The sequence below is a fragment of the Dama dama genome, chromosome 20 (assembly GCF_033118175.1).
Source record: "Dama dama isolate Ldn47 chromosome 20, ASM3311817v1, whole genome shotgun sequence".
In the NCBI taxonomy this organism is placed as follows: Eukaryota; Metazoa; Chordata; class Mammalia; order Artiodactyla; family Cervidae; genus Dama; species Dama dama.
Window position 1 is genome coordinate 115362871 of NC_083700.1, and position 143415 is coordinate 115506285.

The window sequence follows — 143415 nt, forward strand, 5'->3', positions numbered from 1 at the left end:
TTCTTCGGTGCTCAGCTTTATTTATAGTCCAACCCTCACATCCATACATGACTACTAGAAAAACCATAGCCTTGTCTAGACGGACCTTTGTTGATAAAGTAATGTCTCTGCTTTTTAATATGCTGTCTAGGTTGATCATAGCTTTTCTTCCAAGGAGCAAGCATCTTTGAAGTTCATGGCTGCAGTCACCATCTGCAATGATTTTGGAGCCCCCCAAAAATAAAGTCTGCCACTGTTTCCACTGTTTCCCCATCTATTTGCCCTGAAGTGATGGAACTGGATGCCATGATCTTAGTTTTCTGAATGTTGAGTTTTAAGCCAACTTTTTCACTCTCCTCTTTTACTTTCATTAAGAGGTTCCTTAGTTTTTCTTCACTTTCTGCCATAAGAGTGGTGTCATCTGCGTATCTGAAGGTATTGATATTTCTCCCAGCAATCTTGATTCCAGCTGGTACTTCATCCAGCCTGGCATTTCACATGATGTACTCTGCACAGAAGTTAAATAAGCAGGGTGACAATATACGGCCTTGATGTACTCCTTTCCCAATTTGGAACCAGTCTGTTGTTCCATGTCCAGTTCTAACTGTTGCTTCTTGACCTGCATACAGATTTCTCAGGGTACAGGTCAGGTGGTCTGGTATTCCCATCTCTTTAAGAATTGGCTCTGTAGTTGACTCAAAGCCAGTGAGTCACTAATCATACTGGGGCAGTAAAATCCGCCAACAATCTCCACCCCACTCGCCGTCTTTGTAAAGATGATCCACAAGAACAAAGCATGGGGACGTCCCTGGCAGTCCACTGGCTGACTCCACACTCCCAATGCAGGGGGACCGGGTGAGACCCTGGTCAGGGAACTAGATCCCACAGCTAAGAAATCACATGCTGCCACTGAAGGTTCCCATCTCAAAGATCCCACACGCCACAGTTAAGACTGGCATGGTCAAAGAAGTAATAAATAAGATAAATACTTTAAGGAAAGAATGCAGCGTGGAGTCAGGCACCTGCCCACTACCCGGCACCATCTCCCCAGGGAAACACTTGCCTGGAAGCCCTGAATCCAGAATGCTGGGCAGCCTCAGCTGCAACCACAGAGGTGCGATAGCAAAGCACATGGAGAAAAGGGATGGGGCAGGTGTTCCCTCTACCTGTGCTTCCTGCCTCAGAGGGGCAGCCTCTGGGATGGGGTGAGACCCCCAGGGCCTGCCACACTGCCAGAAGCTGTGCGGGCTGCTCCCCAGGCCATGCCAACCGTCTCATGTCTACACCCCCGCGGGGACCCTTCTCTGTCCCGCCTCTGGGCTGGGTGGGTGGAGATGTCTCTGCCGAGTGGGCCGCTGGCAGGAGGGACCTGAGCCCGGAAGCAGTCTGGGGCTTCTAGGACTTTGTTCAGTATTTCTGAAAAATATAGTATCTGAAGAGATACTATACACACTCCAGTTATCTGGGAGCAAGCTCCAGTTTCCTGTGACAGAGCTGAGGGGTGGGGGAGCAAACCTGCCTGAACTGAGGGGCGGGGGTCTGTCTGTCTGGACTGAGGGGTGGGGGTCTGTCTGTCTGACTGAGGGGTGGGGGTCTGTCTGTCTGGACTGAGGGGTGGGGGCTTGTCTATCTGACTGAGGCGTGGGGGTCTGTCTGTCTGACTGAGGGGTGGGGGTCTGTCTGTCTGGACTGAGGGGGGGTCTGTCTGTCTGACTGAGGGGTGGGGGTCTGTCTGTCTGGACTGAGAGGTGGGGGCTTGTCTGTCTGACTGAGGAGTGGGGGTCTGTCTGTCTGTCTGGACCAAGGGGTGGGGTATGGGCCTGCCTGGGCCGGGCTGGCCCTTGTGTCTGCTGCAGACACTGGTCTCCAGCAGGCAGGTGATCGCCTTCCACAGACAGGCTGCACCAGGGGGTTCTCAGGGCACAGTGAGAGGGACTGGGGACCCCACCCCCATGTTCCGTTTAAGGACCCTCTAGATGGTCAAAGGATTCTGCAGCTTCCGCAGTGAGGACATGACCTTAAGATGCAGGGAAACCCATCATGTACCCATGTACATACACACCCGGATGTGTGTGTGTGTGTGTGTGTGTGTGAATATATATAATCCTGACTCACTGCTCACAGCAGGATGAAGGCAATTTTTAGACAGCGTCTGCTCTGGGCTCTCAGTAAATTCACAATACTCTATAGAAAGAGACGAGGAGGGAGATGGTGAAGTGACAAACTAAGATGAGAGCGGAGCCGGCTGAGGCAGGCAGGGCCCCCAGGCAGACAGGCAGGAGCCCGGAACCTCGCCAGCAGGGGAGGAGGGGGCTCTAGAGATGCCCCAGGGGCCCCAGGGGTGGGGGCAAACCCACAACCTGGGGCACGCAGAGACAGAGGACCAAGACGAGAGGAAAGGCGCCGTGATGGGCAGGTGGGTGTCATGAGCGACATGGGACGTCGACCCTGGGACAGTCACTCCCCGAGCTGGTGGGACGAGATGATGGCATCCGGGACGGTCAGTGCAGCCACCCTGAACCCACACGGCCCCAGCCCGGCCTCCTCTAGAGGTCACACCAAGTCTGAGGACAAATCGTGACCCTATAGGAATGCCTCTGTGTATCCCACACTCTCGTCTGTGTTTGAAAATCCAGAAACATGCTCCAGACAGACATGCTTCAGTGATGCGGCCAGGAGATGAGCTGGTGAGGGCAGCATCCAGTCTCTGCCTAGGAGGTATGTTGACGTGGAGACACTGACTCTATACCATCACACAGCCCGGCCCTTCCCTTCTGACCCGTGTGAAGGGTGCTAATCATTAGAAATACTAGAGAATCAGAGAGTTTTACAGCTGGGCTCCAGCCCCTGCACCAGACACCATCCTGGACACCCCTCTTTGGGTCCCTCCATCCTGACTCAGTCCCGCCCTGTGCACACCGGCCGGCTGTGCCTGTCCTAGTCCTCACGGCCTCCCCAGGGCAACCTGCATCCCCACTGCCTGGTGAGCTCCTTCTCATCCTCCACTGGCCCCTCCAAGGACACCTCTTCTGAGAAGCCCTCCCTGATGTCCACCAGGGCTCCCCCACTTGTGCTGTGCTCCCGCCGTGGGTCTGAGCTTGGCAGTCATCAACACATGGCGGTCTCTAGCAGCTTCCCTGGGGCCTGGCACTGACTGTCCTAGCTCAGCTTCTGAACGTCTTCTTTGAGTTCCACGGTGTAAAGTTGCAGGCCAGCATCTCTCCCCTGGACTGAGCCACACGCGCACAGGGCGTCCGCACACCCGCCTTCGCTCACTGCTGCCATGGCCCCAGGAGGAGCAGAGCAGACTCCCAGCATCTCAGCTCTTCACAGGGTGAGGAGGGACGGACGGGGTGACCCCAGACTCCAGCTGACCAGTCCCCACCTTGGGGTCAGTGCTCTCCAAGAACACCTTGGCCGTGACCCCCTTAGAGCCCACCACCCTGCCGGAGATGGTCACCGGCATCTCTGATGCGATGGAGGGCAAGGGGAGAGATGGTCTGTCCTCCAGAGGGGAGGGAACAAGTTAAAGATGGCTGAGGACATGCATCACCAGAGAGGGACAGATATAGGCACCAGTGAGAACAGGCTCACCAGGAGACAAGCTGTTTCTGGGAGCCTGTCAGGGTGCAGTCAACCAGCTCTGGTCGGTGTGGAGGAGGCCCTGGGGGTGTCAACTACCCGGAGTGCTGGGAGATGAAGGCAGCTTGTGCAGTTGACAGGTGTGTCGTGATGGATTTGCCATGGCCGGGGAACGCCAGACCGTCTTGAGCTGCAGGGCATGCTCGTGGGTGCCTCCCTGTCCCCAAGCCAGAGCTGGAGGGGTCCCAGGGACACACCCGGAACCCGCAGCTCTAGGTGGTCCTTGGAGCCCATCTGTCTGCAACTCTGTGCCCAGAAGTGTTCATCTGCTCAGACAGCAGGGGGGCTGCATCCACGGGGGAAACCAAAGCTCAGCCGGAGGGAACCACTGTCTGGGGACCCACGGCCAGGACAACAGGTCACCCTGGGTGCTGCCTCTGAGCGGTCTACACAGCTGGGCTGCCCCGGCCCCTCTCTGAGCCTGGGTTTCACCCCCCATGAACCACAGGGGCTGCCTTCCAGCATCTCCAGTAGACGATGCTTGTCTCTGCTCAGTCCTGACTGTAAGATGAAGGAGCTCAGGCCCCTGTTTGGCTGGGTCTTGTGGGAATGTGGTGACAACCCTGGACCCAAGACAGGCTGTCCCGGCATTTTCTCCAAGCACCTGAGTTCTGTGAGGGCGCCAGGGTGGGATGAAGAAGTCTGGCGGCCCCTGGCATGGAGGACCTGCTGGCCTGATTTTGCTTAAGGTTGAGAGGAGGGCTGGGTGGCTGCAGGACCTCAGAGCACCTGGCAGCCCTGCATTCCATCACTGCTCTGCCCTCCTGCATAACGAGGAGGCGGCAGTCTTGCCAAGAAGCCGCCTCTCCTGCTGCCCTTCACTCCCAGCACCTGACCAGGGGAGCCCATCTCTGAAGCCCCTCGCTTCTGCCCAGAGTGCGCAAGGGTTGGAAAGCAGGCTCTGACTTCAAGGTGGTTTGGACATGGCCTGTGGAGCGGGTGGGCCTAGGGCTGAACTCTGTCATCTAGAACCACAGTCTCTCAGGGTAAAGTCCGAGGGGTCACTCGGGTACTTCTCCACCTTAGGGGTCTTCATCAAAGTTCCGGAGAGATGACAATTCCAAACCACATTCCAGGGATGTGGAGAGAGAGGTTCAGGCCTCAGCCCCTCGAGGATAGGCAGAAATGAACCCGTCTGGTGTCACAGGCCAGCAGCATGCCAGGGCAGACCCATGCCCCTTCTCAGAGGCCATGTTCCATGAGTGAATTGGTCGATCCCTCAAGGGTCGTGTTCAGGGGTCAGAGCGGACTCAGACACTAGGTGGGGGCGTGTGGGGTGCTCCCTGGCCTGCGGGCAGGGACTGAGCCGGTGGGATAGGGTGGGGTGTGTACCAGGCCAGGGCCCCGGAAGGCAGGTGGGCTGGAGGGCGCAGACCCTGGCTCCCACCCGACTAGGCCTGACAAGCAGCCCGCACCCCTGAACAGGGGCAGGATGGTCTGACTGTGTTCACATGAGTCCGCCCACCTGGTCCTTGTAGAGTCAGCAGAGAAGAAGCAGGGGAAGCCATGCAAATTCCTCGACGTCACAGTGGATGAAAGGAGCCCAGGCCTCATCCCGGGAGGGGACAGATGCAGGCCAGGCCATCCCATATGGCAGCCCCCACGCCAGGCCCCCTGGAGGCACTGCTGGTCTCTGAAGGCCCAGCATGACTGAGAGAGCCGGAGCCTGGGGAGTGGACAGAGGATGGCTGTTAGGCCGGGACGGGCGGCTCATGGAACACCCAGGCTCTGCTCTTAGGTCCTCCATGGTGTGACGGGTGCTCTGGACCTCTTCAAACACACCACCCAGAGCAGGAATGCTCAGCCTGCCGCACACAGCTCTGCACTTATCTTCAAAACTTTATTCTTTGTTTCTATAGAAATGAGACAGGCCCAAAGTGGAAAACACCAAACAATCCAGAAACAGAGAAAGGAGAGCTTCTCCAAGCTCAGCTGCCTGGACACGACTGTGGCTGAACTTGGCTCGGTGTCCTTCTGCCTATAAAACCAGAACAAGAAACAAAGCCCTGCCAAGCCCAAGCCCGTAGCAAGTCTCGGAGAGGGAATGGTGTGCGGAAGGTCTGGGAAAGGACCAGAACTCCTTTCCAAATGCACCCAAGGGAGATGACCCTGCAGAGTGAGAGGAATTAACTTGTTTATACAAACTCAAGCTTACAGTTACACTCAAACCAGGTCACAGCAAGCATGCTGCTCTGAAATTGGCTTTTTTTCTATCAACAATGTGTTATAGAAATAATTTGGCATCAACAAATAGCCATGTATGTCATTTTTTTTTTACTACTGTGTGATATTCCAATGTATTTACCATAGCTGACATAACCAACCTCCATTCATGACCATTGACAGATTTTATTTCTCTGTTTTGTCTAGTTTACTTTTTCTAAAAAAATAAGTAATATTGTAAGGGCATCTTTGGGCTTCCCTGGTAGCTCAGACAGTAAAGAATCCACCTGCAACGTGGGAGACCTGGGTTCGATCCCTGGATCAGGAAGATCCCCTGGAGGAGGGCATGGCAACCCACTCCAGTGTTCTTGCCTGGAGCATCCCACAGAGGAGCCTGGCAGGCTACAGTCCATGGGGATGCAGACAGTCGGACGTGGCTGAGTGACTGAGCACACAGCACAAGGGCATCTTCGTGCACTCTTCTTCTCACCCTGTGTCACTATTTACTTCACAACAAATAATGGCTCAAAAGGCAGAGACATTTGTTTCATGATACCTATTTCCAAACTGTCTTCTAGATCATTCTCTTTCTAAAAAAAATAAAACTTTCTATTTTGCATGGGGGTGTAGCCAATTAACAGTGAGAGGGTAACAGGCAGGAAGGCCAGGGGTCTCCAAACGGAGGAAATAGGCTGCAAGTGTCAGATATTTTTTATCTCTCTCTTAAGCGGCAGGAGGAAACAAACTAGTGTTGTTTTTTCCCTTCTCTATACAAATTTAAAAAGAGGTTTCTCTTAAAATTCTGTGTTGCCATGATGACACCTGGTTTCACCAGAACTTAACTTTTCTCAAACCTTGAGCTAACCAATGCATTTTTCTTATGGAAATGATTGTCTTAACCTATGTTAATGTATTATGTATTTACCCTAGACTCTGTCTTCGTTGTTCCACCTAAAGGCTCAGAACCTACTTGACAAACAGTATGTTATACTTATACATTGTTTTCCTAATCTATGTTAATAAAACTATATATTTGTATGGAAATCTGCCTTTCTTCAAGATCCATGTCAATGTTTTATGGCCCGGGATGACTCACCTGGTGCCAATGTTATCTCAATGCATCTTGTGGGTGAGGGGCCTGGTGCCATTCTCTGAGTTTTGAGACATTTCCTTTCTTAATTAGCAGACTGCTAGTAGCTATATCAGTTCAGTTCAGTTCAGTTCAGTCGCTCAGTCATGTCCGACTCTTTGCGACCCCACGAATCACAGCACGCCAGGCCTCCCTGTCCATCACCAACTCCCAAGGCCACACAAACCCAAGTCCATAGAGTTGGTGATGCCATCCAACACTTTCATCCTCTGTTGTCCCCTTCTCCTCCTGCCTTCAATCTTTCCCAGCATCAGGGTCTTTTCAAATGAGTCAGCTCTTTACATCAGGTGGCCAAAGTACTGGAGTTTCAGCTTCAGCATCAGTCCTTCCAATGAACACCCAGGACTGATCTCCTTAGGATGGACTGGTTGGATCTCCTTGCAGTCCAAGGGACTCTCAAGAGTCTTCTCCAACACCACAGTTCAAAAGCATCAATTCTTCGGCACTCAGCTTTCTTCACAGTCCAACTCTCACATCCATACATGACCATTGGAAAAACCATAGCCTTGACTAGATGGACCTTTGTTGGCAAAGTAATGTCTCTGCTTTTTAATATGCTGTCTAGGTTGGTCATAACTTTCTTTCCAAGGAGTAAGCGTCTTTTAATTTCATGGCTTCAATCACCATCTACAGTGATTTTGGAGCCCAGAAAAATAAAGTCAGCCACTATTTCTACTATTTCCCCATCTATCTGCCATGAAGTGATGGGACCGGATGCCATGATTTTAGTTTTCTGAATGTTGCATTTTAAGCCAACTTTTTCACTCTCTTCTTTCACTTTCATCAAGAGGCTCTTTAGTTCTTCTTCACTTTCTGCTGTAAGGATGGTGTCATCTGCATATTTGAGGTTATTGATATTTCTCCTGGCAATCTTGATTCCAGCTTGTGCTTCTTCCAGCCCAGCGTTTCTCATGATGTACTCTGCATAGAAGTTAAATAAGCAGGGTGACAATATACAGCCTTGATGTACTCCTTTCCCTATTTGGAACCAGCCTGTTGTTCCATGTCCAGTTCTAACTGTTGCTTCCTGACCTGCATACAGGTTTCTCAAGAGGCAGGTCAGGTGGTCTGGTATGCCCATCTCTTTCAGAATTTTCCACAGTTTATTGTGATTCACACAGTTGAAGGCTTTGGTGTAGTCAATAAAGCAGAAATAGACGTTTTTCTGGAACTCTCTTGCTTTTTCGATGATCCAGTGGATGTTGGCAATTTGATCTCTGGTTCCTCTGCCTTTTCTAAAACCAGCTTGAACATCTGGAAGTTCACGGTTCACGTATTGCTGAAGCCTGGCTTGGAGAATTTTGAGCATTGCTTTACTAGCATGTGGGATGAGTGTAATTGTAGCTATATAACATCGGGCCAAAGACTAGCAAGGGGGCACTCTTTCTGCCCCCTTCTGATGTCTATGTCTGAAGCTTTCTCTAGCTCTTTCATACTTTAATAAATCTTTATTACACAAAAGCTCTGAGTGATCAAGCCTCGTCACTGGCCCCAGATTGAATGCCTCTCCTCCAGAGGCCAAGAATGCCGGCATCTTTCACAGCTCAGCAACAACCTTTCAGCAGTGCTGTGACAATTTCAGGTAAACAGTGAAGGGACTCAGCCATGCACATTAGATCCTTCTGATTTAAGACTCCTACTAAATATGCAGGAATACTCTCACCAACATGGAGATTTTTCCAATCCAATTTCTGAATTCCAAAAGGAATTTTTTTTTAAATCTTATTGCTGAGCTTACCCCTATGTCATATTTTTCTCCTGTTTTGTGTGTATCTGTGCTGCCCTTTCTGTCCTTGGGGTGACTTTATTTCTAATTTGTTCCTGAAAACCCTTATACATGAAGATTTGTCAGTCAGGCACATGAAAAATATGGTCCCAAAATGTTGACCTTGTAGGAGATGTTTCTCATCCAGCTGTTTTACACTTTCCTGTGGTCACATTTATCAGTATTTCCCATTATGGTTTCTAGAATTGGGGACATCCAAAAAAAAAAAAAAGACCTTTTCAATGAGGCTCCATTCTAGAACATTCACAATTTGGTTTTCACTTTTTAATTTTCTGATGGTTCTGGATGTATTTAGTTTTAAAGACCTGGGACTCACACTGTCCTCTTTCTCCACCTGCTGAGCCATTTCTCCCAAACATTTTCTTAAAAAATAAAACTGATCTCTCTTTTGCTCCAAAATCCACCATTCTGTCCACCCAGCCCTGCACCACCCATACCTGGATTCAGCAACAGGGGTTTTCCTTACAGTTTAATTCCTGACAGGCTTGATCCTCTGATATGGCTCTATTTGAGAATTTTTTGAACTATTTGCTTCTTTTTCCATTTTTGGTGAGGAATCCTTGAGTTTTATAGTGAGAATCATCTTACTTGATGAACAGAGAAATAGTACAGGAATAAATCATGAGGGCAGAGGGTCCCCTCTGATCTTTTTCCACTTCCTGCAACTGGCCCCGAGGCATCATCGTAAAACTCCAGTTCAGTTCAGTTCATTTGCTCAGTCGTGTCCAACTCTTTGAGACCCCATGGACTACAGCACGCCAGGCCTCCCTGTCCATCACCAACTCCTTGCGCTTGCTCAAACTCATGTCCATTGAGAGTGATGCCATCCAACCATCTCATCCTCTGTCGTCCCCGTCTCCTCCCACTTTCAATTTTCCCAGCATCAGGATCTTTTGCAATGAGTCAGTTCTTCACATTAGGTGACCAAAGGGTTGGAGTTTCAGCTTCAGCATCAGTCTTTCCAATGAACACCCAGGACTGATCTCCTTTAGGATGGACTGGTTGGATCTCCTTTCAGTCCAAGGGACTCTCAAGAGTCTTCTCCAACACCACAGTTCAAAAGCATCAATTCTTTGGCACTCAGCTTTCTTTATAGTCCAACTCTCAGGAATCCTGGAATCAGAGGACACCAGAGAGACTCCAAGGGCACTGTTTGCTCTGCACTCATAAGTGGAAACATTTGAAACAGATATTCACCAGGTGACTTTTTGTTTATCTTTTTGTTGTAAGGCACCTTTCTTCCTTGGACAGCAAGGAGATCCAACCAGTCTATCCTAAAGGAGATCAGTCCTGAATATTCATTGGAAGGACTGAAGCTGAAGCTGAAGCTCCAAAACTTTGGCTGCCTGATGTGAAGAGGTGATTCATTGGAAAAGATCCTGATGCTGGGAAAGATTGAAGGCAGGAGAAGGGGACAACAGAGGATGAGATAGTTGGGTGGCATCACTGATTCAATGGACATGAATGTGGGCAAACTCTGGGAAGTGGTGAGGGACAGGGAGGCCTGGCGTGCTGCAATCCATGGGGTCACAGAGAGTTGGACATGACTTGACGACTAGACAACAACAATAATCTTCCTTTTTGGTCAATCTAATCCCGCTCCACTCAAGACTCATCCGCTGTCCTTGAGCTTGGGGCCTTGTGTCCCAGCCCTAGGTCTATATGTCCAGGTGTCAGGTCTGTACAAAGCCTCCAAGGTGGCCCCCTCCCCTCCCTGGAGTCTGGGCCTCGCTTGGCCGGTGGAGTAGGGGGCAGGGACTGAGCAGCCACAGCTCTGGTCTGCCCTCCTCCCCAGGGGATCGCGCCTGTTGCCTTTCTCCACTCTCTGGTATTCCCCGAGCTAGCACCTCTGCAGAAGGTTCGCTCCATGCCCGGGCACCTGCTTGTCAGGGTCTCCTGTCTGGCGCTTGGTTCAGTCACCTACTGCTGTGTACCCAACAATCCAGCACTTGGACAGCAACATGTTATGACGTTCTCTCACCGTCCGAGGGTCACCTGGGCTCAGCTGGGAAGTCCTTGCCTGGAGTAACTTGTGGGGTCAGATGGAGGGCAGATTAGAGACGTGAAGGTGCCCGGGTCAGAAGGCCCAGAAGGCCGCGTCATCACACGGCTGTCCCCCTAGCTGCAGTGTCTGGAACAAGAACAGTCTGGGGGTCTCTCTCATGCATCTGGAGATTACCTGAAGGGGCAGGCTTCACAGCGGGGTTACAGGGTGCCCAAGGGGCCCGGGATTCAAGTGCCATGGCGTGGGGGTCCTGACCAAAGTCCCAGTGTAAAGTTTGGCCCTGAGGGGGAGGCACACCTCCAATCTCCTCTGAAGGAAAAGCAGACCTGGCCAAGGGCACTGGCGGCGGCAGCCTCGGGGTCTGGGGCAGCCTTGGGTGGATGGGAAAGGTGCTGAGGAGAAATCACCCAGTACTGGGCTCCTCAACAACCTGGGTGAGTGGGGACACTTGAAACATACTTAATTTCCCTTAGAAATAAAAATCAATTATGTTTCTTGTACCTGAGTGTCGAGAGCCATGAATACGTCCAGTCATTCTAAGTTTGCATAAGCCACAGAGACTGTTAAAAATACTGGATGTGTAGAGGGGGCGTGGAAGGGTAGATGGATAGATGGATGGATGGATGGATGGATGGATGGATGAATATATGGATGGGTGGAGGAATGGATGGATGGGTGAGGTAGATGAATGAATGGGTGGGGTAGCTGGATGGATGGATGGGTGGATGCAGGGAGGGAGGGAAGGATGGATGGGCAGATGTTGAATGGACATTTAGAAGCATGACATCTCTTTGAAGATGAGTTTTCTGATCTTAAAAATTCGAATGTGGTCTGTTCACTGACTTGTGATGTCAAATGTGATGTCGTGATGTTTGGAAGAAAACAGTTTCAACAACTACTCACTCCTTTGCTTTGCACTTCAGTGACTCTTTCTCATGTAGAACTGTCTCCCTTTTCACAATATATGCTCTCGAATCAACCCTGGCACTTCCTGAGCGCTGCAGACCAGCCTTGGGGGCCAGAATTGGTCTCCTGGCCTCGCCTGCAGGTCTATGCGTGGGGCAGCGTGAGCCTGGTGGAACCCGGTGGCCTTGAGATGAGTCAAGGGCAAGTTCAGTCCTTTTCTCTGCAGGCTGGATCTTCATCCAGATGCTTGGCCTTTGAAAGTAAGGTGATCTAACTGGAACACAGTCAGGAATGCGTGGCTCGGTGCCCTGCCAGCTGCCTATGGGAAACGGACAAAAACACATTCCATGGGAGAGCGTGTCCTTTGTGGAGTATCAGGTCACTCTGCAGCCGCATCCCCTGAGACTGTGTAAAACAGGTGAGCAGAGCAAACATGCTTAAACACAAACAGGCCAAATGAACATAGGAGTTAAGTAGGATTTTAGCTCATTAGAGGGCTTCCCTTGTGGCCTAGCTGGTAAAGAATCCCCCTGCAATGCAGGAGACCTGGGTTCGATCCCTGGGTTGGGAAGATCCCCTGGAGAAGGGAAAGGCTAGCTCATTAGGTGTCAGCCTGGGCTGCTCAAGGATACATCAGCCATGGGAGCCGTGAAGCTGCCTCCACTTTCCGGGATCTCGAGCGGAGCTTGTCAGACTCCAGGGTGCTCAGGTCCCCAGGGCCTGTGAGAGTGGAGATCCTGGTTCGGGAGGCCAGGGCCGGGCCTGAGCGTCTGCATTCCTAACAAGCTCCAGCTGAGGCTGATGCTGCTTGTTCATGAGCCACACAGGGAGAGCAAGGGTCCACACACGGAGAGCAGGGTTGCGAGCCGAGGCGGAAGGGGGCTCTTCTCCTGAGAGGGCCTGGGGGCCGGTGGGAGACCACCTGCTCCTTTGCCCCCACTGCCTGCCCCTCTGTGCCCAACTCTGCCCCCTTCTCTTCCCTCTTACGAGGTCTCATCCCACTCACGGCTCAGCTGAGATGTCCCATCACTGGAGGACTCCCGGGGCGCTGCCCACATTCAAAGCCCCTGGGACACCAGGGAGTCAGGGACACCCGGTTGTGATCCAGCCCTGGTCCTGCTGCGTAAGCAGAGACTGTCTCTGGGCCCGAGCTTCGCGCTCGTGCACCCGGAGCTGGGCAGTAGCTGACGTTGCAGGAGCAGACATCTTCAGAAACTGGTGCAATGGGGAAAAGAGACCTCAGAATAGATCTGGACCCAAATCAGAATACAGTGTGGACACGAGGGGATTACAGCCGAGAAATGGGGTAAGGGTCAGTGGACGGACAATTATAAGGGGAAACATCAGGGGTGAAGGGGCTCTGGTTAAAGCAACCCAACAAGCTTCTTGCTGAAGGCAGGCCCCGGAGGTCAGACATCCCCCGGGGTGGTGGTGGGGGCAGGGTGAGGACCCCAATCAAACATGGAAGGTGATTAGACATGGACGGCGGGTTTTTTGGTGAAACTGACCCAGTAGGGTTCCTGCTAAAACTGGATGTTATAGGGAAATGCACGTATGGGCCCAGGAGAAGGTCTGGGATCCCAACTGAAGTCTGTTCAAGCTAAGAATCTCTGCACCACCTGAGACAGCCAACCTCCTGCACAGAAAGCCCCAGAAAGCTTTATGCAAATTCAAGTGAAGTGAAAGTCGTTCAGTCGTGCCCAACTCTTTGCGACCCCATGGACAATTCAGTCCATGGACTTCTCCAGGCCAGAACACTGGAGTGGGTAGCCTTTCCCTTCTCCAGGGGATCTTCGCAACCCAGGGATCAAACCCCGGTCTCCGGCATTGCAGGCAGATTCTTTACCAGCTGAGTCACCAGGGAAGCCAATTGCAAATTCAAGAGAGTGTAAATAACTTTGAGGTCCGTATCAGTGGGCTTCCCCTCCTTCAGATGCTAGAGGGTGACTGCAGGCCCTGTGTGGCCTCAGCTCAACGCTGTGTGGGAGAAGGGCACCTCCAGTGCCCCTGGGCCCTGCCTGGGCCGCTGCAGACAGGACCTTCCCAGAGGACAAGGGGCCTTCACTTTTCTCACCAGCCCAGGTCTCTAGAAGCCCAGCCTGGGCAGGGGGCCTGAACGCCTTGTCGGCGGCCCAGAACCAGGCCACCCTCCCCTGCTCTCCCTTCTGTCCGGGTGGTGGTTCCGGGATTTTCCCGCACCTGCCAGGGGAAGGGGGCCCGTGGGACATGCTTCGGCCACAGGGCCCCCCACACTTACCGTGGGCCTCCGAACAGATGCAAGCTCAGCCCCTTGACGAGCCACACAGGCTGCGGGGACACGCGAGGGGCCACGAACCAGCCAGGGGCCTCTGCCGGGAGCTCAGCTCCGAGTAGCACTGGCACCTCAGGGGCTCGGAGGGCTAATCGAGGGATTTCTGCTGCCAGGAAAACGTGGAGTGCTTCAGGATTTGGAGAAGCACAGCCTTCTCAGATCTGCCCGCAGAGACCTCATCCTCTGCTCAGAAGGGACTCTGAACGGGTTTTCTCCTCTGGACAGGAGGGAGTTGCCACTCCACAACAGGTGTCTCCCCTGCCCCTGCTGCTTGGGCTCTCCAGATCAGAACGGTCTGGACTCAGCTCCTGGCCTGGACCACTCAGCTTGTGGGGTCACAGGCGTCCTCTGGGGCATCACCTGGCCTCCAAGCCTTCTCTGCCGGGGGAGGGGGCAGGACGGAGTTGAGCAGGGCTGGCCGTGGTCGGCTGACTGGTGTGTGGTGGGCGAGTCAACGGTCCTCCCTGAGCGCGCCTCCCTATAAAATGGAGAGGCCAGGCCAGGAGTGGTCAGAGCCCATTTAGTGGACAGACGTGCCTCTGACACCTCTGTGCTTCTGTGTACTGAGTACATTGGTTTGAACATAAATTTTGATGCTACAGAGAGTGTGTGATGTAATGTGTACAACTGTGCAGGGTCGTTTGCTCCAACCCCTAAATTTCTCCTTTCCTAGGGATCTCGGGGACCTTGTATTTGCAGTCTCTATGCATTTCTTTAAATCACAGAAAGTGAAAGTGAAGTCGCTCAGTCGTGTCCAACTCTTTGTGATCCCAAGGACTGTAGACCACCAGGCTCCTCCATCCATGGAATTTTCCAGGTAAGAATACTGAAGTGGGTTGCCATTTCCTTCTCCAGGAATTGAACCAGGGATTGAACCTGGGTCTCCTGCATTGCAGGCAGACGCTTTACCATCTGAGCCACCAGGGAAGTTAAGTCACAGAAGCAATTTCCAAATGTCATTGGCTTGAAAGGACTTCTCTGTGGTGCTTTAGGGAAACAGAAGAGAGAGATGGAGAAGTCTTCCTTCCCCTTCTGATAAAGGCACTAATCCCATCATGGGCCCCGCCTTCGTGAGCTCATCTAACCCCAGTCACCCCCCAAATGGCACCTCCTAACACCACCACTCTGGGGGCTAGGACCTCAACAACATGTGAGTTTAGGGGTGACACAAACATTCTGTCTATAAGGGTAGTGCTAACAGAAAAAGATAAATTCTTTTATGATGAACTGTTTCTGTAGTGCTGTTATCAGCTTCCTTGTCTGGAGCAATTACAAATATTCATATAAGTCACTTCTGGAAATGACACCAAAAGCAGGAACAAATTCCATTCCATGTACACACACACACCCTCACACACGCACACGGTCTGCTGTGAGATTCCAAAATGTGTTACATACAAACATATGTGTTACCATGCTTCTTCTAAGCTCACCCTCATACATGACCATGCACTCCCTGGCATAAGACAGGACAGTGGGCAACGACGGAGATTTTCCTGCCGGAAAGTCACTGTCAACGTCTCAGTGCTGTTTCTACATCTCCGAGTCAGCCTCGCAACATGTCCACACCCACCTCTCTTTTCCCTCGGATGCCACCCCTTGCTGCTCCAAACCTGAGATCACCATTTCCCTGCAAACAGATTCTTTCTCACCATCAAGCCTTCTCCCCCTTGGCTGATGGCCCCACCCTGTGAGGCTCCTGTGGGGCATTCAGGGCTCCTGTCCCCCGCCCACCCCCAGCACCCCACCAAATGTGATGCTCCCCTCCTCCCACCCCTAGAATCCGCCCCTCCCCACCCCAGTCAGGGCTCCCATCCATCCCCCCGCCTCCCTCCAGCTGCAAGGGGGAGTTTTCTGGAAGAGGAATCTGTGCTGGACTGTGGCTCACAGGCCTTCAGGGTCTCCACTGCATCCCCTGACATGCAAGTTCCCGGTGACCTGGGTTTGCCTCCCTCTCCACCACCTTGCTCTTCATGGCCCTGACGTTCACCCATTCATCAAACACTCAGGATTTCAAAAGTGTTGAATGAAGAAATGAATGCAGGAATGAATGAAGAGAGCCTGAGAGCCTCAGCCTCACTGTGTGCCCTCCCAAGTCCCCAGCCTGGGACGCTGTCCCTCCTCCCTGCAGGGCTGATTGTAACCGAGGACCTGGCTTGCACCTGGCTGGATTTCAGAGCTGTGACAGGCCAGGGGCCACAGCTGCTGGGGTCTTCCCACACCCTCTCAGAGGACAGGGCCTGCAGAGGGCTGTCCCACCTGCCATCGACTAGGCTTGAAGACCCCCGAGTCGTCTTAGCTGGGGCCTCACATAGAGCAGAGCAGAGACAAGTCACCTCCACCCCGCTGGGTCCTGCCTAGATTTCTCACCCACATGAGTGGCGGGAGATGATGAGACGATTGCTGCTTTAAGCTACTCCGTCCCAGGCGACTTGTTTGGCGAGCGGTAGCTGACACAGCTGTTAATGTCGCAAGTCCCGCCAAGGGCTGGGCAGTGCCCTCCGGGCCCCGTTCCCAGTGACTCTTCAGTCGTCACCACTTCCACGTGAGGGTGCTGCTACCCACCCGGTCATGGGCGAGGAAACACGTGCAGAGGCTCAGGTGCGCCGCCCGGGGCTCTACAGCCCGCGAGGGCAGACTGACTGTGATAGTTTCCCAAATGCATCTGAAGAGCTTCAGACTCTTGAAACCGACGGGCCTTGCCTCGATCTGATGTCATGGGGTCATTCAGGTGGCCTGCAGCATCCGTCTCTCTCCTGACAGCCGAGGGCAGAGGTGATCCCTCATAGGGGGCGGGGTGATCGGCTCCATCAGCTGCAGGAGGAGCCTCTGTGCTCTCAGGGAGGCAGGTGTCCAGACCTGCAGAGCATCCTCCTCACCTGGGAACAGGCCTGCTTCTGAGCACCTACTCTGCACTTTCATCCCGGCAGTGAGTGCGCCCCCTGAACACGCCCCCTCCCGAGCCCTGGGGTCTGCCAGCTTCACCCAGGTCCCCTCCTGCCCCTCCCCCCATCACCACCCCCCACCAGACTGGCCTCCCCGCTGGCACCCTTCCCCTGGAGCTCTGTACACATCATTCACCCGCTTGCTCCAGAGACGCTGGGACCCAGGCTCCATCGGAGCAGGACATGCCTGATCTGTCCCCCAGTGTCCAGACCAGAGCCGAGTGCGTACTTTACATTAGCAAGTCACCCCCCACTCTCAGGGCGCAGATGGTGCCCTCGGCGAGCAGAGGATTCCGCCTTTGGCATGTGTGCCCCTCTGCGGGATCTCAGCACCAGGGGCCGCTGAGGGGCCGTGAGGGCCTGGAGTCCATGACTCGATGTGAGCAGGCCACTGTCTCTGCCAGGCCCTGCTGGGAGGGAGAAGCCGGGGGCCCGGCCCAGCCGCACAAGGACCACGGCCTCCCAGCGCCTGTGGATGCGTCCTGACTCTCTCCAGGCTCCCAGAGGAGAGTCTGGAGGGACGGAGCAGAGGCCGGGATGGGGTGAAGGGGACCTCTCTGCGGGCACCGCCCCAGCCAGGACACAGCAGGTGTCATCATGCAGGGTGGTTAGTGGGAACAGGCAGTGGACAAGTCAGCCGAGGACACGGCAGCCCCGTGAGGGCCGCTCCCTTGCCCTCTGTCCTCGGGCCCTGGAGCGCCCACTCGGGGTGAGGACATCCCTCCTTTAAGATGGAATCCTTGGCCTGGAGCCTTTTTAAAATTTATTTATTTATTTAACTGGAGGATAATCACTTTACAGTATTGTGATTTTTTTGCCGTACATCATCATGAATCAGCCACAGGATGTGTGTCCCCTCCATCCTGAACCCCGCTCCTACCTCCCTCCCCACCCCATCCCACCAGGTGGTCACAGAGCACCAGCTTTGGGTAGCCTGTGTCATACATCAAACTTGCACCAGCTATCTACGTAACATTCTTCGGCATTGCCTTTCTTTGGGATAGGAATGAAAACTGACCTTTTCCAGTCCTGTTGCCACTGCTGAGTTTTCCAGATTTGCTGGCATATTGAGTGCAGCACTTTCACAGCATCATCTTTTAGGATTTGAACTAGCTCAACTGCAATTTCTCCACTAGCTTTGTTCATAGTGATGCTTCCTAAGGCCCACTTGATTTCTCACTACAGATGTCTGGCTCTAGGTGACCTGGAATTAGAAAAGGCAGAGGAGCCAGAGATCAAATGGCTGACATCTGTTGGATCATAAAAAAAAGAAGAGAATTCCAGAAAAACATCTACTCCTGCTTCATTGACTATGCTAAAGCCTTTGACTGTGTGGATCACAACAAACTGTGGAAAATTCTTAAAGAGATGGGAAAACCAGACCATCTGACTTTCCTCCTGAGAAATCTGAGAACCAACAGTTAGAACTAGACATGGAACAATAGACTGGTTCCAAATCAGGAAAGGAGTACCTCAAGGCTATATATTGTCACCCTGCTTGTTTAACTTATATGCGGAGTATACATCATGAGAAATGCCAGGCTGGATGAAGCACAAGCTGGAATCAAGATTGCCAGGAGAAATATCAATAACCTCAGATATGCAGATGATACCACCCTTACAGCAGAAAGTGAAGAAGAACTAAAGAGCTTCTTGATGAAAGTGAAAGAGGAGAGTGAAAAAGTTGGCTTAAAACTCAACATTGAGAAAACTAAGATCATGGCATCTGGTCCCATCACTTCATGGCAAATAGATGGGGAAACAATGGAAATAGTGACAGACTTTATTTTCTTGGGCTCCAAAATCACTGCAGATGGTGATTGCAGCCATGAAATTGAAAGATGCTTTCTCCATGGAAGAAAAGCTATGACCCACCTAGAGAGCATATTAAAAAAGCAGAGACATTACTTTGCCAACAAAGGTCTGTCTAGTCAAGGCTATGGTTTTTCCAGTGGTCATGTATGGATGTGAGAGTTGGACTATAAAGAAAGCTGAGCGCCGAAGAATTGATGCTTTTGAACTGTGGTACTGGAAAAGACTCTTGAGAGTCCCTTGGACTGCAAGGAGATCCAACCAGTCCATCCTAAAGATCAGTCCTGGGTGTTCATTGGAGGGACTGATGTTGAGGCTGAAACTCCAGTACTTTGGCCACCTGATGCGAAGAGCTGACTCATTTGAAAAGACCCTGATGCTGGGAAAGATTGAGGGCAGGAGGAGAAAGGGACGACAGAGGATGAGATGGTTGGATGGCATCACTGACTCAATGGACATGAGTTTGGGTGGACTTGGGAGTTGGTGATGGACAGGGAGGCCTGGCGTGCTGCGGTTCATGGGGTCTCAGAGTCGGACACGACTGAGCAACTGAACTGAACTGAACTGAACTGAATGCATATGTTTCAATGCTATTCTCTCAAATCATCCCACCTTCTCCTTCTCCCACTGTGTCCACAGATCTGTTCCTTACATCTGTGTCTCCTTTGCTGCCCTGTACGTAGGCCCGGAGTGTTTACCCAGGCAGGAAGGCAGAGGCCAGCGGGCCTCCTGGTTGAGCAGAAGTCCTGCCTGCCCCGCTCGGCTCAGGAGGGAGCAGCACCCCACTTGGAGGTTCAGACACAGACTGGGACCTTGTGTCACCTCCTTCTCCAGGGTCAGCCCAGCTAGACGCCCTGTCGCCCCTTCCCCAGCATTTCGGCAGCTGCCTCCCCCGCGGGTCCTCTCCGGGCAGCAGATGGGAGTGAGGTGGGCCCAGGTAGAGGCGCCAGACCCACGGGGAGAGGCTCACGCTCTTGTCCAGCAACCAGGACAGAGCCTGGCCTCCCCGTGCGTCACCAAGACATCCCTGCACAGCAGTGCGGTCCCGAAAGCCATGGTCACAGTTCCGTCCGTTTCTCCTCCTGCCGTCGCGACCCCAGAGTCCTGCTACTCCATGGATGCTTACAGATGGCTCACCTCACAGTTTCTGAGCCCTGTCTGTGGAAGGGGCCCTGTCCATTTTAAGAGCTTGAAGGACGCCGAGTCCAAGTTACAGTTCCACGGGAACTGTAAGAGCTTAAATCCTTGCAGCAGAAAGAGAGCATTTGGCAAACTGGTGTTAAAATTCTCAAAACAAACTTATTAGTTAATGCAGCCTGTCACCATGACAACCAAACAGCCTAGAAACAAACCATTAGCACACGGATTTATTACTGTGGAAGGTTTAGCTAATACCATTCCAGAGGTGTATTATTTTCCACTTTCAGTTATAATAAAAAGACTAATTTAAAATCCTGCATGAAAGCACAGTCTGCCACAGATCTCCGTCCACAAAAGCAAAGCCCCCAGAGCACGCGGCGGTGTGTCTGCACGTGTGAGCGGCCTGCACGTCCCGCCCCCAACCGTCCCAGGTGTGAGGGGCGCAGGTGCGTCCTCCGCAGGGGGCCGCCCTTCTTGGCCAGAGGGGCACACCAGGGGTCAGTAGGGACCACGAGTCCCAGCCAGGGCTCAGGGCTTCCTTTTTGACTTGCCCTCAGAAACATGTTAGAAGGACCTTGCCAAGTTCAGTCCAGGAGACGCCGATGGGACCCAGTCCTGTTTGCAGCTCATGAAGTGGTCGCTACATGGCTGGAAGGCGAGATGCCGCTCCTAAGCCCTCCCCCGCCTTGTTTTGGAGCTCCGATTTCTTTCCAGAAGAGGAGCGCCACCCTTAGTGGGTGTGACCAGGGGTCACGGCGCCCCCTCTCCCTCTTGGTGCTGTGACCCTCCCCATGACCTCCCCCCACTCCCCCACCGCCCCCCAGAAAGGCCCTCCTTCACCCCGCCCTCCCCTTGACCCAGCACTGTCCAGTCCAGCCCGGGGCCTGACCGGCGTCTGACTGCGCCGTTGCTAGTCTCTGTCCCCTGTGTGAAGTGACTGTTTCCTCATTTGTGAGATTATTAACATCCTGAAAGTAGGAGCTTGGGGCTTTAGCTCCATCTCCAGCTCGGTGGGCGTGGACCCCTGATCCAACTGCGAGAAGGGGACATTCTGAGATGACCCTGAGTGCCCAGAAGGGGCTGGCGCCATGATCAGGGCAGGGCTGGTGAAGGTGGGGACAGAGCTGACCCCGTCCACATCCTGGGGAGGCCCCAGCCCCTCAGCAAGTGGCCCAAGTGCAGGGGAGGGTTTCCAGGGACGGGTCTGTAGACCGCGATCCGGCAGGGAGCGAAAGGGCCAGGAGACACGCGGCTGACTGGCCACTTTAGAGACGTCTCGGGTGGGACCAAGGGGACGTTTTGAGAATACCGGGACAGCTGGTGTTGCAACCATGGACAGGACCGCGGGGGCCAAGGGCGGCAAGAGTCGGGGCCAGGAGAGACTTTGCTGACCGGGGTCCATCTGTAGTGACCTGGGCCCATCACCACTCTGGTTAACGCCAGCCTTGACCGAGAAGGTGGCAAACAGGGACAAGAGGTGTCAGTGCTCAGGGGTCAGGGGTCAGGAGAGGTCAGTGTCTTTACCAGCCTGGGTCTGACAGCGTGCCTGCGAAATACAGCTAATGACAGGGGGCGTTAACAGGAAGGGTTGTGCCAGGTTCTGCCGGAAGTATTTCTCAAGGGTCAGTTCACCTGTCCACCAGGCAGCAGGGTCAGGACTGTCGCTACCCCCGGCGTACGGATGCCCGGTCTCCAGGCTGAGTGCTTGCCTCCAGCCCTGGAGCCCAAGCGCCGGCCGAGCGGAGGGCCCTCAGGGCTCAAGCCGATGGCAGCAGACCCGTGCCGCCGCCCGCCTCCCGGGAGTGTGCCAGGCAGGCCTGGAGCTCTGGGGGCCAATGGACAACCAGGGCCTGGAGTATGCCAGGGAAGCCTGAAGCAGCTGGCACCGAGGGGCCAGCCCCTGCTGCCTCCCAACCCCAAGCTCAACGCTAAGCCCCATCGCACTGGGCGCCCCCATCCACGGCCTGATAGGGCGGCACCCGCCTCTGCGGTAGCAGGGACAGCTGCCCACCCCCAGACCTTCCCCAGCAGCGGCCACAGTGGTGGGAGGGGCTGGCCGCTGAGTTTGATGTGTATCACCCCCTCCTCCTCCTCCGAGCTGGATGGGGGGTCACCTGAGGGCACTGCGGGGCCAGGCGCTCAGCTTCAGGACTTGGCCAGATGGAAGGTGGACACGCGGAGCCCTGGGGCCTACACCACAGGCGGGAGCAGGTGGGGTCCAGGGTGCCTGAGTGAGGGACCGCCTTTCTGGGCCAGGCCTGGGAATGCAGACATGAGGAAGAGTCTGGAACAGAGCTTCTCTCCTGGACAAGGAGGTGTCCTACCTGAGCGGAAAAGCTGGGATCCTGGGCTGAAGCTGGGAAACGGTGGGGCTAGCAGGAGGTTAGAGGGTTTAGACCGAAGCGGCAGGAAGGCCACATCCAGGTGGGAGGCACCGAGAGAAGGAGCATCCTTAGAAGAGGCTAGCCTGGAGAGGGGAGGAGGGAGGTCAGAGGTCAGACAAGAGCTAGGGACGGTGGGGAGGGGCAGGCATCCAGATCTCCAGAGCCTGGAGATCACAGGGTCAGGGGAGCTTTGGGGGGTGGGGTGGGGGCAGCCCCCTGCAAAGACATGAACACAATAGAAATGAGGCAATGATCACAGGAGATGGTCCATAAAGAGCTAGGGGTGTTGGTGGGGGGAGTGGATCCAGGACACGGGAGAGATTGATCTCCCCCTGGGGCAGGGCTGTGGGACAGTGGGCAGGGGTCTCACCAACAGCTGTCCGCTCAGAGGAGTATAGCACCAGGGCCTCTGCAAGAGGGCAGGAAGCTGAGGCAAGAGTCCCTGAGCAGAGAGTGGAGTCTCTTCTCCTGAGGGGCAGGAGAGAGACAGAGACTCCTGTGCAGCCCTGGCTGACAGCTGGGCCTGGAGCGCCTGCTCACTGAGCGCCAAGGGATGGTGTTTGCATTTTATCCAGCTGTGGTCAGCATCCTGAGAGATGAGTGTGCAGGGAGACGTGGGGGTCTGGGTACTAGTGGACCAGCTATTGTGAATGAAAACGTTGCTACTGTATCAGGAAACAAAGGAGGCTGCAGCCATGAAGCCATCACACAACAGCCACCCCCAGAGGTGCACCCGCGAGGACTCAGGATGAGAAAGCCGAGGACACTGACCCCAGAGAGCTGATTGCACAGCAAAGGAGTGATTGTGGTGGGCCCAGACCCCTGCACATCCACAGAAAATCATTTAATTCTTAAGCTTGAGATGTCTGTGCCACGCTCAGTCACTCAGTCGTGTCCAACTCTCTGTGGCTCTTTGTGACCAACTCTTTGTGGACTGTAGCCCACGAGGCTCCTCTGTCCATGGGATTCTCCAGGCAAGAATACTGGAGTGGGTTGCCATCCCTTCTCCAGGAGATCTTCCTGACCCAGGGATTGAACCCAGGTCTCCTACACTGCAGACAGATTCTTTACTGTCTCAGCCACCAGGGAAGCCCACAACGTCTAGTTTTCTTTAATTAACAGTAATCCTTTGATGTTCCAACTACCTGGCCTTGGTTGCAAAAACTCCTATATATCCTGCCCCCCTCCCCCCTTCCACCACGCCTTGTCTCTTTGGAGCTGTCCCTCAGAGTCACCTGAGATGCTGTGTCCCAAGCTTAAGGCCTCAGTTTTGCCCACCAAATAAAACACGACTCTCGGCTTTTATGCTGGGCCTTTCTTTTCAGTTGACAGTGCAGAGGGAGCACTGCCCGGTCCTCCGCTTGTAATGAGCAAAGCGCCTTCACTTGACTCTGGGGAGGAAGCAGTCGGGGGGGCATCAGTGGACAGGGGGTGCTGTGGGTGCCACTGGATGAAAATAGCAAAGGGCTGAGGCCACAAGGGACATCGAGAGGTGGATGAACGCAACCCCGTTGTTTTTCATTCTATTGCCAAGCCTTTTTTCCCATCACCTTTCTTGTAGGAGCAACACCCAGCTTCTCTAGGGTAATTCCTTTCCCCGCTCTCCGCCCCACTTGGCTCTGCAAGGACCAAAAGGTTGCTGTGGACTTTGCCACTTTCATCTGGGTTCATTCTGACCTTGTGGCAAACACTTTGTTCTGTCAGAGACAGAGGCTCATTCATCGTTCATGAAAGAGCTGAATAAGACATAAAATTCAGTTGTGGACAAGAGCAATTATCCAAGGGTAATTACATGCCATTTTTTCAGTGCTAGCTAAAAAAAAAAGCATTGGATTTTTTCCCCAATTCAAATGTATTATTACTGGTAGAAATAACATAAAATAAAGTCAACAAAAATTGAAATTGCATGCAATAAAAATTGCTATAGATAAAAATTGAACAACAGAAATATCATTGTTAATATTGGGAACTATGAAACTGAACCAGGGAAAATGAAAGCTGGTAGAAATAATTAACAGAAAATGAAACTGACATGTAAAAATACACATGTTAAATTCGTTGATTCAGAATGGCAGAAGAATAAAAAAAGTTCTTAAAATTTTGATCTGTGCAAATTACCCAAGAAATTTGGCTTTGTGGAAGTAATGGCCACAAAAGAATACACATTAGCAGAAGATACAATTGTTGAAATTAGACATCATTAAAAAACAAAAACAAAATCCTAAAAAACCCACAAGAATGGATGAATCAAATTGTCACCGAAAAATAAAAATGGAAACAGTCTGGTTAACTGCACTGTGTAGAAACTGATCCAATAAGTAAACCGGCTTAATGGGATCAGCTTCAGAAAATGCTTCCCTGGCAGACCTCAACCGCTGCTGGTACAATTCTGATGAAGGCGATGGTGCATGGACGTGGAGTCAGAAACTCTCAGGATGAAAACGTCTACTGGTCAAAATGGTGAAGCCAGACAGCTTAACTGGAGGGACCCTCAGTGACGGGCCAGGCTTCCCCTCGGCACTGGTGGGGTTGGTCCTGCCACACCTGCGGCCATGACCGGCCCAGTGACCACGTGAGAGCCCTTTGGTGAGATTTAGCGCTTGACCTCTGCCAGAAGGAAAGTCTCTCCCTTTATTCTGGGTCACAAGCCAGAAGAATCCAGACTTGGGCTCCAGTGGCCACCGTGGCAGCCAGGTGGAGACACGTGCTTAAAGAACAGAGTCCCTCCAAACTGAGACAGAAGCGGGGAGGGGACAGGAGAGGGGGCGTAGAGAGAACAGACCACCTCCCCAGAGCCCACGGACCCAGCTGCGCTTGCCGCCTTCCGTTCCTGTTCCGGGCAAGCCAGTCACTGAAGTTGGGTTTCCGTGACCTGTGACCCAAAGGGCCTGAGCAGTACAGGAGCTGACCCCCGGATCAGGTCACAGGGCAGGGGTCAGAGGGTGAAGGTGCAGGAGGCAGGAGGCTGCGGTAGACCGTGGGTACAGATCCAAGTCTCAGCGCCATGCCAAGACACAGATCAAGGTCATGAGCATGTCTGCTTGAATAATGGTGAAGGTCAATAACCGTGAGAAAGCTGCGGGGTCAGGGCTAGGATGGTGACTGTGTGACCCACGGGGGCCTCAGCATCGTCTAGAATGGTGTCTGTATTTGCTGGAGGGATGATAAACTGGCTTCCATGGTCCCTGCGGGTCAGGGGAGGGGCTGGTCAGGAGCTCTGCAGGAGGCAGTGAGGAAGGGTCAAGGGCAGCATCCTTGGATATCACGAAGCTGGAAACCAAGGAGGGCCGCTCACGAGTCTGATTGGCAGAGTTCTGTGACATTCACTTCACCTATTAGGTTACCACGGGCTGCACTGTGTTCATGTCAAAATTCATCGTGTGTGTGTGTGTGTGTGTGTGTGTGTGTGTGCGTGTGTGTGTGTGTGCGTGCACATGTATGCTCAGTCATGTCCAAGTCTTTTTGACCCCATGGACTGTAATCCACCAGGCTCCTCTGTCCATGAAATTTCCCAGGCAAGAATACTGGAGCAGGTAGAGGACATATGTATACCTATGGCTGATCCACGTGGGTGTTTGCCACATATACTATACTGTATATAACACAATACTATAAAGCAATTATCCTTCAATTAAAAATAAATAAAATTTAATAAAAGAAAAAAGAATACTGGAGCATGTTGCCATTTCCTTCTCCAGGGGATCTTCCCAACCCAGGGATCGAACCCTTGACTCTTTCATCTCCTGCATTGGCAGGAAGATTCTTTACCACTAGCGCCACCTGGGAAGAGCCTCAAAATTCACATTTTGAACTCCTGACCCCCCAGGACCTTAGCAGTGACCTGATTTGGGGACAGGGTCATTGTTGATGTTATTAGTTAGGATAAGAGTAGTGTGGATTAGTTACGCTAGAGTAGTATGGTCCTGAATCCAACATGACTGGTATTCTTATAAAACGGGGAATTGGGGGCCCAGATGGGCTCCCAGAGAGAGTCCCAAGTGAAGATGGAGATGGAGGTCCACCTGCCAAGGACCACACAGCTCGTCAGCAAACTCAGAAACAGGAAGAATGCCTGGAACAGCTTCTCCCCATAGCTCAGAAGGAGCCTCGCTCTTGGACTTCCGGCCTGCAGACAGTGTGGGAACATGCTCAGGGGAGGTTGGCATCCTCTGGGGCCCTTGCAATGGCAACCCACTCCAGTACTCTTGCCTGGAAAATCCCATGGATGGAGGGACCCTGGTAGGCTGCCGTCCATGGGGTTGCAAAGAGTTGGACATGACAGAGCAACTTCACTTTCACTCATTGGAGAAGGAAATGGCAATCCACTCTCCAGTGTTCTTGCCTGGAGAATCCCAGGGGTGGTGGAGCCTGGTGGGCTGCTGTCTATGGGGTTGCAGAGTCGGACACAACAGAAGTGACTTAGCAACAACAGCAGCAGAAGTAGCAGCAGGGGCCCTTGCAATGTCAGCCCTGGGAAACTAAAGCAAAAATATCCCTCCATGGGGAGTCCTCCCATCAGAAGGAGTGTGATGTCCAGATGGGTGTGTGTGTGCGCACGCGGGGGAGTGGGTCGGTGGCTCCTATAAGTCTCAGCTGGAAGCACGCTGATGTCATGAACATGTGTGGACAGACAAGTGCCCCTTGGGCAAGCCTGTCACCCCCTGACTCGGGTTCCCGGGGACCGAGGCAGAGGTGGCAGCCGAGTAGGGGCTGCCCACCTGGTGGGGGCGGCTGTCTGGGAAGGGACCCCGAGTCCTCCCGGGGAGAGGGGATGGAGGAGGGATGGGGGGGACAGAGGTGCTGGGGACTCAGGGGAGCCCTGGCCTGCCTGGGCAGGACCCCAGCCGGTGGGTTCACATCTGCTCACCACAGCTCCCCTCTCTCAGAGGCCGCTGTGGGAGGCCATTATCACTGCCCCATCTTGAGATGGTCCTCAGAGCTGCGCGGCCATGCCCACCTTGCACGTCCCCACTCACAGGGCAGACCTGGACCTCTGCCCCACTTTGGTATGGGAAGACCCAGCTCCTGGCTCCTCCTCACATGGCCCCTCAACCCCGAAGCCTGAAAACCCCAGGCTCAGGCCTTCCACCCAGGGCAGGGCTTTGACCCCTCAGCTCTGACAGGCTCTGTGGGTTCAGACAAACCTCCCAGGGCTCTGGAATGGCTTCTTCTCGTGTAAAACAGAGAGCTGGGATTCTGGAGGCCCCTTCTGAACAGTGATCCCCCATCTCCCTGCAGTTTGCTCCCTTCCCACCAGGGTACCCCCCGGGGTCCACTGTCCCCCACTGACTTGGGTCCTGTGAGCAGAGGCAGTGCCTTGTGGTGGAGTGGCACGGTGCTGCTGACGGCAGGGCAGCGGGTTCAGGCAAGGACAGGGCCCGGCTGGGGGGCCCGAGCCAGGTTCCGCACCCTCCTTTCCCCTCACAAATACGCAAGCCCAGCCCAGCGCACACACCCCCGGGGAGCTCGAGTGCCCTCCAGGCTCTGCGTCCCCAGCCCAGGCTCTCCAGGAGGCCTGGCCCTTTGTCCTCACCCTCCACCCCCCTGGGAAGCCAGACCAGGAAGGAAAAGTCTCACAGACCCGCCGCGCTCAAGGGCGCCGCGTGCTTTGTTTTTTCTCTGAGCCCAGGCATAGTTCATTTCTGGCAGGATCGCCCAGATAATTCATCACTCGAGACAATTCTCGTTTTCATTTAATGGGAAACCAAAGGTGTCCCCAGGTCACCGGCCCTAACGCTGGACTAACGTCATGGGAGGTGAAACAGGAGGGAGGGGGACTGCGTCAGTTACTTGTCTGCGATTGGTGGATGACCAGCGCCTTCTTCTTCATACAAAAACTCTTCCTTTCATGCCAGAGAAAGCCCAATAATGAGCAATATGTTCTTTTAGGGAAAAGTGGTGCATTTGCGAGCATGGGGCTGCTTCCCTGAGAGCCTGGGACCTGACCTGAGAGGCTGTCATCCCCACCCCCAGCCCCTCGCTGGCAGCCACAGGCCACACGGTTTGCTGCTTGGCCTTCAGCTGGTTTTGAGAAATAATTGCCATCTGTCCACAGGCACATTGCCACGTGTCCCAGTCTAGGGACACGAGCCATTGTTGCGTGCTGTGTGCAGGAGGCTGCTTCGGGGACATCTCCCAGCCCTGCCTGTCCTGCTCTCAGGGCAATCTGCAGGAGTGTGTGGGGCGGGTGGGGGAGGAATGGGGGGCCCTGATTCATCAGGGGTCAGCAGTGCCAATGGGCACACTGAGGGCTGATGGCACCTAGGGCGCATGCCTTGGGGCGAGCTATACGGTGGTGATCTGGAGGTCTTGGTGAACGGTGACAGCTGCCTTTCTGCCATCCCCTGGCTATGGGACCGTGTTTGCTAGCAGTCTGGGCTACAGTAACTGATAGACCAGCCAGTGAAAGGGAAGTCACAGCGGGGGTGGCTCCAGGTATGGGCAGGGAGGTGGTGCTTTGCTCCAGGTGGTCACTCGGGGATCCAGGCAAGGAGGGGCCTTGCCATCTGGAACATGAGGCTTCCAAGAGTACCCTGGCATCTCTCTCCCAGGAGGGGAGCAGCACGGGTGGGATTTTCCTGGGACAGGTCTGGAGGAAACCCAAATGGCTCCCCACATTCCACTGGCCAGAACTCAGGTAACAGTCATTCCTATAAGCACTGCATGCTGGGAACTATAGTCCCTAACAAGCTGGGATGCTGGGAAGTGTAGTCCATATCAGCAGGGATGCTGGGAAGTACAGTCCAGCTGTGAGTTGGGGTGGCGGGTCTGCGGTCATGGCCTCTCAGAACACCTAGGCTGGAGCAGCAGAGGAGGTCCAGAGGCTCTGCCCCATGAGGCGCAGGTGAGAGAGCTGAGGACACTCATCCTGGAGAAGGAAACCCAAGTGTGTTTGCATCCACGTAGTTGGAAGTCTGACACAAATGGGCTCCGTACATGAGAACATGAAGGGAAGTGCAGAAAGGGCGAAATGCACAGAGAGCTATTCTGAGTCTTAGGAACAGCTGCTCCGTGAAGAGGGATCTCGCTGCCTGGACAGAGCCCCCAGGACTCAGAGAGCCGAGGGTCAAAACTGCAAAGCTGCCCACATTAACTGCTGTTAAAAAAGATCTTCTTCTGCACGTCCCTCTTTCCTCTCCTCCATCCATCCTATTTCATCCTTTGCTCTGCTCTGCAAACCCCTGCTCCTCAATCTCGGAGCAGCAGGTTGGGGCCCGGCCTGCAGAGCCAGGTTAATCCAGTTGTGTCTCCACTCGGGCAAGCCCTCAGCATCTACTGGACTCCTAGTTCCTTCCCCGGAACATAAATAATAATAATAATTGGGGAGGGGGAGGTTACTGAAGGCCACCTACTGATCTTCAGAACAGATGAGCAATATCACAGAGCTGTATCTGCAAACCACCATGAGCTTACAAACAAGGCTACCTGACATGCTCAGTCCTGTCCGACTCTTTGTGACCCCACAGAATGTACCTGCCAGGCTCCTCCATCCATGGGATCTTCCAGGCTAGAATACAAGAGTGGGTTGCTATGGCCTCCTCCAGGGGATCTTTCCAACCCAAGGATCGAACCCAGGTCTCCTGCATTGGCAGGCGAAGTCTTTACCACTGAGCCACAGGGAATCGCCATGTATGTTATTGTTACTGAATATTTCCCCACCATGTTCACAGCTATGACCTGGGCAGGCAGGCGACCTGAGGCACCAGGTGGGCACATGGGTGGAGCGCAGCCTGAGGGCAGGCCTGGCTGCATCCTCCTCTCAACAGAGAAGGAGCCTGAGGGGTCAGCAAAGCCTTCTGCTCCCGCAGGACCCAGCAGCCCCTCTCCTGCTGGGCACTGGAACTTGGCTTGAAATGGGGTGTTGCTCAGACCACACCTTTCAGGCTGGACAAGGTGCCCTTGAACTCAGCCCGGGCCACCAAGTGGCAAAGGTGGCCTGGTGACAAAAGGAGCCAGGGGGGGTGGGGGTGGGGCAAGACTCCCCCTTCTCCTCGGGAGTCGAGCTCCTCGGCTGCGCCCCCTGCTCCAGGGGCTCACCCGCATCTTAGTCTCAGAAACCAAGAGGCCGCAGGGGCATCCCCACCAGGTGCGTGGGCCTAAGGATCCGCCACAACTGGGGGTGCAGAGCTCAGCCCCCCACCCAGGATGAGGGCTCCGGCACCTCAGTCACTCTCAGGGGCATTAAGTACATGGCTCCTTCAGGGTCACCTTCACCCCCAGCTGTGCAGGCCACGCCTAATTTTCACCAGCAGAGAGCCAAGGGGCCACGTCCAGGGACTTTACTCCTTGGGTAAGTGTACCTTTAATGTGTTGCTGTTGTGGTTGTTTAGTTGCTTAGTCATGTCCAATTCTTTGCAAACCCCAAGGACTGTAGCCAGGCTCCTCTGCCCATGGGATTTTCCAGGCAAGAATACTGGGGGGGGGTTGCCCTTCCCTCCTCCGGGATCTCTTCCCAACCCGGGGATCGAACCCACATCTCCTGCTTGGCAGGCGCATTCTTTACCACTGAGCCGCCAGGGAGGCCCCGTACCTTTTAATATCAATTCCCAAATGCCCTACTCCTGTAGAAAAAACACAGAAGCCACCTCTGAAGACCCCACACAAATCCTGGAGCCTGCTTGCCTGCAGACCAGCCAGAGAGATGAGCAGGCCTCACACGCTCCCCCTCCCCGGGCAGCAGAGCGGGCACGCCTGGCAGGGCCTGCCCCGCACTGAGCGCCCAGCACGCGCGGAGCTCGGGGAGCCGTGCACCTGTCCGCAGCTGCCGGTGGAGGCCCCAAGAGGAGTCCCTGCATCCTAGCAGCTGGGGGCCCCCTGCCGGCCCCTCCTGCGTCCACTGGCAACATGAGCCAGCCTGCTTCATTTCTAGGTTGTTTATCTCCGGGCACAGAACACGCATTCCTGAACTTGTGTTTAAATCCATAGAGTCCAAAGGGCAACCAGGACTGTTTATCCACAGCTGGGCCTCCTTAAACCATTGTCTGACGCAGCCCCCTTTTCCAAGCCGTTTCCTATTTTCCTGCTGATACCAGGAAAACTTGACATTTTTCCGAAGGCTGTGAGCGCCCGGAAAGGCAGACAGCTGGCCTGAAGCTGGAGACGCAGTTAGAGGATCAATGGCCCACAGGAAACGGGCAATTAGGCTTCTCAGATCAGCTGCTGCTGCTGATAAAGGACCCCTCCCTGCTGCACACCTTTACCCGCCGCTGGGCACCGGCCACCGACCCTCGGGGCGGAGAGGGTAGAGGGTCGCACCCCAGCCGTCTGGCCTGACCCTTCCCCACCAGCCCTTTCAGAGACCCAGGGGGCCCCTGGGCCGGGGGGCGGGGCTGAGCGCAGGGGTCCTGGCGATCCTGTTATATGATGACATGGCAGGGCCAGCCGTGGGAGGTGCCACTGCTCCGTGGGCCCCTGGTGAGGCGGTGCGGGGGCTACGTGCAGGGTCACGGACGGCTCCGCACTGCTGATGCCTTCTGAAACCAAGAACTCTGGGTGCAATGCCCTTTCACATGAAAATGCACCTTTACCCCAGAGCAGAAGTGACAGTTCAGTCACATTTGTTCACTCAGCAAACATCTCTTGAGCACCAACTGTATGCCAGGCACTGGAATGCGGGGCTGAGCACAGTCGGGGTTGGGGGAGCCTCAGCGGGGAAGGCGGAGGGTGCTCACCCTCTTTTTTTTTTTTTGTCTTTTTAAAAATTTTATTTATTTATTTGGCTATGCCGAATGTGAGTGACAGCATGCAGGATCTTCCATCTTTGTTGCTGCATGCGGAATCTTTAGTTGTGGCATGCAAACTCTTAGTTACGTCATGTATATTTAACTCCCTGATCAGGGATGGAACCTGGGTCCCCTACATTGGGAGCATGGAGTCTTAGCCACTGGACCCCTAGGGAAGTCCCTCACCACTCCCTCTTTCGCTGTAACTGCTCACCCTCTTAAACGCTGAAGGGCAAGAAGCAGGAAGGGAGGCACAGGGCGCCTGCGCCAAAAGCAGGGCCCCTGGCTTCTCCCACCTTGCCCCTCCCACCACACCCCTCCCACCTTGCTCCTCCCACTCTGCTCCTCCCACCTCGCTCCTCCCACTCTTGGCTCCTCCCACCCTTGGCTCCTCCCACCGCACCCCTCCCACCTTGCTCCCACCCCCCCCCGGCTCCTCCCACCTCGCTCCTTCCACCCCCGACTCCTCCCATCCCACTCCTCCCACCTCGCCCCTCCCACAACATGCCTGGGCCCTGGCTGACCCCTCGGCTCCTCCCCACAGGCTCTGGGTTAACCAGTCCAGACTGGGCCCAGGAATCTGTATTTTATGGAGAACTACAGGGAATTCTCTCCAAAGAGGTCTGGGAAGTGCATCAGTGCTGGGGTTCCTGGCGCCCTCAGAAATCAACTGCCCCACAGAGACCCCATTAAAATGGGTGCTCCCCGGCATGGGGGTCTCTGAAAGCACCCAGAGGGCCTGGCAAGCACCGCGGCTGCTGGGTGGGAGGCACCACCGGACAGACTGGGAAACGGGAGGGGTGGCAAGGAAGGACGTGCCCTCCCCCGACGTGGGCAGCGAGGGCCCAGCCTGGAACGCGCAGCCAGCTCCCGGCGCGCCCCCCGCCCTTGGGGGTCCTCCATCTCCGTCCGAGAAGGGCAAGATGAGCAGGGGCCACAGACAGGGGCAGCTCCGGGGACCGAGGGGCCCCCTCCCGGGCAGCCTCAGCCCCGTCCCCTGCTGAGCCCACCGGGGGGGAAGCTGGCAGGCTGCCCACTGGAGCATAGGCCAGCATGGACACCCTCCTGCGGGAACACAGCCTGATCACCTCCGGCTCTGGGGCCTGAGCAGGAGCGCGCTGCGGCTGTAACGCCGACCCCCAGCCCCGGGAGGCAGTGTGTGTTCAAGTGTCCGCAAATCGCTGCCTGCACACAGGAGGAGCCACGGGTGTTCAGGAGGGGTCTGGACGAAGACCCCGGCCCTTCCGCCCGGCTGGCATCAGACTATGCTTTATGACCCATGCATAACGGGCTGGTTTCAGCTCCCTGGGGCCCCTGTAGACGGGCCAAATCCAGCCATCCAACACACTTGGGCTTCTTTGCAACCATGTCACACCCAAGGGCGATGGTGGGAGAGCTTCACAGAGAACATACTGCCTCTCAATTTTACTAAGAATCGTACAAAAAAAAAAAAAAGCAGAAAATCATGAATTAAAGTGAAGCCAAAACAATGAACTGTTCAGCTGTGGATCAGAAAACCTCACTGAGACCACTACTGACAGTGCAGAGCGCCAGGCCCAGGGCTGCGTCCTCTGCAGGAGGGACGGTCCCCTGGTCCGGCCCCTCGCGAGCTCAGGCCAACCAGTGAGGACAGGGGCACAGGCGGGCTGCGGCCGCCTGGAGGGGGGCTCTGGGGGGCCTGGGTCTGCCCAGGGAGGTGGGCATCTCTGGGTTTATAATAAAGACTTATAATAAAGTCTTCACCTGCAGGGCCTGGGAGCCGCTGTGTTAACGCTTTTCACTGACACAGAAAGTCCCATAGCCTGAAAGACTGGGGGGGTCAGCCGTGTCTCTGTCTGCAGTGTTCAGATGTTCTGATTCTTTTCAAACCATGTTGTCACGTGTAGCAATCCTAGTACAATGTGTGAGAGCTTCTCCAGGCTGGAGAGCTAGGAGTTGAATTGGAAGTAAGCTGCCAGCTTTGAAGACAATGCCAGGTCACTCCTAGAGGAGTTGCAGTAGTAGTTGTTGTTCAGGCGCTCAGTCGTGTCTGGCTCTGTGACCCCATGAAATGCACCACACCAGGTTTCCCTGTCCTTCCCTGTCTTCTAGAGTTTGCTCAAACTCATGTCCATTGAGTCAGTGATGTCACCCAACCATCTCATCCTCTGTCGTCCCCTTCTCCTGCTGCCCTCAATCTTTCCCAGCATCAGGGTCTTTTCCAATGAGTCAGCTCTTCCCATCAGGTGGCCAAAATATTGGAGCTTCAACAACAGTTCTTCCAATGAACACCCAGGACTGATCTCCTTTAGGATGGACTGGTTGGATCTCCTTGCAGTCCAAGGGACTCTCAAGAGTCTTCTCCAACACCACAGTTCAGAAGCATGAATTTTTCACCACTCAGTCTTCTTTCTGGTCCAGCTCTCACATCCGTACATCATTTTGTCATAAAGTCTCTCTTTGAAGGAGGATCCCTACATGTCAGTAGCAGAACATACTCTTTCCTCTAAAGAAATGGCTTTAGAACTTCTTATTTCTTCACATTTAAGTTTTTAATAAATGTATCTGGAATTCATGAGTGTGTATGGTGTGAGGCAGGAATCTAATCTTTCCTGCAAAGTAGCCACTTTTCCAAGTTATGTCTATGAACGGCCATCTGCCCTCCCTGGATCTGTTAAGCTCCGGTTCACAATATAAATGGCCTCTTTCTGGGCCTTCCTCCTGGTCCTGTTTCCACAACCCCCACACTCGTGTAAGTACGGGACGCTGTGCCTTCACAGCTGGTGGGATAGAAAACAAAAAAATAAATAAATAAAAACAAAACCAAAAAAATCCTTCGCTTTTCCAATTTAAAACTGCTTGCAATTTATACTTCCATATGCATTTTGGAATCGCTTTGTCAAGTTCCCTGAAAAGTCTTTTTTTCCTGTTACATCTGTGGAGTTTCAAGTAGATTTGCTTTGATTTTACAAGTTAATCGGGTGGTGAACGAGCATGTTTAGAACAGAGTCTGCCCACCATCTGACGTGGCATCATCCTCAATTTTTTCAGGTCCTTATATCTGTCAGCAAAGTTTTATGACTTTCCCAGAAAGCTATTCTTAGGCCTGTTTCTCAGGATACATTTCTGCAGGGGTTTCAGACACGCCCTGTGCTTCCACCCTGATCTCGAGTTGCCTTCTGCTGGCCACAGACAGGCTGGGTATTGCACAGAGATTGCATGACCCCTGTGCTTCGGATCGCTGATCAAGTCCTTGCTGTCAAACCATCAGCCCAAATGCTTTTGAAAAATAAAATCTGACTGAGAGCCCCACTAACAGAACTGATGAAAACGTTGAGTGTATCTTTGATGTGTTTGACGCCCTCCCAGTTTGGCTGAAGAACAGGAGGGCTGGCCAGCGGGGCTGCCGCCAGCTCTGGGTCAGCGCCTGTAGCCCAGCCCCCAGCCCTGTCCCCACCGGTCCAGCCGAGCCTGGCTCTGCCTGGTGGGAACCCGGGACATCTGCCTTCCTGGCCCTCTGGGCGATCACACAGGTGAGTGGGGGGAGCAGACTGGGACCACCCCGGGCCCTCTGACCTCCAGGCACACCTTCCCTGGGGTGAAGATTGCCAGGGGCGGGGGGAGGGTGGTTTCAGCAGCAGAACCCACCCATCAAAGACATTTTGGTCAGAGAATTTTTTTCTTTCCTTTTTAGTTCTCAGAGTCAGTGTGGTCTCATTCTGATTTCCATCTGGACGCTTCTTGGTCTAAAGATTATGTCAGATTTAGATTCACAGCTAGCTGCCCGTCTCATCCGATTTCCCCCTGGCAGACAGTTTTCATGGCAGGTTTCCCTTCTGACCTTAGATAATTCCACCTTAATCCAAGGCGGCCTGCCCCTTGTTTCTGACACAACTCTGGGGGGCCATGGGGACCTTCAGGGTCATGGCCATATGGTCAGGGTCCACCTTAATGACCCATCTGAGCTTGAGCCTCTGCAAAGACCCTGCTCCCCAGTAAGGTCACTTTCACAGGCCCTGAGGTTAGGACCCAGCATTTCTCAGGGGAGATAATCCACCCCTTGGGGACCTGTAGGGGCAACAACTCAGCTGCAGGGCTGTGTGTCATGGGGATCCCTGAGATATGTCGTCCAAGGGGCGAGGGCAGGGGTGCGGGAGAGTCTCTCGGGGGGTTATTCATCCCCCAGCTAATCTGGAAACTCAGGGCTCTGTCTGCCGGGAGGTCAGTGACCCGGACGCTGGCCTGGGATTCCGGAGTACCCACACTACGCTTTCAGGGACCCAGCAGCCTCTGGACGGCCCTGACCCTGGTGGCCAGATTTCCTGCCTCTGTGAAGCCTGACTGTGTGGACCTGAGGCCCTTTGGTTGATTCAGTTCTCCTTGCTTGTGACCCTGCGGTTTAACGGGATAAAGGGAAATAAAACCCGACTTAGTCCTGCACTCGGACGTCATTGTTAGTGTAACAGAAGATGCCTGTTCAGTCCAGTGACCACACGGGGCCAGAAGTCTCACTGTCAGGCCTTGGGAAGGGCATTCAGGTGGGCAGACGGTTGGGTTGAGCGTACCACATCACCTCCAGCGGAACCACCTGGAGGGGGCGGTTATCAGCCCCAGGGCACACAACCCTCGGGGGGACACCACTTCCTTGGGTCATCACCTCCAGAGGCTGTCACCTCTAGGGACCTCCCTGGGGTGGTGCCCCCCGACACAGCCCGCACACTTCATTCTGCAGCATTTGGGGGAAATGTCCTTTATCACCAAGCATCAGTCACTTCCTTATGCCCCACATTTTTCTTAAGGTGGACCTTGACTTCTGCTAAAACTGTGCAGTATGGTTGCCCCAGACCCCTCACAGGCCTTGGAAGGTTCTCAGCTCTCCGCGGGTAAGACCACGTGCTGCAAAGCTGCGGGCGGGAAGGAGGTGGGGACCTCGCCACCCCCTTCTCCAGGGGTGCCCTGCGGCCCAGCACCACCATGCACAGCCTCTCCCTGTCAGTTACTTGCTCTCTGCACCCCTGTTTCCCATTCCCTTCCCTGCCTTGCAGGCCCCGCCTCCCGATCTCAGCTGACAAGCACATGGATCACCAGCAGCGGGAGGTGAGGGTGTCCTGGCCTGCTTCTCTCTCTCACTGACTCCTGATGGTGGAGACACCTGGACCTGGGCCTGCCCTGGTGCCGCGTGGTGCAGAGACGATCAAGGAGGGACGTAGTGAGCCCCGTCCTTCCACCTCCTCCACCTGGGCTGGCGGGCACCTCAGACCATCTGCGGGGAGGAGGGGGTTTTCTGCACCCACGTCCACACATCCCACTGGAGCCTGCCTGAAGCCCCGATGGGAGCAGGGACATCCTGTACACACTAAGTGCTCCATCACATGTGGGAAGGGCTAGGCGGGCGGGCAGCGAGGTTTTGACTTTTTGAGACAAGATCATCAGCAAAGAAATCACCCCAAAAGGAGGATGGCTGGCCTGCTGAGAGGTCTTCATGCAGACAGCTCTCTGCCTCCCAGCAGGTCCCCAACCCCACACAGTCCTCCTGCTAAGAGATCGCCCACTAGGTCAGGAGGGAGGGGAGATCTCATATTCTCAGGGAGCACACACTCTTCCCCTGCTTCTTAGCGGATTTTGAAAACCCCAATCCTATTTTCCAGGTGCTCATTCTCCCAGCCTCCCTTGCAGAAAGGAACAGGCATATGACACACCTAAGCCAAGTGAGATGTAAGCAGGAGACTGCAGGGAGACTTCTGGGAACGCTTTTCTCTCCTCCTAAGAAGTACAGATACAAGAGGAGAGTTCCCTGGTGCTACTCCTCCCTCTTTGTTCTGCCTTGGAACGTAGACGGGATTCCTGACTAGCGGCAGCCGTCTTGCCACTGTGAGGTATTGGCATAAGGTTGAAAAGCTTTCACAGTCAGAAGATAAAAAGAATCTGGACCCCTGATGGCATTACTGAGCTGCCAGACTAACCCTGAGACAATTTAAACCTAGAATTCTTATCGACATCATGACAAATACCCTGATGGTTCAGCTCATGCTGCTGGATTTTCCATTACTTGCAGCTGTAAATACCCAAACTGATATGTCATTTATAAGTTTTACACATCAAGTGCTACTGCTGATACAGGGAGGTTCCAGTGGAGGTCAAGAACTCCTGTCCCTATCCTGCAGTAGCCAGGATCCCTTCCTCCAAGGGTCAATGGAGGTCAAGTAGGGAACCTGGATTTCTTCCCACCTGGAAGTAATGAGGCAATGCCTCCACTTTCCTTGCAAAAGCAGCATCACAGGAAATCAGCTAAAGGAGAAGATTTAAATAAGATCCAGGGTTATAACATAACACACAAAGAATCTGGATAAACTGAAAGTCATTTGTCAAACCAAGAGCCAGGAAATCTCAAACTGAAGAAAACAAGAAAATCAAAACATGCCAACAATTAGATGACAGAGATATCAGAATTATCTAACAAAGATTTCAAAGCAGCCATCATGAAAATGCTTCCATAAGCAATTAAAATATGCTTGAAATAAATAAAAAACTGTAAGTTTTCAGAAAATAAACTAGAAACTCCCTACAATGAAATAGATGATATAAAGAAAACTAAACAGAAATTTTAGAACTTAAAATGACTAAATTTTAAAGAATTTAAAAAGAACAATGGATGGGCCCAAGAAGAAGAATGGGGGAGACAGAGGAAAAAATAAGTGAACTGGAAAAGAGCATATAGAGATTACCCAATCTGAATAACAGAAAATTTAACTAAAAGTAATAATAACAGAATCACAGGGACTGGTAGGACTCTAAAAATGATCAGGTCTTGTGCCATCAGAGCCTCAGAAAAAAAGGAGATGGAAGGCGGGGCCAAAAAAAAGTACTTGAAGAAACAATGGCAAAAAACTTTTTGAATTTAGCAAAAGACATTAACCTATAGATTCAAGAGGCTGAACAAACTCTAAACAGAATAAACCACAAATAGTCCATACAAAGACAACACCATAGTCAAACCTGTTGTTTTTGTTCAGTCGCTATATTGCATCCGACTTTTTGAAACCCCATGTACTGCAGCACACCAGGCTTCCATGTCCTTCACTGTCTCCCACAGTCTGCTCAAACTCATATCCATCGAGTCGGTGATGCCATCCAACCATCTCATCCTCTGTCGTCCCCTTCTCCTCCTGCCTTCAGTCTTTACCAGCATCAGGGTCTTTACTAATAAGTCGGCTGTTCGCATCAGGTGGCTAAAGTATTAGTGTTTCAGTTTCAGCATCAGTTCTTCTGATGAATATTCAGGACTGATCTCCTTTAGGATTCAGTTCAGTTCAGTTGCTCCGTTGTGTCCTACTCTTTGCGACCCCATGGACTGCAGCATGCCAGGCCTCCCTGTCCATCACCAACTCCTGGAGTTTACTCAAACTCATGTCCATTGAGTCGGTGATGTCATCCATCCATCTCATCCTCTGTCATCCCCTTCTCCTCCTACCTTCAATCTTTCCCTACATCAGGGTCAGCATCAGGTGGCCAAAGTATTAGAGTTGCAGCTTCAGCATCAGTCCTTCCAACGAATATTCAGGACTGATTTCCTTTAGGATTGACTGGAGTCAAATCTGACAAAGAAAAAGTTTTGAAAGCTACCAGATGGAAATGAAGCATTACTAACAAGAGTGGAGGAGGCTAGGGGTGGGAAAAATCATTTAAATGACTGAATTTATCCTCAGATACTGTGGAACCCAGAAAGAAAAAGCAGCAAAACATTTTCCCATGCTGAAGGAAAGAGCTGTCAACCCAGAGTTCTAGATCCACCAGAAATAAGCTTCAGGGATGAAGGGAAATGAAGACATTCTCAAATGAAGAAAAACTCAGACAACTTTAGCACCAGCAGATCTACCATAAAAAAATGGCTAAATGAAACCCTCTACACAGAAAAGATAAAAGTGGGAAACTTGGGGTACCAGTAAGAAAGGGGCTCCCCTGGTCACTCAGCTGGTGAAGAATCTGCCTGCAATGCAGGAGACCCCAGTTCAATTCCTGGGTCAGGAAGATCCCCTGGAGAAGGGATAGGCTACCCACTCCAGTATTCTTGGGCTTCCCTTGTGGCTCAGATAGTGGACACCCTCCAGCCCCTAAGTCCCCTGCAATGCAGGAGACCTGGGTTCCATCCCTAAGTTGGGAAGATCCCCCGGATCAGGGCATGTCAACCCACTCCAGTATTCTTGCCTGGAGAATCCCCATGAGCAGAGGAACCTGGCAGGTTACAGTCCATGGGGTTGCAAAGACTTGGATATGACTGAATGACTAAGCATAGCAAAGCACAAGGAAGAAAAAACAGGTAAGCAAAAAGTGGGTAAATACAACAGATTTTCCTTTCATTCATGAGTTTCTGCAAAGTGTGGTTAGAGAATAAGCAAACGTTGTAACCGACATAGTTCTAAGTGTATTCACAGGAAATATTTAAGACAGTGATGCTATAAATGGGAAAGGGTAGAGGCTTGTAGAGGGAAGTGACTCAAATTGGCAAACTAATGACACCATTAAACTTGATAAGTTATGTAAGTGTAATATAACACCTAAAATAGACACTTAAGACACTACAGAGAGATGTATACAACCAAAACACTGCAGACAAATCAACATGGAATGCCAAAAATATGTGAAGTAACCTACAGAAATACAGGAAAAAGAAACAAAAATTAAATTGGGAACCATAGCCTTCACATACCCATGACTGCATTAAGTACAAATAGTCTCAGGACACCATATAAAGGACAGAGATCGGAAGACTGGATAAACAAACCATACCCAACCATAAGCAGACAGCAAGAAACTCACTTCAACATGATGATATAGAAAGGGCGAAATTAGAGCACTGATAAGAGGGACGTGCCTGGTGGCCCAGTTGTTGGTAGTCCACCTGCTGATGAATGGGACGTGGGTTCGATCCCCAGTCTGGGAAGATCTCACAGGTGTCCTGATCAACGAACCCTGTACGCCACAACTTCTGAGCCCGCGCTCTAGAGCCCGAGATCCCCGAGAGCCCCTGGGGAGAGGGACCAGGTCACGGGACCCACAGTGAGCAGCCAGCCCAGCAAGGGGAGTGACGGGCCGCAGCCACCGTGGCCGCCCTGCTGCCCACAGCCAGGCCAGCAGCCACGCCTGGTGGAGGGGCGGGTCAGCCCTCCAGCCCCTCAGGCCCTGCGCTGACACCCAACTCAGGAGCAGCACTTCTTTTGCAGAGCACTCGGTGGCGCTCAAGGGTTTCCAGGGAATGCACACCTTGAGATCACAGCAAGGAGGGCCAAAAGGTGGGCCTGCTGCTTCCCAGGGTCCCTCCCCTCCAATCAGAAGCTGAACCCACCACGAACATCCCCTCCACCACCACGCTCCCCACCTCCTCCCAGGGGAGCCCAGTCCTGGGCCCTGCCAATGCCCAGCACAGAGCATCCTTGTGGAATCAATGACAGAATAAGCGAATGTATCTTCAAAACACAAACATTCTTGAAATATCAAAGAAAGAGAAGCAGGTAAATGGGGATATTCGAGAGGCATTCCTTATCACCAGGAAACCCCTGGCCGGGTGCCCAGAGCCCCAGAAAGCCCGGCCTGACTCCCACCAGCGTCCCTGCCAGGGGTCTGGGCCCCTCCGGCTGGATTCTGTGGGTGACGGGCTCGGCCCCTGTCTCCCCTGGCCCCGTGTTTCTAAAGCACGTTTTCTTCTGCAGTCTCTTGGACTCCCCTCCCTGCCCGAGGCCCAGCAAACCCCACGGGGGTGAGATTGTATCTCTGTTTGTTTTGGTCGATTGAACAGTTTCTTTCCTTGTTCAACATTTTTCAGATTTCTGGGGATTGTTTTCCACCTCTTGATGTTGCCTGGGCCCCAGCCAATGGAAACACACGCCGTCTGCCTGCGGCTGCGGGAGGACAGCGGAAGCTGAGGGCTGAAATGCTTGTTAAATTTAGCTTCTCTTGGGCAGATTTATCTCCATTAATCATAACCCAGCAGAGTCTTATTTCCCTAAATCTAGCCCCCTGTGTGGATACGTGCGTCCCTCCCAGAGCGGATTTCCTGGAGCAAACACCCACACGGCTCCCTCGAGAGTCCAGCAGCCGCAGCAAAGGGCGGAATCCAGGGGACACAGGTGCTGGGCACTTCTCACTGAAGCCTGGGGCCGGGAGGCGGGACGCACACAGGGCCAGGCTCCCAGGAGCTGCGATGGGGGTCCCAGCTGGAAGGGGACGGTCACAGGGTGGCTGAGATGCCTTTCCTTGCTCCTCTGGGTGGCGGACACACAGGCGAGGGTCTTCGTACTTGGAGAGGAGGCTTCATACTTGGAGAGGAGCTTCATACTTGGAAACAAAATGAAATCAGCAAGACTTTGGGTTCACACACGCCCCACGTGACAGGTCACCTTCTGCTTAACTGAGTACTAAGGTCACTGTTGACCAGACGGCAGCTGCCATGTGGCTCCCAGGCCTCTAGCCACTTACAGGTTTTGCAGCTCATGTCCAGACTGACCAGCGTGCAGGAGGTGATATGACCCCCCCCACACCGGGTCCCCCACTTCGCTCAGAGTGCCTGGACAGCCCGCCTGCCGGGGAGGTCGCCCCATCCCAGCAGGCACACCACCCCAGCTCCGTGCCCAGAGCTCAGAGCCACCGCCCACTGGCAGCAGCGGCCACACAGCGGACCAGGCACAGGCTCTGTAGGTCAGCATCAGAGGATGGCACAGGCTGGAGGCTTCCGGCGTGGACGTCTGGACCGAGGGGAGCGTGCTGGCCTGGAAGAGACTTTCCAAGAAGATCTCCATCACGCTCTTCTACAAGCGGCCCAGTGAGGCTGCAAAAACCCCCCCACCGTGCAAAGCAGAAGCCTTTACGCACACAGGACAGACGGCACCCTCCATCCCGCTGAGCTCAGCACCCAGGTGAGCGGCCAGTCGTGAGCGGAGGAGACGGAGAAGAAGGAAGCGCGCTTCCCATCAAACAGGAAGGACATCGATTCGTAGTCGCTGCAGCTGAACTCAGGCGGCCGGGGTGAGGACACCCAGAACCGGGTGCCGGGGCTGTGGTCAGTGCTCTGCCGTCCGGGACTGAAGCCTCGCCCCTGCAGGAGGCACTGCTGTGTCAACAGATCTGGCCGCTGGCTCACACAGAAGAGACACCTGTGACACCTGAGCGTCCCTGCCCTCCGCCTCCTGTGGGCGCGAAGGTCACCCTTCCCAGGAAGGCGAGGAGACGCCAAAGACGCAGGGCCAGGTCATGGCCAGGCTGAGCCTCTGGGCACGATCAGGCCCGGGAGGGGCAACTCCAACAACCCTGGACTCTGTGCCAAGAATAAGCCTCTATCCGATCCACCTTGTTGCCATGGCGTGAACCTGGCTCAGCCAGGTGCCACCTCAGCCTGGCGATGAGCTGAGAGCCCAGAGGTCAGACAAGCCTGGCCCTGATCTGAGTCCGCTTCCTTCCCACCAGCTGCAGGACCGCCAACACGGTTAGCAAAGACCCACGAGAAAGCAGGAACTTTCAGGCTGCATGGACAGGGAGCCAGGCAAGACCACCCCAGCAGCAGGGCTGGGGTCCAGGTATACGACTCTCCCTCTAAGGCCCAGGGAGCCTACCTGTGATCGGGGATTATAAGACACTTGCCTCACAAGTGTGAGGCACATGCTGTCTTTGTGAGACACACTTTAGATCAAAGATGCAGGCAGATTGTAAACCCATGGAACTAAATGATGGAAAATTACAGCACGTGGCAGCAGTCACAAGGAGGATGGAGTGGCCGCTTTAATAACAAACAAAATCGACTTGGAAACAAAAATACTACTAGGGATAAACAGTGACACTTTAGAACATGGGAAGGGTCAACCCATCGGGAAGAGATACAATTATCTGTGTACCTGACAATAGATAATGCAGCTCAGGAAGCGAAAACGGACAGAAATGAGGAGCGAAAGAGGCACTTCCACACTCCAACAATAGCTGGAGATTGCAATGCCCCCGCTGTCAACCGTGGGGAAACAGAGAAACAGAAGATTTAAACAACACGGTAACAGATGTGTGAGAACATCACACCCAGCAGCTGCAGGACACACCCACCTCTTGAAGGCACACGGAACGCTGAGGAGCACATACATCGGCCAGCCTCTGTGACCCTAACTGGACAGAAACACCACTACATTCGGGGACCACGATGGAATGGATGTCAACAGCAGAAAGAAAACTGGGAGAGCTGCAAATATGTGGGAATTAAATAAGCCGAGAAGAAGTCAAAGGACATCTTGAAATTCTTCGGGGTAAATGATAACGAAGACGCGACACAGCAAACTTGCAGGGTGCGGCTGAGGCCACGCTCAGGAGCAAGTGCGGGGCTGTCAGTGATCACGTCAAGAAAGAAAGGTCCCCACCTTTCTAACCTTCCATAGTAAGACACTGGAGAAAGAGACACACTGGCTCTTAAAAAGCAGAGGGAAGGAAACAATGCGAGTCTGGAAATGAGTGAAACAGACTAGAGAAGCAATGGAGGAAAATCAGTGCAACCAAAACTGCTTCCTAAAGCAGCAAGCAAAGACAACAAGCTAACAGCTAGACTGGCCAGGAAAAAAACAGGAGATGAAAACTAGAATCAGATGAGAAAACAAGGGGCCATGGCGCCCAGTCTTACAAAAATACAAAGAATTATAAAGGAACGCCAGCGTTGCTGAGCATGAGGAGAAATCAGGGCCTCTGTGCACTGCGGCCAGGGAGGGGGAGGGAATGTAAATGGTGCAGTCACTTCAGAAAACGGTCCAGTGTTTCCACAGTTAAATATAGAAGTACCACTTGTGTATCCTTGTGCTCTGTGCTCAGTTGGGTCCAACTCTGAGGGACCGTATGGACTGTAACCCTCCAGGTTCCTCTGTTTATGGGATTCTCCAGGCAAGAACACTGGAGTGGGTTGCCATTTCCTCCTCCAGGGCATCTTCCCCATGCAGGGATCAAACCTGAGACTCCTGTGTCTCCTTCACTGGCAGGCAGGTTCTTGACCACTGTACCACCTGGGAAGCCCCATACAACACAGCAATTCCACTTGCAGGGAAACGATCGGGAGAAACCAAAACACACATCCAGACAAAAACTTGCACATGAATGTTTGTATCGGCATTATTCATAGTTCTCAGAGGGTGGGAAGAAGCCAAAAGTGCATCAACTCATGATGGATGGACACAACATGGTCTCTCCATATGGTGGAATATCATTTGAGCACAAAAAGGAAAGACAGACTAACGGATTCTATAGCATCGTTTGAAGTGAAAGAAGCCAATCCCCAAAGAAATGTCCAAAAAAGGCAAATAAATAAACACAGACAGAAAGTAGATTATGTGTTGTTTGGTGGGGGGGGATGGGAGGATATTGTGAATGATGGCTAAAGGGTTTGGGATTTCTTTCTGGAGTCATGGAATGTTCTAAAATTTACTGTGCATGGTAGTATATAACCATGAATATACTACAAACCACTGGACTGTACACTTAACAAGTCACACACACACACACACACACACTCACAACATCAGCCAGATGAACACAACAAGACACAGATAGGAAAATAATTCACACCTGAAAAGTGAGAAGTTTAGCAGGACTCCTGCAATGCAACAGAGAGCATGGAAAGTAACTGCCGGGAACGTGAAGTTAGCCCAGAGCAACAACAAAGCCCTTCAGGTGCCAAGGGTGGCTGGGATATGGCTCTGAGACTCGGACCATTCAGAGTGAAAAGCAGAACACACTCTGGCCCCATCCTGTTCTGAGGTCTGGCTGGTCCTGGCTTCAGGAACCCCACTTATAAAGGTGAGCCTGGAGCCCCATCCCATGGGGGTCCGTGGGACCCATGCATGTCTGGCCCAGCCTCACACAGGCCTTGCCTTCCTGCCCTGAAATTGACATAAGAAAACGCCAACCACAGGGGTGAAATTCTACCCCTCAAGCACTCAAGGTATGTGGCTCTCCCCAGGGGAGCCCCTGGCTCTGTCCCCTCAAGGCCCACCCCAGTTGCCTCCCCTTCCACAAGACAGCAGTATTTGGGTGCCCACTCTTCTGAGTGGGGTCTAAATAGCACCTTGGGGACCTATTTATATGAGTGCCTGCAAGTGGAGGCCTGCCTGGAGCTTTGTTCAGATCATCACCCTGCTATGCAAACAAGAGTCATCAGGGACATAGATTTGGCTGGGGCCAAGTCTCCCACCAGAGTCCCCACCATGCTGACCAGAGGGCAAGGACTCATCTTCCCTGGGTCTAAACCATTCAAACATGAGCAGAGTAGAGCTCCAGCATGTGTCTGGGTCCTGGCCTACACTCTCAAAGTCAAGGTCAGGGTCCAGGGGTGGCCTCCATCCCCATATCCCAGCCAACCGAGCTCTGCCAAGGCACATGGGAAGGACGAGAAGTCTGGAATCACAGCTGCTCTAGGCCTGGCCAGGCTTTCAGATGCACTCACCAGCCCCAAGGAAGCCCGTGGACAGTGTTGGCAGATGCCCGCTGAAGTGGTAGAGGAGGCCTGATGTCACTGTCCCCAGTAATCAAAGCTGAAGCCATCTCAGGACACAAAGCAGAACAAGCAACCTCTATTTGGGGTCAGTCAACAGCCAGTGCGCCAAGAATTGATTCATAAACAAAACACCTGTTGTTACCTTAGAAACACAAGCTAGGACCAAGATGCTGCTTCTCGTGCATGAGAAGAGTGGACAGATCTGGCAGTTCTGTAGAAGATGGAAGATTAGACACTGAAGACGGGAACAAGTAATTTCATGAACCTGTAGTAAAAAGGAGATGAGGGAATTAGTCGAGAATTACAGAAGGGTTGTAAGACCAGGACCACAGACAGAATGGGGAGCAGGCAGACAGGATCCCATCTTCCAAAGAAGAACAGGTGGACAGGTGTTCACTTGCAATACCTTTCAGGGTTTAGCACCAGTGCACAAATTGCATTTCAATAAAGCAGAGCAAAGAAGGGGAGGGGAAACTCTGGGTACATTGTCCCAGCATCACAACAGCTTCTGTAGGTGTGTGGACAGCATCCAGCCACACCTGGGGGCACACTGTGACACTGCTGTTTCTGCTAACTCAGGAAGCCCTGGGTTGGGATTTCTGAGCTACAACACATCAGAGTGGACAGGTTTTGTTGTTTTCCTTTAATGTCTAAAGAAAGCAGAAGCACCAGCATGTTCGACTGTGGCTCATAAAATAAGCGTGCTTGATATCTTCTGGGATATTCCTAATCCCACTCAGCATGTGACTGAGAAAAGATGCTCCCCATAGAGCCCTCACACAGAGGAACTGCTCTAACTGGGCTCTTCATGGAGAGTCCAGGAGCCCCTTGGAATGATCACAGATAGCAGTGTTGAAAACACTTTTCTCACCATCTTCACATGAAACCCAACTTCAGTTATTATTCATATTCCCAATCATCTTTTGTGTAACTGAAAAACAGCTTGGCCGGGACATCGGATTTTGTGTGAAATTGTTCACTGTCCAGGTTGACTATCACCCATCATGACATGGACATTTCAGATCTAAGTTGACCTCCAAGAAGTAGTTATTACATTTGTAGACTTTTCCCTGGGTTCCAGCAAAGCCTTCAAAACAAGAAGAACCCAAGACTGATGCCAGCAGGGCCCAGGGGCCCAGGACGCATGTAGATCATCAAGTGGATGGAGGGTGCTGAAGACAGGAGGCAAGAGGCAAGAGAGCACTAGAAATTCTGCGAAAACTCATCCTGGTTCACACCAGCAGGGTTCAGCTCTCCTCCTATTTTGAGTTGGCCGGCGTCTTCTCTGCGTAAACTCCTGGCATGCCAGTGTTCTGTCACAGGACGTCCTTCTCCAGTGGCCTGAGTCATCCCTGCTTCGTTCCGTAACGACCGCCTTTCTCTCTGGTACCCGCAGTCAACATCTTACAATGCTGGATTTGTGGAAAAGTTAACAGCTGAAAGGGAGGCACACATGCCAAGGCCGCCTGACCCTTTTCTAGACTTTCTGTTCTGTGGTGACGTGTCAGCTGGGACTTTCGGTTGCACAGACAAGAACAAACTGGGGTGATTTAAGCAGAAAAGCAAATTTATGCAGGGGTCTGGGGGACAGCTCTGAGCCCAAGGGCGGGGCCACAGGCCTGGCACCACCGGGACCAGAGAAGGGAGAAGCCTGTCCCCCAGCTCCTCACTCAGCATCTCCTTCATCAGCCTCACTCCCAGTCCATGAGCCACTGGGCTTGCCTCAGTGCCTTAGTTCTGCCACCCAGGCAAGTTCTGAGTTTTCTTCTCTGCTCTGGTTTACCATCTCCATGGGAGATCAGGGTCGCACAGAAATCAGATGGAATAGTCCATTAGGGTAATTCAGGGAGGGTTTAATACAGAGCCTGTATGGGTGGACACTCAGTGAGTAAGGGAACTACAGGTGATAGCATAAGGTCCGAGGGTAGCGGAGAGGGCAGCAGCTCCCCTGGCCCAGAGGTGTGTGAATACAGACCCAAGGAGATGCTGCCTTGGGGGGCTGTGACCAGCGACAGGAAACCACCAATGCAGCCAGCAGGGAATAAGTACCCTGACTGGCGGGACCTCTCCTCCAGTCTCCTGCTGGGCTTTCCCATCTGCCAGACCCAACAAGAAGCCAGAAGGCAGGGAGAGTGATGCTGGCCAAACATTTCCACCTCCCATGCAGAAAGCGGCTGGAAAATGCCTTATTGCACCTGCAAGGACAGTGAGGCATCTGCACTGAAGGGCCCTGATTGGACTGCTTTGGGTCACGTGCTCATCCCCGAGCCAATTGGCTGAGACCAGGGGCGGGGTCTAGTGTGCCAATATGGCAGCCCATATGACCAGGGGTTGGCGGTGAGGAGGGCGAGCGCTGGGAGTGACGCATGTCTGAGCTCCACCCTCCCACTCTCCCGTCGTCTCCCCTCCCGCTGTCCCTGGCCTCCCTTGTCCACCACCCCACCGCTCCCTACTCCTGCCTCCCCCAGATCCCCGTGCCCTCAGCCCCCAGCCTCACATTTGTCTCCAAGGCCTGTTTCTTCTACCTCAGGAATGGCTCTGGCCTGTGTCCTCTTCTCACTTACAACGGGCCCCTTCAGGGCATGCTTCTGTCTGCTTCTCCGCCCATGTTGCTCCGTCAGCACCCCCAATCTTGACTCCCATCCCTGTGATGCACCCCCCTCTCAGCTGTCCTCTGGTCTCTGCGACTCTCCCTTCTCACATCTCCATGGACCCCCTGTTCTAACATCCTCACCTCTTCTCTGCCCACGACTCTCTTGATGATGTCCCATCTTTCTCACCGCACAGGCTGAAACTTAGGGGCCACCAGCTCCCCCATGAGGTTCCCTCTTCCACGATAGGTAGGTCTACAGGAATGTTCCTGAAGTACCTTAAATTTAGCAGGTCACCAGTAGATCCTGAAGTTGCTGCCCAACAAACCTGACCCCCTTCTCCAGGCACTCCTTCTGCCCAGTCGCCCAAACCAGAAACCTGGAGCCTGTTTCCCCTTCTTCTCCTCCCCAGCACCCATTCTAGCCCCAAGACTGACTGTGCCCTGAAGAGGAGAGCCTTGACTTCATGCTCTTCTTCATCCTCAGCATCACCAGTCCAGCTCACACCTCATCCTTCCTCCCCAGGATGCCTGTGAGGCCCCTTGTTTCCATTCGCTGAGTTGTTCACAGGCACTTAGGTGTCTACTCCGTGACCAGTCCATGCTGAACACAGGGAACCCAGGAGAGAGCTGAGCATGCCTGACCCGTCTGTGCCCTGGGTCAGCTGGGATCCAGAGATGAATATTCTATGCCAGGGATGCAGTGAGCTCCCCTGCCCCATAGACATCCCCAACAAGGCTGCCTAACCTCACATATGTCTTTATCAAGATTGATAGCAAAACCAAGACTATTTCTGTCTCATAAATATTCAGAAGAAAAACATGTTAGCCTCCATTGAATACCACCTGAATTGCTGGTCATTCTTGGCCTTATTATAAGTGGAACAACCAGATACCACAAACATCAAGATTCGATATGGTAAGACATCCACATCATCACCTACTCAATGTTCTTCTCTAAAAAATTAAACCTGAAAGCAACTCAGCCTCTAGTTCTATGTGCAACTTGCAAGTAATGTGGAGAGAGAGGAACAAGCTAAATGACACAGTAAGGACACAGGTGAGCAAATACAGATCATGGGACACTCCACAGGGTCTGTGACCTGCTTTCTCCAAGAAGCCCAGGGCACAGGGGCTGAAAGGAAGCGGAGAAGAGAGAGTGAAGGACAGTTCACAGCCTACTGCAAGGTGGGTTGTTTGAATCCTGATTCAGATCACCCACGAAACACCTTCCTGGCTTATTTTTGTTGTTGTTCAGTCGTTCAGTCATATCTGACTCTTTGCAAACTTGTGGACTGCAGCACGCTAGACTTCCTTGTCCTTCACTGTCTCCCAGAGTTTGCTCAAACTCATGTCTGTTGAGTCAGTGATGAATGGATAACTAGGGACATTTGAATATGAACTTGTGTTTGATGGTATAAAGAAAGTCTTATTAGTCAAATATGACAATAGTGTGTGTGGTGCTTATGGAGGAAAAAATCTTTATCGATTAAAGATGCAAGCAAAAGTGTCTACAGGTAAAATGTCAGGATGTTTGGCATTTAATCTACTTTAGAAAAAGGGACAAGGGAATGGATATAACAAGATTGGAAACATTTACAATGCTTGCATCTGGGTTATAGGCACATCATTTTATTCTCTCTACTTTTGTAAGTATTTTTAAATTTTCTGTAATGGAGAGAAGGAAAACAAAACATTTATCAATTTTATTGTGTGTTTTTAAAGAACAAACATTTTCTCTTAGTTTATAAGGAATTCTATTTTCAACACTGAATTATGTTTTTTGCAACAAATATTAAGCAGTTAATGAAAATACTTAAATTCTCCAATCAATGCCTGAGGATCTTGGCATGAAAATACTTTGTCTCAACTTGGTAGCTGTCTTTTCATTGCTTAGAGCAATATGGAAATCTTCTCAGTGCTCAGATGTGCTTGAACATTCTTTCTTGAAAATGTAAATATACACATCTAAGTGGCTAATTATTCAAGTTTCTATTTAATAACAGATTCTATTTTTATTAAAAAAAAATCTATCACTAAAATTATGTGAGATGAATTACCTTCCATGACTTTTCAAGGACAGAAAAAAACAATTTTAATATCCTATTTTTTTCCTCATAGAAAAACATGAATGTGCACACATTACAGATTAGACAAGCTTCAGAATAGAAGCAGATTGAATCTGATTAAATTTGGCCTTAATAAAGCCAGAGGGAGAAAGTTAACTGGTTTTTTTGTTATTGTGCAGTGTCTGTTTATTTGGAAAAGTAGTCATATATGATAAAGATGTCAGGGGAGAATCCTTAGACTAGACAGAGTGGCAAACAGTGAGGCAAAGACTGTCATGCTTTTCCTGATAAACTCTGAAATACTTATTTTGAAGTAGCTCAGCCAGAAGTTCCCTCAAAAGAAGCACTAGCCCACCTCTAGTTTTCAATTATTTGTTGTAATTCACTCACTAAGTCACATCCAGCATATCCAACTCTTTGCAGCCCCTTGGACTGCAGCACACCAGGCTCCCCTGTCCTTCACTGTCTCCTGGAGTTTGCACAGATTCTAGTCCATTGAATCGGTGATGCTATCTAAACATCTGATCCTCAATGGCCCTCTTCTCCTTTTGCCTTCATCTTTCCCAGCATCAGGGTGTTTTCCAATGAGTTGACTCTTCCCATCAGGTGGCCAAAATATTGGAGCTTCAGCTTCAGCATCAGTACTTCCAGGGAAGATTCAGGGTTAATTTCCTTTAGGATTGACTGGTTTGATCTCCTTGCAGTCCAAGGGACTCTCAAGAGTCTTCTCCAGCACCACAGTTCAAAAGCATCAATTCTTTAGCAGTCAGCCTTCTTTATGGTCCAACTCTTACATCCATTCATGACTACTGCTAAAATCATAGCTCTGACTAGAAGGACCTTTGTCGGCAAAGTGATGTCTTTACTTTTTAATATGCTGTCTCGGTTTGTCATAGGTTTCCTTCGAAGGAGCAATCATCTTTTAATTTCACAGCTGCAGGCAATGCCCCCAGTGACTTTGGAGCCCAAGAAAATAAAATCTGTCACTGCTTCCACTTTTTCCCATGCCATGAAGTGATGGGACTGGATGCCATGATGTTAGTTTTTTGAATGCTGAGTTTTAAGCCAGCTTTTTCATGCTCCTCTTTCACCCTCATCAAGTTAATTCCTCTTCAGTTTCTTCCATGAGCGTGGTATCATCTGCATATCCAAGTCTGTTGATATTTCTCCTGGCAATCTTGATTCCAGCTTGGGATTCATCCAGCCCATAATTTTGCATGATGTACTCTGTATATAAGTAAAATAAACAGGGTGACAATATATAGCCTTGTCATACTCCTTTCCCAGTTTTGAACTAGTCAGTTGTTCCACGTAAGGTTCTAACTATTGTTTCTTGACCCACATACAGGTTTCTCAGGAAAAAGATAAGGTGGTCTAGTATTCCCATCTTTTTAAGAATTTCCCACAGTTTGTTTTGATTCACACAGTCAAAGTCTTTAGCTTAGTCAGTGAAGTGGAAATAGATGTTTTTCTGGAATTCCCTTGATTTCTCTGTGAGTCAGTGGATGTTGCCAATTTGATCTCTGGTTCCTCTGCCTTTTCTAAACCCAGCTTGTACATCTGGAAGTTCTCAGTTCATGTACTGCTAAAGCCTAGCTTGAAAGATTTTGAGCATAACCTTACAGCATGGGAAATGTGCACAACTGTATGGTAGTTTGAGCATTCTTTGGCATTGCCCTTCTTTGGGATTTAAACAAAAACTAACCTTTTCTAGTCCTGTGGCCGCTGCTGAGTTTTCTAAATTTGCTGACATATTGAGTGCAGCATGTTAGCAGCAGCATCTTCTAGGATTTTAAGTAATTCAGCTGGAATTCCATCACCTCTACTAGCTTTGTTCGTAGTGATGCTTCTGAAGGCCCACTTGACTTCACACCCCAGGATGTCAGGCTCTAGATAAGTGACCACACCACCATGGTTATCTAGGTCATTAAGACCTTTTTTGTATAGTTCTTCTGTGTATTGTTGCCACCTCTTTTTAATATCTTCTGCTTCTGTTGGGGCTTTACCATTTCTGTCCTTTATTGTGCCCATCCTTTCATGAAATGTTCCCTTGATAGCATCAATTTTCTTGAAGAGATCTCTAGTCTTTTCCGTTCTGTTGTTTTCCTTTATTATTATTATTATTTTTGTACTGTTCACTGAGGAAGGCTTTCTTATCTCTCCTTAGTATCCTCCAGAACCTGCATTCAGTTGAGTATACCTCTCCCTTTCTCCTCTGCCTTTTGCTTCTCTTCTTGTTCAGCTATTTGGAAGGCCTCCTCAGACAACCACTTTGCCTTTTTGCATTTCTTTTTCTTGTGGCTGGTTTTGGTTACCATCTCCTGAACAGTGTTAAGAACCTCCATCCATAGCTCTTCAGGCACTCTGTCTACCAGATCTAATCTCTTGAATCTATTCATCACCTCCCAGATAGAAGGACACAGAGAAGAAGCAAGAATTGCAATCCCATGGCCTTCGGAATGAAAACCACAATCACAGAAAACTAACCAAAATGATCACATGGATCACAGGCTTGTGTAACTGAATGAAACTATAGCCATGCCATGCAGGACTGGGTGGGTCATGGAGGAGAGTTCTGACAAAACTCTGGGTGGCCACTGGAGAAGGGGATGGCAAACCACTTCTTGCCTTGAGAACCCCGTAAATAGAGTGAAAAGGCAAAAAGAAAGGACAGTGAAAGGTGAACTTCCCAGGTCGGTAGGTGCCCAATATGCTACTGGAGATCATTGGAGAAATAACTCCAGAAAGAATGAAGGGATGGAGCCAGAGTAACAACAGCACCCAGTTGTGGATGTGACTGGTGATGGAAGTAAAGTCCGATGCTGTAAAGAGCAATACTGCATAGGAACCTGGAAGGTTAGGTCCATGAATCAAGGCAAATTGGAAGTGATCAAACAGGAGGTGGCAAGAGTGAATATCGACATTTTAGGAATTAGCAAACTAAAATGGACTGGAATGGGTGAGTTTAACTCAGATGACCATTATATCTACTACTGTGGGCAAGAATCCCTTAGAAGAAATGGAGTAGCCATCATAGTAAAACAAAGAGTCTGAAATGCAGTACTTGGATGCAATCTCAAAAGCGACAGAATGATCTCTGTTCCTTTCCAAGGCAAACCATTCAATAGCACAGTAATCCAAGCCCTAACTAGTAATGCTGAAGAAGCTGAAGTTGAATGGTTCTATGAAGACCTACAAGACTTTCTAGAACTAACACCCCAAAAAGATGCCCTTTTCATTATAGGAAAGTGGAATGCAAAAGTAGGAAGTCAAGAGATACCTGGAGTAACAGGCAAATTTGGCCTTGGAGTACAGAATGAAGCAGTGCAAAGGGTAATAGAGTTTTGCCAAGAAACGCACTGGTCATAGCAAATACCCTCTTCCAACAACACAAGGGATGACTACACATGGACATCACCAGATGGTTAACACTGAAATCAGATTGATTATATGCTTTGCAGCCAAAGATGGAGAAGCTCTATACGGTCAGAAAAAACAAGACCAGGATCTGACTGTGGCTCAGATCATGAACTCCTTATTGACAAATTCAGACTTAAATTGAAGAAAATAGGAAAAACCACTAGACCATTAAGATATGACCTAAATCAAATCCCTTAAAATTATACAGTGGAAGTGACAAATAGATTCGAGGGATTAGATCTGCTAGACAGAGTGCCTGAAGAACTATGGATGGAAGTTCATGACATTGTACAGGAGGCAATGATCAAGACCATCCCCAAGAAAAAGAAATGCAAAAAGGCAAAATGATTGTCTGAGGAGGTCTTACAAATAGCTTTGAAAAGAAGAGAAGTGAAAGTCAAAGGAGAAAAGGAAAGAAATACCCATTTGAATGCAGAGTTCCCAAGAATAGCAAGCAGAGGTAAGAAAGCCTTCCTCGGCGATCAATGTAAAGAAATAGAGGAAAAGTAATAGAATGGGAAAGACTAGAGATCTCTTCATGAAAATTAGAGATACCAAAGGAACATTTCATGGAAAGATGGGCTCAATAAAGGACAGAAATGGTACGGACCTAACAGAAGCAGGTCTTTAAAAAAAAGGTGGCAAGAATACACAGAAAAACTATACAAAAAAGATCTCCATGACCCAGATAATCACGATGGTGTGATCACTCACCTAGAGCCAGACATCCTGGAATGCAAAGTCAAGTGGGCCTCAGGAAGAATCACTATGAACAAAGCTAGCGGAGGTGATGGAATTCCAGTTGAGCTATTTCAAATCCTAAAAGATCATGTTGTGAAAGTGCTGCACTCAATATGCCAGCAAATTTGGGAAACTCATCAATAGCCATAGGACTGGAAAAGGTCAGTTTTCATTCCAATCCCAAGAAAAGGCAATGCCAAAGAATGCTCACACTGTCTATTGCACAATTGCATTCATCTCACACACTAGCAAAGTAATGCTCAAAATTCTCCAAGCCAGGCTTCAACAGTACATGAACCATGAACTTTCAGATGTGCAAGCTGGGTTTAGAAAAGGCAGAGGACCAGAGATCAAATTACCAACATCTGCTGGGTCATCAAAAAAGCGAGAGTTCCAGAAAAACATCTACTTCTGCTTTATTGACTATGCCAAAGCCTTTGTGTGGATCACAACAAACTGTGGAAAGTTCTTAAACAGATGGGCATACCAGACCACCTGACCTGCCTCTTGAGAAACCTGTATGCAGGTCAGGAAGCAACAGTTAGAACTGAACATGGACCAATAGATTGGTTCCAAATAGGAAAAGGAGTACGTCAAGGCTGTATATTGTCACCCTGATTATTTAACTTATATGCAGAGAAACGTTGGGCTGGAAGAAGCACAAGCTGGAATCAAGATTGCCAGGAGAAATATCAATAACCTCAGATATGCAGATGACACCACCCTTATGGCAGAAAGTGAAGAAGAACTAAAGAGCTTCTTGATGAAAGTGAAAGAGGAGAGTGAAAAAGTTGGCTTAAAGCTCAAAATTCAGAAAATTAAGAGCATGGCATCTGGTCCCATCACTTCATGGCAAATAGATGGGGAAACAATGGAAACAGTGGCTGACTTTATTTTTCTGGGCTCCAAAATCACTGCAGATGGTGATTGCAGCCATGAAATTAAAAGACGCTTGCTTCTTGGAAGGAAAGTTATGACCAACCTAGACAGCATATTAAAAAGCAGAGACATTCCTTTGCCAACAAAGGTCTGTCTGGTCAAGGCTATGGTTTTTCCAGTGGTCATGTATGGATGTGAGAGTTGGACTGTAAAGAAAGCTGAGCGCTGAAGAATTGATGCTTTTGAACTGTGGTGTTGGAGAAGACTCTTGAGAGTCCCTTGGACTGCAAGAAGATCCAGCCAGTCCATCCTAAATGAAGTCAGTCCTGAATATTCACTGGAAGGACTGATGCTGAAGCTGAAACTCTAATACTTGGGCCACCTGATGCATAGAACTCACTCACTGGAAAAGACTTGGATGCCGGACAAGATTAAAGGCAGGAGGAGAAGGAGATGACAGAGGATGAGATGGTTGGATGGCATCCCCTACTCAATGGACATGAGTTTGAGTAAGCTCCGGGAGTTGCTGATGGACAGGGAAGCCTGGCATTCTGCAGTCCATGGAGTCACAAAGAGTCAGACACGACTGAGTGACTGAACTGAAATAACCATTATATCTACTACTGTGGGTAAGAATCCCTTAGAAGAAATGGAGTGGCCCTCAGTCAACAAAAGAATCCAAAATGCAGTACTTGGGTGCAATCTCAAAAATGACAGAATGATCTTGATTATTTTACAAGGCAAACCTTTCAATATCAGAGTAATCCACGTCTATGTCTCAACCACTGATGCTGAAGAAGCTGAAGCTGACCAGTTCCATGAAGACCTACAAGACCTGCTAGAACTAACACGAAAAAAAGATGTCCTTTTCATCATAGGGGACTGGAATGCAAGAGCAGGAAATCAAGAGATACCTGGAGTAACAGGCAAATTTGGCCTTGGAGTACAAAATGAAGCAGGTCAAAGCCTAACAGAGTTTTGCCAAGAGGACGCACTGGTCATAGCAAACACCCTATTCCAACAATACAAGGGATGACTCTACACATGGACATCATCAGATGTCAATACAGAAATCAGATTGATTATCTTCTTTGCAGCCAAAGATGGAGAAGCTTTATACAGTAGAAAAACAAAACCAGGAGCTTACCATGGCTCAGATCGTGAACTCCTTATTGCCAAATTCAGACTTAAATTGAAGAAAGTAGGGAAATTCAGGTATAACCTAAATTCAGTAGGTCATTCAGGTATAACCAAAATCAAATCCTTCATGATTTTACAGTGTAAATAACCAGTAGATTCAAGGGGATTAGATCTGATAGACAGAGTGCCTGAAGAACTATGGACAGAGGATAGTAACATTGTTCAGGAGGCAGTGACCAAAACCATTCCCAAGAAAAAGAAACGCAAGAAGGCAACGTGGTTGTCTGAGGAGGCCTTACAAACCATTGAGAAAAGAAGAGGAGCAGAAAGCAATGGAGAAAGGGAAATGGCAAACCATTTTCCTCCTCTCTTGGATGAGGACATGGCAAACCACTCCAGTGTTCTTGCTGCGAGAATCCCAGGAACAGTATAAAAAGCTACAATGAATTCTCTAGAAAGGCAGCCTTCTCGAGTGTGCTTTCAATTTCAGTTGAGTCTTCCAGGAACACGACCATAATAACTAGGGATGACATGCATGTGTTCCTCACTGAACGTGGAGTGGGGAGTCCCCTCGTGAACCCTGTCTGGACATGACCAGGAGGGCGGTGGCCCTCAGCTGTCAGTGACGAGAGCAGGTCCCTCCTCTGGACTCCCAAGTTGAAGAGCTGCTCTTCCACAAGGCACGAATGAGACATGAGCTTGTCCGGCCCGGCTTGACAAGCAGGGCGTTCACCTGCAAGCCTTGTTAAGGAAAGACATAAATGATTCCTGTGACACGTGTGGTCTGGGCTGTGCCTGGCTCCATCATTTCCTCCCATTTCCTGCAGTTTCCTTTCCCGCCGTCCAGCTGCTCCAAGAACTGGTCTCGTCCCTGCTCACAGATGGCCGCGCTGGCCCCGCTGAAACGGAACCACTGGGGTGGCAGGGGCCGGGGAGACCGCAGCTCTCCTAAGTCCGGGGCACTGGGAGGTCTTCATGGCCTTGACGCCTGGGGCCCTTGCCACCGCAGAGGGTAGGTGCATGGCATGGGCTGCAGGGAGCTGGCCACAGGAGGGCAGCATGGGGCGCCCCGGTGCCGGGCCCTGTGCTCTCAGGAGAGCAAGGCTGGGCATGCATGTCGTCGGGGCCATCCAGGAACACGACCAGCAGGAACCAGGCACCCAGCCACCTTGCAGGCACTCAGACGGCCCACGGCACCGCGAGCAGGAGCAGGTGGGGCAGGGCCCCTACTCACTACCCAATGCCCCCCTCACCACCATGCATGACCCAGCACTGGGCCCCTTCTGCACTGCAGGGCTTTTCTTGCTGGGCCCACTTCTCCTCATTCTGTCCAGGCAGAGGCAGCTGGGGCCAGGGCGGAGGCTGTCTGAATGGCTGGTCTCCCCCCAGAAATGCTTCTCCAGGTGACGGGCAGCGAGCTGGGCTCAGGGCCTGGACCCCATCGCCTGGAGCGGCCCCGAGGCCCCGAGTGGCTCGTATCCTGGGCAGGTCCTCTGATGCAGGCCTGCTCCCAGGAAGGTGGTGCTTCCAGCCAGGGCCAGCCCTCCAGGGAGTGGGAAGAGTGAGCCCCAAGTGTCGGGGTGGCAGCTGGCCTGCTGCCCTCAAAGCCCCTCGGTGCTCTGGGGAGGGTGTGCACTGGGCGTTGGTGTCCCTTCTGTCCAGAAGCACCTTCGACCAGGCCAGCCCACATTCTCTCTGTCACCCCCCAGGTCTCCATGACGACAGAGGAACAAAGACCCTGGTCCTGCAAGCCTCCGTCACCTCCCCAAGCTGGAAAACACAGATGGAGCCTCAGGTCCCGGGAAGGACACAGAGGCTCAGCCAGCAGCCTCCACCTGGAGACAGTCTCCACTCAGCTGAGACTGACAAAGCCCTCGGTAATATGCAGACTGGAACCCATAAACTTGATCTTTTTCCACTCGGTTTTTTTTAACAGCTTTATAGAGGCATAACTCACATACCATAAAATTCACCTATTTTAGGAGCTCAGCTTAATGACTTTTCACCAGTCGACAGAGCTGTGCAGCAACCCAACACTAGAACATTCCCCCGACCCCAGGGGACCCCTCCTGCCCTCTGGCCACCCCACCCCACTGTCCACCCCGCCCCTGGCAACCACTAGTCTGCCTTCTGCCTCTCCGGCTCTGAAACTCTGAATGTTTCCAATAAACGGAGCCCCTGCAAAACGTGATCTTTCTCTGAGCGGCTTGATCCACGCAGGGTCATGTTTCCAGCCTCATCCGTGTCGTGTCACGTTATCAGGGCTTCGTCGCTTTCTGTGGCCGAATACTACCCCGCTGTGTGGATGTGCCCATCTGATGGACTCTGGGGCCCCCCTTCCACCTGCTTGAACACCTCTGCACAGGGGTTTGTGTGCACGTGCTTCCATTTCGCGGGAGTATAAACCTAGGACTGGAACTGCCGGGTCACGGGTGACTCGCTATTTACCGAACAGCTGCCCATTTCCACTGCCGTCATCTGCGCACGAGGAGTCCAGCTTCTCCACACCTGTGCCAACACTTGTTACTGTCTGGGCCTGTTTTCAGCCACTCTGGTGGGAGCCCACTAACCTTCATTGTAGCAGATTGTGACACGCCTCACAGCTGCTCACAGCACCCCGATTCAGCACACAGTCCCCACGGGGCCCCGGGCTCATGGTCCCCGCCCTGGGGAGCAGCGTCTAGCTCCCAGCCTTCTCACGCCGGGTCCCCAGTACCTGTCTGCATTGTTGGGACGTTTGTGTCGTTGCTACTGCAAACGCTCGGCCAGGCCGGCTGCCCGAGAGCTTCAGCTGTCAGCCATGCTGGCAGATAAACCTCACCCAGTGCCCAGACCCAGTATCACCGTGAAAGGGTTCACGGGGTCACAAGCCATCATGCGTGTCCTGTGGCTCATCTAACATGGGGATCGCTCCCCGTTTGGCCAGAGGCTGCCCAGGTAGTGCAGGAAGGGACCCCATGTCTCCGTGCGGAGGACATGTCCCCTCCCTGCACCTTGGGCTCTGGGCAGTTGCTGCCTTGGGTCCTGCCAAGCAGGGCCACGCTGCTGCATGGGGACACAGGGGTGTTGGCCAGGTCAAGTTCCAGCTTGCAAGTCCTACGAGGTTGCACCCTTAGACCGGGGTGGTCAGGGGGGATGGGCTGCCTGGGTCTTGTGGGCAGGGGTGCAGGAGTGTCCACTGGCAAGCGTGTGCCCATAAACACCCCACAGCGACGCGGGCCAGCAGGGCCTCCCGTCCACCTTCTGGTTCCCGTTCAGTCATAAAAATGTCCCTCAGTTGAGGGACCATCACACAGGCCACACCGAGCATCCAGACAGGGCGGGTCTGGGGCCTGCGTCAGTCAGGGTCCCGGCAGATGGCAGCCATCCTTCCTGGGGGTCACCGAGTGGGGGGAAGAGGCAGGGGGGTCCACAGGGCTTCAGCTCGGCAGGCCCCGCCCTCCCGGCGCCTTCCAACAATTCTCCCAAGGGTTGACTCGGGCAGCCTCCTCCCCACACAGGGCGGCTGCTGAAATGACTGTGGGTTTGGGGGAAGCAGGCGGGCAGGGCTCCGTGGAAGGAGAGAGGCAGAAACACCCGTCAGCAAAGCTCACGTGTCCGGGAAGTGACGCTGCCAAACCCAGAGTGGCTCCCCGGCGTTCGCTCACCCCGAGGCTTCTGTCACTGCACAAAGCAGTTCTGTGCTTGCCACACTCGTGTGTGTACCTTTAAGAACATTCTCATTTGGGGGGCAAAAACTATGCAGGTTCATTAAAAAGGGTTCCAGACCTGCAGAAACACTTAAGGAATAGCAGGAGGTATTTGTAATGTGCACAATTGCTAGGATAGAAAAGAATTTTCTCTATATCAGCAAGAAAGGGGCTGAGAACGCAGCAGGCAACATGGGAGAAATCTGAGGTCAGCATGAAGCAGAGTCCTGAGGAGGAGCCCGTGGGAAACTGGGCCTTGAGAGCTGGGCTCTGCAGGGAGTGGCGGTCAGGGAGGGGATGGGCCCGGCGCGTGGGGTGGGCTGCGCTGGGGAGCAGCCCGCATCGTCACGGGCAGACTGACCAGACAGATCTGAGTGGCCGCCTGGCAGAGGGCCAGATCCCGGACAGGTCCCGAGCTTGGGCAGCAACTGGGTCTGCTTCACGTGATGGACGCTCCCCCACCCCGGACAGGTGAGCAAGACTCCAGTCTGCTGCACAGATCCATCACTGCCTGGCAGAAGTGCCAGGCCGCGTTCCAATAAAGCTTTATTTACAAACATGGATGGTGAGTCATCCCGCCGGCCACAGTCAGCAGACCCTTGATCTAGAGCATCACCCATCCCCAGGGCCAGGGAAGCGAGTCTCTCATCAGGGGGGCCCTTCTGCCTTGGAGACGCTGTGTCCCCTCTCCTCCCGGCCTGGTGGAGTCGGGTGCCCGGTGGAGGGGCGCCTCTGCTGTGAGGCACAGGAGGCAGGGGAGAGCAGACCCTGGTGACACTGGTGTGGATCAGTGATGCCCGGCCTGTCAGTCAGCTCTTCCTCTGACATGGTTCCCAGAGAAACCCTCACACAGCTCCGTGAGGAGACAGGCCCCCTCTGGGGACAAGAGGACTTGCAGAAGGAAAGTCAGGTCAGGTCTCCCTCAGGAGACACAGAAAATGGAACACATTAGAGACTCTATTCTACTCACTCTAAGAATCAGACTGGTTCAAAGAGAACCCAGAGAACTGACACTGATGGGCCGGGGTTGATGGGCTGAGGACGGTGTGCGTGGAGGCGGCAGTGAGCGGCCCTGAGCAGCCATGGACGGCGGGGAGCGGGACGGGCCCATCCATAAGGAGCGTTTCTGCTCCTCCGTCACCTACACCTCACAGAGCTGGGAAACAGCCCAAAGCCGTGATGGGCGAGAATCAGGGAACCTGGACCGTGTTCTCCGGACAACATACACTTGAGTATGAAGCGGGAACACCCTGCTCAGCTGCGGGTGTCCTCACAGCCTTGCCTGAGTGTCCACCCCACAGAAGCAATGGCACCACCGAATCCCCAGGGCAGGCACACACAGCGTGGATGGATCCTAAATACACAGTCGGGGTGAAACATCACAGAAGCAAAAGGGGCCAAGGATCCCATAACCATGTGTGTGCATCAAAAAGCATGCACACAACACACACACGGCACAGAAGTGCACACAACACACACACGGTGCAGATGTACACACAACACACACACGGCGCAGATGTGCACACAGCACACACACGGCGCAGATGTGAGCACAACACACACACGGTGCAGATGTGCACACAGCACACACACGGCACAGATGTGAGCACAACACACACGGCACAGATGTGAGCACAACAGACACGGCACAGATGTGCACACAGCACACACACGGCACAGATGTGCATACACAACACACACGGCGCAGATGTGCGCACAGCACACACACGGCACAGATGTGCATACACAACACACACGGCGCAGATGTGCGCACAGCACACACATAGCGCAGATGTGCACACACACACACACACACACACACGGCGCAGATGTGCACACAGCACACACACGGCACAGATGTGAGCACAACACACACGGCACAGATGTGAGCACAACAGACACGGCACAGATGTGCGCACAGCACACACATGGCACAGATGTGCACACACAACACACACGGCACAGATGTGCACACAGCACACACACGGCACAGATGTACACACACACACACGGTGCAGATGTGCATACAACACACACGGCGCAGATGTGCACACAATACACATGGGGCAGATGTGCACACAACACACACACGGCGCAGATGTGCACACAGCACACACAAGGCACAGATGTGCACACAATACACACACACACGGCGCAGATGTGCACACAACACACACGGGGCAGATGTTCACACAACACACACATGGTGCAGATGTTCACACAACACACACGGGGCAGATGTGCACACAACACACACACGGCGCAGATGTGCACACAACACACACGGGGCAGATGTTCACACAACACACACACGGCGCAGATGTTCACACAACACACATGGCACAGATGTGCACACAACACACATGGCACAGATGTGCACACAACACACACACGGCACAGATGTGAGCACAACACACACGGCACAGATGTGCACACAACACACACATGGCACAGATGTGCACACAGCACACACACGGCACAGATGTGAGCACAACACACACGGCACAGATGTGCACACATACACACATGGCGCAGATGTGCACACAGCACACACACGGTGCAGATGTGCACACACACACGGCACAGATGTGCACATGCACACACATGGCACAGATGTGCACACAGCACACACACGGCGCAGATGTGCACACACACGGCACAGATGTGCACACAACACACACGGGGCAGATGTTCACACAACACACACACGGGGCAGATGTTCACACAACACACACACGGTGCAGATGTTCACACAACACACACGGCACAGATGTGCACACAACACACGTGGTGCAGATGTACACACAACACACACACGGCGCAGATGTTCACACAACACACACGGCACAGATGTGCACACAGCACACACACGGCACAGATGTGCACACGCACACACACGGCACAGATGTGCACACAGCACACACACGGCACAGATGTGCACACAACACACAAGGCACAGATGTGCACACAACACACACATGGCGCAGATGTGCACACACACACACACACAGTGCAGATGTGCACACACGACACACACGGTGCAGATGTGCACACAAGACACACACGGCGCAGATGTGCACACAAGACACACACGGCGCAGATGTGTGCGCACACACACACACAGCGCAGATGTGCACACAACACACACACGGCACAGATGTGCACACAACACACACGGGGCAGATGTTCACACAACACACACACGGGGCAGATGTTCACACAACACACACACGGTGCAGATGTTCACACAACACACACGGCACAGATGTGCACACAACACACGTGGTGCGGATGTACACACAACACACACACGGCGCAGATGTTCACACAACACACACGGCACAGATGTGCACACAGCACACACACGGCACAGATGTGCACACGCACACACACGGCACAGATGTGCACACAGCACACACACGGCACAGATGTGCACACAACACACACGGCACAGATGTGCACACAACACACACATGGCGCAGATGTGCACACACACACAGTGCAGATGTGCACACACGACACACACGGTGCAGATGTGCACACAAGACACACACGGCGCAGATGTGCACACAAGACACACACGGCGCAGATGTGTGCGCACACACACACACAGCGCAGATGTGCACACAACACACACGTGGCGCAGATTTACTCAGCACAGGAGCATGGCCCCTTTTGTTGGGGTGACACGGGACATGAAAACATCAGCAAACGATTTAGGAGGGTTGTGGTACAACCATGACTGTGGACCCGGAACGAGAGCCTGTCACCTCGATCCCTGGTGTCAGACATCCCTCCACGCCATCCACACCACAGAACCACGTGAGGAAGAAGGGAAACCGGCCAAGTTCTTCTCTTCAACAAGACCGCCATTAACATAAGCGAGCCCGGTACGCTGAAGTGTGTACCAATAGGAGGGCAGCTGCACTCTCATGAAATGGAATCTTACTATGGATGCTCTCAACACTTTAAAGTATATTTAATTTCACTTAACGTCAGTTTTAACATAACAAGTAAAACTAGTACATTTTCTAAACTTGAAATATCTCTGTATCACAAGTCTGTACCTTTTTATTCATTCATGTGCATGTTTATGGCTGTGCTGGGTCTCTGTCGCTGTGTGCGGGCTTCCTCTAGCTGCAGTGAGCAGGGGCCGCTCTAGTTGTGGTGAGCAGGCTCTAGGGTGTGCAGGCTCGGTAGTTGTGGCATGCAGTCTTAGTTGCCCTTTGCATGTGGGATCTATCAGACCAGGCATCGGACATGTGTCCCCTGCATTGGCAGGCTGTCTCCCAACCACTGGACTACCAGGGAAGTCTGACAGTCTGTACTTCTGATTTTTAAAAAATCCCTTGAAATGGAAAAAAAAAAAACTAAACTGACTTTGTATTTTGAAAGATCACATCATGTATGTACACACACACACATGTATACACACTCACACATGTACACCTAATGTGTACACACACCCACTACACATGTGCATGCAGATGTACATACATGCATACAGATGCATCCATGCACACTCACATGTGTACACCCCACATGTGTGCACACAGCCACTAAACATGTACACACATGCATGCACACAACCCACAGGTACACATTTTCTGTTCCATTTGCTAGGTGCACCACTTCAAGAGCACCAGTTATTCTTATGCTGGGTTGTCTTGTCTATTCTTAATGTGACTTAGGTTTACGAAACTCTTAATAATCACCTCTTGGTTTACTTCATTTACTGGGTCATCTGAAACCTTTGTGAGGCCAGGGGCTCCCACAGAGTGGCCTCGGCGTCACCTGGAAGGCCTGTCGGTCCACAGGCTGCTGGCCCCAACCTTCTGAGAATCTGTATTTGACAGGATGCTGACACCGCGGGTCCAGGGACCACACTCTGAGAATACAACTCTGCCGATCGCTCGATTTCCGCCTTGTTTGTTTTGCTCTTTGCTGTCTATAAGTCATTTGCTGGTTCTTTATTGATACTGTTTGGTTTTCAATTTGTTTTCTGACGTCTGGGGTCTGATTTTCATTTCGTAGCCTTTTGTATATTTTTGATGTTTATCTCCCGTGTCCCTGTTCTTATCACATCTCTTGGGCAGAGCGTGGGAGGAGACTTGGTCCTGTTCACTGGCTGTTTCTCCCATCAGCTGTGTAGTCATCTTGCTCTGACCCTGTCCTGTGCCCTGAGTCACTTATTCTGCTGTGGCTATTTGCACACCCCTGGCCTCCCCACCCCTTTCCATCTTGTTCAAGCCTGAGCGACTGTCCACGTGTCTGTGTGTTTGTAACCCTCGTCCCTCAAAGCCTGGCAATGGTTTGCTTTCCCATCAGAGACACGGATACTTGTGTTCTGGATGCCGTGGGAAGCTCGGGGAGGGGGGCACTGGTAGCAGAAGGGAGGTCTAGGAGGAGGGGTGTTGTTAGAAGCAGCCTAGCCTTGCTTCCTCCTGCAATCCGTGGGATATCCTGGACTCACAGGGGGAGGGTGGTGGGTCCAGTCCCAGATCCCAGGCCCATGGCTGGTGTGCCTGGAGCCTCCATGCCCTCCTGGGAGGGTCAGCCCACAGCCGCCCCATTTCTGCTGTTCCACAACTTCCCAGGGTCAGTATGTGCAGACGAACCGGGGCTCCCAGCCCCCGGTCACCAGCCGGCGTGGCTCTGGGGCAGGGGGGCAGCCCGGGGACCATGTGGTCTGCACCTCTGCTCCACGGGGGAGCTGTGCCCTCCTAGCTTAGCACCCAGTGTCTGAAGTTCGTGTTCTTGCTTGTTTTTTTGCTGGGATTTTTCCTAGTTATTACCTTTCTATTCGTCCTGGGGGCAGGAGATCCCACCTCACCACTGTCTCTGACCTTCTCTTTTAGTGCCCACAGCAGGGACAACTTTTGGTCCCATAAGAACATACCTGACTTGGGGGATGCTGGGAACGTCCATGAGAAGGAGCACCTTGGTGCTTTCCGGTGCCAGAGCGCCCGAAATCCAGGTCAGAAAAGCAGACACGAACATCAAGACCAAGAAGGGAGACGTCCCCCTGGCAGGTTCCGGGTCTGCCAGCGCCCTCCCAGGCGGACACAAGCTCTGTGGTGAGCAAGGTGCTTCTCAGGTGCCCTGCGGCCGTCGAAGCCCGTGGCCATCGAAGCCCCAGGTGGGTGGGCTAAACGATGATGCCGGCGGAACCTGGAACGCCCTGAGTGCATGGCTGCCCTGGCACGGCCCTCACCTGCCCCTGTCCTCCTCCACGCCCATCCCTTCGGATCTCACACCGCTCTGCAGCCGCACTGACCTTCCAAACACACCACGGGTCCCTGCCCCTCCTGGGAATGGGCTCCCGGGCACCCAGCACTCCCGCCCTCCCTGCCGTGGACCCCTTCCTGGACGCCGGCCTATCCGGGGACCCCCCATGCCCCACCTCATTGCTTCGGCTTCTCAGGAGTGCAGATCGGGCTCTGTGCACCCTCCAGTCGGGGCCCTGGGCCTCGGGCCTAGGTGGGACAGGGAGCCGCCAGCCCGCGGCAGCCCTTCCTCTCCATCACCTCTCTGTCCCACCTTCCTGCCTCCTCGGCTCCTTGCTTCAGGGCTGGGGTCCCTACACCCCTTCTCAGGGATGGACCTCGGCACACGGGTGCTCGGGGCTGGGAGCTGAGGGCACCCTGGTGACCACGGCCAGGAGACCTCGGGCTCCAGGTTCTGGCTCCTTGCTTCCTGCGCGTCACAGGCCCCCCAGCAACCTGGGGGCGGCCTCAGCTGGTCCTCCGAGGATGCAGGCGTGGATCCAGGCCCAGGCTGCTGGCAGGCTGAACACCCCCAGTCCGGGCACCGCGGGCCTCCACCCAGGCGTCCCGAGGCCAGGCCTGAAGGGACCCACGGACGCCGAGGCCTTTCCCATCAAGGATGTAGTGGGAAAGCAGAGCGGCTAGGCCTCTGCAGCCCCTCGGGGGTGCCCTGAGCCCCGAGGCCCAGGCTGGAGACTCGCTGTCCGGGAGCCCACAGGCGTGGGGTTTCTCTCCTACAGTAGTTCAGCCCAGGTCTGGACCAGCCAGGGAAGCGGGGGGCTCCCATCACACCAGGCTGGGAGTGTTTCTCTTCACTGGGACAGGCAGCCTGGGCCCAGGAAACTGATTTGCAATTGGACAGAGGCCGGGGCTTCCCAGGGAACAGGATCTAACTAGGGGAACACGGCTCCACTGCCCCCTGGCAGCCCTGGGGTCACTGCACATTCGCAGTGGGGTCCCGGGTCTGGGCCTGACCAGGCCGCCCACCCGCCAGCCTGGCCCCAGGCCTGAAGGCCGCGCTGGCCGTAGAGGGAAACACGCCTCCCCCGTCCACGGTGCTGTGCTATCAGGGGGCGGAGGAGGAGGGCGGCAAAGAAAGTGTGTACACTGACGCTCCAGCCCGGCCCTGACCTCCAGGGCTCTGCCTGGTCGTCGCCCCGGGGAAGCAGGAGGGTGCGGGGAGGGCATGCCCCTGCAGCCCGCGGGCAGTGCTGGGCGGGGGCCCTGACCAGCTGGGCGGTGCAATGCTGACAGCACTCTGGGGCCCGGCGCGCCCCACCCAGCCTCCGGCCTGGCCCGTGGTCCGCACGAGGTCTGCACATGGGGCACCCCGCCGGGCCCGGCCTACGCCGTTGCGCCACACAGCCCGAGGCTGCATCTCAGAGGAGCCGGTCCGCAGGTGGACAGGGGTGTGGGCCCCGGGACAGACAGGTGGCAGGATGCTGGGGGAGCAGAGAGTGGGGGCCCTCAAGGGGACAGGGGCTCTGGCCTCGGAGACACTGGATCCTCTTTCTGGCTTTTCTTCAACTTCCATGATGAGACGAGGCCGTCACTGCCTCCTGGAGGAGCCCTGCCCAATGGGCGGCCTCTGCACCAGGGGAGCCCCTGGGACCCTTCTTCAAGTCACTGGGTGACGGCTCAGACACGCCCCGAGGGGTGAGCTGCACAGGGCCAGTGGGCCTGGGTCAGGGCTGGGGCCCGGGGAGGGGACGGGAGCCCTGGGGAGGCGAGGGGGCCTGGGGAGGACAGGGGCCCCAGGGAGGGGAGGGCAGGGGGCCCCGGGGAGGGGAGGGGGCCCCAGGGAGGGGAGGGCAAGGGGCCCGGGGAGGGGAGGGGGTCCCAGGGAGGGGAGGGCAAGGGGCCCGGGGAGGGGAGGGGGTCTGGGGAGGACAGGGGCCCCAGGAAAGGGAAGGCAGGGGGCCCCTGGGGAAGGCAGAGGCCCCCAGGGAGGGGAGGGGACCTGGGAGGACAGGGGCCCCGGGGAGGGGAGGGCCGGGGTCCCCTGGGGAGGGCAGAGGCCCCCAGGGGGGGGAGGGGACCTGGGAGGACAGAGGCCCTGGGGAGGGGAGGGGGCCCCAGGGGGAGAAGGGGCCTGGGGAGAGCAGGGCAGGGGTCCTGGGAGGGGACACTGGGGAGGGCAGGGGGTCCCAGGGAGTGAGTGTGGGCCTGTTCAGGGCGGCCGGGCACTGTGGAAGCTGCTGGGCACAGGGGGGAACAACCCCCCAGAGCCGGGTCTCAAGGCTAAGCACTTTCTCCCGGGAAGGAACCCCCAGCCAGGCCCCTCGGGAGGGGAGGGGCGCCACCGCCAGGCCTCCCGCTGTCCGGGCCTTCCCGTTGTTGCTGCTGCGTCGTGGGGCTCGTGGTGGAGTGTCGGGCTCCAGACATCCACGTCCTGCCCCCGGAACCCGCAGCCGTGACCACATGTGGCGGGTGGGGCGGGGGCCCTGCAGGTGTGGCCGTGGGCCTGGAGGCGGCCATTCTGCATTTTCTGGGGCCGCGTCCTCACGGGGCCCTTGGACAGGGGCAGGAGGGCCAGGGTCAGGGGAGGAGGCCCGGGACCTGGACAGCGTCCTGAAGCTGGAAACGCCGGGAAACGGATCGCCTGTGGACAGCTGGCCCCGAGGCCTCCTGCGAGAGGACACGGACGTGGTTCGAGCCGCTGTGTCCGAGTCAGTTGTGATGGCACCAGAGGCCACTCCAGGCTCAGCGGTGGCCCCGCCGAGACCAGACAGGATCACCCCTGCGGGGCTGGGTCCCGGCAGAGACACGCTGCTGAGCGCCCCACCCCGAGGCCCTTGCTCTGCGGGGCTGCAGCTCCGGACACTGCCCTCCACGGGGCGTCCGCCTACCACCCCTTCTGCAGGCTGGAGACCGCTGCAGCCCACACAGACAGCCTCCGGGCAGGGGCTGGGGCACGCCCAGACCCCGGGGAAGGCTCTATCTGCGTGGCCGCAGTACTGAACTCACACCCTGCCTCCCGACACCTCCTGGAGGAGCTCATGGGGGACACGCTGCCTCCCCAGGGATCCCGGGCCTGGGCCCTCGGCGTCCCCACGGTGCCTGCAGCGGCGTCCTCTGGGGGCCACCTCGGCCCCAACGAAGGGGCTCCTGCCAACCAGCTTGAAGAGCACAGGGCACTGAGAGACGAAAGCTGCTTTCAAGGAGGACGAGGTGACTGAGCACACGGCCGACCCTGCACCTTCCAGGGAAGCGGCAGAGACAGGCCCAGACCCCCCAGACAAGCAAATGTGATGATACCTGCTGGAGAGACTGGGGCTGTTTTATTTTAGAGCCAAGAAAAAAAGCCTAAAGTCTTTCCAGTCACTTCTGACCAGGTAAAAAATTTATGATTAGATTTCTTTTTTTTTTGTACTCTCAAATGTAAATTGGTTAACTGTCGGAAAAAGCCAGAGCCAGATCAAAGATGATGCTTTTGAACTGTGGTGTTGGAGAAGACTCTTCAGCATCCCTTGGAGTGCAAGGAGATCCAACCAGTCCATCCTAAAGGAAATCAGTCCTGAATATCCATTGGAAGGACTGATGCTGAAGCTGAAATTCCAATACTTTGGCCACCTGATGCCAAGAACTGACTCAGTGGGAAAAACCCCGATGCTGGGCAAGATTGAAGGCGGGAGGAGAAGACAGTGACAGAGGATGAGATGGTTGGATGGCATCACTGACTCAATGGACGTGAGTGTGCCTAAGGTCCAGGAGATGGTGATGGACAGGGAGGCCTGGCGTGCTGCTGTCCATGGGGTCGCAAAGAGAAGGACATGACTGAGCAACTGAAGAAGTCCAGAGATGCCCAAGCGCACAGCACGGCTGGCAGGCAGTGACTCGCTGACAGGAAATCAGGGTCCTAAGTCCCGGGCGTCACCCCGCCATCGCCTCCACCTCTCCCCACCACAGACGGCCACGCGGCCGCAGGTAGGTGGCTCGCTTGCCTGCTTGCCGGCTTTGTGCAGTGGGGACGTCCAGCCACTTGAATTCCTTCTTCATCTACGTTACACTCTCTCAGCAGGAGTTTCCCTCTTTACAGAAGGGATCCATTTTCATTTCGGCTTCGGCTGGTGTGCTGCAAAGTCTTCTTGCTTTTTGTTTCAACAGAAGTGAGTTTATTAAATTCATCTCTCAGGAAAGCAGGCTTCACGTTAAGTACACAAATACTGTAGACGTACGTACGTGGAAAGCTGCCCTGGGAGCAGGGCGCTTGGCAACCGCAGTGTTTGCGGGGCTGGGGGAGCAAGACCCTCCGAAAGCATGGCAGGGCCAGAGCAGGGTGGAGGGCATCGGCTGCGCAAAGTCCAAGCCAGCGGAGACGGGCAGGCATCCGACGGCAGAGGGCTCACGACAGCGGGGCTGCGACGCGGAGCCCAGTGCTGGGTGCCAGCCCTCCTGGAGCAGGTCCAGCCCGCAAGGTGGGCTCAGGGACTGCGCTGAGACCGCCTGGCCAGCTCCAGGCCCACTGCCCTCCTCCGGAGGAGCACAGCGCTGCGTCTGCGCTGGGATGCCCCGGGGCCCGCCTGGACCTCCACTCGCCCCTCTCCTCCCCACGAGGGACCCCGCATTTGGAGCTGCAGCTGTGATCCGTGTCCTCTCTGCCCCCCGTCCATGGCTACAGACGGCAGCTGGGACCCAGGAGGCTGCAGACACAGACACACACACACACACGTACTGAAGGACCCGCCGCCGACCAAAACGTGCTCCCTGCTTGCTCCTTGGTGTTGACACGAACGCCGCCAAGAACGACCAGCCCGGAGACAGGTCACTGGTGAAGAGACAGGACACAGGGACCCCAGGCCAACCTGGTGGCTGGCGGGCTTCTGACAAAATGGGCTTCGGCAGGCAGGGCAAGGGCGCGTCTCCTTCCTGTCGCATCACAGATCCCGGCCCGAGATGAGATGAGGACAGGTGAGCAGCACCCTTGGGTCACCGGCCCCGCGATGGGCCACACACCTGGTGAGTGCTGGGCCGAGGAACGTGGGCAGCCGCAGGGACAGTGAGGCCCAGTGACCCGCCAGCTGGCGTGGAAATAAGGACCTGTCTGCCACCCTCTAAGCGGCTGGTGTTCTCACCCGCCTGGTGACAAAACCTGACAGAAAAGGTGCTTTAGGGGAAAATGAGCATCTTCTCAGTCTCCCTCCTGGAGACACACACGTACGCTTCCTTCCCGAGCCTGGAGCAGGAGAGGCTGGAAGCGCGCTATGGCCTCCCCCCTCGGTTCCTCGGGCCTTCCGTGGGTGCAGAGGCTCGGACATGCGCCCTTCTGCCCAACCTCCCAGGAAAAGAAAAAATGCGATCTGAGCACAACACGATCCCCTCCTCAGCCCACAGATCACACCCGCGGCCGGGCGGGAGCAGCGTCACGGGTCAGCACTGACCGGCCTGCCCGCTGACCTCAGGCCCACAGCCGTGACAGTGAGCGCAGTGAATACTGGCTCCTTACGGAGCATGGTCACCGGGTCAGCACTGACCGTCCTGCCCGAGGCCTGTCACTGGCCTGCCCACTGACCTCAGGCCTGTGACTGTGAGTGCGGTGAGCGCTGGCTCCTTACGGAGCAGGGTCACCAGGTCAGCACTGACCGTCCTGCCCGTGGCCTGTCACCGGCCTGCCCACTGACCTCAGGCCCGTGAGAGTGAGCGCAGTGAGCGCTGGCTCCTTAGGCTAAGATGCTGGCAGAGCCGAGACAATCAGACCCGTGTTCCTTCCTCCCTCTCCTCTAACGGGTCTGTGAGGGGCCCAGACCAGGCCTCCGGAACTGGCCCCCTGCCTGACGCACTCACTGTTAATGACAAAAGCAGCTTTTTTGTGAAATGCAAAACACTGGTCACTAAACTCTGGATGCCAACCCAGAAACTGCTGGGGAACTTTTTAATCCTTAGAATCTTACCAGAGCGAGGCCAGCAAGGGCGGGAGGGAGGGGAGAGAGGAAGAAGGGGGCCGGCGGGCGGCGGGGCTCCTGTAGCAACCCCCGGGCACCTCCCACCCTGAGGATGTCCAGGACTGGAGCCACGGGCCACGCAGAGGGAGCACCCGGACTGAGCCCTACCCTGACGGGACCTCACCTCACGTTTCAGCAGTCCCCTGTGGCTTGGAGCTGCGAGCTGAACACGCGGAGCCCTGGGGCAGAAAACCTGATTTAGCGGTTCCGCAGCTTAAGAGCTCAAGTCCTGAGGAGCGCACCGCGACAGTTAGCCCGCAGGAAACCTCGCTTCTGTTTTCCAAGTTTCAATGGAGGTGAATAAAGAAGTGTGACTTCCTCTCGCGTGACTCGTTTCTGACAACTGGACTTTCAGGTGATGAAGGGGTAGGTACACTGATTTGCTTTTGTGTTTTACCCCACTGCCATCCTCTGCTTGAACCTCCCCTCGAAGGAAGGAGTCACGAGGTCAGCTGACCACGGTCCTCGCAGAATTCCAGAGCTGTTCTACCACAAATGCCCGGCCCTATAAATCGGGGGTAATTTCTCCCTCCTTTGGCTGTTTCCTCCTTGCCTTTTCCCTCTTCTCCTAATGCAGCAGTAACGTTTTGAAACACACAGAGCAGACGCTTCAGAACCACTCCTCAGTCCTCATGTATGTCTTAATCAAACCAAAGCACATCCGAGCAAACTGTGAGCTAATGGTGTGTGTGCGCACACATGTATGTGTCATGTATGTGCGAGTGCAGATGCATCACGGAGAGAGGCGCCACAGAAACGGTTTTATTTCTCGAAGTCTGAAAACACAGGCAGACTCAGCCGACACAGAGGCAGGCTGTGGGGACGGAGACGCTCCGGGCGGCACCTGCTCTCTCACAGTGGACGCTGCTTGCCCGGGGACCGGCGCTGCAGAATAAAGTTGGGCCCCTGTAACTGAGGGGCTCCCTTCGCTCCCGTGACTACCCGATGTCCGCTGTGCAATGCTCGAACCCCTGCCCCCCAGTGTGAGGCTAGCAGAGTCCAGAAGCTGGGGGTCTGGGCATGTCTTCATCACTGCGAGGCGGCGTCCAGGACGCATCACTTCAGCCAGATCCACTTGTCCCCAATGTCCTCGTTGTACCCAGCGCGGTACTTGCGGCCCGGCAGCTGCGGGACGGAGAGCACGGTTACCAGCAGTTAACAGCAGACATGCGTCTCCTGCTCACTGACAGCCTCCCCGCTCCATCCCTCGCCCCCCAGGGCAGGGGGGCCTGCCCCTGGGGGTTCCTCGGGAATAAAGCACAACAGGACCCTGCCCCGGGAGCTTCCATCCTGGGGGGAGGGCCGTGGAGCCACGGGCAGAGGCTGTTCTGGCCCAGGGGAGCCGCAGCCGTGCGGGAAGGGTAGCGGCAGCGGATGTGTCAGCCCTCTTCCTCCGACCCTCCCGTCTCCTGCCTGCACCTCCCACAGGGACCCCACGGCCGGTTGGGGGTGGGGCCCGGGAACACAGGGCAGCCTCGGGGGGACCCTGAGTGACACAGGGTGGGAACCAGGAGCGGCCATGAAGCAGGAGCTGCGGGCGCGTCTCCCCTCAGCCACCCTCGTCCACGAGGCGTCCCCAGCCAACTGCCACAAACACAGCGGCTGTAGCAAGAGGAGAACAATCTAAGAGTTTACCATGCCTTCATCTCTATCACAGCAGAAAGCAATGTTTTATCGGAATGACGAACTGCAGCCTCGCATCCAGAGAACAGAGTTCAGACCTCAGGGACAATCCAGGAGGCTCCCCAGCCTTCCTAACAGCAGCAGGCCCGCCAGGCCAGCCGCCATCACCGCAGCACGGTCCGGGAAGGCTCTGCCATCTTCTTTGTGAATCGGATTTTAAACCACAGAGCAGAGAATAAACACAAGCAGAGTCCGGAGCCACAGAGTCCGCCAGCCTCTAGTAACCGTGCCACAGTCTGCTCTCTGCCCCTCTCGGGGCAGCACCTGACCGGTCGTGGGCGCAGAGTGGGGTCCCCAGATCCCAGCGGCCGTCTCAGTGCAGAGAAGCCGACAGAGAACCCCAGGAGGTTTCCGTCTGCAGTGTCTCACAGTGAGACGCAGAACTAGCTTCTGCCTTTTTCTCACTCCATTCCCCTTTCCACCAACCTGCGCCCCCACCGCCAATCTATTCCGCACTTGCACACCCCCTCCGTGGAGCCGTGAAGGCAGAGGTCACGGGGCCGCCCAGCGCGTCCCCCAGGAGGTGCCTGATGAGCCAGCAGGAGTGCTGCCCCTGGGCCTGGCTGGAGCTCAGCGCTCTGGCCCGCACGGGCCCGTCCTGCGTCGGGGGGGGAGCTGGCAGGGACAGTGGGTGTGAGTTCTGAGTGGGGGCTCCAGAGGCAGCAGAAATGAAGTGATGCTACTGAGTCTGACCGCATGGCATCTGAGGCCCTGGTGAGCCCTGATGTTAGGAAAGGCACCCAGCTTTACCCGTTCCAGGCTGGATGGCAAGAGTGCCCGGACGTGGCTCAAGAGGTCCGAGGTCACAGAGGCTACACCGGGCGCTTAGAGATGCCGGCACAGGCTGAATTAGCCAGCTGCTCAGACACCAGCCAGTTGAAAAAAGAAACACACATATTTGCTCATTCTCCTGGAGGAAACAAATCCTCCACCTCTGACGCACTGTGTCCTAGCTGCTTTGAGAGACATGAACACAAGTCCTATCTTCTCTAAGCTTGTAAAATACACAGAACACATAAGCCAGTCAGGAAGTGGGACAGCAGCAGGTGGAAACTGCCGGAGCGGTGGAGGGGTCTGAGTGCTCCCTGCCCAACCGGACGGGGAGAAGGGGACACGGTTCCGGAGAGGCGGAGCACCCACTACAAATACATCCATACTCGGGGGCTCGTCTTCACGCCACAGGGTCGCAGTATCATACAGGTAAACGTCTTAATTCCATTTAACTCACATTAGCTGAAAAGGAAAGCTCCTAACTCAACCCTTGTTCAAACAGCTGAAAATAGGACGCTTTCTAAAAATCCTAAAACAAAGTAACGACTGAACACGAGGGCAGCGCGGGCACCCCAGCTGGCCGGGCTGTGGGTGAAAAGTCTCCCGTCTCTTCACAGCTGCAGGTCCCGTAGAAACCTGCGCCTCTGCACAGACCAGTGCACTCGGCAGGACGTCCACCTCTGACACTAACTTTCCTCGCCGAGGGGCACGCGATATTTCCCGTACACGGCAATACAAATAATGGGACATGCAGACTCACACTGAACTTTAACAAGAGCTTTCCACGGAGCATGAGGTGAGTTGGGGGGAGGGGGCAGGTCTTAGCGCCTCTTCCAGCCACAACTAACGAAGGACAGACTGAAAGCCCTAGACATCTACTCACATTAAACAGCCTCTAAACTGAGAACGTGCATTTTAACATAAAAAACAGATGCCTAAATTAGTCCTAATTAAGGTTTGAATGTCGAGAGGAAATACGAAACAGCCAAGTCTGTCCCTGTCTTCTTCAGCAGATTTAGATAAACTGATCCTAAGGCTTTTCTGTTTATTACAAGTTTGTCTTTAGTAAAGTGAACTTTGTAGAGGCAAGAACATACAATATTAACATATTAAACTTATTAAACAACTCTATTTTAAAAAATTGTAAAGGAGAACTTGACACTGAAAATGAAAATAGTAACCTGAGATAGTAAGGAAATAAAAATAGCAGGAGAGAAAACCGAAGATCCTGTTGTCCTAGCAACTGTCTTGGACACGATCTGATTCATGGAGGGAACACAGTATCTTAATAGCATCTGGCCTCCTTAAATTGGAAAGAGACAGAATCGGTAAAGTGGAAACCGATTCATAGTTTGTCCACCCCAAGGAAGGGCTGTGCAGAAACAAAAAGTGACCTGATGCAGTGCTTGAAAACGGCTTAAAAAATTAGCAGGCACTCACGCACACATTCAGTGTTTATATGAGTTTGTTCACAGGGTCACTTCCATCTGCAGAGCTGGGGCAGTGCTGTGTGAATGGAAACGTGGTGATAAACGGCTCCCACGTCCCTGGAGACGGCATGGAGGCCGCAGGCCAGCAGAAGTCCAGCCAGGGCCACCATAGGGCTGCAAACAAGCGCCCAGGCCACGGGTCAGTGAAACCAAACCAAACCAGTCCTTCTCGGCACGCAAAAGTCCGAGACCCTGCCTCTCCTAAAAAGGTCACCCTTCACTAGTCAAGGCCCCCGTGTCACGGCAGGTGAAGTGGCCGAGCCCACACCAGGACTGACACAGAAGCCACCAGCCCAGTCTCGGAGGGGTCGCCCTGCGGCCCCCCGTGAAGGGCCCCACCTGCCCTGCTGGGGCCTCGGGGCCCGGATGACCTCCCTGGGCCTCAGTCTCACTGACAGTGCCTTCCTCTCCCGCACTCTGCCTGCCCCTCTCCCCCCCTCACTGACGCTTCCATTCCTGGAATGAGCCGAGCCCCCGCCCCCAAGTGTGGCGGGGACACCAGCACCCATGCGGGCAGGCACCCAAGACCTCTCCTACACGGCGGCCCCCACCCGAGCCCCCACAGCACTCAGAGGCCCTGCTATGCACTTGCTTATCACTGCCCATGCCCGCTACCCCTTACTCCTCCATGTCCCCAGGGCCTAGAACAGCACCTGAAACAGAAAACATGCGACAGGACACCAGGGGCGTGCCTGGGGCGGCAGCAGAGGCTGCGGTGAGCAGGCCCCACCGCCCAACGCTCTCGAGATGCTGTAGGTCTCCGGAGCATCACAGCGCAGGGCTTCCCTTCCACACCCTCAACTGGGCTGAATGATTCTCTGTCCACTGCGCAAAGGGAGACCGAGCTTCCGCTCGGACCTTCTGCAGAAGGGACACGGAAGAACCAGCACGAAATCGGCTTTCAGATCATAAACAAAAACAGAGAAGCCTTTCGCTTCCAGCAAAGCAACAGCCCAGCACCCTGAAACCCTCAACACAAAACCTCCAGAAGCGCTTTCAGCTGCACTGCTCAGCAACGTGAGAACTCACCTGGGGCTGAAATGGAGCGGGAGCGGGAAACCAGGTGAATGGCAGGCTCCACCCCTGGGCCACCTGCAGAGCACAGGGCAGGTGGTCCTGGCCACGCACCTCCCACAGGTGTGCCTCTGAAGTGACTGGGGGCGGGGGGGAGGGAAAGGCGGGGGTGGGGGGAGAACGCGCAAGGAGGTCTCAACTGGGGACCTTAAGAATTCACTGCCTCAGCTGGTCCTCACACAGCGTGGGCTCCTGATCCTCACTATCTGGGCCTGGAATCCCACAAGCAGCAAAGGAAGCTTCAAGCCCGGCTCTTCCTGAATCCCTGGGCCTGGAGCCAGCAGCACAGTCCATCCAGGAGCAGGGCCGTCAGCGTCAGCAAACAACACAGGATGCCCCGCAAATGAAATGCCTGGGTTGGGAGTACACCCGACTACAAACCAAGGTAACTGATTTCCAGACAGTCTGGGTTCACCTGAATTCAAAACTTCCTGAACCATCCTGTCCTGGGGAGTGCCAGGGAGAAGCACCCACAAAGCATGAATTCAGGGTCCAAGGTCTCCAAAAGGCAGCAGGAAATAAGCCACCACGGGTAGGAATCACAGAAAATGATCAGTGACAAAGCCAGGCCTCCAACCCTGACACCACACACGGAATACAGCGGCTACGTTCAAGATGTTTAAAGTAAGAGAAGAAAGGAAAACAGAAGCAAGGAGTAAGATCCTACCAACAAATCAGAAAGTATCAGCTTAACAAAAAAGAAATTTAAATCTAGATCAATCTTGGTTAAACTCAAAAACACCAGAAACAGAAAGAGCAGAGAGTTCCTGGAAAAAAATGAGACCAAAATATTTAATTAAAAAAATAAAAGGATAACGTGCGATTTCGTTTTCCAAGAATTGGAAGCACTACCCAATAATCTCCAACCACAGAGTGTCCGCAAGCTCAGCCTCCCCGTAGGACCCAGGTTTCCGCCTCTCCACTACCATCACAGGAGACAACAGGTGTGTCGGGAGAACACCTCCCCGCCTCCTTCCCAGGCCCCCACAAGCGCAGGGCCAGAGCTCCTCAGGCTTCTGAGGAGACCGTGATGCAGGTCTCAGTTTATTACCTTTATTACATTAATCAGGATGACACAGCTGACCCTTGAGCAACGCAGGGGAACCACAGACCGCGGAAATGGAGGGGGCCACCGGTAAGTTCTTGCCCCCACGTTGTACAAGGACCAACAGAACAAACTTCTCATATTCAGACTGGCTAAAACACTCATTTTTAAATGCTGTTTTCCTGGACAGCGAGAAACCAGGGTAACTCATTTCTGCAGACCGTCGCCATAGAAAGCACCCTGTCGACTCTCGCTTATTCCAGGAAGTAAATGGCCGCAGAACACCCTCCACTCTAGTACTGAACCAATCTGGCTGGGAAAGAAACAATCCCTTAAAACGTCCCCGCACCACTCGCTCAGGGAACCACGCGCGTCTCAGTCTCTCAGAGACGGCGGCCTCACCAGCTGCTCGCTCGGCCATTTCCAGAGCTGTGCTCACAGCCGGGCCAGGGAACCTTCAAGGAGAGAGAAATCTTTCCAGATACGAACCACTGGAGAAGAAATTCACAGAAGGGTTTTATTAGTTCATCTTTATTCCCTGCAACACCCTTTCTAGAGTGAAATTTGGCAGTAACTGTTGCTCATGTCTTTAAGGTCCAAACAAAATTCTGTGAATGAAGAGATACACTCACTATTACTTACATTCTAATTTCAACTTATCCTTTTTTAAAAATTTAGACTTAAATTGAAGAAAGTAAGGAAAACCACTAGACCATTCAGGTATGACCTACATCAAACCCCTTATGATTATAAAGTGGAAGTGACAAACAGATTCAAGGGATTAGATTTGATAGAGTGCCTGAAGAACAATGGATGGAGTAACACTATGTAACACTGTATAGGATGTGGTGATCAAAACCATCCCCAAGAAGAAGAAATGCAAAAAGGCAAAATGGGTTGTCTGAGGAGGCCTTAAAAATAGCTGAGAAGACAAGTGAAAGGCAAAGGAGAAAAGGAAAGATATATCCATCTGAATGCAGAGTTCCAAAGAATAGCAAGGAGAGATAAGATCACTTCCTTAGTGATCGATGCAAAGAAACAGAGGAAAACAATAGAATGGGAAAGACTGGAGATCTCTCTAAGAAAATTAGAGATACCAAGGGAACATTTCATGCACAGATGGGCACAATGAAGGACAGAAACAGAATGGACCTAACAGAGGCAGAAAGTCTGAGAAGAGGTGGCAAGAATACACAGAATTATACAAAAAAGATCTTCGTGACCTGGATAATCATGATGGTGTGATCATTCACCTAGAGCCAGACATCCTACAGTGCAAAATCAAGGGGACCTCAGGAAGCATTACTATGAACAAAGCTAGTGGAGGTGACGGAATTCCAGCTGAGCTATTTCAAATCCTAAAAGGGGATGCTGTGAAAGTGCCGCACTCAATATGCCAGCAAATTAGGAAAACTCAGCAGTGGCCACAGAACTAGAAAAGGTTAGTTTTCATTCCAATCCCAAAGAAAGGCAATGCCAAAGAAATGCTCAAACTACCATACAATTGCACTCATTTCACACACTAGCAAAGTAATGCTCAAAATTCTCAAAGCCAGGCTTCAACAGCATATGAACCAAGAACTTCAAGATGTTCAAGCTGGATTTAGAAAAGGCAAAGGAACTAGAGATCAAATCGCCAACATCCATGGATCACAGAAAAAGCAGGACAATTCCTGCTTCAATGACTACGCTAAAGCCTTTGACTTTGTGGATCACAATGAACTGTGGAAAATTCTTAAAAGAGATTGGAATACCAGACCACCTGACCTGCCTCCTGAGAAATCTGTATGCAGGTCAAGAAGCAACAGTTAGAACTGACATGGAACAACAGACTGGTTCCAAATTGGGAAAGGAGTACATCAAATGTGTATATTGTCATCTTGGTTATATGCAGAGCACATCATGCTAAATGCCAGATTGGATGAAGCACAAGCTGGAATCAAGATTGCTGGGAGAAATATCAATAACCTCAGATATGCAGATGACACCACCCTTATGGCAGAAAGTGAAGAAAAACTAAACAGCCTCTTGATGAAGGTGAAAGAGAAGAGTGAAAAAGCTGGCTTAAAACTCAACATTCAAAAAACTAAGATCATGGCATCTGGTCCCATCACTTCATGGTAAATAGATGGGAAAACACTAGAAACAGTAACAGACTTTATTTCCTTGGACTCCAAAATCACTGCAAATGGTGACTGCAGCCATGAAATTAAAAGATGCCTGCTCCTTGGAAGAAAAGCTATGACAAACCTAGACAGCACATTAAAAAGCAGAGACATCATTTTACCGACAAAAGTCCAGCTAAATCAAAGCTATAGTTTTACCAGTAGTCACGTATGGATATGAGAGTTGGACCATAAAGGCTGAGGGCTGAAGAATTGATGTTTTCGAACTATGTTGGAGAAGACTCTTGAGAGTCCCTTGGACTGCAACAAGATCCAACCAGTCAATCCTAAGGGAAATCAGTCCTGAATATTCATTCATTGGAAGGACTGATGCTGAAACTGAAACTCCAATACTCTGGTCACCTGATGTGAAGAGCCGACTCACTGGAAAAGACACTGATGCTGGGAAAGATTGAAGGTGGGAGGAGAAGGGGGTGACAGAGGATGAGATGGCTGGATGGCATCACTGACTCTATGGACACGAGTTTGAGCAAACTCAGGGAGACAGTGAAGGAGAGGGAAGCCCGGCGTGCTGCAGTCCACGGGGTCGCAGAGAGTCAGCCGCAACTGAACAACAAGAAGAACTGTCTGTGTGCACACGCTCGGTCGTGTCCACCTCTTTGCCACCCCATGGACTCTAACCCTCCAGACTGCTCTGTCCACGGGATTTCCCAGGCAGGAATACTGGAGTGCACTGCCCTTTCTTACTCCAGGGGATGTTCCTGACTCAGGGATCGAACCCACATCTCTTATGTCTCCTGCACTGGCAGGCAGATTGTTTACCACAGAGCCACCTGGGAAGCCCTCTCTAATATCATCATAATTTTTCCTAAGTCTAAAATCATTCTTAAAAAATGAAGTTATTTTTAAAAACACCTAAGAATTTTAAGAATTAGATTTCCCCAATCATTCAAACATTGACTAAAAATCCCAACATTTCTAACCATTACAATCCTAAGTCCAATATAGCAGCCTCCCTTTAATGGTCACAGATCAAAAATAAGAGAAAACACAATAAGGATGAAAAACAGCCAAGTAGCCTCACTGTGTCGCTCGGTGAAATGACGAATATGTCCAGCTTCTGGTGGACGAGCACAAACCAAGTCCCCCCCGAGCCACCAGGAAAAATGGACAACATACGAAAAATAACGTGTGCCAAGACATCAGAGGCAGGGAGGTTCCAAGGTCCCGGAAGAGGACAGCAAAGGGGGGGCTGCCTCTGTTCAGGGGCCCCGCCCGCACTTACTGGCAGGAGTGAAGCTGAGTGAGCCCAGCAGTGGTCAAGACCCCCCCAGAGAAGCGGTCCGGCACAAGGACTCCATCAGTAAGGGCACACGGGAAACACAGCGGACCTCTCAAGCCCCAGAGCCGCGCCCGCCGGCTCGCCCTCTGACCGACACGCAGCCTGCATACTAAAACGCTGCCGGAGGACAGGAAGCACACGGCCGCAGCCTCACACCATCTTAACTGTTCTTCCAAAATAATGACTGGCATTTGAAAAAATACCAGTATACCAAAACATAAGATTAGATGTCCCCAAACGAAAAGACCAGAGGGATAATGAGTTTAAACAGATCTAACAGAGGTCCAAATATTACAGTTACCAGATAACTTTGTGACTGATATGCAAGAGAAATTAGATAACAAAATAATTTCAACAGACGACTTGAATTTTTTTTTTTTTAAAAGAAGGAAATTCTAAAATGAAAAACAACTATGATGAAAGTTAAAATCTCAACTATAGAAAACACAGGCCTAGGAGCAGATCCGGAAGAGCTGAAAAGAGTTAGTAATTAAGACAGAGTGAAGAACACATCTGGGCTGAAGGTCAGAGAGAAACAGGGAGGAGGACAGAGGAGAGGACACAGAACACGGCAGAAAGGGCCCAGCGTGTGAAGCCAAGGGGAGGGGAGAAGTGGGGTGCAAGCCAGGCTATTCTAAGCCCGACAACACGTGTCAGCCAAAGAATGCTGTGGACGCTAAGCAAAGTACACACAAAGGGACAGACACACACCCCGAGACAGCACAGATGCTCAGAACCAAGTCAGAAACACTGCCTTAAAACACAGCAAAACCCTGCCAGACACATGTGGAAAAAGCCTTTCAAAAGAGCTCGGCAGCTCCAGGGGTGGGGGGCAGGCACCGCGGGCGTCACCAGGCTCCACCGGGGGCCTGTGCAGAGGGAGCGTGGGGACACCCCGGGGCGCGGCCAGAAGGAAACGCTGAACTGAAGGGCCAGGGTTCCCGCTGCCTGAGAAGGACGGGGAACGGGGGACAATGAGGAGGAGCCTGGAATTAAAGGTGCTGGTGTGCACTCACGGCTGTCAGTACACTGAGACAGAAGTGAAGACAGATGTACGTGTATAAAATAGGAATCTTGGGAATCCATAGTGATATAAATAAATGAACAAGCAGAGAGAGGAGAGAGCATCTCTTTATAGCAGAACAGTAACTAATAATGTAGAAGGAATGGCAGAATCAGGATAATTATGCTTTGATAGCTATCATATTAACCATTAATTTAGCCAAGAAAATAAGCAGATGCTAACTACTGGGTCAAAGTTTGATGAGGAAATGGACATTTACATGGTTTCAAAGTACTTCCACTGAAAATATTTATTAATTACAAAGAGTAAAACAGTAACTTTACAGTGAGAACACCATCTCAGTCAAGTGACCAAAGGTAACAGAGCCCATGACAGGACAAACAGGAATCACATGCTGCTTGATAAGATGTAGTAAGTTCCCTAACATCCCTACAAAAACCACACAAAACCTAAGTCTGATCATGGGAAAATATCCAAACCAAATCAAACTGAGGGATGTTAAAAAATAACCATCCTGTGATCTTCAGAAGTGCCAAGGTCTTAAATATCAAGGAAAGTCTGAAGAACTGATCATATTCATAGGTTCTAAAGAGACAAGAAAATTAAATGCAATCTACTATCTTGGCTTAGATGCCTTTGCTCTAAAGAACCTTCCTGGGACAGCTGATGAGCTCTGAACAAGGTCTGTGGGTCAGAGGTAGTAGCGCATGACTGTTAATTTCCTAACTCTGACAGCTGTGCTGTCGTCAGTGGGAGAATGTCCTTGTTTATAAGAATTACACCCTGAAGCCGTGGTCCTCAAACCTAAGTATGTATCAGAACCAGCTGGAGGACTCCCTACAACAGGCCCCTGGCCCCCTCCCCAGAGACTGCTCCGGGGGCCTGGGCTGCGGCCTGAGAACTGGCACTCCTCAGGGCGCCCAGGTGCCCTGACACGGGGACCACTCGCTGAGAATCGGCGCGTTAGGATGGCTGAAGATCACGGTCGTGATGCTGATCACTGACAGAGGTTCGGAAGTTAGTTTTCTATTCCTATTATTTTTTTAAGTTTGAAAAATTCCAAGGTGAAAATCAGAATAACTTAAAGACCACCTTAACCAATAAGGGTGAGAATCTGCCATCAGCAAAGCTTCCTCAGACAGAAGGACTGTGACCTACAGGAAGGTGTGAGACCAGGGAGGCCTCAGCAGCGGGGCAGCCAGGGGTCAGTGTGCGTGAACTGACCACACGAACAATAACTACAGTGTCCGAAGGTTTACATACAGACAGTGACGACAGATGACAGAAACAGCACACAAGAGCCGGGTCAAGGGGCCTGATACTGTGGAACTAGAGAACTACTGATGCATATGAGAAGTTAGTAAATCAAGGATGAACACTGTAATCACCAGGTTAGCCACTAAGAAACTACTGAAAAAATCATAACTAGTAAGCAAACAGTATGGGAAATGGAATAAAAATGGTAAAAAAAAAAAAATTTAATCCACAAATATGCAAGAAAAAAAATAAATACAAAGAAGAGGTAAGAAAAATATAAAATATATAGTTAACATAAGCTATTTAAACACAAATGTATCAGCAATTGCACTAAATGTGAATGGATAGATATTCCCCATAGTTAGACTGAGCAAAAACTAAAGACAAACCTGTTCTCAGGTTAGAAGGTGTCCATTGGAAATACAAAGATACAGAAACAATGAAATTAAAAGATGTGGAAAAAGCACTACCATGCAAATATTAACCAAAGGAAAGCTGTGGACACTATAGAAGTTACAAGTCAAGTATCCTTAAGGTAAGAACCGGCACCAACAATACAAGTAAAATTTCATTACACATAAAAGGAGTGATGCTGAAGCTCCAAAACTCTGGCCACCTGATGTGAAGGGCCAACTCACTAGAAAAGACCCTGATGCTGGGAACGACTGAGGGCAGGAGAAGGGGGAGAGAGAAGATGAGATGGTTGGATGGCATCACTGACTCAATGGACATGAGTCTGAGCAAGCTCCAGGAGACAGTGGAGGACAGAGGAGCCTGGTGTGCTGCAGTCAATGGGGTCGCAAAGAGTCGGACATGACTTAGTTATTGAACAACAAAAGGGTAACTCTATTAGGAATGTGCAGCAATTCTAAATGTGTCTAAGTCTAATAATGCAACTCAAGATATACACGAAACAAAACCTGACAGAACTAGAGGAACAAGCCCATAGACAGTGGCAGCCTCCCCCAGACCTCTCATGGCAAGCTGACAGTGGAAGCAAACAAGTCAGTGAGGAGAGAGGCCGTCTGAATGACACGACCGACAGACTTCCTTTCAAGGACGCTACAGGAGCCTGGCACACGAGGGGCGGAACGGCCTTCTCCTCCAGGACCGTGGACCGCCGCCAAGGTGACCAACGCTGGGCCGAAAAGTCAGTCTCAGCTGCCTTCCAAAGACTGAAATCACAAGGCTGTTTGTGACCAGAGAGGAGTTAAGCCAGAAATCAGCAACAAGAAGACCATTAGAAAGACTCTGACTGTTTTTAAATTATCTAATATAATTCAAATTAGCACAATAGCCAAAAAAGAAATCAGATTAAAATTAGAAAATATTTTGAACTGAATGATAATGAAAACACAACATCAAGAACTATGAGATCCAGTTAATTAAGCAAAATTTGGAGGGCAATGTGACCAGGTTTACATGCATATATTCAAAAGCAAGACAGGCTGAAAATCAATGATCCACCCACTCATACTAAGAAGTTAGAAAAACAGCAAATGAAAGGGAAAAAATAAGGAGCAGTCATCAGTGAATGGAATGTACAACAGTACAAGCAAGAAGCTGGTTCCCTGAATGACGAACTTCTTTCAAGAGTCTGAAATAGAAGGAGGGAAAACGCCAGGACCAGTAACAGGATGAAGAAGGGGACTGGGGCCACCATCAATGTGATCAATGTGATCTAATTAAAAACACATGAACAACTTCATGCCAAGAAATTAGAAAATATGAAACGGGGGCAAATTCTTTAATAAACACAACTTTAAAAACCCAAGAAGTAACAGAATCCTGAATATTCCGCGTCTATGAAGGAAAGTTATAATGAGAAACACTTCCGCACGGCTCCACCAGTCAAGCCTTCTTAATGCTGTAGCAAGGAGTAATGATAACCTTGAGCAAACCCTTCCAGAGAATTAAAATGAGGACCCCCACTCAACTTAGTGCTTGATCTCAGCACGATCTTGCTGATAAATCTGACTAGAATACTACAAGAAAGAAAAATTACAATCTCATCTCTCAGGAATATAAATAAAAAATCCTAAACTAAATACGTGAATTAGGTTCAGCCACACACGCAGAGGACAAAGCACACACGTAGGACTTATCCTGGAAATCAAGGTTGGCCTTGCACTAGAAAATCAATGTAATTTTTATGACCATATTAACAGAAAGAGGAAATCACCCATGAACAAAAATGTGATAACACTCAACATCCATACTCAACCGCAGCTCCTTGGAAACTACTAATACAATGGAACTTCCCTGACCTGGGAAAGAGAATCTACGACTAAGCCGGCCAACTTAACGCTTTGGTGAATTCCTGAGAACTTTCTCTGTGAGATCAGAAACAAGAGAAGGATGAGCCCTGTCACAACGTCTATCCAACCATGAACTAGAGAGGCACCCAATGTAGTAACGTTAAAAAAAAGTATAAAGATTAAAAGAAACGAAACTGTCATTCTTTGCTGGCACGCGTTTCCCTTCTCACAAGGGAATTGTAAACGCCCGTCTTCCACACAGCTTTAACTTCTGAGACCCCCAGTGCTCCCCGCAGTCACCACGAGGCTGGCGCGGCTGCCGCGCCTGTCTCCCACATCTGCCAGTTTAGAGTTCAGTGGCGTGGCTGGGTTGTGTCAGTTTTCCTTATGCTTCCTACTGTTTATGATAACTGGCAGTGGCTTTTCACTTACATTACTGACACAAAGTTTCCTTTTCAAATCAATTTGTGAAAAAAAGAGGCACTGCATTTTTTTAATGCCAACGGCAGGGCACCTGGCCTGCAGCTGTGACCTGATGAGCAGGCGCCCTTGGAGCACTTGAGTACTGCCTCCGCTCACTCGGGTTCTGCGGCGCCAGCGCCTTCATGCATTTACCCCGTTTGTTCGTTAGTTCAATGATTTATTCCGCTAAAAAGTCACTGAGTGTGTACTACGTGCCAGAGCTGTCCCAGGCCCTGGGAACAAAGCCGTGAGTGAACGGACAAGAATCCCTGACCTCAGTCAGGCAGTGACATCAGAGTGGGAGGAAACAGAAAATAAACAGAAGGTAAAACGGAGAATCTTAAATGACGATGGCAACTGCTGTGGAGAAAAGTGAATTCCCAGAAGAGGGTAGGGCAGAGCCGCTGTGAGCTGGGGGAGCTAAAGTTCAGGTCTTGGTCACGGTCCAGGAGGATCCTGCCGAGAAGGTGACGGGTGAGCAAAGACCTGCAGGGGCGAGGTGGGTGGATGGGATGCTAGGGAAGGACCACACAGATCCACACAGGGATGCAGAGTGAGGCTCAGTGCTCCTGGGACATTCACGAGGCAGGAAGGAGGCCCCTGCGGCTGGAGCAGAGGGAGGGAGGGCCCCGGCTGCCCAGAGGGCTCTGGCTTGTCCTCTGCAGGATACGGGGAGGTAAAAAGACGTGTGATGCACCTGGTGGGAACGTCCTGGTCTCTGGTTACAGAACAGGCTGTACTGGGTGCAGGCAGAAGCAGAGCAGTTAGCTGGGAGGCTGAAAGGAGCACGGGTTGGGAGGCATGCCAGTCTGGACCAGGGCAGTCATCGCGGATGTTCTGAACAGTGGTCAGACTGTGGACGGAACCGAGTCTACTGAACTTCTGTATTCTGTTGCAGTCTATTGTACCGGAAAGTGAGAGAGAGGCCGGCTGACTTCTAGGTTTCTGGCCTCAGGAGCTGGAACTCCGGAGCTGGACGTGGCAGGATGAACTCAAGCAGGATGGCGGTGGCCACCACGTGGGGGCAGCCCTGATGCCAGGCTTGCCGAGGCCGCTGGGTCACCACGTGAGGGGCAGGGACAGCACTCGGGGGCAAGGCCCCCGGCCCGACAGAGCAGCGTGGAGGCAGCAGCTGTGGTGAGGGGCCTGCCAGCTCCCCTCAGACAGGGGACGGGAAACAGACGCGCGCATGAGGAGGAAAGAAACGTGCCAAAACACGAACTGCAGGGACCCCGAGCGACGGCTTTACACCCTCACGGTCCTCCCCAGACACCTATGCTGAAAGGCACTTCGAACGTCGCCAAAGAACTTACTTAAAAGCAAACGCCAAGAATCTCAAGTAAGAAGGAAAGCAGTGGATGTCCTTCGGCTCCAATCAGTGCTGTGCTGGCAATGGGCAGGCACAAGTCAGAGCGTTACAGTCACACGGAAACACTGAACTAAGACGTCAACTCGTCTGCACACTGACTGCCCTTGCCCAGAGAATCCCATGGACAGAGGAGCCTGGTGGGCTACAGGCCGTGGGATTGCGAAGAGTCGGACAGGACTGAGCAACCAACACACATGAGCACTGAACGCTCAGCTTGAAGCTCCGATGTAAACACAGTCACTCTGCGCTTCTGCCAATAGCCAATCACAGCCACCGCGGACGTTCTCACTACCCCACTGGAGCCGTGACTCAGAGGAGTGATCACTGCCGGCCAGGTTCCAACACAGAGCTTCCAGAGCCCCCCAGGTTTACCCAGTCTTGCCTCGACGATTCTTCACGCCACGCTGAACGAAGCCCGCCGAGCTGCCTGGCTCTCACGCCTGCCCTCGTCCTCCCTGAGGGCGCCGGTCCACACCAGGCCTCTGCAGAAACGCACACCTCCCCTCCTCATGGATGACACACCATGACGCCAGGGGTGAGAGCCGCCGGGAAAGGACAGAGGTAAGAACTGAGGAACAGACGACAGGCTGGCTCAAACGGCTGCCTGGGAGAGCGGCGCCCGGCATGCGCCCTGCCACTCGAGAAGCTGCGGCCGCACAGTAGTGAACGGGGAGAGAAGTATTTCAGCGGAAATGGAGCTCGCTCACAAAAACAGACCCACAGGAAGCACTCTCCAGAACTGACCGCACAGGCTGCCTGACACCCGCTGCCCGACGGCCTTACCTCTGTGAACTCCTGGAAGACCCGGTCACTCTGGTGGGCGCCGACGGTCACCTCTGGGAGGAAGACAGGGACGGACGTGTAATTCAGCACCTCCAACTTATCCTGAACCCTGGAGAGTCAGACAGATGTCAGACAGACTGAACATCAAAATCAATACAGTAATATCAATAATACAATAAACCCTGGAAAGTCGGACAGATGTCAGACAGACCGAACATCAAAATCAATACAGTAACATCAATAATCAATACGGCACACTAAACATCTAAGTCAATACAATAAAGTAAGCTCTTAGGCTGATTGTTTAAAACATCCACCCCCTTCATCTCAGAAGCCAAGCTTGCCCCAAACACCCTGTGGGGCTGTGGGAGCCTCCCTCCTGACTCCACTCTCAACACAGTCTTTTAAGAGTCCCACGGCCAAGGTGACTCCCTTTGGGGAAAGGACATAGATTTGAAAACATGAAGAAGGATCTGCGTGTGCTTTAAATACAGACACAGCAGGAATACAAAGGTAAGAGCCAGCGCCACCTATCACAGGGCTGCTCGCGTGGCCGGCGCCCATGAAAAACCTGCATGACTGAGGAAGACCGGGGACAGAGCGGAGAGCCAGTGTCGCTGCTGGAACGTCACTGCCAGCTCAGCACTCGCCCGGAGGCCCCCGCCCTGTGGGGACCGATTCCAGGAGCGGGGCCGGACCAGGGCGACGTGGAGGAGGCTGGGGAGGGGACAGCCCCCGAGGGACGCCTGCTGCACCCTGCTTTTCTCAGCACCGAGACACACAATGAGAGGACTCACTCCCTGTCTCGCCATTTTACTCTGAATGCTAAAATGTTTATGCTTTGTTAGAATTTGCTTACTTTAAATTAAATTTACTCTGACTATAACCACTAGAAGATGAAAAGCATTTTGAGTGCTTTTAGGAAGAAACGTTAAGTCTCCTTTCTTTGGGTTCAAAACCAAGAAAATGATTATTTTAAAAGGCTCTTTTCCCATTAACGACTTATAATGGCAGAAGATGCCTTCACTGAAATGGCCCAGATGGAAGCTCTCTAAGTGGGTCTGGCTCTTGGCCACGCTGTGAGGACCCTGGGTGGACTCGGCCCCTCCACCCGGGGACCACAGCGCACTGAGAACCTGACCAGGCTGCACGCGAGTGACCAGGAGGCGGGAGCATGTCCCAGTGTCACTCGTGGGAGGACGACGACCCTGTGACCGAACACCACCCCCAGGGAAGGCTGCTGGGACGACGCTTTCCTGAATGCGTTCACATGGACTTCACTGGTTGTGCACACAGCTATCACATTCACACTCAAATATGAGAGTTTTCTCTTCCTTTTAACTGCAAACTGGTTACAGAATATCATTCATAAGATTGTATCAATAAAGTCCATGTCCTTACTTTTAACACAAATAGAATTATTCTATACTTATTATATGCTGATGTGCTCAGTAATGGCCGACTCTTTGCGACCCCATGGACTTTAGCCCGCCAGGCTCCTCTGTCCATGGAATTTTCCAGGCAAGAATACTGGAGTGGGTTGCCATTTCCTTCTCCAATACTTATTATATAGTAAGGATAATTTTTAAACTGATCTCACTGTAAACAATTCAAATAAAAATGGATCTTGTGTTTTAAATGCTAATAAATACCAAACTGGGGTATGGTTTGGTTTTCTCTATAGTTTGAAACCTAAAAACATACTGAAGAATTGAAAAGAACCAACTGGCCTAGGAACCTGTGTAACAGAGACCAACAGCGCCACCTACACGTAATCTGGAAGAACTACCGTTTACACACCCCCTTACAAAAAAGGTGGTGTTAGTTACTAAGTCCTGCCCAACTCTTTTTGCAACACCATGGACTGTAGCCTTCCAGGCTCCTCTGTTTCTCTGTCCCTGGGATCTGCCAGGCAAGGATACTCAAGTGAGTTGCCATTTCCTTCTCCAGGGGATCTTCCTGACCCAGGGATTGAACCAGCCCTCCTGCACTGGTAGGCAGATTCTTTACCACTGAGCCACCTAAGGAGCTCTCAAAGAGGGTGTATCTTTGAACAAATATCTTCAAACTATTTTGAAGATTAAAAAAATAATCTGTAGAGACTGTTCTACCACGTATTCAAACTTGTCTAAACTGCTCTTTCACTCTCTATGAGCTTCAATGATGACTAAGAAGAGCCTGTGGAGCCCATCTCCCGTAAACCCAACTCTCAGTCTCCAGAAACTACAGACACATTCCAGACTGAAGATAAGCGGGGAACGGACACAACAGGACACATTTTATGACTCAGGAAGCTAACGCGGGGAGAGAAAGCATTCTATGCACGGGGCATTTAGTCTACTGAAGGAGACTGAGACGCTGCTGGCATGGCCCCTTCACGTCACAGGCCAGTGTCCCCGTGAGAAGAGAGAGCGTCCCCGGGCCCGGTTCACAAAGCCAGGGCTCTGCCACACAACTCCAAACAACAGTGAGGCCAAAGGGAAAGAGAAAAACAGAAAGTTACGGCTTACGACTCATCTGTTTCCCAGTCAACGGAATGCTTACACTTTCTCTTAAAACATGTCTATCTTTTAGCTTCTCCTGATGGCAAAGTTTTGTGTGAAACCCTACACTCTGATACCAAACTCCTACCCTCCAGTTTTCGTAGCACTGAATTCCCTATCAGAAAGACATACTCCAGAAGTTACAGGAAACACACGTCCCAGAGATGAACAGGAAGAGAGCCCCAGCTCTGGAGGAGGTGGGCCCTGAGACCCACGTGGAGAAGGCCTGACTGGGAACGCGTCCCCAGCACAAAAATGAAGCAAGCAGGGCAGCAGTGGTCAGTTACAGATTATGGACGTGAACACAAAACGCTATCAAGGTTGAATAGGTACTCACACATACAAGATTACACACCAACACACATACTGAGATGTACAAAAATGCCCTAAACCAGTAATCTGGTCAGGTTCTGAACAAAATGAGTATAGCTGGTAAATGGCAGGTTTACTATAATTATCTTAGAAAATGGTCATAATTTCGCTTGAGTCTCCCACATTAAGAAATGGCACTTAAGTGAAAATAAGCAGAATTGCCATTGTAAATTGTTATGAATTATCCTTGGGAGGCAGAGGAGAAAAAACTGGGAGAAGGAAAAAGCAATACCATTGATGAAGAAGTGAAAAGTTACCCTATGTTGCCCAGTCTCGGCAGGATGTCAGGGCGCCAGGACAGTCACCGTGTGGACATGTTTTTCATGTCCTCTGACCAGAAGGAGCTGGTACTGACAAGACTCACACACACACCCACGTCAAACGAAAGCCTGGAAACGTCAGAAGGGCGTAAGGAGAAAAGAAGGTGCACAGGGCGTGGTCAGGAGAACACGCAGGTCTTGAGGGAATTATTGGGCAGGTGGGGAGGAGACAAGTTCAGGAGACTGTCTGCATCCTGATGGCAGAGGCAGAAGCAGACGACAAGGACTCTGAATTAATTCTGGGAAATGGAACTTGGATTCACGCCTGAAAAGTCACGCCGCGGAAAGGTTCTGAGTAAAGGAAACACAGGGTCACTGTGACACTCGTGAAGATTAGCTGGCGCGCAGACACACAGGGATGGGTGGGATGAAGAACAATGAACGGGAAGCAGAGATCCAGAACCAGGGGCAGAGATCCAGAACCAGGGGCTGCACCCCCACCCTGAGGGCGGGATCCGGGGAAGGGGCAGAGTTAGGAGGAAAAAGGTGGGTTTAGGCACATGACCCCAGGGGAGGAGGCAAGGACCCCACCAGGACCCCAAACAAGACCTCCCCAACCATATAAAACACCCTAACAAATGCAAAAGACCTGAAGTCACAGGAACTGTGTTCTCAGACCACAAGAGAACTAAACTAGAGGAACATTTATGGCATCAAATGCATATATTAGAAAGGAAGAAAGATCTAAAACCAATCACCTAAGCTTCTACCTTAGGAAACTGGAGAAAGAAGAGCAATTGAAGTCTAAAGGAAGCAGATTAAAAAAAATAACAATAAAAAGTGGAATAGATGTCAAGGAAACTGAAAATAAGGAAAGAGAGAAAAAAAGGACTTCCAGAATACAGGTTCAAGAGTGCAAGCTGGCACACATATTCTGGAGAACAATTCACAACACACAGTAGCCATAAAATATGTCCACATAATCTGACCCATAACTCTACTTTCATATTTTAGGAAAGTAAACTGAAATGGAATAAAAATAAGTACAATATGCTGCTCATTACTGTTATTATTAATATGAAGAAGTGAAAATAACCTAAAAGACTGATATTAAAGAAACAAAAACGACTATGCCTATATCTCAGAGATCAACTTTTTCTGTTAAGGGCCAGACAGTATTTCAGGCTGCGAGGCCTACATATAGCTTCATATATGTACCTTCTTTTTCTTATAGTCCATTAAAAATGTGAGGACCATTCTTGGCAGCTGAGGCCTGGAAAGGCCCGCAAGCCATGGTCCCCCACCCTGACTTGCGTCATTCAGAGGATTTATGCAGCGTGAGTAGCCATTAAAAAACTGAATTTTAAATATTTAACAAAATAGGGACATGCTCATGTTAAAAGTCACCATACAAAGACATATGCAGGATAATTTTTATTTAGAAATATAGAACATGCAAACACTTTAAGCAAGACTGGAAGAAGCCCCATTAAACTCTGACCCTGCTCCCGCGGGGGCAGACCTGCCTGTGATCCGGTCCAGCCTGACTTGGGCTTCCCGGTCCCCCTTGAGCCCACAGAGCTCCTCCCCGTTAAACTCTTCATCACACACGCCCCGCCTCCAGAGCTCAAGCCTCCAGCACAGCCTCCCGCCCTCGCGGCCACTCTGGACTCACGACCTGCCTCTCATCTCACTGCGAAGGCAGGAGCCACCTGCAGAGAGCTCTGAGAGCCCAGGTTCTGGCGCCCCTCCCCACCTCCACCCCGCCCCCACCCTGGTCACTCCCCACCATGGCCCCGGGCCCCCATCCCGCCCCGCCCCGCCCAGGTCACGCCCCCGCCCCGCCCCGCCCAGGTCACGCCCCCGCCCCGCCCCGCCCCGCCCCGCCCCGCCAGGACTCACAGCATCCTCAGCTTGTGCAACTTGCTGTCGTTCTGATCCAGCCACGGGCCTTTGTCGTACCTCAGGTACTCAATATCCTCGACCACCTGCGCTCAGGGATTTAACACAGGTCTTAACAGAGGACACTCAGCTCACGACAAACCCCAGACCCCCGGCAGGAAGGATCATGCCCTGAGAGTCAGAAACAGAGCAGGTCGGACGGTCAGCCTTCAGTGAAGTGAGGGGTTGAGGGCTGACCCCACGCGGGCGCTGGGCCAGCTGACTCTCGGCGGTGTGGCAATTCCCCGAAGGCTGGAAGGACGGGGCAGGCTGGAGATGGGAGAGGAGCCAGCCCTCCTCCAGACTCCTCATTTCCTCTTGCGCAACTTGACTCCAGGAGGCAAGTCTCAGCCACTAAAGCAACAACAGGACAAGAGAATACACACACTTCCTAGAGTTCCAAGAACCTACATTCCTCAGCCTGCAGTCTGGACAGCCTGACCGCCCAGTGGGGCGGCCTTTTCAGACACATTCTCCCCTAAAACACGCCAAACTCAGGGACCTCTTTAGGTTCTAAGAATGTGAGCACATTCAGTTATGAACGCCAATGATAACACGGTCTCAGAGAACACGCACTACTCTTCCGCTCTGACCCATGCCATGTAAACCCTCTGCCAGAGGAACAGAAATCACCTGAACACAAAGAACCCGACATCACAGACAGAGCAGCCCAGAAGGAGACAAAGTGCAGCCTCGTTTCCAGGCAGAAAGAAGCGCCTGAGGGAACCCCCGAGCGCGGCCAGAGCCGGACTGGACCGTGGGTCCCCCGCTGCGGAGATGGGCCTGTTCTCTCCCCGCTCCCTCCGCTCCCCGCGCCGGGGAGGAGCTGAGGCTCTGCCGTCACTGAAGCGGCCACCTCTGCAAAGCTGTTTGCTGTCACCACCTACTCCTCAACTCCAGACCAAAAAACCTGGGTTTTCTTTTAGAATTTTTAAACTTTTTAAAATAAGTAATTGGCTTCTCTGGTACCTCAGCTGATAAAGAATCTGCCTGCAATGCAGGAGACCCCGGTTCAATTCCTGGGCTGGGAAGATCCCCTGGCGAAGGGAAAGGCTACCCACTCCAGTATCTGGCCTGGAGAATTTCATGGACTGTATAGTCCTTGGGGTCATAAACAGTCAGACATGACTGAGTGATTTCACTTTCACTTTTCAATTGATACTTAATACATAATATAAAATACGGGGTTTTTTTTTAACCAAATGATGGTCATTTGCCTCAATACCATTTAAGAGATAATCCAGTTTCTTCTATTTTTTATCATCGTTTAAAGCACTGACTTTTCCAACCGTGAGCACACACACACACACCTGTTTCTGGACTCTGCTCTGTTAAACTATTATTTCTTTTATTACTACTGCAGTGCCTTCGTTACCATAATTTTGTAATATGTTTTTACATTTGGGAAGGAAAATATTATTTTCAAAAGCTCTTTTTAAACTGGAGGATAGCTGTCTTACAATGCCGTGCTGTTTCTGAAGCACAGCACTGAGAATCCCCGTACCTGTGTGAACCCTCCCTCCCGGGTCGACCCCACCCTCCAGGTCGTCACAGAGACAGGCTGGGCTCCCAGCGTCATCTACCAGCTTCCGACCAGCTGCCTTTCCAGATGTTCTGATTACTCAAGTTCTCCCGAAAATAGCTGAGGGTGAACTGCACCCACTACTTTGGGGAAACCTGGTATCTTTACGTGGTCGACCCCAAACAACACGATCCAGAGTCGAAACCCAAGCACAACCTGGAGGCGGGCCTCCTTGTGCGTGGACAGTGGCTCCTCCACATCCTTGATGCCGTGAGGCATCACCGTGCTTCCTACTGAGAACCTCACGCTGTGGCAGTGGAGGGTTTACACTGAGAAAATCCACATAAGAGCAGACCCTCGAGGTTTAAACCCCTGTTGTTCAAGGGCCGACAGTCTCAATAAATCTTTCCTATTAACTAATCCAATGCTCAATTTTACCATGTGTTTAACAAAAACGCTGGTGCAGATAACCCAAAATTCCTTGCATCTTCACCCTTCCATAATTTTAAGATCCTAGCAAGTGAATAATTTAAAGGAAAATCAAAACATCACGCTCAGAGAAATGTGATGGGGGGGCGGGGCACTTAATGTCAGATCATGAAACACAGATGCTTCTAACATTAGGAGGAGCTGAACTCATCATTTGGTTTGCAAAAACCCTACACAGGAGTTAAATTTAAGAAAAATTAGAAATTTTCAGCCGTTTTCTTACCTTTTCTGCATCTTGAGCTTCCCATGCGCTGTACTGTAAAACCTCACATTTCTCACTGTAAGAGAAGACAAGACGGCATCTCATGTGAGTCTTGCAAGTGGCTGTCACTGCACAATGAACACCCGACGGCGAGGCGCCCACTCTAAACACAAACACCCGCATTCTCTGATCTGGCTCTCAGGGCATGGCTGGCTGAGAACGGCAAACCCGAGGCAGGGCTGCACCCAGAGCTGGATGGTAGGAGCTGTAGGTCTGTTTTCTGACCTTCCTCTGACTGAACCGCCCCCACCGCACAGGCAGGAGGCCCGTGTTTATGGGGCAGGGACACGGGTCAGCTTCGCGGCCACACAAACCACCACCAGCGGCAGCACACATCACAGGAGGGCAGAGGGGAGCCCAAGGCCGCACTGGGACACACGGACGGCAGCCGAGGGGGTTCAGGAGGGCGGGGCAGAGAGGAGCCCAGGGCCACACTGGGACACACGGATGGCAGCCGAGGGGGTTCAGGAGAGCAGGGCAGAGGGGAGCCCAGGGCCGCACTGGGACACACGGACGGCAGCCAAGGGCATTCGGGAGGGTGGGGCAGAGCGGGTGGCGGGAGCGACACATTACTTGAGCTGCTATAATTTTGGAGAGCTCAGGGTCTGACCGTCTGCCCTGCTGGGCAAGGATGTGAACTTTCTTGGCTCCACAGGGGGGTCACCAGCCACCAGAGAGCAAGGGCGGGGCTGGGTTCACTGCAAAGGAGGAAGCTGTCTGACCTCCAGTAGGACGCAAAGCAGCCCCTTGGGAGCCCAGGCCCGTGTAGGGGTGAGAGCTGAGTTCCCACTCAGCTCACGTGCAGAGCGTGCGGGAGCACTAGACGAAGCAGTGGACACTGAGAACCCCTGCTGGACACTTCACCAACAGGAGGCCCCCAGGGTGAGTTCTTGAAAATTAAATGCCAGGTACAAGAAAAACCTTATTTCATCTGTAAGCCGAATCTAAGACTTCCTTTCCTGACAGCACAGCTCAACGTCCTATTTGGGACCGGCTGGGAAGCCTTTGCTCAGCAGTGACTTTGCAGCCAGAAGATCTCCACGAGGAATCTTTGGAACTGAGAGTCTAGGGTCAGCCACCTCTCTCTGACACCTCTACAAATCCGCCCCGGCAAGATTCACAAAACTTTCTGCACTTCTGGCCTTGAAAACAGAGCAGTGCTTCGTTTCTACTACCCATGAGAGAAAAGCTGATCACAAGCAAGCACTGGCTTACAGCTAAAAAACTACATTCTAAAACTTCTCTTCCAAAACTGCTAGACAACACCTTGTTCACAATTTCAGTTACTTTGAAATGTTAAATAACAAGAGCAAAACATTTTCAGATATCAAAAAAGGCTTATGTTTTCTAAAAGTCTAAGAAATTCTACTAGAAACCTTAACAGCATTACTGAACCATCCTAACTGTAGCTGGACGTGACGGCAGGCAATGACTGCCGTGTGCCTGACACAGAAGGACCGCAGGACGGCCGGCCAGAGACAGTGGGGCTCGGTGCTCTCACTGAAGGAGGAGGGATGGGAGAAGCAAGCTGGAAAGGGGCCCTGGGCGTTCCCACTGAACCCAAAGGCCCCTTAAGCATCAGCTTTCAAAAGGACCGACAGGCGCTGCTGAGCCTTCACATCCTGTGTGTGGACTCACTGAGTCCCTCCAGACAACCTTTCTAGGTAAACGTGGCCATTCAGCTGCCACCGAGAGTGAAAACATGAGTTCTCTAATGTTAAAACCTGTCACTGAACATAGCTTCAACTCACTTCTACTATCAAAACAGTCTAAAGATGCGACAAGATAAATATTGGCTAAATAAATAAAACAAATCAACTCCCAGCCAGCCACATCAAACTGAAATGCCTGCTGTCGCTCTTGCTTATAAACGTCAGATTGAATCTCCCCAGGTGAGATCCAGAGAAATGAACAAGCGCTCCCTGGGCTGGGGGGCCATGTGTGCAGGGCTCCCGGCTGGCGCATAAACCCACTGCGCCCCCGCTCACCTCATCTCAGGCAGGAAGGTCCCCTTATAGGCATTCTCGATGTCTTGAAGGTAGGCGGAGGTGATCTTCATCTCATGTGGCTAAATGAAAGCAGAAAGCAAATGTGGGACACGTCCAGACTTCTTTTCTTTTTCCCGTGCTTATGTAAAGTGTGAGACAATCAACCAACACAGTGTTCCCAGGACGACTCATGTGGGGTGCTGCGGGGGCTAGGGGTGACAGGAAGAGGCTGAGTGCCAGTCCTAACAGGCCCCCTCCTGCGCACAGAGGGCAGGAGTCTATGCAGGGAGACCTGGGGTGCGACCTTCTCTTCCCAGACTCTGAGATGTGACTGCGAGCGGCTACAGCGCCTGCCCTGTGCCCGCGTGCAGGGAATGAGAGCTGACAGGCTGTAGCAGGGGAAGGCCCACCTCTCCCCCATCCTCACACCCTCCTGTCAGCAACTGGCTCCCCACCCCTCCCGTACCACTCACCCCACCCCTCCTACCTTCCCAATCTCACTTCCCTTTCCCATGAAGCTTGCCAAGTACGGAAATGTACACTTCCAATCGTGAGTGGCAACATTCTGCACTGAAAACCTCTTAGTTTAGCAATGCTGAAGGCTAGATTATCTTTCACCATGTTCAAGATTCTTCGTGGCATTTGCATGTTTTATTTCCTTGTTTACTATTAGTATCCACCATAGGAATACACATCTAAAAATGACATAATGTTTCTTTGATAAAATGTCTCCTTTTCTTAGACACAGTGGTAGTTTTAGCTGGTGACAGTATTCATCAAGTACTGGAAAACAAAAATGTTAATAGGTCTAATTTGTTCTTCTAAACTGTCTCTGAAATACTGCTATCCAGATAACAAGAGTTATCTAGAGAACTGTAAATATTAATACATAACTTCCTATTTCTTGGTAAATGTTACTTTAATAAGCAAGTGTTCCCTAAAGTGATAAATACTTCTGACTTGTAGTTCCCTTCTTTGGCCACCAGACGGAACACTCTCCAAAGTATAAACCACATGGCACCCTCAGGAGTAAACGCTCCAAGGTGCAGCCAGGTCACCAGCAGAGACACAGGTATCCCGAGCATGCTCACTGCTGATCGGGGAAGGGGGAGAGTGACCAAAGGCTCTTTGAGCCGCGTCAAGGGCGCCTGAGCATCTCTGCTGCCCTGGAGAGGAACAGCCCTGAGAGGCACTGGCTGAGCACCCACATGAGCGCCCAGGATAGACCCTGGGACAACAGATACACAGGCCTAAGTCCATGTTGTCGTCACAGTGTCAAAAAGACAGTGTTTCCTCCCATGAAAAAACACTCTCAGTGGGAGTGATCTTTCCAACAATGCCTAGTTGTAAGGGCAACGATGGGCCTGGTCACCCTGCACCCCGCTGGCAAGACCAACTTCAAATTGCAGGGCTTCAAAGACCGCCTGTCTGAGCACCACTAAGACAGTGAACGGATGTGTGTGGAGATCCCTCTCTGGGGTCACAGAGTCACTGAGCAGGAGAAAGAGGACGAGGGGCCCAACCCCATTAGACGTGAGAGGTAAACTCAAAGGGTGTCAGAGACCATTCTCAACTTGCAGGAAGCAGCAGAGCATGACAAGCCCATCGAAAGGAAAAAGGGAGGTCCCGTCAGGAGGCACGCGTGTCCTCAGGGTCACTTGTGTTCAGGTGACACAGGCACGGGGAGGAGGGCAGGGTGCACTGGGCCAGGGGGCCCCGGGGAGCAGGGAGCAAGGACCGCCTGCAGTCCACCACACCAGCAGCCGTGGGCAGGCACGCGCGCACCCAGGCCCCCGTGGGGGCCGTCAGTGAGCCAGTCTCCCACCGCGTGTGAACACCACCACCGTGAAGGCCGACACAGAGAGGCGGGTCTAGGACAGGAAGGCTGAGTTACGTTTCCCTTCTTCTGGATCCGGCTCTGGAGCTCGGGGACCGGCACGTCCACGTAGACGACCACGTGGGGGGGCAGGTACTCACAGACGGTGACCTTCTTCACCTGGTTATAGTGGTCCACACCTGGCGGGAGAGAAGCCCCAGCTGTCAGCCAGCGGTCCAGACAGCCTGCAGACACACGTCCCTCTCAGATCAAGGGACAAGGGCACAGGCAGCTCTCAGAGCCGCACGCCAACCTGCAGCCACATGTCAGTCACGGCCACGACCGCTGGCTGCATACACATCACGCTGGCACACGGCGCCCACAGTCACTGTCCACGCAGTGCTCCCCCCATCACCACAGACCACAAGCATCAGGCCACCGGAACTAGCTGACTATCAAGGGCTTCCCTGGTGGCCCGGTGGTCCAGAACCCGCCAGCCAATGGAGGAAATGCAGGTTTGATCCCTCAGTCTGGAAGATCCCCTGGAGGAGGAAATGGCTACCCACACCAGGATTCTTGCCTGGAGAATCCCATGGACAGAGGCGCCTGGTGGGCTACAGTCCATTGGGTCTCAAAGTGTCAGACGTGACTGAGCGACTAAACAAGAATAATCCAAAGTCAGACACTGGGATTTGAGCCCAGCCTAGTGACACTCTGACTTCACTTTCAGAGCTCTCTGCAGGCCTGCTCTGCACGCGTCTTGGCTGCATGGGAGGTGCAATGGGTAGCCCCATCGGCCCGGTGGGTCCACTCTTCCTCTCCCACAGGCTCGCCATGGGCACGTCCTGGGTGCCTCTGGCCCAGCAGGTGCTGCACTGCCCGCTTCGGGCCTTCCTCTTGTGGTGCCCCGTCCAACCCCAACTTCCTGCCAAGGGTCTCCTTCTTGACCTCCCTTCCCGAACACATCCTTCAGACAAACGACCTCAAACCGAACCACATGTCTCCCTCACCTAACCCCAAGGGGGTCCCCTGCACTCTCAGGAAGAACCCAGTGCCCACCCCCTGTGCGCCCCCATCCCCAGCACCCGGCCCCTCTCTGAGCCTCGCCAGCGCCCGCAGTGCATGCCGCTCCCTCAAGGGCAGCACCGTGGCTCACCCAGGGCTCCCTGCTCAGGGGCGCTGCCCCCGACACCCCGTCTCCAGGCGGCCAGCCGTTCCCCAGGCCCCCTCACTCCTCGTGGCCAGGTTAACTGCAACCAGGAGCCTTTCTCCTTGCCTACTGGCCACTGGTCAGACCTTCACCACCCAGTGCTGCTGTCACTGAAAGCACCAGAACAGCACGTGGGAGAGGAGGCGGCCTTCACAGGCCAGGAATGAGCCGTGGTGGCTGCAGGCAGGGAGGCTCCCAGACAGGCCGTTCCGTGAGACCGTCTGCTGAGGCTGTCCACTGTGCTCTCATGGGGACAGAAGACTTTAGAAGGGAAAGAGGCGGACAGGGACTGGCTTTTCCTGAGGAACAGCATCATTCATCTACTTATTAACAACAGACATTCACAGAATGTGTACCAGCTGCAGGGTGGGGGTAGCAGGACCTTTACAAAGCCACCCCTGTGCCCACAAGGCCAGCCTGCCGCCGACTCACACTGCTTCCGGATGAAGCCTTGGCGGTACATTGCCTCCAGGAAGACAAAGTCACTGTAGATGGAGCGCTCCAACACCACACCCTGTCCTGTTTAAAAACGTGGAAACAAAAATCAGAATCAGAAAATAATTACAGTAGTGAAAATCAGTCTGTTCACTTTAGAAATGGAAAAAAATTATCTACAACTCCATTTCCATACCAAATATTTTCAAAAGAACACATATCATATATGCACTTCTAAGCGGAAAATCATTTTCTAAAACTAGAATACTTATCCACTTCAGAAATACAATGTTCTGTTTCGCTCTTTCACAGATCCAACAGAAACATCAGCTAACAGAGAAAGGACACTGGTTTTTGAAATGTAGATTCCCCGCCCCCATCCCAACTGCCCAGAAAGACCGCAGGGTCAGCCCCGAACCACACCATCGTGGATCTCAGGTATGATCTAATTGGAAAGCCAGAACTTGCCTCATCAAACACCCCTTAAAAACAGCTCTACAGAGAGGCAATCTAGAACGACTGAACTCCAGAAGGGGCCTCAGCGCAGGCTGCGCCCAACAGCTGTCCGCGCAGGGACACGCACCTGTGCTGAGCAGGTGCTCCAGGGCGTCCGCGTACTGCAGCAGGCGGCTGGCGTACAGCCAGGCCTGCAGGCGGTAGCTGTGGCCGTCGTTGCTTTTCGGGTCGTCGTAAAACTTCTCCAAGCTGCAGTTGCCACTGAACTGCACAGGCAGGGGCTTCCCGTCCCCTGTGGTGCTGTCTGCGTAGTGGATCCCCGCCTCGGGAAAGTGTTTCAGGCCTGAAGAGACAAGCCACCAGACGAAACGTGATGCGGGGACGTCACACCCCGCAGAGCAGTGGAGACCCAGCTGAACACCGTCCCTGCGGCCGGTCGGCTGAGACCCGGGGAAAGTCACCCTGATGCCTGTGTCCCTGGTGCACAGACGGGAGCACATGAGACCCTGGAGACAATGTGTGCAGGGGCGGCTCGAAGCCCAGGGCTGACGACAGCAGGTCCCCCACAGCCTCGTGTGAGCTCCTCCCGAGAGGGAGAGCCGCCTGTTCGTGCGGGCATCTGCTGCATGCATGTGGGCATTGGCCCCTCAAAAACTAGAGAAGGGGCTTGGACAACACCAGCCCAGAGTCAGAACCGGGGCGACAGCCGGCTCTGCACCAGGCAGCTGCGTGCCACCACTTCCTACTGAGGGAACATGTCTGTGAGTGAGAGGGGACCATCGGCCCTGCTCCAGGGGCGGTTACACAAGTGAGACTGCTCAGGTGAACGTGCTCAGCTTACATCATCAACATAAAATCCCAATCCAAACTCGTAACCAGCTTGGACTTCAAAAACGTCCCTTATCTGGAAGATTAAAAACAGCTTTTTCCACAAGTATTTCAAAAACGTAAAATACCTACCTTAGGCCCAACTCTACCTACTCAACGTGAAAATAAAGTCACGCCCAGATACGGGGCTGCTTACCTGCGTGACACAAGTTCATACCTAGTTTCTCGGCTACTTCTTTCGCGAGCTTGCTTTTTCCAGAACATATGTTGCCATCCACAGTTATCAGTTTGCTGTTTGCTGTCATCTTTTTGGTTGCTCTTTCACCAAGTATGAACGCCAACGGGCCGTACTGCAGCTTGCACTGGGCACTTGTATGAATTCCTCCCTGAAAAACACACATCACACATCACCACATGAGCATCCTGGTTACAGCAGGCATTAGCAACTGTTAGACATAAATGCCAAGAAGACCCTCGGTGACAAAAAAACCAACATCGACATCTTTACAACCTATTTGTTTAATTACCATCTTCCAGCCCCACCCTGAACATAAGTTCATAAAGGCAGGAGATTGTTTTGACCACTGCTAAATCCTCAGGACCTGGAACAGGACACATCTACCTTGTTCAATAAAAATTTTGTGTGTGTGTGTGTGTGTGTGTGTGTATGAATGAAAGAAAGGCAGGCCGGAGGGGAGGCAGGGAAGAAGGGAACAGAGAACATTTCTCTAGTTCAGGCCTCTGTCTCTGGAATGGGTTATCTCATGTTTTTAAGCAGCTCCTGATGTCCTGAAAGTACTTGAAAGCTAACAGACCTAAAACTGAAATTCAGCATCCACACCTGACCCCCATCTGTTCCCCCTCACAAGTTCCCCTCCACCATCCCCCAAGCAGAACAAAGGCAAGAGTCACCTGTGACCCCCTCCTCCTTCCTCCGGCTCCATCACCACGCACACAACCCCACTGACCCCAGCCCTTAAGTGTCTCTGGCTAGCGGCCCCTCCCTCCCCTCGGCACACTGACCATGGCCATCTCACATCCCTTGCCTGCTTCTCCTGTCTCCGGCATCCGGATCTATTCTCCACACTGAAACTCAAACACCACGCCTCGCCACTGAGCTGCCCCCCCCAAAAAAAAACCCACCGATCAGCACAGGGAGGAGCTGGAATGCCCCATGCAGTACTGGGCTAGAGCGAGAGGCATCGCTGTGAGCTCACGTCCAGTTCACTACAGACCAGGGGTCACACAGGGAAACACTCACGGACACAGGTATTCAGAGGTGCATACACTGGACTCCCCTGCTGTCTGCCAGAAGGGCCCAGAGCAACAACACCCCAGGATCAATTACGCCGGGCACCTAGATCTTGGTTTCTAACGCTGTCCTCCAGTCAAAGGAGCAAGGGCTCCTGGAGAAATGGCTGATTCCACGGCTACCCTCTAAGGAAGTGCTCACACACACACCGGGGCGGGCAGGCTGCAGGGAGACAGGAGCCACCTGAACGAGAGCCCGGTGGCCACAGCCGGAACAGCCTGAGGGACACAGTACAGCTGCACCGAGTGTTAGCCCAAAGTACAACACGCACGCAGCCCACACTGGTAGAAATATGTAAGTGTGCAGGGGAGAGGAGCCTCCCGCACAACAGAATTCCAGGTAATTTATGCGGATACTCTGCCCTGCGGACAGAGCATAATCCCCACTCCCTGGGTGTGGGCTGCTCGCAGTGACTTCCCTCCACAGAGGACTCGACGGAAAGCAGGGAGGAAAGAGCAACTTCACAGCAGAGACACTGCCGCTACCCCAGTCAGGCGACTAAGGTTGACAGTGACAAGTCACGGTCACAGCGTACTTCGCATAGTACGTGGGGAGGACGGCACTTGACCTCTGTGCGCTTCCTCCCCAGAACACACAACCGCAGTCTAGTCATGAGAAAATATCAGGCGAGTCCCACCGAGGGACAAACTACCCGCCCAGTACTGCCCCAAACTGCCGTAGGCCTCAGACACAGGAGAACCTGAGAAACCACTGCAACCAGAGGAGGCCAATGGGCAGAACGATAGGTATCACAATGCTCCAGAGGTAACGCCCGAAAAGACAAACCACCCAAAGGCCCATCGACAGGAGACCAGCTTAGTAAACGGCAGGGTAGTCTCCATATCCCCAAAGTCTCAAATCCCAACAACTGAGAATCCTTTCACTTAGCAGCCAAGTGCGTGTCAGTCATTCATTCATTTATTCATTCAACAACTATTTCTTGATTCCCAAACCATCCTGTCCTTTTCCTAGACAGAATATGGGGATACAGCAGTGAGTCAAAAAGATCCCACAGGATAACAAAGCAAAAAAGAAATTATAGAGTGAGTGCTACGGAGGGAGCACAGTGCAAAGGATGGGATGTACATTAAAATGGGTGGTTACAGAACCCTTACAGAGATTGACATCTGAAGAAAGACTGGGAGGCAGTGAGGGAACTGGCCTCGTGGACATCTGGGAAGAGGAACAGTGAGCGTCAATGCTGAGGCTAGAGCACTGCAAGGGTCAGCAAGGCCAGGGTAGCTGCTGCCAAGGGGACTGGACGGGGGAAGAGTAGCAGAGGAGACAAGTGAGAAGGTTAATCATATTGGTACCTTGCATCCTGGAAATCAATCACTCTTGCCCCTGGAGAAGGGAAAGGCTCCCCACTCCAGTATTCTGGCCTGGAGAATTCCATGGACTGTAGTCCATTGGGTCGCAAAGAGTCGGACACGACTGAACAACTTTCACTCACTCCTCCAGGCTACCTCTGAGCCATGTGCAAATTGTTCCTTATCCATGTCCCCAACCTGAAGACACCACAAGATGTAGCACAGAGCAGGTGCACGGTAACATCTGTAGAAAGCTATCAGCCATTCTGATTCCAAAATTTTTGGAAACTGCTTTTTTACATTTATGGTAGTCTTTCTGTAATTTCCTATCCTCAGTCCCATTTTTCTGTTCTGTGGAATCACATGGAATAGTGATCTTTCATAACACATTTCCAATTTCTTCAATTATTCCTCAAGTATTAGGTTGATGAAAAAGTAAGTGTGGTTTTGGACAGTGAATTTTAAATGATTATAACTAGGCTCAAACACATCTTTGTTAATCAAAATAGGAACCATTACAATCAACATGTTTCTGCCAACAATAAATAGGTTTGTTTATTCCTATAGGGTAAAAATCCATGCTTTGGGACTCAATGAACTCTTGGAAAGCATTTTCTGCCTCTTGCTGGTTGTGGAAGTGTTCTCCATGCAAAAAGTCATCAAGGTGCTTGAAGAAGTGGTAGCTGGTTGGCGACAGGTCAGGCGCATATGGTGGATGAGGCAAAACTTTGTAGCCCAATTCGTTCAACTTCTAAAGTGTTGGTTGTGCAACGTGCAGCCGGGTGTTGTCGTGGAGAACTGAGCCCATTCTGTTCACCAGTGCCAGCTGCAGGTGCTGCAGTTTACTGTGCATCTCATCGACTTGCTGAGCATACTTCTCAGATGTAGTGGTTTCACCAGGATTCAGAAATCTGTAGTGGATCAGATGGGCAGCAGACCACCAAACAGTGACCATGATGTTTTCTTTGGTGAAAGCTTGGCTTTGAGAAGTGTTTTGGAGTTTCTTTTCAGTACAACCACTGAGCTGGTCATTACTGATTGTTGTATAAAATCCACTTTTTGTCACATGCCACAATCCGATAGAAAAATGGTTCATTGTTATTGCAGAGAATAAGAGAAGACGACACTTCAAAATGATGATTTTTTTGATTTTCAGTCAGCTCATGAGGCACCCACTAATTGAGCTTTTTCCCCTTTCCAATTTGCTTCAAATGTCAAACCACCACAGAATGGTCGATGCTAAGTTCTTCAGCAACTTCTCGTGTAGCTGTAAGAGGATCAGCTTTGATGATCCTCTCAATTGGTCACTGTCAACTTCCAATGACTAGCCACTGAGATTGTCTTCAAGGCCCTTGTCTCCTTTGCAAAACTTCTTGAACCATCACTGCACTGTACGTTCATTAGCAGTTCCTGGGCCAAACACGTTGATGTTGCGAGTTGTCTCCACTGCTTTAAGACCCATTTTGAACTCAAATAAAAAAAATCACTCAAATTTGCTTTTTGTCTATCATTTACCTAGTCTAAAATAAATGTAAAATACACAAGAAGTAAGGTCATTAGCAAAAAAAAAAAAATAAAGTGAGAAATGTGCATTAAAATGATGTATAACATAACCACATTTAAGAATGTATTTCAACAATGTGAAATGCAATTACTTTTGCACCAACCTAATAACAAGCTGCATACCCTTTGCATCCTATTCATTCTTCTCTGGACCTACTAAAGTCCATCTACATACCCTGCAGGGAGTGATGTGACTGGACACAGTCACAGGTGGGTCCACATAGTGAGCACCCCACAGCAGAGTAGCACCCCCTCTATCCTGGGGCTCTCAGTTCCACTAATGCAGGGAAGTATACTGCATGTTAAACACAATTATCTCTCTTTTTTTCTTCTCTTTTGCAGCCTGAATTATCTCCTAAAGACATTTATAGGGCTTTTTAATAAGACCACTGCACTGTTCTGTTCAATAACCTTTGCTCATCAAAATCCTGAGCACAGAGATCAAGTCTCTTTACAATTTGCCACAACGTTCCTCCAGTCACTAGGAGCCACAGAAGCTATGATACAGTCACTGTCATAAAATGGTTTTCCTGACACAACTCATTTTGCTTGTCTTGTCGGCTCTGCGTACAGTGTCATTCCAGAAGCTCTCCTAATGCTTCCAGATCTGACCTGAACGCCTTCTGCCATTTCTGCTCTCCGTCACTCACCCCTTACCCGGCCATTGACAGCGCCCCCTCAGGAGTTAATGACTGAATGAACGCGCGCGCCCCCGGCCCGGGCTCAATACACCTGCTCACTCGCCCACCCCACAACCGCTGTAAACTGGCTTCCCCCAGCAGGGCGGCCAGGAGGCCCATTCACCTCCGTGCCCCACTTTCTACTTCCAGCTGAGAGAAAATGGCCTGAAGAAGCTGACGGCCCCTCCAAGCTCTGTCCTCGCAACACACGACCAGACACTTCAGAGGACAGTGGGACCCCCCGCCAGGAAGGGCCCTGGGAGGCCCGGGGAGGTGAGGACGGGGCGTCGCCAGAAGGACAAGACAGGTCGCCCCCGCAGCTCCCGCCCGCCGCAGGCTCACCACGCGCGGGGCGACCGCCGCGAGGCCCCGCGAAGCCGCGGACGCGGGGACAAGTCTCAACAGCCTCAAGGCCATGGCTCCGCGGTCTGCACCGGCTCAAGGACCCGAGGGGACGCGGTCGCGTCGGGGTCCTCTCCGGCTGCCGGCGCGCCGCCGTGACGTCACGGCCGGGGTGTCCGCGCCGCGCCTGACGGGTTCAGGCGGCGAGCGCAGGCGCACAACGCGCAGTCGCGGGCTGGTCCGCCAGGGGTCTCCCTTTGCGTCCGCCTCATCCCGGCTTCTTAGGGCCCGTCCGCCGCCGGAGTTCTGAGGGGTGAGTTCCGAAGAGTTGTCCTCCCACCGCCCAGGTTCCTAGGGGAGGCTCGCCCGGGTCCCCGAGAGGCTCGACCGCCGCCTGGGTTCTGAGGGACGGTCCTCTCGCCGCTTGGATCTTAAAGGGAGGCCCGCCCGCCGCGGGTTTTGAGGTGGCGCAGTGTGGGGAGCTGAAGCCGCCCCGGGCCCGGTAGTTACTACCGCGCCTCATCCGCGTCCAGGGCGCACCCCATCCTCCCGACTCCCCAGGGCTGCAGGGGCGGACTTCAGGGTCACCTTGAAAGTGTCTCCGCAGCTCACAAACCACCGGAGGCTAGGAGGGCGGCCCGGGGCTGAAAGGAGGGCCGGTGTGAGAGCGGACGCCGGACAAGCGTGATCCTCAGGGAGGCTCTCGAAGAGGGGTCAGGACCAGAACCGGCCTTCCCGGCCCACGGTGCTTGAGAGTTCTTTCCTACTACACTTGCCATTTGAAAAGGTCTTACAAACCTCACCCTCCTCCTCCTCAGGCGTATTGTTTTTAATACCCTAAGTGTTGTTTAACATTCATTCGGTTTTCAACTTTTCAGAATGGTCATGCAGTTGTCACAACAAATGTCCTTTCAATGGATATGTCTCCAGTAAGAGAACTGCTTATTCAAAATTCAGATCCCCAGCCCCCAATGTCGGAGGGTCTGATTTAGAAGATCTGGGATGGGCTCTAAAATCTGTTTAGCAAGCTTCCAGCTGGTTCTGATGTGAATGACCCACATTGAGAGAAACGCGGCTCTATACATTGTCCGAGAGCAAGGGCCGTGTCCAGATCCTGCACCACTGTGCCCTCAGCCCCAAGCAGACTCCTCACACAGGACAGGTGTGCCTTAAATACAGTTAGGTGACCAGGTGTGACCAGGTAGCCCCAAGCCATCCAGCCCGGTGGAGTCGCCACTTATTACCCGAGTGCTGGCTCCACGTTGTGATGTCTGGGAAGCCGCATGTCCTTTCCAGTGTGTCTGAGAAGTTGGGGGTGGGGGGTGAGGGTGGGGACGTCTCCCTGTCAGGTTCTCTGGCCTTGTGCCACTAGCCAATTTGTATAGTCGCTCCAGCACTTGGTTGTCTTTCCTGCTTCACCCAAGCAAACACACATCCTTATCACTTCCCAAGACCAAGTTCTGTGTTTATTAAATTTGTGCTGATGCCATGGTGAAAAAGAGAGCAAGATCTCAGTGGAAAGCAAAATAACCTTAAGTTAAATATCACTGTCCTAAGTTTTTTCAAACAACCGTGTGTGTGTGTGTGTGCGTGCACACGCGCGCATACAATAGACACATAGACATAGTCACAATCGTGTCTGACTCTTTGCAAAACCGTGCACTGTAGCCCACCAGGCTCCTCTGTCCAAGGGATTTTCCAGGCAAGAATACTGGAGCTGTTTGCCATTTCCACCTCCAGGAGATCTTACTGGACCAGACATTGAACCCTCATCTTCTGCATTAGCAGGAAGATTCTTTACCACTGGGGCCAGCTGGAAACAACTCCCCCAAATGGGATCACATGGTCAGTCTCCTTGGCCCCGCACCCACCACTCTGTTTTGAGAACTGCCTTTCTGTCAAGGGCCTTTCCAGGCCTGGCCTCCTCTGCTCCCTGGTTCCTGCCTCCAGATATGGATCTGAGACAGGAGGCATCCACAGGGGCAGACCTCAGGACTCAACCCTAACGTTTAAGATGAATATTGTAGGAAGGCATGTTTGATTATATATAGTGTTTCCCCAACTACCTGTTTAAAACCAAAGCTTACTTAGTTAAACAGAAATACTCTTGTATCTAGAGTAAGTTGAGCTGTTGGTGCACAGAAATAATTGTTCAATGTCCCTAATAGTAAGATGGTTCACATGAATATTTGTTCTGGGATCTGGACAGCCAGCCATGACCAAGTGCTGCCATTCCATATCCAGAAACAGGGAGAGGAAGCAGTGTACTCGGGAATGTCCCTCCAAATGAGCTCCATTTATGATTCTCTAGCCTGTCTGTCCAGCTTCAGTTGGAGCAATTGTATAATCACTTAACTACAGCAGTGAAACCAAATGAGCAGAAGTTCAATATTAGCTTATAAGAGAGAAAGGTGGATTTTCTGGATCAGTATGAGATACTTTGAAAACCACAATACATTAAGTCTCCTGCACTTGAACAAGTTCTGTTCTGAGAACACATTTCTAAGTCCAACAAGATGAGCCTAGGTACCCAACTAACACAACTGACTAATACTGTATTGTAATAGCTTTATAATACTTTACACAATATATAAAAAACAGACAACATGTTTAACCTGACAGTACACACAATACCTTGAAAAGTACAGTAGTATATACCAACAGTTGGCATACAGGGCTGGCATGGATTGCACAGGCAAAGTTACTGACTGGAGGAGACAGAGGAGGTGGGAGATGGTAGAACTGAAGGATCGTCAGCAACAGGAGATGGAGGGTGAGCTGCTGCTTCACTCACGCATGACATGGATGGCCCAGGTTCTGCTTCCTTCTTGGATTCAGTTCAGTCCACCCTCTTGAAAAAAAAAAAAGGATCCAGTGATGTCTGGATAGTACCTCTCTTTTCTCTTCATAGATGACATGGTAACACTGATTTGCACTCTAAATGGCTGCTGCAACCTTTGTGTACAGTTCTACTTGTGTGATTGGACACACAAACACACGGCCAACTCTTTGAGAGTCTGCATCTTGAATGTTTGTATGTAGGGGACTTATTGTAACAAAAATATTATACCTGCATTATCCTGAAATCACATAAGGTGCAACAGTTTACTAATTACTTGATTAAAAAAATCTACAAAAACCTATAGCAAACATCATACTTAATAGTGAAGACTGATGCTTTCCTTCTAATCTTTCTAAAATAAGAAACAGGTTACAATATCTGCAGGCTTCCTTGGTGGCTCAGCATTAAAGACTGCGTGCCAATGGCAGAGACACAGGATCCATCCTTGGGTTAGAAGATTCCCTGGAGGAAGAAATGGCAACCCACTCCAGTATTCTTGCCTGAAGAATCACATGCACGACAGAGGAGCCTGGTGGGCTACAGTCCATGGAGTCACAAAGAGTGACCACGGCTGAATGACTAACTTTCACTTTCAAGACATGCAGATTGGAAAAGAAGAAGACTATCTGTATATGTAGGTAACATGATTGTTTATGTAGAAAACTCAAAGCAATCTACAAAATTTCCTAGAAATAGTAAGTGAATTCAGCAAGATTTCAGGTTACAAAGTCAACATGAAAATCAACTACATTTCTATATACTAACAAAAAAGTGGAAACAAAAAGAATGCAATGCCATTTATGATAGCTCCAGAAATATAGTACTTAGGTATAAATCTAGCAGAACATGCAAGATACGTATGCTGAAAGCCACACAACATGAGAAGACTCAACAGAGAAACAACGAGAATTCTCCCCCAACTGATTTGTTAGTTTAACGCAAGTCCTGTCAAAGTCTCAACAAGATTTTTATTGATGTAGATGAGCTTGTAATAAAATTCCCCTGTCCAGGCCCTAGAAGAGCAGCAGCCTTTTGGAAAAGGAAGAGTGAAGTGGGAGGGATTATTCCTCCACTGTTGAGGATTTATTCTGCGTCTATGTTAATGGAGACCACGTGGTCCTGGCAGAGGGACTGCCAAAGAGATCAGAAATAAGTCAGCACCAGTATTGTCAACTGATGCTTTCCAAAGGTTCAGTGCAGCTCAGCAAAGGAATGACAGCCTTTTGAGCAAATGGCATTACAGCAGTTGGATGTCCATGGACAACAAACCTTAGTATGCCCATCACACCTTATACAAAACCTGACTCACAGTGGATCATGGCCCTTCATTGTAAGGGCAAAGCTATGAAACCCTTAGAAAAAAGTCATAGGATAAAACCTTCAGGACTGAGGATTAGGGAAAGAATTCTTGGGCTTGACATCAAGAACATAATACACATGAATAGACAAACAGACCATGAAACAAAATGAGTCCAAAAAGAGATGAGAATAAATAGATATTTGGTTTATGAAAAGGGTGATTTTGCAGAGGGCAAAGCATTGTCTTTTCAACAAAGAGTGGGTTCCGGTCAACTTCATATACATATAGAAAAGAGTTAATGCTGACCCACATCTCATACTGTAAATAAAAATCAATTTCTGGTGGACTATAAATTGAGACATGAAAGGTAAAACAGCAAAGCTTGTGGAGTTACACAGGAGAATATCTTCATGATATTGGAATAGGCAAACAATTCTCAAATGGAAGATAAGATGCTATTACCATCACAAATTAGACTATAGGACATTTAATTGTGCTGCTTTGAAACTTGGTCTAAGACCAGAGCCTTTTCAAGGCACCCTTGAACTCCTTGTTCCTGAGACAGTAGATCAAGGGGTTGATGATTGGGGTGAGGACAGTGTAAACAGCAGAAATGAACTTATTGGAGCTCCGGGAATCAATAGCCTGGGGCCGAACATACATGAAGATCATGGCCGTGTAGAAGATAGTGACCACGGTGAGGTGGGAGGCGCAGGTGGAGAAGGCTCTCCAGCGGCCCGTGGCCGAGGGGATGCACAGGACGGCCAGGGTGATGTGCCCGTAGGACAGCACAGTGGCCACGAGCGGGAACACCAGGATGAGGAAGGCCAGAATGAAGTCAACCAGTTCTGCGGTCGAGAAGTCTGTGCAGGCCAGTTTGAGGATGGGGGAGATGTCACAGAAGAAGTGGTTCAGGACGTTGGAACCACAGAACTTGGCACTGGAGATAAAGTATACCTTGATCACAGAGATGGTGAAGCCACTCATGAAGGAGAAGGCCACCAGCTGGACACAGAGCCCCGTGGTCATGATGGCTTGGTAGCGCAGGGGGTGGCAGATGGCCACATAGCGGTCGTAGGCCATGGAGGCCAGGAGCACACACTCAGTACACACCAGGGAGCTGAAGAAGTAGAGCTGGGTCATGCAGCCCATGAAGGAGATGCACCTCCTCTGCAGGAGGAAGCCATCCAGCATCTTGGGGATGATGTCAGACACGTACCAGATCTCCAGGGAAGACATGGAGCCCAGAAAGTAGTACATGGGCCTGTGGAGGGAGGGGCTGCCCCAGACGGTGAGGATGATGGCCAGGTTCTCCACCAGCACGAAGAGGTAGGTGAGCAGGAAGAGGAGGAAGAGCAGGTCCTGCAGCCAGGGGGCCGTGGGGAAGCCCACCAGGATGAAGGCGCTGACCTGGGTCACATTCTGCCCCCTCATACTCCTGTGCAGGGCACCCAGGTCTACAAACAACCTTTGTGCCAGATGAGGGCCAAGGGTGGCTGGGGAGAGAAAGCAGAGGTCAGCCTTGGGGGTGGGTTTTGACCCAAGGAGGTAGTGCCTGGTTCCTTGGACAGCAGGGGAGCAGTCATACAGTATTTCCATGTCTTGAAGTAGAAAAGCCCTTCATACATTTAGAGGTAATGACAGGACATCTAGGGAGAGTGGACATGCAGAGGAATAGTTGTTTAGAACTTAAGAGCAGAGACCCTTTGCACGGCCCATCAGGATGTGTGATTGGGACCCAGGATGGGTGTATCGGCCCTGTCTTGGGCTGTGGGTCATGTTTTACAAGAGAACATGAGCCTGGATTCCTTAGCCACCACTAGTATCCACTGCCTCTACCACCTGCATCGGGACCAACCATGACGAAAGCTTAGTGAACTTCCTTCCTCCCGAATTCTATACATGGCAGCTGCTCTTCCACATCTGCTGTGCTCTGCCCTGGGTCAGAAAGCTCCACAGGGAAGGCGGGTCAGATGTGACTGAGGTCATGCCTGTCCCTCCCCAGAGGGAAGTGTTGTCAGGGCCTGAGTAGCTGCTGCAGGTGAGTGAGGGTCTCCAGGTCTCTGGTGGTGTGACCTGTCACCCACCCTCAACCCATGCCCCCACCCATAATCATACTCACCCACACACAAATACACACTGACACATTCATACAACACATCTACACTGACATTCTCATACCCATACATAACACACACACAGATACACACTGACATGTTCCTACAACATACCTACACACACAGTCTCACACCCATACATACACACACACAAATACACACTGACACATTAATACAACATACGTACACTCAGTCTCACATACATACAGATACACACTGACATGTTCATACAACATACCTACACTCACAGTCTCATACCCATACATACACACAGACAAATACACACTAACACATTAATACAACATACGTACACTCAGTCTCACAAACATACATACAGATACACACTGACATTACAACATACCTACACTCAAAATCTCACACCCATACACACACACACACAGATACACACTGACACATTCACACAATACACCTACACTCACAGACTCATACCCTATCTACACACTCGCAACACATAAATACACACTGACACATTTATACAACACAGCTACACTCAGAGACTCATATTTATACATGCACACACAGATTCACACTGACATATTCATACAGCACACCTACATGCACAATTTTGCATCCATATACACACACAGACACTGAGACATACAACACACCTACAGTCTCATGCCCATGTATACACAGAGACACATACAGATACACACTGACACGTTCATACAACTTACCTACAATCAGTCTCACACTCATATAAACACACACAGATGCACACCAAGTTCATACAACACACCTACAGTCTCACGCCCATATGTACATACACAAACACTGACACATTCATGCAACACGCCTACACTTACAGTCCCAAACACACACACAGATACACTGACACATTTATACAACACTCCTACAGTCTCACACCCATATGTACACACAGATACACACTGACATGTTCATACAACACACGTACACACTCAGTCTGTCACCCATACACATTCACACACACACACAGATACACACTGGCACATTCATCCACACACCTACATTCACAGTCACACACACACACATGTACGCACATACTCAGGAAGTCCTGGCTGCCTTTGCTGGTCAGAGCAGATTGTAAGGATGGGGGAGTGAATGGGTGGGGAGTAGGTGAGAAGCTAGGGGCAGGGGGAGTATGGCCAACAGAATGATCAGGGCAGTCACTGGTCTGTGTCCGATGGGAGGAGGGAGCATTCATCAGGCTTGGAAACTTCCTTCAGGTCTGCTCCATGGATGCTGAGCAGGAAGGAAAGGACCTGCAGAAGGTCAGGCCCACAGCCCTCAGGGAAGAATCCCCAACTGAGCTGAAGGGCTGGGGGAGGGTGGAGAAGGCTCCAGGAAAGGGCTGCAGGCTCACAAGATGGGCGGGGGCTGTGAGCCTCACCTCAGCTGGCTCCTGGGGCTGTCTCCCCAGGTCATCTAGGCAGGACATGAAGGGAAGACTGTTGTGGGGGAGGTGGGCAGGGAACACCTGTGGTAAGGAGGGAGATGTATGGGAGGGTAGAACCAGTGGGCGTGCAGAGGGGAGATAAGGAGACCACTCCCGACAAACACCCAGGATGAAGGCTGGCCTAAGGGCTGAGGAGCTTCTCACGGAGCCTGACCCACGTGGTGACACCACAGGAAAGGATGCTCTGAGCTGCAAGACCACTGCCTTCCTGCCCCGCTGAGTGTGGACCCCTAACTCCCACCACCCTCACCCCGCTCCCATCCGCTCTGCTTCTTGCTCATCTGCTGAGCTCCCCTCCACCTCACAGCTGCTCCTTCTCTCCTCTCTGCTCCAGCAGAGCAGCCTCGGGCCTTATCTGAACCTGCTGTCCACATGCCTTCCCTGGGGCGGCACCTGGGGCTCTTGCCCAACCTCATGCCCCCGAGTCTTTGTCCCAGAAACACAGCGGTGTATCCATCTCCCTGCCACGCTGTAGGAGGTGATGGATACCCAGCTCCTGGACACCCGACAGGTGTGGGTTTTTATCCCACCTGGATGCCCCACCACCCCGCAACTGTGCTGGCCAAAGGAACCCATGTGGATGGTATGGCGAAGGACAACTCACTAGAATAATTCCAGGCATACATCACTGGGAAAGACCCTGATGCTGGGAAAGATTGAGGGCAGGAGGAGAAGGGAGCAACGGAGGACGAGGTGGTTAGATAGCATCACCAACTCAATGGACATGAGTTTGAGCAAACTCCAGGAGCTGGTGAAGGACAGGGAAGCCTGCTGTGCTGCAGTCCATGGGGTCTCTAAGAGTCGGACATGACTTAGTGACTGAACAACAACAACACAACATCTCAATTTGCACATGATGACTATTACACGAGAACCGATGTGCCGAGAGATCACCAGCAGCCGTGAGCCTGCTGACAAGGGACAGGGTCTCCTGGGAAGTGCTGACATGGGAGCCCCTGACTCACGGGGGTTTCCTGGCCTCTGTCTCCATCTGGGAAGAGGTCTCCGTCTCACCAGGCTGGCTCTCACAAGGTCGGATCTCACAGGTTTCTTCCCTCCTTACTGTCCTATTTTCCTTGTCTTTGAGACATATTTCTTGAGCAAATGCTGCGGGCTGGACAGGATATACAACTGTCCTGTTCCTGATGGAGTCTCTATTCCAGCAGAGGAGGCAGAGGACCCAGACACAGCACAAAGGCGGCAATAAAACCGAGGAAACCACACTACATACATGGGTTGAGGGTGCACAACCAAGAATACTGCCCCCTGTTGCATTGACTATTCCACGTGGAAGGAGTTTGAGAAAATGGCAGAAAGAGGAGAGTCATCCTGAACCACCCCCCCCCCACCACCACCATCTCCCCTGGATCAGGTCATAAGACACCGGAATGAGAGGGGCTCTTCCTGCCCCCAGAGGAGAGGCGCACCCTCACCTCCGAGGACAAGCAGACGCTGAGAAGGAGCCAGACAGGCCTGGCTGAGGCTCAGCACTTGCCCTGAGTACGCCCTGAGCCTCGTAGTCCGTGACTGTCCAAGTCACACAGCCTCACACCTCTGTGTGTGCTAACTGCTCAGTCGGGTCCGACTCTTTGCCACCCCTTCAACTGTAGCCCACCAGGCTCCTCTGTCCGTGGGATTTTCCAGGCAAGACTACTGGAGTGGGTTGCCATTTCCTTCTCCAATCACATCTCTAGTTGTGGCCATTTCTTCAGATTTCCTTGCCTTATAAAGCTTCTGTGTGTCACCAAATTTCTATTACATAAATGCTTTTCTCTTGTTACTCTGTTTTTGTCAGTTTGACTTTAGACCCAGCCAGGTACTGAAGACAACATATTAGAGAGCAGAGACATCACTTGTCAACAAAAGTCAGTGTGGTCAAAACCATGGTTACTGCAGAAGTCATATGTGGACATGTGAGTTGGACCGTAAAGAAGGGTAGGCACCAAAGAATTGATGCTTTTGAACTGTAGTGTTGGAGAAGACTCTTGAGAGTCCCTTGGACAGCAAGGAGATCACACCAGTCAATCCTAAAGGAAACCAAGCCTGAATATTTATTGGAACGCCTGATACTGAAGCTGAAGCTCCAATACTTTGGCCGCCTGATAGGAAGAGCTGACTCACTGGAAAGACCTTGATGCAGGGAAAGATTGAGGGCAGGAGGAGAAGAGGGTGACAGAGGTGAGATGGTTGGATGGCATTATCGACTCAATAGATGTGAGTTTCAGCAAACTCTGGGAGATGGTGAAGGACAGGGAAGCCTGGCTTGCTGAAGTCTATGGGGTCACAAAGAGTCAGACATGACTTAGCCACTGAACAACAACTGATCACCAGTGCATTGGATAATTCATACTAGATTGTCTGGTTCAATAAAAAACTGTGTGTGCTTAGAAATTCAGGAAAACTGAAGCTCGTCGTCCTTTGCCTGCACTTAGGACAATGGCTGTTTTCTTTTTAAGCAAACCCTTTATTTGGGAATAATTTTAGAGAAGCCGCAAAGATAGTGCAGAGGGATCCCACAGTGACATCCCCACCCCACTAAGGGCACATCTCACACAGCACAGAAACTCCTCAGGTCTCTGGATTAACCTCAGTGCCCTGCCGCCAACCGGACCCCAGCCCTGCTGGGATTTGGTCTTGTGTCCCTCTCATGGCCCTCTTCCATTCCAGAGTCCCACATGGTTTTCAGACAGCCTGCATTTTTGGCGTGATTGTCCCCCACCCATGCCTGGTCCCCAGAAGCAGCAGGGAGCCCAGGTTCTCTCCTCGGAAGCAAGTTCTCCAGTGGCTGCAGAAAGAAGGCTCTTACCAGGCCAGCAAATGCATTCTTTTGGATCCTTTGGGAAAACCTGAGAGGGGCGAAGGAAGATTCCCTTCCCAGGAAGGATGGATTTAGGGGGCCCTGGGGGGACCTATAGCAGGGTCTCCCTGACTTCACTGGCCCTGGCATCCTGCAGCCGCTTCCCCCACACCTGGGAGACCACCTGGATGGCACCTGAGCCAGCATGGAGACAGGTGTCCTTGGCCTGCCCAGTCCATGTGAGCTGTTGGTGAGGTGGGGGGTGATGTCAGAAACGGGCTCAGCACAGGACCCGCGGGTGTGTAGTCGGCACAGGGCCCACAGGTGTGAGGGCCATTTCTGGAGCACCCGTGAGTCTTGGTGATGGGACTGCAGAGGGGAGTCCTGCGGATTCTGCCCCAAATCAGCTGTGGGCAGGGGGGACAGGCATGGCTGGTGGAGTCTCTCTGTCTATCTCACACACACACACACACACACATACACACACACACACAATCACTCAGCTAGGATGCCGTGTACACACCACGCTCTAGAATCGCAGTAAACCAACAGACACCAGCATGGAAGGTGCTCATCCCACCTGGGGTCCTCCAGTCCTCACTGTGAGTGGCTTCTCCCTATATCCAATGACTGGCAGGCCAGCCACGGGGCCCGTGTGACTGGGACACGCTCTGGAGAGGCGGGCTGCCCCGGCGGCTGGGAGGCACAGGTGTCTTGGCTTTTTCAGCTGGAGCTCAAGGACTCCAGGGCCCAATTACCCTGCCAGGCTGTGACACTGCCCACATGGCCAATTAGTGGGTCCTCGTGCCTCTGGGGCCGGCTGAGGGCAGGTCTGTGCGTCCACGCTGTGGCCCTCGTTTCACACCACACAGCTCAGTGGCCGCGTCCTGGGCCGGCTCAAGGAGCCGCTGTCCCTGAGTCGACCCTCAGTCCCACACCTCCGTGCACAGGAGGGTGGCGGGGAGGGACAGCACGGCTGCTGTGAGCTGAGGGTTTCAGGCTAAACCCGAGCCATGGGATGGCAGGTGTTGACCAGGCAGAGTCACAGGACCGACGGGAGAGGGTCAGGCCCTGGTCCTCCCAGCTCAGAACCTCCTCAGTGTCCAGTCCCGAAGGCGGGGCCTGGCAGGGAGGCTGGGCCACCACTGGGAGCCTGCGTCTCCTCTCTGGTCTCACCCAGACCCTCCCTTCCGCTCTGCTCTAACTCCACTGTCCTGGCCCCTCCCTCTCTCCCCAGCCTGGGCTCCTCGGGCTCTTCAGATGGCCCTGCCCCTCCTCCTGCCTTGGGCTCTGGACTCCTACTGCCTCTGGACTGTCCTTCCCGCACCAACTCAAGATGGTCTTATTTTCCTCCCTGTGGGATTAGTGTCCTGGATCTGCAGAAACAAGGCACCACAATCTAGGAGGCTTAACACAACACGAAATGGTTCTGAAAGTCCCACATCAGGGGTGGGAGTGCTGAGCTCCTCCCAGAGGCCCCAGACTAGGTTCCTTTCCACCTCTCCATCCTCTAAGCTCTGGGCTCCCTGGCCTGTGTCCTGCATCCCTCCCATCTCTGCCTCTGTGCCCATAGGAGTCATAGGAGTCCTCCTCTGCTGTGTGTAGACCCCCCTGTGTGTCTCCCCCAGACACCTACAGGGACCTCCTCATTTCCAGACCCTTCCCCCGATTCCATCCACAAGGACCCAGGTCACAATCACAGGCTCTGGGGAGCAGATAACCTTCGTGGCCGTCTCTTGGCCTCCCGGGCCTACTGGGTTTTCCCTCCTTAGCGTGAGCCCCTGAGCACCCCTCTGAGCATCCTACTTGTGTGTTATGTGTTTCTCTCCCTATACAGAAGGTGAGCTGCATGGGGCTAGGTTGTTGTCTGTTTGTTCATCATCAAATGCCAGTTGTCTGACTCCTGCCTGGCACTTAGGCAGTGCTTAGACTACACATGTGTGAATGGGTAGATGTGTGAGCACGTTAGGGGTGACCAGAGGAGGCCGTGGACTGAGGGGTTCTCAGGAGACGGAACCGGTTTCTGGCTCAGCTGCCCAGGAGGGAGACGAGCTCTCAGGACTCTGTGCATGGCCTGCAGTTACCTCAGCCAAGCCAGAGCTGCGCCCTGGCTGGTGGAGCAGGAGGACAAGGGGTGATCCAGGAGGTGCTCTGCCCCGCTGCTGTATCTCGTGGGGCCACGGGGTCTGACTGAGCAGGCTAAAGGGTGGACAGGAGATGGATGAGTTGCTTCACACGGCAGAGGGGGGTCCGGGGCTGTAGGTGACTTCTGCTCCTAGGGCTGCCCTCCTCCTGCCCCGGGGTCTCCCTCCACTGACATCAGGTGCCTGCAGCTCACTGTCTCCAGGACACACACTTCCTGCCCTTGGCGGGAATCCCTGGAGCGGGATTCCCTGGAGCCCCTCCTCTCCGACTTCCGACCTGCACTCAGGTGGTCCCACTGGGTCTGCTCCCCGCTCAGGCTCCGACGGGACACTGCACTCGCTGCACCTGGCCAGTGTGTTCATGGTCCACCGGGGCCCTGTCTTGCTTGCTGAACCTGAGGGCCGCCGTGGCTGGCTGAGTCTCCCTCATCTTGTTTCTCTGGTGTGGACCGTGGACCTGTCACAGACGGATGACCAGAAAGGGAACCAAACTGTAGCAAATGCACGTGGCTGAAGGGACAAGTGCAGAGCAGAGATGAGACGGGGGTCCAGGCAGCACCAGGCACCGGCTTTGAAAGCGACTCGCGTGGCATTCCCCCCGTGCTGGCTTGAATCTGATAACTTTTTACATGACTCCTAATGAGACAATGAATGACAACGGGCCTGTGGGTGTCTCTATGGGTTCAGGACCCAGGATGGTTGGGGGGCAGAGACCCCAAGACACAGAGGCAAGAGGAAGCCAGATCTCTGGGGCCTCCACAGAGAGAGGTGGTCCATACCGAGCAGTTGAAAAGCTCTGAGGTCATCCATGGTCTCTACGGCCCATCCCCCTTTCCTCCTGTTTCCACAGCTGGTCGTGTGGGTGCTGCTCAGATTATCTCTTATTGATCCCAACTGCCTGACCGACCAGGGTTTGAACATGGAGCTGATCAGAGCTGTGTGGAAAGCTGTCTGCTACTGTGAGAGCCATGAACACTCTTGGGCCCACATCCTGAGATTCTGACCCTGGGGTCCCCAGTTGGTGGCTTCGTGACCTTGCCCCTGAAGGATGACCCTTCTAAGATGCCAGCTCCTCTCCAGGACTCTCAGTGGGCTCCCTGGAGCATGAGGCTGGGGTGTTAGGGCTCCTGGTTCCTCCCTGCAGATGGCTAGAACCTCTTGTTTGTACCTTGGAGAATTCCTTCAATAAATATTGGTGGATTGCCCACTAGGCACCATGCAGGGCTGCCAGGGTCTCTGGACATGGCTCTCCAGTGGCCTGGGCATCTGCGTGTCTTTCAGGTCAACCAGGATCACCTCATGCGATAAGAAAACTCATTCTCTCAGCAGCTGATGGGTGAGGGGTGGGGGCTTATACAGAAGAAAGAGGGGCAGAGTCTAGCTGGGACCTGAGAGGAACAGGACTTAAACATTTAAAGCAAAGTCTACAGGCCTGATGATTCCCAGAGACACTTTGCTCTGTGGACATTGGTGCTCTGTTCACTGCCAAGTTCAAGAGCTCCATTCCCTGGAACAGTGCACTTCGTTTAGGACATGAAAACCTCAGATGACCTGATATATTTGCTGTTTCCCGAAAGGTGCAGGGTAATTTTTAAGATGAGGAAGTCTTGCTTTGCTTAGCCATAAAATGAGGAAAATTATGACATTACCACCCCCACACCTATGGTATGAACACCTGTGAGCTGAAGGAGAAAAATAGATGTGGAAGTAAATTTCAAAATAAATGAAGCACTGCAATGATGCAATGCATTTCCATTATTACAAATAAAATGGCCTCAAAGAGAAGAGGTGTATTTTCAGATTTTGTTTCAGATGAACGAAATGAAAGCCCAGGACATGCCTGCTACAGTGGAGCTTGACCAAAGCCCAGAGCCATTTTCAAGGCGCCCTTGAACTCTTTGTTCCTCAGACAGTAGATCAAGGGGTTGATGATTGGGGTGAGGACAGTGTACAAGACAGAGATGAGCTTGTTTGAGCTCCGTGTATCAATGGCCTGGGGCCGAACATACATGAAAAGCAAAGCTGTGTAGAAGATGGTGACCACGGTGAGGTGGGAGGCGCAGGTGGAGAAGGCTCTCCAGCGGCCTGTGGCCGAGGGGATGCGCAGGACGGCCAGGGTGATGTGCCCGTAGGACAGCACAGTGGCCACGAGCGGGAACACCAGGATGAGGAAGGCCAGAATGAAGTCAACCAGTTCTGCGGTCGAGAAGTCTGTGCAGGCCAGTTTGAGGATGGGGGAGATGTCACAGAAGAAGTGGTTCAGGACGTTGGAACCACAGAACTTGGCGCTGGAGATAAAGTATACCTTGATCACAGAGATGGTGAAGCCACTCATGAAGGAGAAGGCCACCAGCTGGACACAGAGCCCCGTGGTCATGATGGCTTGGTAGCGCAGGGGGTGGCAGATGGCCACATAGCGGTCGTAGGCCATGGAGGCCAGGAGCACACACTCAGTACACACCAGGGAGCTGAAGAAGTAGAGCTGGGTCATGCAGCCCATGAAGGAGATGCACCTCCTCTGCAGGAGGAAGCCATCCAGCATCTTGGGGATGATGTCACACACATACCAGATCTCCAGGGAAGACATGATGCCCAGAAAGTAGTACATGGGCCTGTGGAGGGAGGGGCTGCCCCAGACGGTGAGGATGATGGCCAGGTTCTCCACCAGCACGAAGAGGTAGGTGAGCAGGAAGAGGAGGAAGAGCAGGTCCTGCAGCCAGGGGGCCGTGGGGAAGCCCACCAGGATGAAGGCGCTGACCTGGGTCACGTTCTGCCCCCTCATACTCCTGTGCAGGGCACCCAGGTCCACAAACAACCTTCGTGCCAGATGAGGGCCAAGGGTGGCTGGGGAGAGAAAGCAGAGGTCAGCCTTGGGGGTGGGTTTTGACCCAAGGAGGTAGTGCCTGGTTCCTTGCACAGCAGCTGGGGAGAGTGGACGTGCAGAAGAATAGTTGTTTAGGACTTAAGAGCAGAGACCCTTTGCACGGCCCATCGGGATGTGTGATTGGGACCCAGGATGGGTGTATCAGGCCCGTCTTGGGCTGTGGGTCATATTTTACAAGAGAACATGAGCCTGGATTTCTCAACCACCACTAGCAACCACTGCCTCCACCACCTGCATCGGGACCAACCATGACGAAAGCTTAGTGAACTTCCTTCCTCCCAAATTCTATACATGGCAGCTGCTCTTCCACCTCTGCTGTGCCCTGCCCTTGTGCAGAAAGGTCCACAGGGAAGGTGAGTCGGGTGTGACTGGGGCCTGCCCGCCCCTCCCCAGAGGGAAGTGTTGTCAGGGCCTGAGTAGCTGCTGCAGGTGAGTGAGGGTCTCCAGGTCTCTGATGGTGTGACCTGCCACTCCCGCCCTCAACCCATGCTCCCACCCATGATCATACTCACCCACACACTCGCACGTTCGTGCATCACACATACACTCACAGTCTCACACCCATACATACACACACACTGATACACACTGATACATTCATACAACACACCTCCACCCAGAGTCTCAAACCATACATACACACACACAAATATGCAGTCAGACATTCATTCAACACACCTAAACTCAGATTGTCACACCCATACATACACAGACACACAGATACACACTGACTCATTCATACAACACACCTACACTCACAGTCTGTCACCCATGTACACAAAGAGATACACACTGACATGTGCTTACAACACAGCTACAGTCTCACAGCCATATGTACACACACACAGATACACACTGATGCATCATACAAGAGACCTACACTCAATTCTCATACCCATACATACACATACACACAAAAATACACTGACACATTCATAAAACACAGCTATACTCAGTCTCACGCCCATACACATACACACAGATACACACTGACATATTCATACAACATACCTACACTTACGGTTTCAACACCCATACATACACACACACAGATACACAGTCACACATTCTTACAACACACCTACACTCACAGTCTCACATCCTTACATAAACACACAAACACATAGATACATTCATATGTTCATATAACATACCTACACTCAATCTCACACCCAAGCACACACACACAGATACACTCTGACACATTCATACAACACAGCTACACTCACAGTCTCATGACAACAAATACACAGGCACAGATACACATTGACATATTCATACAACATACATACACTCATAGTCTCACACCAAAACACACACACAGATACACACTGATGCATTCATACAACAAACCTACACTCACAGTCTCACACCCTTATGTGTGCACACACACACACACACATACACACTGACACATTCATACAACACACCGACACTCAGTAACTCACACCCATACATATACACACACTCATTGACATGTTCATACAACATACCTACACTCACAGTCTCACACCATTATGTGCACACACACACATATACACACTGACACATTCATACAACTCACCTACACTAGCAGTCAAACCCATATAAACAGACACACACAGATACACACTGATATGTTCATACAACACACCAACACTCACAGTCTCACACTCATATGTTCACACACACACACAGGAAGTCTTGGCTGCCTTTCCTGGCCAGCACAGACTATGGGGAGGGGGAGTGAAGGGGTGGGCAGTGGGTGGAAAGTTGGGGGCAGGGGAGTGTGGCCAGCACTGGTCTGTAACGGATGGGAAGAAGGCAGCAATCGTCAGGCCTGGAAGCTTCCTTCAGATCTGTTCCATGGATCCTGAGCAGGAAGAAAGGGACCCGCAAGAGGTCAGGGCCACTGGCCCACAATAAAGAGTCTCCAACCTACAACTGAGCTGTAGGGCTGAGGGAGAGTGGAGAAGCCTCCAGGAAAGGCTGCAGCCTCGCAGGAGATCACAGGATGGGCAGGGCCCTCCGCTGGCCCCCAGGGCTGTTTCCCCAGGCCATCTAGGCAGGATGTGAAGGGCAGACTGGCCTGGGGGAGGTGGGTAGGGGGCATCTGTGATAAGGAGGCAGATGTTTGGGAGGGCAGACCCAGTGTGTGTGCAAATGGGAGCTTAGGAGACCACTCCCCGCAAACACCCAGGGTGAAGGCTGGCCTGAGGTTGGAGGGGCTTCTCATGGAGCCTGACCCACGTGGTGGCACCACGGGACAGGACACCCTGAGCTGAAAGACCACTGGCTTCCCTGCCCTCCAAGTGCAGGCCCCTGGTTCCCACCACCCTCCCATCCGCCCTGCTCCTTGCTCGTCTGCTGAGCTCCCCTCCACTTCACAAGGTGCCTTTTCTCCTCTCTCTTCCAGCAGAGCAGCCTCGGGCCCTGTCTGAACCTGCTACCCACGTGCCTTCCCTGGGGCGGCCCCTGGGGCTCTTGCCCAACCTCAGGGCCTCCAAGTCTTTGTCCTAGAAGTAGGGGACATGTTTGTGTTGGGTGGGTCCATCTCCCTGCCATGCTGTAGGAGGAGGTGGATGTCCAGCACCTGGTCACCCGACAGGTATGGGCTTTTATTCCACCTGGGTGCCCCACCACCCTGCATCTGTGCTGGCCCCAGGGGTCCCAGGTGGAGGGTATGGTGAGGAAGGACAGCTCTTTAGAATAATTCCAGGCACACATCATTAGAAAAGACCCTAATGCTGAGAAAGATTGAGGGCAGGAGGAGAAGGGGGAGATAGAAGATGAGATGGTTGGATGGCATCATTGACTCAATAGACATGAGTTTGAGCAAACTCTGGGACATAGTGAAAGACAGGGAAGCCTGCCATGCTGCACCATAGGGTTGCCAAGAGTCCGGCACGACTTACTGTCTGAACAACAATAACAGCATCTTGATTTGCCCACGATGACCAAATTATGCGAGAATAGACGTACCCAGAGAACACAGCAGCCGTGAGCCTGCTGACAAGGCACAGGGTCCGCTGGGAAGTGCTGACATGGGAGCCCCTGACTCATGGGGGTTTCCTGGCCTCTGTCTCCATCGGGAAAGAGGTCTCCATCTCACCAGGCTGGCTCATGAGAGTGGCTTGGATCTCACAGGTGTCTTGCCTCCTCCTTGCTGTCCATTTTCCTTTTCTTTGAGGCACATTTCTTGAACACATGCTGGCAGCTGGGCCAGAGAGGCAACTGTCCTGTTCCTGATGGAGTTTGTGTTCCAGCCAGGGAGGCAGAGGACCCAGAGACAGCGCGAAGGCGGCAATAAAACCGAGGAAACCACACTACATACGTGGGTTGAGGGTGCATAACCCATAATATGGCCCCCTGGGGATTGACTATTTCAAGTAGAAGGACTTTGAGAAATGGCAGAAAGAGGAGGGTCATCCTGAACCCCGCCCCCCACCACCATCTTCCCGAATCAGGTCATAAGGCACTCTCATGAGAGGGGCTCTTCCTGCCCCCAGAGGAGAGGAGCATCCTCACCTCCGAGGACAAGCAGATGTTGAGAAGGAGACAGGCCTGGCTGAGGTTCAGCACTTGCCCTGCATGCTATCTGAGGCTCCTAGTACACGACTGTCCACATCACACAGCATCACATGCCTAGGTGTGGCCATTTCTCCAGATTTCCTTTCCTTATAAAGGCTTCTGTGCTTCACCAAACTGCTATTACATAAATGCTTTTCTCCTGTTACTCTGTCTATGTCAGTTTGACTTTAGACCCAGCCAGGTACCTAAACAACATATTAAAAAGCAGAGACATCACTTGTCAACAAAGGTCCATGTGGTCAAAACTGTGATTATTAGAGTAGTCATGTACACATGTGAGAGTTGGACCATAAAGAAAGCTGTACACTGAAGAAATGATACTTTTGAACTGAGGTGTTGGAGAAGACTCTTGAGAGTCCTTTGGACAGCAAGGAGATCAAACCAGTCCATCCTAAAGGAAATCAAGCCTGAATATTCATTGGAAGGACTGACGCTGAAGCTGAATCTCTAGTACATTGGCCACCTTATCAGGAAGAGCTGACTTACTGGAAAGACCTTGATGCTGGGAAAGATTGAGGGCAGAAGAGGGTAACAGAGGTGGGATGGTTGGATGGCATCACTGACTCAATAGACATGAGTTTGAGCAAACTCTGGGAGATGATGAAGAACAGGGAAGCCTGGCATGCTGAAGTCTATGGGGTCACAAAGAGTCAGACATGACTTAGCCACTGAACAGCAACTGATCACCAGTGTGTTGGATAATTCATACTAGATTGTCTGGTTCAATGAAAAATTGTGTTTACTTAGAAATTCAGGACAACTGGAGTTCATCCTTCTTTGCCTACACTTAGGACAATGACTATGTTTTCTTTTTAAGCAAACCGTTTATTTGGGAATAATTTTAGAGAAGCCGTGAAGATAGCGCAGAGGGATCCCACAGTGACATCCCCACCCCACTAAGGGCACATCTCACACAGCACAGAAGCTCCTCAGGTCTCTGGATTAACCTCAGTGCCCTGCTGCCAACCGGACCCCAGCCCTGCTGGGATTTGGTCTTGTGTCCCTCTCATGGCCCTCTTCCATTCCAGAGTCCCACATGGTTTTCAGACAGCCTGCATTTTGGTGTGATTGTCCCCCACCCATGCCTGGTCCCCAGAAGCAGCAGGGAGCCCAGGTTCCCTCCTCGGAAGCAAGTTCTCCAGTGGCTGCAGAGAGAAGGCTCTTACCAGGCCAGCAAATGCAAACTCTTTTGGGTCCTTTGGGAAATCTGAGAGGGGCGAAGGAAGATTCCCTTCCCAGGAAGGATGGATTTAGGGGGCTCTGGGGGGACCTATAGCAGGGTCTCCCTGACTTCACTGGCCCTGGCATCCTGCAGCCGCTTCCCCCACACCTGGGAGACCACCTGGATGGCACCTGAGCCAGCATGGAGACAGGTGTCCTTGGCCTGCCCAGTCCATGTGAGCTGTTGGTGAGGTGGGGGGTGATGTCAGAAACGGGCTCAGCACAGGACCCGCGGGTGTGTAGTCGGCACAGGGCCCACAGGTGTGAGGGCCATTTCTGGAGCACCCGTGAGTCTTGGTGATGGGACTGCAGAGGGGAGTCCTGCGGATTCTGCCCCAAATCAGCTGTGGGCAGGGGGGACAGGCATGGCTGGTGGAGTCTCTCTGTCTATCTCACACACACACACACACATACACACACACACACAATCACTCAGCTAGGATGCCGTGTACACACCACGCTCTAGAATCGCAATAAACCAACAGACACCAGCATGGAAGGTGCTCATCCCACCTGGGGTCCTCCAGTCCTCACTGTGAGTGGCTTCTCCCTATATTCAATGACTGGCAGGCCAGCCACGGGGCCCGTGTGACTGGGACACGCTCTGGAGAGGCGGGCTGCCCCGGCGGCTGGGAGGCACAGGTGTCTTGGCTTTTTCAGCTGGAGCTCAAGGACTCCAGGGCCCAATTACCCTGCCAGGCTGTGACACTGCCCACATGGCCAATTAGTGGGTCCTCGTGCCTCTGGGGCCGGCTGAGGGCAAGTCTGTGTGTCCACACTGTGGCCCTCGTTTCACGCCACACAGCTCAGTGGCCGCATCCTGAGCTGGCTCAAGGAGCCACTGTCCCTGAGTCGACCCTCGGTCCCACACCTCCGTGCACAGGAGGGTGGCGGGGAGGGACAGCACGGCTGCTGTGAGCTGAGGGTTTCAGGCTAAACCCGAGCCATGGGATGGCAGGTGTTGACCAGGCAGAGTCACAGGACCGACGGGAGAGGGTCAGGCCCTGGTCCTCCCAGCTCAGAACCTCCTCAGTGTCCAGTCCCGAAGGCGGGGCCTGGCAGGGAGGCTGGGCCACCACTGGGAGCCTGCGTCTCCTCTCTGGTCTCACCCAGACCCTCCCTTTCGCTCTGCTCTAACTCCACTGTCCTGGCCCCTCCCTCTCTCCCCAGCCTGGGCTCCTCGGGCTCTTCAGATGGCCCTGCCCCTCCTCCTGCCTCGGGCTCTGGACTCCTACTGCCTCTGGACTGTCCTTCCCGCACCAACTCAAGATGGTCTTGTTTTCCTCCCTGTGGGATTAGTGTCCTGGATCTGCAGAAACAAGGCACCACAAACTAGGAGACTTAATACAACACGAAATGGTTATGAGTGTCCCACATCAGGGGTGGGTGTGACAAGCTCCTCCCAGAGGCCCCAGAGGTAGGTCTTTTCCACCTCTTCATCCTCGGCAGCTCTGGGCTCCCTGGGCCGTGAGCGCATCCCTCCCATCTCTGTCTCTGGGTCACAGGAGTCCTCCTCTGCTGTGTGTAGGCTCCCCTCTGTGTCTCCCCCTGGACAGCCCACAGGGACCTCCTCATCTCAGATCTTTAACCTGTAAGGACCATCCGTAAGGGTCCTTCCATCCGTAAGAACTCAGGTTACAATCACGGGCTCTGGGGAGCAGATAACCTTCGTGGCCATCTCTTGGCCTCCTGGGCCTACTGGGTTTTCCCTCCTTAGCGTGAGCCCCTGAGCACCCCTCTGAGCATCCTCCTTGTGTGTGTTCTATGTTTGTCTACTGCACACAGAAGGCAAGCTGCATGGGGCAAGGTTGTTGTCTGTTTGTTCATCATCAAACACCCATTGTCTGACTCCGGCCTGGCACTTAGGCAGTGCTTAGACTACACATGTGTGAATGGGTAGATGTGTGAGCATGTTAGGGGTGACCAGAGGAGGCCGTGGACTGAGGGGTTCCCAGGAGACGGAACTGGTTTCTGGCTCAGCCCCCCAGGAGAGAGATGGGCTCTCAAGACTCTGTGCATGGCCTGCAGTTACCTCAGCCAAGCCAGAGCTGCGCCCTGGCTGGTGGAGCAGGAGGACGAGGGGTGATCCAGGAGGTGCTCTGCCCCACTGCTGCATCTCGTGGGGCCACGGGGTCTGACTGAGCAGGCTAAAAGGTGGACAGGAGATGGATGAGTTGCTTCACACGGCAGAGGGCGGTCCGGGGCTGTAGGTGACTTCTGCTCCTAGGGCTGCCCTCCTCCTGCCCCGGGGCCTCCCTCCACTGACATCAGGTGCCTGCAGCTCACTGTCTCCAGGACACACACTTCCTGCCCTTGGCAGGAATCCCTGGAGCGGGATCCCTGGAGCCCCTCCTCTCCTACCTCCGACCTGCACTCAGGTGGTCCCACTGGGTCTGCTCCCTACTCAGGCTCCGACGGGACACTGCACTCGCTGCACCTGGCCAGTGTGTTCGTGGTCCACCCAGGCCCTGTCTCGCTTGCTGAGCCTGAGGGCTGCCATGGCTGGTTGAGTCTCCCTCATCTTGTTTCTCTGGTGTGGACCATGGACCTGTCACAGAGGGATGACCAGAAAGGGAACCAAACTGTAGCAAATGCACGTGGCTGAAGGGACAAGTGCAGAGCAGAGATGCGACAGCGGTCCAGGCAGCACCAGGCACAGGCTTTGAAAGTCACTTGCGTGGCATTCCCCCCATGCTGGCTTGAATCTGATGACTTTTTACATGACTCCTAATGAGACAATGAATGACAACGGGCCTGTGCGTGTCTCTATGGGTGCAGGACCAGGAGGGTTGGGGGGCAGAGACCCCAAGACACAGAGGCAAGAGGAAGCCAGATCTCTGGGGCCTCCACAGAGAGAGGTGGTCCATACCGAGCAGTTGAAAAGCTCTGAGGTCATCCATGGTCTCTACGGCCCATCCCCCTTTCCTCCTGTTTCCACAGCTGGTCGTGTGGGTGCTGCTTAGCTGATCTCTTATTGATCCCAACTGCCTGACCGACCAGGGTTTGAACATGGAGCTGATCAGAGCTGTGTGGAAAGCTGTCTGCTACTGTGAGAGCCATGAACACTCTTGGGCCCACATCCTGAGATTCTGACCCTGGGGTCACCAGGTGGCAGCTTCGTGACCTTGCCCCTGAAGGATGCCCCTTCTAAGATGCCAGCTCCTCTCCAGGACTCTCAGTGGGCTCCCTGGAGCATGAGGCTGGGGTGTTAGGGCTCCTGGTTCCTCCCTGCAGATGGCTAGAACCTCTTGTTTGTACCTTGGAGAATTCCTTCAATAAATATTGGTGGATTGCCCACCAGGCACCGTGCAGGGCTGCCAGGGTCTCTGGACATGGCTCTCCAGTGGCCTGGGCATCTGCGTGTCTTTCAGGTCAACCAGGATCACCTCATGCGATAAGAAAACTCATTCTCTCAGCAGCTGATGGGTGAGGGGTGGGGGCTTATGTACAGAAGAAAGAGGGCCGGAGTCTAGCCAGGACCTGAGAGGAACAGGACTTAAGCATTTAAAGCAAAGTCTACAGGCCTGATGATTCCCAGAGACACTTTGCTCTGTGGACATTGGTGCTCAGTTCACTGCCGAGTTCAAGAGCTCCCTTCCCTGAAACACTGTACTTCGTTTAGGACGCGAAAACCTCAGATGACCTGATATCTTCTGCTGTTTCCTGAAATGGGCAGGGCAATTTTCAAGATGAGGAAGTCTCATTTTGCCTAGCCATCAAATAAGGAAAAGCTAAAGGCAAAGGAAAAAAGGAAAACTATACCCATTTGAATGCAGAGTTCCAAAGAATAGCAAGGAGAGATACGAAAGCCTTCCTCAGTGATCAGTGCAAAGAAACAGAGGAAAATAACAGAATGGGAAAAACTAGAGATCTCTTCAAGAAAATTAGAGATATCAAGGGAACATTTCATGCAAAGATGGGCACAATAAAGGACAGAAATGGCATGGACCTAACCAAAGCAGAAGATATTTAAAAGAGGTGGCAGGAATACACAGAAGAACTATAAAAACAAGATCCTCATGACCCCTATAACCATGATGGAGTGATCACTGACCTAGGCCAGACATCCTGGAATGTGATGTCAAGTGAGCCTTAGGAAGCATCACTATGAACAAAGTTAGTGAAGGTGATGGAATTCCAGCTGAGCTATTTCAAATCCTAAAAGATGATGCTGTTTAAGTGCTGCACTCAATATGCCAGCAAATTTGGAAAACTCAGCAGTGGCCACAGGACTGGAAAAGGTCAGTTTTCATTCCAATCCCAAAGAAAGGCAATCCCAAAGAATGTTCAAACTAATGTACAACTGCACTCATCTCACACACTAGCAAAGTAATGCTCAAAATTCTCCAAGCCAGGCTTCAACAATATGTGAACTGTGATCTTCCAGACGCTCAAGCTGAAGTTAGAAAAGGCAGAAGAACCAGAGATCAAATTGCCAACATCTGCTGGATCATAGAAAAAGCAAGTGAGTTCCAGAAAAACATCTACCTCTGGCTTTATTGATTACATCAAAGCCTTTGAGTATGTAGATCACAACAAACTGTGGGAAATTCTTCAAGAAATGGAGTACCAGACTATCTTACCTGCCTCCTGAGAAATCTGTATGCAGGTCAAGAAGAAACAGTTAGAACTGGACATGAAACAACAGACTGTTTCCAAATCAGGAAAGGAGTATATACATCAAGGCTGTATATTGTCACCTGCTTATTTAACTTCTATACAGAGTACATCATATGAAATTCCAGGCTGGATGAATCACAAGCTGGAATCAAGATTGCCAGGAGAAATATCAATAACCTCAGATATGCAGATGCCACCACCATTATGGCAGAAAGTGAAGAGGAACTAAATAGCCTTTTGATTTATGATAGAGTAGAATGGCAAAGTTGGCATAAAGCTCAACATTCAAAAAACGACAATCATCACATCTGGTCCCATCACTTCATGGCAAATTGATATGGAAACAGTGAAAGAGTTTACTTTCTTGGGCTCCAAAATCACTGTGGATGGTGACTGCAGCTGTGAAATTCAAAGACACTTGCTCCTTGGGAGAAATGCTATGACCAACCTACACAGTATATTAGAAAGCAGAGACGTAACTTTGTTGACAAAGGTCCATCTAGTCAAAGCCATGGTTTTTTCAGTAGTCATGTATGGATGTGAGAGTCGGGCTGTAAAGAAAGCTGAGCACCAAAGAATTGATGCTTTTGAACCTTGATGTTGGAGAAGACTCTTGAGAGTCCCTTGGACTGCAAGAAGATCCAACCAGTCCATCCTAAAGGAAATCAGTCCTGAATATTCATTGGAAGGACTGATGCCGAAATAACCCAGCCACCTGATGTGAAGAGCTGACTCATTAGAAAAGACTGCGATACTGGGAAAGATTAAAGGCAGAAGAAGAAGGGACAACAGAGGATGAGATGGTTGGATGGCATCACTGACTCAATGGACATGAGTTTGAGCAAGCTCTGGGAGTTAGTGATGGACAGAAGCCTGGCGTGCTGCAGTTCATGAGGTCGCAAAGATCTGGACACCACTGAGAGACTGAACTGAATTGCAAATGGAGAAAATAATGGCATTATCATCCCCACAGCTATTGTATCAGCATCCATGAGCTGAAGGAGAAAAACTAATGTGGACGTAAATTTTAAAATAAATGAAGCACTGCAATGATGCAATGCATTTCCATTATTACAAATAAATGTCCTCAAAAAGAAGAGGTATATTTTCAGATGATATTTCAGATTAGCAAAATGAAAGCCCAGGACATGCCTGCTACAGTGGAGCTCGACCAAAGCCCAGAGTCATTTTCAAGGCGCCCTTGAACTCTTTGTTCCTCAGACAGTAGATCAAGGGGTTGATGATTGGGGTGAGGACAGTGTACAAGACAGAGATGAACTTGTTTGAGCTCCGAGAATCAATGGCCTGGGGCCGGACGTACATGAAAAACAAGGCTGTGTAGAAGATGGTGACCACGGTGAGGTGGGAAGCACAGGTGGAGAAGGCTCTCCAGCGGCCCGTGGCCGAGGGGATGCGCAGGACAGCCAGGGTGATATGCCCGTAAGACAGCACAGTGGCCATGAGCGGGAACACCAGGATGAGGAAGGCCAGGATGAAGTCAACCAGCTCTGCGGTGGAGTAATCCATGCAGGCCAGTTTGAGGATGGGGGAGATGTCACAGAAGAAGTGGTTCAGGACGTTGGAACCACAGAATGTGGCACCGGAGATAAAGTATACCTTGATCATGGAGATGGTGAAGCCACTCATGAAGGAGAAGGCCACCAGCTGGACACAGAGCCCCGTGGTCATGATGGCTTGGTAGCGCAGGGGGTGGCAGATGGCCACATAGCGGTCGTAGGCCATGGAGGCCAGGAGCACACACTCGGTACACACCAGGGAGCTGAAGAAGTAGAGCTGGGTCATGCAGCCCATGAAGGAGATGCACCTCCTCTGCAGGAGGAAGCCATCCAGCATCTTGGGGATGATGTCACACACATACCAGATCTCCAGGGAAGACATGATGCCCAGAAAGTAGTACATGGGCCTGTGGAGGGAGGGGCTGCCCCAGACGGTGAGGATGATGGCCAGGTTCTCCACCAGCACGAAGAGGTAGGTGAGCAGGAAGAGGAGGAAGAGTAGGTACTGCAGCCAGGGGGCCGTGGGGAAGCCCACCAGGATGAAGGCGCTGACCTGGGTCATGTTCTCCCCCCTCATCCTCCTGTGCAGGGCACCCAGGGCCACAAACAACCTTTGTGCCAGATGAGGGCCGAGGGCGGCTGGGGAGAGAAAGCAGAGGTCAGCCTTGGGGGTGGGTTTTGACCCAAGGAGGGGGCGCCTGTCTCCTCAGACAGCAGGGGAGCAGAAACTGTCTCTAAGTTAAGCCTGAAGCACTCAGTGTGGGAGTTCTAGGTCTCCTGGGGGCTGGACACCCTGAGAGCAGGTGGGGCTCCAGAATACCCTGCCCTTTTCCTCCTCCAGGTGATCTTCAAATCATCTGATTGTTTTATAACCTGGACTTTTCTCAAGGAGTCTAATAACCGTAAGGGATGTACACAGTCCTTGGCTACATTAGAAGGTACTTGGTCCTTCAACTGGTTTCAGAGATGATTTTGTAAGAGGAAGGGATACCAGGGGCTGTAGGGTTTGTGGGTCTCTCTGGCCAGCCAGACCCCAGATCCATGGCATCTCTCCACAGAGATGGGGGTCTGAAGAGCAAGAGGAGCCTCCCAGGGCAACAGGAGAGAGTTGTTTCCTCAAGCCCCCTTGAGATCTGGTAAAGGATGAAAAGATAAAGCCCCACAACATCAGAAACTCCCGAGGGGAGTACCAGCAAGGAGAGGTGTCAGCGGGGTTCTGGAGGAGAGATAACAGAAGGCAGAGGGGCTGGGGCACCAGTGTGGGGGAGTCCAGAACGTTCTTGAGGGGCCTGTCATCACTGAGGGAGGAGCCGCCTGCCCAGCAAGCCCGTGACCAGGGTGAGGGGGGTGTGTGTGACAGGGGCATGAAGGCAGAGCTCTACATGCAGCTCTCTAGGGCCTGCCCCGGCACGCTTTCTCCACTCTGCAGGCGGGTCCCCCAGAGCCAGCCTGTAGACTGTAGCCCGCCAGGCTCCTCTGTCCGGCCAGGATACTGGAGTGGGTTGCCATTTCCTTCTCCAGGGGATCTTCCCAACCCTAGCCCTTATCACATGTCAGATGTAACTCACATAAATCCCCTCTTATAACCCTCACCATGACCATGGGGAAAGAAGGCTCACATTTTTCAGGTGAAAATCTGAGGAAGTTCAGGGACTCAGCAAGACACACAGGTCCTCAGACGCTGAGGCCATGACTCTTCCCACGGGGCGTCAACAAGAGAAGCAGTGAACCCATTTGGGTGCGGGCTAGAGATTCAGAATTATTAAGATGGACTGTTAGAGCTTCAGGTTGCCCTCTGATGATATTTTAACAGGCTACAAAACAGAAAGTCACAAAATAAATAGTATCATCAGAAGAAAAGGCAGAGGTTTATGCTGTGGTTTTCTTATAGCTTAATTTCACAGCTGAAAATGACACGCCAAGAGCTTAGATGATTCCTAAAGGCACTCATGGGATGGCCAACATTAGTGTCTCAACGTCACCACTTTCTGAGAAAACTGACAAGACAGAAGGCCCCATGTCCCCACAACATAAACACAAGAACTGTTAGAGATGCTTCAGAGAGAGCCGCGGCCTCCAGTGCGGTGCCAGCATGAATCTTCCACTTCTCTCAGGAGCAGAGCTTTCTCGTGGCTTGTAAACTGTCACAGGGCATGGGAATTTCCCAGTCCATTTCACAAAGTGGCAAATTCCTTTCCACAAGAGGAGAACTGTATGCCAGTGAGCTACTGTGTGTGTATGTTTTACTGCAGTTACAAAACTCAAATGAAAAGCCAGGAGATAGCACCCAGAAGCACATTAGGAGAGGGAATGCCGCAGACAAGCAAGCGTGCCCGTGCTCAGAGCGCAAGAGGCTGCCAGGTGATGAAATGTATCAGTGATGACGGGAGTCCCACTGATGCGGAAAGGCCTTGACCAAAAACGATTCCAAACTTTTTATACATTTGCCATCCCCAAATAAGTGATTTATTTGAATATTAATATATAAATAATCTCGGACTCAACATAGAAAATAAGCTTATGTTTACCAAAGGGGCAAGTGGGGGTACTTTAGGAGTTTGGGATTAACAAATACATACACACTACAATATATAACATAGACAACCAATAAAGTCCTTCTCTGTAGCCAAGGGAACTACACTCAACATCTTGTAATAACCCATAACCGAAAAGACTCTATGGCTGAATCACTTTGCTGTACTCCTGACTCTAACACAGCATTATAAATCAACTGTACTCCAATAAAAATTTAAAAACAAGTCAAAAATATCCATACCATTTGCTGTAGATTCTCCTAGCAATGACTTCTGACAAATCATGACTTCAGGTAAGGAAAAAAATCTCTCGCTCAGCCAACAGCCTGTGACATTCCTGTGGTTAGTACCAGAATCACTCACATTCTGCAGAGACTAGGATGAAGATGGGTCTTCTTTAAAACCACCGAGGAGTAAGAACACCACCCTCTACTACCTCCTTCAAACATGGATAAAGAAGTAGACAAAACTGTCATGATTTCCAGATAACATGACCCTAACCTAGAAAATCCAGGTTATAATTGATGGTTGGTGATGATCAGTCACCCAGTCGGGTCTACTCTTTGTGACCCCATGGACTGCAGCAGGCCAGGCCTCTCTGTCCCTCACCATCTCCTGAAGTTTGCCCAAGTTCTGCATAATTGATTAAGGGATTTCAAATGATATTAAAGCTGCAGTCTTCCTATATGGCTTCCCAGGTGGCAGGAGTGGTAAAGAACCTACCTGGCAATGAAGGAGGCGTAAGAGACGCAGGTCCAGTCCCTGGGTTACTAGCAATTAATCATGAACATGTCCCTTGAAGATATATTGTAAATCTATCAATATTTCCAAGTAAATTTTAAAATTTAACTCGATTATAGCTGTGCATGCATGTGCTAAGTCGCTTCAGTCATGTCTGACTCTTTGTGACCCTACGGACTGTAGCCCCCCAAACCCCTCTGTCCATGGGATTCTCCAGGCAAGAATGCTGGAGTGGGTTGCCGTGCCCTCTCCAGGGGATCTTCCCGACCCAGGGATTGAGCCCACATCTCTTATGGCTCCTGCACTGGCAGGTGGGTTCTTTACTACTAGCGCCACCAGGAAAGCTTTGATCACAGATGAAATCTCACCAAATCTTATTTTCCTTAAAACAGAGTGAAATAATCCTTAAAATCATCTTTAAGTATGAACAGATGTGAATATAAAAGACGGTTCAGGAAAAAGAAAGGAGAGGATTAGTGGAGAGGACTTGCCATTTTGGAGATGAGAAAATACAATAAAGTGAAACTAATCGTTTAAGAAAATAAACGTTAAAAATGAGTGCCGCCACTCAGTCAATGGGACAGTGTGAAAACAGCATGTCATTGTTCAGTCGTCCAGTTGTGTCCGACTCTGTGACCCCCACGGACTGCATCATGCCAGGCTTCACTGTCCTTCACCATCTCCCAGAGTTTGCTCAAACTCATGTCCATTGAGTGGGTGATGCCATCCAACCGTCTTGTCCTCTGTGGTCCCCTTCTCCTCCTGCCTTCAATCTTTCCCAGCATTAGGGTCTTTTCCAAGGAGTTGGCTCTTCAACTATCTCTATCTCTGGCTCTTAGATAGAAAGTTCTAAATCAGATCACGAGGGATGTAATTAGGAAGAAAAGGGAGGATTGCTTAATGAATGATTCCAAGGTCATCTCTTAAATATTTGTTAAAAAACTAAATGAGTCATTTCTTCATATGTAACACCAGAAAGCAGACTTCTGATGGATAAAACATCAGTACTCAAAGGTCCACGAGCCCTGTCCTCCTTGTCCATGGACACCATGGAGTGGAGGGCATGGCCCACGTGTACGGAGGCAGAAGCCACTCTTTGGACTTTGATTGTTAATGAATAAGTCAAAGATTTAGAGTGACATTTTAAAATACCTGGGGGGGTCAGATTTCGTGGTGGGGAAGAGGGAGAGCTTAAATGGAGCTGAGCAAGTCCGAGGGTCCCTCCCAGACACCACTGTGTTATCACACTCCCATCTTATGCTACATACTTTATCGCAGAAAATTCTTTACACCCTCACTCTGGTCATTGTTTTGGAAATCAGAACCTTCCATGGAGAAGCACAGATTTCTGGCTTCTCTTGAAAAATTGAAAGGTCTGGGGCAGCAAGGTCGGAGCTCCTGCATGCCCACGCGGGCTGGACCCCTGGACAGGCTGGACCCCAGGAGGGTGTGAGAACCACTCCTGCTCCCCAGGCTGCCCTGGAGTTGTTAGCACCCGCGGCCCCTCTGTTACCTGGCTCCAGCCACGGGTGCAGGGCTCCCGCAGAGCTAAGCCAACCCCGCCACTCTGCGTGCGCCCCGTCCCATCTGCTCCTGCTTCTTCTCCCCTTTGCCGTGGGCTCTGCTGAGCGGTTAGACATCTCCCTGACTCGGCATCCGTGCTGTACCACCCTCTGTCTCATCTGCAACTGCTCAGCTGCGCCACGGTCTCAGCCTGGCTTCGGTCCCCACACCGGGGGTCCCACAGGTGCCTGTAACCAGCCCATTCTAATTTCTGGGCCACGATCCTGTTCTTGCTCCACCCGCCTCTCCTCCACGTGTGGTGCCTTGGCCCCAGCCACCTGCTCTCACCATCCATGCTCAACAAAGGCCACCCACTCCCAAGTCTCCACCTGGTGAGGCCCACACCCCCATCTCTCTGCCGATCTCACCCATGTGTCCAGCTGATGACGAGAGGCCCCCACCAGCCCTGGAGTCCACACCCTCCTCCTTGTGTTTGTCATCAGACAGCGGCACCACCATGCACCCAGCTGCCCCGGCAGACGCCCAGCTTCTGTTCTTCTCCCTGGCGTGGCTCAGCCAAGGCTGGTCCTCGTCCTCCTGCATCCTTGGTGTCTCTAGAATCAGCTCCCTTGTCTCCGCTCTCCTGGGCTTCTGTCCAGCTACCCCGAGTTCAGGCTCCACCACCACACCGGAACAATGGTCCCTGAACCCTAACTCATCCTCAGTCACCGTCCTGACTCCATCTGGTCCACCCTCCACATAGCGGAGAATGGCACGCAGATCTTCCAGCTGCATCCACGAAGCATTCTTGGCACGAACTCTGCTCTCCTGACAGACCCATTTGCTCCCCAGTCACCCCCGCCCCCTCCAACAACAGAGTCCTGCCCGAGGAGCCACTTTCAGTCCCCGAGAGCACCTCGCTGACCTCAGGTGCCCCTGCTGCCCCACCACGGCCAAAACTCGGGCATCCATCAGGTCTTGGATGTCTTCCTCCCGAGGGCCAGCTGGGCCCCCAGTGCTGCTCTGAGACACCCTGAAGCGGGGCTTCAGGATCCGGGCGCAGGGGGAGAAAGCACGCTTGTGAGAGAGGGGAGAAAGAGCTGGGTTTATGCTGTGCTGGACCCGAGCGGCCCCCACGTCCAGACCCTGCGAGTAGGGCCCTGATGTCCATACCTCAAGGGGGGGCGACGCAGGGGAGGGGTCAGTCCCTATTCATCTGACACTGAGCGCCCACTACTAGGACGTTAGGATTGCAAGGCCTTGGGCTCAATCAGGAGAGAAAATGGTCTCCAACTTCCGCCTTCATGAAACTCAAGTTCTTGGAGAGGCAGAGAAGCAGAAAGAAAGTGACCCACGCTTGTAACTTGCAGATCAGTTGCTGAGGACGTCCCCAGGTGATGAGAAGACGGTAGGGCAGATGAGGGCGGGTGGGGCTGGCGGTGCTGGGTGTGGGAGTGGGCGTCAGCGAGGAGCGACACCGGGCGAGGTCCTGATGCGGTGAGGACTGGCCGGGCAGCTGTGTGGGGAGGACCCCAGGGCGCGTCCGAGTGCGGGGAAGGCAGCGAGGAGACAAGCCTGGCTGGAGCAGAGTGGGACAGTGCAGCGGCCAGGGGTTCTGTCACCAGGGGAGGAGGGGGGTCACCCCGTGGAGGACGAGGGGGCAGGAGCGGAGGATGCCAGGGTAGCCCTCCCCCGAAATCAGGGGTCCCTTCCACCGAGACTCAGGTCTCCCCTGATGGGGGTGGTGGGCAAAGCAGGAGTCTCCCACCAACACCTGCTCTGACTGCAGAAGACAGGGCGGACGCGGAACAGCGTCCCCGTCTGATAACGTCCCTCCCTGTCCATCCTGTGAGGACAGGAGGGAACAAAAGGAAGGTGGGGGGGAGGGCTTGACGGGGGCGGGGGAGACAGAGAGCAGCCTTGAGCAGCCCGGGGTGCCAGTAGGGACAGCAGACCTCAGGAGGTGTCCCCACATTTCTAGAGTGGGGGGACGTCTCCTGGGGGACAGAGTGGACGATAGGAGGAGAGTCTGGGACCCTCCATGGATACCTTCAGAACTCAGAGGGGAGGGTGCTGGAGATGTGGCTGGGTGGTGGTTGGGGGGAGCATGGGAGGGAGGAAGCCCCCACTCCTGAGATCAGGGAGGGGGCTGCGAGTGGTGAGGGGTCTATCAATCCTGGCCCCGCTCCACACAGTCCCAAGAGACCAGGTCCAGAGGCCGCCAGACCAGCCTCTCGACCGAGAGGAAGGACCTGCAGGAACCTACCTGAGAGCCACAGGCGCCCCTGGCTTCCCCCCGCCCAGCACAGGCTGGCGTCGCCCCCTCTGTCCCCTGACCCCTGAGTGGACAGCGCCCGTGCGGCCTGGCCCGTCCTGAGAGGCAGCTGGCCCAGCTCTGGGGCTCTGCTGGTTTAAAGGAGGCGCCGGGAAGAAGGCTGTTGGCTTCCTCCCCATCACTCCCAGACGCGGGGCTCCAGGGTCCAATTACCCTGCCGCGGAGATGTAACTGCCCCCACACCACCAATTAGCGCGGAATCTCCCGGCCTGCGCCTCCGGGCCCTGCTGGTGGTGTCTGCTGAGGACACAGCCCTGCTGGGCTTCACTGCTGACCCGCCTCACCCTGACCAGGCGCCCAGGCCCTTGACCGAGCCTTTTCCCCTGTCCACTCAGTCTCCCACACAGAGTGCCGTCTTCACCCCAACCGCTGCGACCGCTTCCCGTCACAACTGTGAGGGGAATGACTCCTGCTCAGGCCAGGGGGTGCTCCAGGGACAATGACCATGATCTGCTCTAGGGCGATGCACTCAGTGGGGACCCTGTGCTATCTCAGGGTTCATGGACATTATTATTCATAAAGAGGCAAGGAAATTTGAGTTTCTGAGACAAGAACCTTTTCCCCATATACATTACCAACACACACATCATTGTATCATTTCAGTTCAGTCGCTCAGTCGTGTCTGACTCTTTGTAACCCCATGGACTGTAGC

General features: G+C 52.4%; 4 protein-coding genes across 9 annotated transcripts; all 4 read right to left on the bottom strand.

Annotated features, from left to right (window-relative positions):
• Positions 1 to 11848: 11848 nt before the first annotated feature.
• NDUFA10 (NADH:ubiquinone oxidoreductase subunit A10) lies at positions 11849 to 109337 on the bottom strand. 6 transcript variants are annotated; one of them, XM_061122631.1, is made up of 11 exons: positions 109180 to 109337; positions 104190 to 104358; positions 103272 to 103487; positions 102686 to 102772; positions 101122 to 101243; positions 99228 to 99307; positions 97201 to 97255; positions 94928 to 95013; positions 89851 to 89959; positions 46573 to 46695; positions 11849 to 11950 (listed from the first exon to the last, which is right to left on the bottom strand). In XM_061122631.1, the coding sequence occupies exons 1-11, from the start codon at positions 109252 to 109254 to the stop codon at positions 11867 to 11869; spliced, it is 1206 nt and encodes a 401-aa protein (XP_060978614.1). In that variant the 5' UTR covers positions 109255 to 109337; the 3' UTR covers positions 11849 to 11866. The 6 variants fall into 6 exon arrangements, with proteins under 6 accessions (XP_060978614.1, XP_060978616.1, XP_060978617.1 ...); XM_061122633.1 differs by lacking the exon at positions 11849 to 11950 and adding an exon at positions 18068 to 18091; XM_061122634.1 differs by lacking the exon at positions 11849 to 11950 and adding an exon at positions 39499 to 39519.
• Positions 109338 to 112169: 2832 nt separating this feature from the next.
• Positions 112170 to 116879, bottom strand: LOC133041679 (olfactory receptor 6B2-like). The gene has a single exon (XM_061122637.1). It carries the CDS (start codon positions 114918 to 114920, stop codon positions 113835 to 113837), a length of 1086 nt encoding a protein of 361 aa, XP_060978620.1. The 5' UTR covers positions 114921 to 116879; the 3' UTR covers positions 112170 to 113834.
• A 6802-nt stretch (positions 116880 to 123681) lies between these two features.
• On the bottom strand, positions 123682 to 124620 carry LOC133040415 (olfactory receptor 6B2-like). Its single transcript, XM_061120137.1, has one exon. The coding sequence runs from the start codon at positions 124618 to 124620 to the stop codon at positions 123682 to 123684; it is 939 nt and encodes a 312-aa protein (XP_060976120.1).
• A 10668-nt stretch (positions 124621 to 135288) lies between these two features.
• LOC133040416 (olfactory receptor 6B2-like) lies at positions 135289 to 136227 on the bottom strand. Its single transcript, XM_061120139.1, has one exon. It carries the CDS (start codon positions 136225 to 136227, stop codon positions 135289 to 135291), a length of 939 nt encoding a protein of 312 aa, XP_060976122.1.
• Positions 136228 to 143415: the final 7188 nt, after the last annotated feature.

What these genes read in the sequence shown, in the direction of transcription:
- LOC133040416 (XM_061120139.1), bottom strand. Translation starts at nt 136,227, where the DNA reads ATGAGGGGGGAGAACATGACCCAGGTCAGCGCCTTCATCCTGGTGGGC.
- LOC133041679 (XM_061122637.1), bottom strand. Translation starts at nt 114,920, where the DNA reads ATGGAAATACTGTATGACTGCTCCCCTGCTGTCCAAGGAACCAGGCAC.
- NDUFA10 (XM_061122631.1), bottom strand. Translation starts at nt 109,254, where the DNA reads ATGGCCTTGAGGCTGTTGAGACTTGTCCCCGCGTCCGCGGCTTCGCGG. An exon ending in ACCTTCCTGCCTGAGATGAG is followed by an intron (nt 97,256 to 99,227) that starts GTGAGCGGGGGC and finishes CTTCTCTTACAG; the next exon opens with TGAGAAATGTGAGGTTTTAC. An exon ending in TCTTCCAGGAGTTCACAGAG is followed by an intron (nt 46,696 to 89,850) that starts GTAAGGCCGTCG and finishes TTTTTACTACAG; the next exon opens with GTTCATGAAATTACTTGTTC.
- LOC133040415 (XM_061120137.1), bottom strand. Translation starts at nt 124,620, where the DNA reads ATGAGGGGGCAGAACGTGACCCAGGTCAGCGCCTTCATCCTGGTGGGC.